Source organism: Tasmannia lanceolata, unplaced genomic scaffold (genome assembly GCF_043159265.1).
Source record: "Tasmannia lanceolata isolate RefF3 unplaced genomic scaffold, GAP_Taslan_0.1 ptg000054l, whole genome shotgun sequence".
In the NCBI taxonomy this organism is placed as follows: domain Eukaryota; kingdom Viridiplantae; phylum Streptophyta; class Magnoliopsida; order Canellales; family Winteraceae; genus Tasmannia; species Tasmannia lanceolata.
This window is the reverse complement of record NW_027518731.1, coordinates 1,452,085-1,596,263: the sequence shown is the minus strand read 5'-3', so window position 1 is coordinate 1,596,263 and position 144,179 is coordinate 1,452,085. Positions and strand designations below refer to the sequence as shown.

Below are 144,179 nucleotides of genomic sequence, written 5' to 3'. Positions count from 1 at the left end.
AAGAAGTTATTTCATCCAATAAAGGATTCAGTTTTCTAACTGTATATTAAGCTTTGGCATAGCCTATAACTCTTTTTTCTGGTAAAAGCCTAATGTATATAAAAAAAAATTATCTTTTCATGATCTTCCGCATAGAGGTTGGCATGTTCCTTCCAAATACTCAACCGATTGCATGATGCGTGATGCTACAAAGAATGTGGCCTTAACACTTGGCAAACCTCCCACCCACGCTCTAAATAAATCCAGAGCAAAACACCGAAACACCTAACTCACCCCAAACTTTAAGAATGTAGTGCATATCCTTCTAGCCATCTAGCAACGAATGAATAAGGAGTTAGCTGTTTTTTTTTGCTCCTTTGTACCTGAAACACATTCTTGCCAATTGTTACTTACCTATTTTCAAGATGTCAACAGTCAAGATATTATTCGCCACCTAATTCAACAAACACTTTCCCCCCTGGAAGCATAGTGGCATCCCACAGTTTTTCTTAGAATTTTTCAACAGATGGTAATAGAATTATATAAAGCAAAGACAAGGGAATTACAACCAAAAAGTGCCTAACAACAAGGGCCTTCAAAATCCAGAAAACTAAATATCTATGTTACAAGGATTCTAATGAATGGGGGAATTACTCGTGCCGGACACATCTCGAACTCCAATACTTCAAGATTCATGGCGACACTTCTAGGCTATGATTTGTGGACACGGACACGAGTGTCGCGTGTCGACATGGAAACGGAGTGTCGGACACGGCAAACTCCCAAAATTTAGAAACGGGGACACGGCTAAAATAGAAAGTACATACAATCATGATTTGTGGATACGGATTCGTGTGCCGAGTTTTGACACGGATATGAGATATCTGACATGGAAACCCTTAAAAATCTAGAAATAGTAGCACACTCATATGCGTACATACATATAAAGTTACTAAAACTTAAGCACTACATTTAAAAGTGTCTAAAGGAGTGCCGACACGTGTGGACACGGGTGTCGTGTCGGACACGACACGACACGTGCGTCAACAAGAAATTCAAAGTGTCGGCCAAATCATAGCTTCTAGGTCTCTTTTATTTATTTTTTTCTGCATACTACTGTCACAACTTCATAATTACCGCATGTTTTGAGTTTTATCCATCCTAATAATAGGTTTTTATATGGAAATAAAATATTATATTTACTTAACCTATTAAAATTTTTAATATATTACTTGTCATAATTAAAATTTGAGAATTGATTAATATATTTTTGGCGAATCCACGAATCTTTCTTTTTGAGGTTTGCCAAATCTGACACTTGATAAAAAATGATCCATAGTACGACAACGGTCTACTGAGCATGTTGCTACATGGATTAACTTCACCCTATCCCCGAAGGATCTAGCACGTGTTCTTGATGAGTTGATGTCACCTCTAGGAAATTCATGAAAGGCTTTGCAGGCATGACCCGAAGTATGCAATTGCGGATAGAACTTCAACAGTGCAAGAAGGGAAATCAAACTATTTAACACCACCTCGTCAAGATGAAGAGTTTATTCGACCAATTTCCTAGTATTCAGTAATCATTGGATGAGCATCATAAGATTAGATACAACTTACAAGGTATAGTGAATGAATGTTAAATTTTCTACATCCATACACACTCGCTTAGATCTTCCCTTATTTTCTGAGCTTTGGGTATTCCTATTTCAGCGTGATGGGCTTGTGTCTGCTTCTCCAGCCTCCCACTTCACAGACCTACTATCCAGACACATTTGAGGTCCACCTACTTGCTAGTTGTTCCCAACATGGATGTCGACGTGGAGGACAAAGCTGTTCGCAGTCAAGGATGTAATCGAGGCTCCAAGCGTATGACCTGGACCTTACCATGTCCGACCTGGACAAGGAGGGTCACAACTTGGGCAATGTGATCTGATTCCCACACCGACTCACCTCGTATTTACTATTCTGCGACACTTTTATTCACATCCCCAAGATTAGTTGTTCCTTACCATGCAGGGAACCCTGCTTAGAGTGCTACGAGCTGCCAGATCCATGATCACCACAATTATACCATTGTCGAATATTACATTGATACAGGCAACTTGTTTAAAAAGTTCTTACCATCCGCCAAACCCATGGTCGTCGCAATGTTTTCCAGCTTGTCTCGATAAAATCCTTACGGTTAACCATTAAAAAAATAAAAATAAAATCCTTGCGGTCAGTCATCAAAGAAACTGCAATCATATCATGAACAAAAGGTGTATCATATGTGGGGGCTGCTTGAAATGGTGATTAATTTATTTCTTCATGACAAGGTAGTTGGTGAGATATTGAGTTACCCGTCTTTTTGGTGTTAGTTGGGTGGTGCCAGAGCATAACAGGGAATTGATTGAGTCGGGGGTGTACTACCCATGGAATGAAAATGGTAAGACTTTGTAGTTCATTGCTTTGGATGGTGTCAAGAGAAAGAAATAAGAAAAACTTCACAAAGGCAGAAAATCTGGTGGTTCTTTAAATAACATGGTGTTTAATTACATTGTTTATTGGGTGGTTGTTAAATGTGTACCCAAGATGATCTCCTATGTAATATCTTAAGCTGAATTCAGATGGTTCTACCTTAGGTAATCCGGTAGCAGCTGGTGTGGGGGGAATTTTAAGGGGTCCATCATAGGGAGGGTAGGGGGCATTTTTTTTAGTCTAGCCGAGGTAAAGGACTTTAGTGAAGTGAGAGCTCCGGCTTTATGAGTGCTATTCTTCTCGTGGATTTTCCATGATGCAGGACACTTCTAGGAATGGGAAAGCTCAGAGGGTTGGAAGGCATAGGGATTGGACTACAGCGGTGAATTAGATGGAATCCAGCCCAGGGAATTGAAGAACATCAACTTTTGAATTTTCAGATTTAGAAAAAATGGTTATTTTTAGAAACTGGCCCAAAGGATCGGGAAAGATCTGACCGTTAAATCTCCCTGAAATTATAGTATGTGATAGGAAATTGTTAATCAAAGACAATATCAGAGTTTGAGAACAATCGTTAAGGAAAAAAAACAAATATGAAAGTTTCTTCAGTTCTGCAGGTTTTGGCAACACCTAAATCCAGTTCTGATCTAGATCAAGATCCATCCGTTGGATCATGCTAAAACGTTAGCAACAACAGGAGTTAGGGCATCACAACACTAACTAACCAAAAGCATCACACCAATATCTAGACCATAAGCATCACACCCACGTCTAATAGTAATGTAAGTCGCATCCATGCAAGAGAAAAGAGCTTCAAAATCTTTTATTCATCATGTCATCTCTAGTCATGACGCTTTACATTATATAAAGAGAAAACCCCTCATGAAAATTAGCATGGACTCTTGTCTCCTAGACACTTTACAACTCTAGACATTTTAATTAAATCACTTCCTATTCTAACTGATAATAAAGTTACATCCCACTTTATTTAAATTTCCAAATAAAAACAAAGACTAATAAAAACCTGCTAAAGACAACAATTGGAAATAAGAAACTAATCTAAGACTCCATCACTTACTAAATATAAACCTTTCAACTTGGAAACTTGAACCAAACTTTATACTATACTATACTAACCAAATAGGAAACTCTTTCATTAGTTATATCATCAAGATACTAATTAGGATCTTTACATTTAAACAAATCCAGGAAATTAAAAAAAAAACCCAAACTTGCACAATCAATCAAGTGGGCCCCTTTTAGCCTACAAAATCCAAATTAAGGGGTTTGCCATTGACCAATGTCAAGCTTGTCACAATGACAATTTTATACCTATATGTTTTGTGGACTTTCCCATTGAGGTTGAGGGGTCTTATGTGCAGCACTTGGCCATCATAATTTCAGGAATGATCTCCTTGCATTCATGGCTTCGTGGCTTGTTGATAGTCCCCCTTCAGTCCATTACTTGACTTGGTGGTGGTGGTGGAGGGGTCTCTCAACATTATTCAATGGTTGAAAGATAGGAAGATCCATGGAGATTTGTGAATGCCATTCAAGAGATGGGGTTGAGGGGCAGCACTTGGCCATCATAATTTCAGGAATGATCTCCTCGCATTCATGGCTTCGTGGATAGCCCTTCACTCCATTACTTGACTTGGTGGTCGTGGTGGAGGGGTCTCTCAACATTATTCAATGGTTGAAAGATAGGAAGATCCATGGAGATTTGTGAATGCCATTCAAGAGATGCACAAGATTTCTTTTCCGCATGTCTACGGGTCAGCAAACTCAGACATGGCTTCCTTAGTTTGGTGTGGTGTACCAGGAAGAGCATCGGTTGTATGTTCATGATCATTAAACTTTTGAGGAACTGCTTAATTTTTCTGTTTTGGTCCTTATATTAGCTGCTCGTGACCGCATTCCTTGCTTTCTTAATATAACTTTTTTTAATCACTAAAAAAGTGGAAATATTATAAAAGTCTGAGTAGATATGAAATCTAACCTTTAAAGGCTCAGGGCACTCACGACCCAAATAATCGGACAAGGTCTCATCATTCTCTTCAAGTTCATCCCCGCCAGTAAATACTACAATCATGTAGTTAGCAATTTTCTCTCCAAAAAAAGTCTGTAAGCTTTGAAGTGCAGCTTCTTCTTCCTTTGAAAAACGAGTTCTAACTGAGAAAACAACAAGAACGGCATGAATCCCATCATTGGCCAAATTAATACATTTGATGATCTCTTTGCCGATGAATTCGGATCCCGCCGTAAAATCAAATAGTCCTGCAAATGAATTGCAAAATTAGGAATTCTCCAATAAAAGCATATTTATTAGATGACATTATTTGATAGAAAAAGCATGTGTTGGCCCATATTAGAAGCCTAGAGCCACTTATATTAATAAATAATACAAAACAATAAAATTCACTATACTCAAGAGACAGTGTCAGAAATTCTGCCTTGATTGATAACAAATTACAACACTTAAGAGAAAGATTCGATAATCCTTTTCCCTACCAGACTATAGGTAGATAAATAGTTGGATAGTCTAAGGAAGTAATTTCTACAAAAATGAAGATGCCATACAATGACTAAAGATTTCTAGAAAGAGTGGATAAGAAACTAACAATTTAACAACACATAGAAAGTGCCTAATGAAAAGTTACGGATCGCAGAAAGCTTCATGTTTGAAGACTTCATGAGTCATTTGTAATAAAATATCTTTTAAATTACACAAAGAACCCAATTAAAAGATCCTGATATTAGATTTTTTTTTAAGACAAGATCCTGATATTAGTGTCATTCAAAAAAAAATCCTCATATTGGTCTTCCAGCTAACACATGGCAATTCAAATATGAAAATTTTCAAATTATGTCAAAAGATACTATGTCATTGTCTAATGTGGCAGGTGTTATTAGATAGAAATAGGCCTACCAGGAGTGTCAATAACATTCACAATACGACCATCTTTGAGAACAGTAGTCTGCAATTCACAAGTACTTGTAACACCATTGGAACTGGCTCTCGACCTGAACGCTTTCTTTCCGAGGATGGTATTTCCCGTTGCACTTTTTCCGTTGCCGGTACGTCCAACCAATACTACAGTACTGACTGCATTGGATGAGCCTGTGAACTCCCAATCATCATCTATCAAGCTTCCACCCATTGTAGGCTAAAATCACTGCCTGCAAAACAAATATAGATTCTAAGAAGAAAAACAACAGCAAAATAGAACAGTCTCTATTGTTAAGAATCAAAGATTGATATAATTATAGGTGATGGTGATCACATGACAAACACTCTGCATAGACAGGAGGAAGGTTCTCCTAAATTTAAAAAAATAAAAATAAAAATTATGGTTCCTAGCAACAGCTGAAGCATATAGCATACTTACTAGAAGCAATAAGGAAGAATGAGTACATTTACAGATACTGATACAGGGATGGGGTTTGGGGAAAGGATTTCTCTAGATTTCTTTATGACATTGGAGAAAATTTCTTACTCAGGAAAGAAAGTACAATATTTACAAGACGAAGTAAAGTCAAGAACAAGGAAAAATGAATTGCACATCAGGAGAACGGAGGAACTTATCATCATCAAGAGTCTTAGTATACCATCCACACCCAAAACCTCTAAGAAAAGCACATGGACCTAGAGTTTCATCCTACTAATCACATAATCTCAATGTGATGTTAATACCTTATCCTCACAGCTCAGCCATCCAGTAACATTTAAGAGTCTCACACCCAAAAGAGGAATTATTATAGATGCGGTGTTGGTCTGGTTGCTCACATACACCCACGTTATTAGAGTCCTAAAAACAGAATGTCCCTAAAAGAGGAATTTTAGCACACCTCTTAATCTCCAAAACCTCACACCCAAATATCTACCACACAAATTAAGTTTCAGATCCCAGATGATAGCATCATCCACCTCTCAAGTTATCAAGAAACTATGCAAAGTGGCAGTTTCTGCAACTGATTTCATTCTCTACGCAAGTCTTCCACTGAGAAATGGCAAGACTCCTATCAATTTAAAGCCCAAAGAGATCATAATTTCTAACCCACTCGCCAACCACTAAAAGAGTGTCTTCACGTCTAAGAGATTTTATCACTTCATTATTCCCTTTCCTATGATATAGCCAAGGAGCAGAGACACTAAAGATTACACCTCCTATTAGGAGACGGGCCACAGACCAAATGAACCTGGAAATCAAGAAAAAAGCATTGGCAACACTCATGTCATGCCAAAGAAGCCTGAAAGTAGCCCCAGACCTCCCTCACAATATGCATAATATTCAAATAATGAAAATAATACAAGCACTACGACAAAATAAAATACGGAATACAAGATCATATTAGCATTAGTTCTGTTACTGTGTAATACTACCTTTACTGTCTAAATTTGGTAAGGCGGTCAAGTTAATAAAAAGAAAGATAAGACCATTGACCCAAGAAACTAATTAAAAAAGTTTTGAGCATTAGCCTCAAAGGAAAATGGGAATACAACTAAGCATGCGGTTTCTGAAACTGTCATATGGGTATAATGAAAGAGCGCATGAGACCAGAACTATCAAAACTAAAGAGAAAGGGCTTGCTCACTTCTTTTCACATTAAAAGTTCCATCACTGTGTGATGTCATGTCTAGTACCTAATAAAGGTAAGGCTGACAAGTTAATGAATCAATCCATCTGTGAAGAACATTCTCAACACAGAGTAATTCGAGAGTATGGAAACAAATATCAGAAATTCGGGAGTATGAAAACAAAACATTAGAAATTTCAGAAATGGAAACTTAGTTATAATATGGAAGTGGGCTGTGCATGGTAACTCGAATTAGAAGAGCACACAGGCGACACTAATAATTAGTAGAATAGTTAATATTTAAAAAATTCCAAAAAAGAAAAAAGAAAAGAAAAGCTAAGTGCCACGAAGTCAATCTATAATAGAAGGTGGAAAGTATCATAATTCTGTACAAAGTGAGAAAATAGAAAAGCTTCATGAGGATATGCATCAAGAAAAAATGTTTGGTTCATTGATAGAAATGGTTCCCTTTGAAAAACGAGATAGTTTCTTTTTTAGTGGGAAAGGCTTTTCTTTATAATGGGAAGCAGTTACTTTCGTTTATAGTGGGAAAAAGATTTCCTTTATAATGGGAAGTGCTTTGCAGTTGCTCAAAAATGGCCTCCCCATTGATGTGTGTCATCCAACCAACACGGATTCCACGAAAACAACAGCAAACGGCTATCATCCAATCATCATCCTCTTGTGCATAGGCGGAAACATGATCTTCAACGAAACACATTGATTGTCTCAGAATCAATCTAGATAACCCTTATCACTAAGACCCCTACATACCCAACAACTAAATATCAAATCTAAAAACCACAAATATCTAAACTAATTTATGCTACCCCAAGCGGAACCCATTTAGATACATAACAGTCTGTGTGTTCATAATTATGAGAGAGAGAGAGAGAGAGAGAGAGAGAGAGAGAGAGAGAGACCCATGAACAACAACAAATTCACTATCATAATCATTCCATGAATCACAGAATTTATTAAAAAAAGGGGGGGGGGGATCATGTTCTAACAAAAACCTCAAATTCACTACCATAATATTCCATCAATCACACAATTTAAAAAAAAAAAATCTTTTTTTGGGTGAGAATCAGAACAGAAATAGATAAAATACACAAAACCCATCAGAGAGAAAAACAGTACAAAGAAGAGATTGGAGATGAAATTAAAACAAATTGTATCAAGATTAAAGAGTTCATAGCTGAAACGATAGAAAAATTGAGTAAAACGAGATCCAAACCTTACTTCTGATATTGATTTCTTTCAAGCAAAGGAAGAGAAAGAGATAGAGGAATGAGTCCAATATACGCCGAAAAGAGAGAAATGATATTTTGTTATTATTGGGATTTGCTAGCGTCCATGGCAGAAGGCATTTCGCGTATGGTCTGTTGCATCCGACAGCAGCCACCTCTTTAATGAAGAGAAAATCAGCTGGAAAGTGAAATTAGCAATTCCCTTTGTTATTATATAATATAATAGATAGCTGAGCAGAGCAGCTACGTAGTCCTTAAAGACTATCGAACTTGTGGAACCCATGCCTTGACCATTGTGGCGGAGTTCCACTCCATCGGAGAGGCCTTGGTTGGACTCCCACAATCCAAAAACTAAAGCCAATCATTAATTCGAACCATTCATTTGGATTGAAATTTTATATGCTATATATGAAGTCCAACATTTTTAAGAAACTACTGTAGGGCCCACATTTTTCATTGATCCAAACCATTCAACATAAATACGTTGTGCAACAAATGAATGGCTTGGATCATCTAATAATGTATGTACGTGCCGACATTATATAAAAATTCAGGGAAGTGATATTTTCAGCCCCTTTTCTTCCCTGGGTCACCTCCCTGACTCGTCTTTTTATTCATTTCCCAAAACTTTTTCTCTAAATAAGATGAATATTTTGTATCATAGCTAAATTACTTAACAAAAATGTGATAACATTCCATGGAGAAGTCTGCAAAAACAAACGGTTTAGATCGGTTAAGATCATATAAGTAGTGAACATGAGCCGCCCAATATAGTGGTCCTCGTTGGATGACCAATTTTTATCACTTTTTAGAGGAGTTGCATAGGACTACCAATTTAGGTGGCCTCACGGGACTATCTTTATCACTATGTGTTGAGGATATTTTAGTATTCAAGAAACTGGTAATTGAGAAGAAGAGGAAAGATGGAAGCCCGACAAGAAAGGTATGAAGCATTGATTTATTAAATGGAGTTTTTATATGATGAAAGGCCTTAGAGTCCATTATTTTTTTTAAAGTACCGTACGGCGACACCATAGGATGATCCGAACCGTCTATAAGATGGGACAAAGCCCAAATAAGTTGTGCCCCAAAAATCATTTCCGTAGGTTGATCCTAACCATTAGAGGGTTGATCATAGATCAGATAGTTAGGATCAACATACGGAAATGATTTTTGGTAGTGTTTGGATTCGGGTGTGGGGTTTGGGCCCATTGCCAAAAACACAGTAGGCCTACATTGTTTGGATGATCCAAAGCGTTCATTTGATGGACCCTGAGATAGATAGGGTGTGCCCAAAAAATCACCTCCATATATAGGATCATCCTAACCCTTCAATCTGTGGACGAACCGTCAACTGAGGGGGTCTACCTTGCACAAATTGAAACCACAGGGGTCTACTTGTAACTTTTTAAACATTATGGGCTAAGTTGAATGTGTCAGAAACCACAGGGGGTCTAAGTGTAACTTTCCCTAAAAAAAAGAATTCCTAGCGTCTATCGCAGAAGGTATTTTGAGGATGGCCTGTTGCATGTCAGAGCAGCCACATGGGCTCACTTTTCAGCCGAGAAGAGGTGGTTGCTGTGACATGCAACAGGCCATCCCCGAAATGCCTTCTGCTATGGACGCTAGCAAATCCCTACAAAAAATATCATAGTGATCAATCCTAAATGGTTACCCGTTTCAATTGCCAACCAATTTCGTTGCTGACCTTGAAAGTTTCAGAAACAAAAGCTACATACCCATATGTTAAATGGCTTCAAACGTGTATTATCTCCATTTTTCTTCTCAACGTGTCTATAACACATAGATATCGATTCTGACAAAAAAAATCTACAGAAAGGGGGAAGAATAAGAAATATTAGAAATTGTCTTACTCATTGAAAGAACCCTACCTCTTGGAAGCGTGGATGGAGAGAGAGATTGCAGGAAACATAAGAAAACCCTAAATTCGTCCATGGAAACCCTTAGATGTTGGCATTTAAAAGTATAATTGAAAGCCAAAACCCTAAACCCCATGGCCAATACCCCTTCCTCTTCTCTCTGGCGGCTCTGAGTCTGCCGGCTCTGTGTCTGCCTGCAAAGACATTCAAATAATAACAATAATATGAAACGTAGATGAAGTATATTACTTTCAAAAAGAAACCGCCAAAAAAGAAATCCTCAAATTAGTTAATGGAAGCCCAAAATTGGAGAAGGAAAGGTCGATTCAGAGAGAGATTGTGTTAGGTACCTTACCGATACGCCAAAAGCTCCAGAGCTGATGGAACGCGTTAGGCAAGGCCCTTTAAACCTGTCCCATACCAGGTTGGATCTCACGCAGTCCCATACCTAGGCGGGCCCCCACTTAGAACCGTAACATACCACCACGCTTCTGCACCCGCAGTCCTCGACGGCCCACTCTGTGACAGCTTTCACTCTAGCTTTTTTCTATGTAGTCCTTTTCACAGGTCACCCCTTCCATGACTCGAACACGGGACGTGGTGGCTGCTGTGATATCAAATGTTAAGTACCTTACTGATACGTCAAAAGCTCCAGAGCTGATGGAACGCGTTAGGTAAGGCCCTTTAAACCTGTCCCATACCAGGTTGGGTCCCACCCAATCCCATACCTAGGCGACCGTAACAGATTGCAAATAACAAAAGAACACCCCAAAATCAGTTCATTTTCGCTGGCTGGTGAGGATTGCAACAGAGAAGTTGCATGAGAGAGAGATGGGTATGGATTTTTTTTTACAAAGACACACGATACATTGATTCTTGTCTCATGTGGCTTTTTAAGAAGACAAACTTCCTCATGCTGTCAAATGAAGAATCTTCTTCCTCTGCAGAGTTTGGTATCTCAAAAGTGTCCTCTGTTATGTGGTGGTGCGGGTCATTTCAGATGACGGCAGAGGTGGCCTCCCGTGGGAAAAAAATTTGTAGTTTGAGATTGAAGATGGAATGGTAAAAGTTGTGTTGTTAAATTGGGAAAGGAAAAGAGGTTTCGGGGATTTAAGGGATGGAGCAAGAGTGGCGTTTTTTAGGAAGGGGTAAGTATGGAATTGGAAATAGTCGTATTTGGTTTGAATCGGTGAATCGAATCGTGAAATCCCACTAGGCAACCCAAGAGGGGGGTGAATTGGGTTTATTTAAAAAACTTATTCTCTTTAAAAACTCCTTACCAAAATTACCCTAGTTTGAACTTTTCTCAATCAAGTTAGTTAGATTAATTAAGCTTAATAGTAATGATGTAAACTTTACTCCCTAGTTGATTTTATAACTTGACTAGAATGATGAGAGGCTTAATTAGAAAAAGATGAATATGCAATTTCAACTTAAGTGCTAATCACTCACTCAAGCAAGGATATGAATATTAAAGCACCAATAAGAGAGAGTAAGAGAGATGTGTACCAATCACCAATCAAGAGAAGGAGGTAGAGAGACAAGAGGCTTTGACACAAGCACTTTTATAGTGGTTCGGTCTTAAACCCAAGACCTACTCCACTCTTCTCAAGTTTGCTCTCCTTGAGGTATCCACTATCTTCCAAGGAACTTAAATACGGCGTTCCTTTCGCCTTTTACAATCCAAGCGTCCAAGCTCCAAGGGTCTTAAATACGGCGCCCTTTGTTGCCAAGTTTACAATGAAGAAAAGAAGATGTTGCTCACTTGCCTCTAGATAGGCTAATACAAAGTAGAGCTCACAATGCACTCTCAAAGATAATTACACGTAATGCCTAAACCAATCTCAAATGATTTTCTCAAATCAAGGAACAAGAGATTGGTGAGAGAAAATTAACCCAAAATGATTGCAAGTAGTTTTCAAGGGTTCTTTTGAGTTGGAACATGTTCATCTTTTGGTTTTATGTCCATACAATGTGTATATATAGAGTTCAAACTCAATATGACCGTTTTGGGGGTATTTCGGTCATTTTTGGGTAAAAAAACTACTAGCCGTTGGACCCCCAACGGCTCTATTTTTTTGTGTCCAGGTTGTTTTCTCGGAGCTCCGAGACTAGATTTCCAGCAATCAGCTTCCAATTTGAAAAATTCATATCTCCTTCGTTTCTTGTCGGATTTCGATGTTCTTATACTCTACGGATATGAGAAAAATGAGAGCTATCTGTTAAAAATATTTTTTAAAATATTTGAAAATGTTTTAAACAAGTTTTGATAGGATTTAGTTGCTGGTCCAGATTGTACTCTTAAAACTCTGTTTTGTTCAATGTTGTGTTGAATGTCATATGGGACCGAACATGTTGGTGCACCACCATGGACATTCACTTATCCATTTAAGTCCTTAAAGGGTGTGTTAGTCTCTTTGAAAAATATATTTTTAGGGGTTTTAAGGTGTGCCTTGATCAAGAAAAAATACAAGAGAGAAATGTGATACATACTACCATTCTAAGTACTCCCTTGTTCTCTTGAGCCAATCTTCATTTGATCTTCAATGGTGTGCTTGGCTTGCTTTGGGATCTTCAAGGTTGAGCTTCTTTGCTTGACACCTTCGAAGGATGATGCCACCATTTGGTTCAAGCTTCTTTGCAAGTTGTTGATCCACAAGCTTTGGCCTTCATTGATCTTCCTTTGTTTGTTCAATGCTTTGAGATGGTTGTGTGGAACTTCTCCTTGGTTGATCCTCCAAGGTAATGGTTTGTCCAAATATGCTCTAGCTCCTTTGTCCTTTGTTTGGTTCATCTTCAAGCATAGGCTATCAACGGTGTGTGCTAGCATGGATTGACATGTGAATTCCCTGTGTATAGCACAACACTCAAGGCAAATAATTACTCCATAAAAAACTAATCAATTTGTATTTGTTAATCATCAAAACAATGTGATTGAATGAACCCATGGGGAACCCTTGGGCTAACAAATCGTCAAGTGAAAAGGATTGAAACGCGGTACACGTATATCAACCCCAAGATGTGACCTTTCAAATTTAGGTCTTAAAACTTGTATGCCATGTAGGTTTGGATGCCAACTTGGCATGAGGGAGGGCTGTCCACGTGAGCAAAAATGGTTAAAAACTCATCATCTTTAATAGATAATAGATTTATGGTGTGATTGGTAATTAAGAAATTTTTGGGGATTCCTGGAGACAAGTTTTAATGTAAGGAGTTTTTAGTAGTTTTCCCTTTAAAAAAATGATGACTACACGTGTAAGTTAAGAATTGGCCCAATTCCTAAAGTGGTTCCAAAGACCCTTCCTTATCCGACGCATTTTATACTTTTAGCAAACCCTTATCCAACTTTTTTTTACCGCCTAGTTTGATAAATATACGCACAAAGTCCATAATTTGAACGGTTTGGATCATCCGGATTTATTCATCTTTCTTTGAGACTAGAACTCTAGAAGTCCTACGATACTTTTCACACTGAAACTTCAGCCTTTATGCTTCGTAAGAGCGGGGCTACTACACTCTACATAGAAGGCCGACTACAAGTACATAGTGCTGTTAGCAAAATTTGGAGAACTAGGACTTTCCTGGAAGCTTCGCATCGAGGCTTGGAGCGAAGCTTCGTAAGGTATATATATATATTAAACACACGAGTTTCCTAACCCCAGCTTAATCATCCAAAAAAAAAAAAAAACATGAGTTTACCTCCGGGAAACGTAGCATCGACGATCATGGGTGTGATTAGTGATAAAAAGATGAAGGAGCTATTGTTTGTCTTCACCCTATCCTTAATTATAGGCCTTTCTTCATTTCCTCCCCAAGAACATGTTCCTCTACCCATGAAACTTGCAATAGCTTCCAACCTCATCTGTTTCACTGCCATGAGCTCTACCATATTTTTCCAGATCGCTAGTCTCCCTCTTCACCTCGTTCTTTTGTTACTGAATTTCACCGTATGTTCCCTACACTCCAATTTCCTTTACCGAGAATTAGAGGGAAGGATAGGCGTTTTTTTCATCCCTTTTGTTATTCATGCCTTTGCATTTTTCTACTACTTGTATAAAAAACTACTTCTTTGGAAGAGAAATTCTCAATCTAGACACCCCATCATTCCACTATATAATCGACTGAGGCCTCAATTCTATGTTTTTTATGTTTATGGGAATCCACCACCACTTGGTTCGATTTCCGCCACAACTCCCTCTCTAACTTGGGATCAACCAGATGAGGACGCCGCCATCGTTCAGATTGCCTGAGAAAAAAGTTAGAGCTCCCACATCCATCCTTAATTAACATGTAATTGTTGTACATATCTTTCTTGTATTTCATATACATACTGAGAAAACTTTTCCGGTCGCCGGAACTTTTATGTCAGAGAGAGAGAGAGAGAGATGTGTGGCTACTAACTTTTGTTTCCTTTTTTTAAACAGCGAGATGCAAAAATCAAGAAGTAAGGAGCGAGATGCGAGAGAGATTGAATGAGTTTTGGAAGGGCAGACCGCAGATAGATGTGTTGCCTCCATTAACTGTGATCTATCTCGGAGGGGTTTTTTTTGTCTGTTCTGTCTTGTTTGTAGTATTATATTGTTGCTTTAATTTCTGTTTATTATAATAAGCTGGGAGGCTTTTTTGAACTTTTTTATTTCCTATGTGGAATTTTGTGGACTTTTTTGGTCACTTCCTTACTGTCAATATCACTCCCACCCAACTAGCTACTCTCACCCTTCTACTGGTCGTTGAAATTAGGGGTGTCAATGGATCCAAACAGTCCGATGGACTATCCGAATCCGAAGTTCAATGAACAGGATCCAGACAGACTACTAGGATCCATGGACATATTTTGGATCCCGATCATAGGATCTGAAAAATTTACCGATTGGATTCAGACAACTATTAAAAGCCCACGGGACAGTCTAAAATCCGATATCATTATATTATTTTACGAAAATACCCTGCAAATTTTATAGCAAATTATTACGTTAGATGATGTTGGCACACATTAAGTTGCATGTGCTCCTTTCATCTCAAGATTTTAGCATTCTCAATGGATGATTATTGTCGCTAAGATTATTTTTCAAAATTAACTAAGGCCATGATCAGAAAGTCATGTGTACATATACTCTTTAGTTTAAGGAGACAATATCAATTGGCATGTAATAGTTCTATTTGCTTATGGAGAATGGGCTTTGAAATCAACTGAATTTTAGAAGAAAGCAAAAGAATTGAAGAAAGTAGCTGATGCAGTTCATTAGGAAATTTGATTATAGGGTAGAGAAAATGGTGCACAAATGTTGAGACAGTCAAAAGATAATCACTGCTCAGACTTCAGACCCATAATTGGCTGCACTCAGCTATGGACCTGTATCGATCATGTTAAATGGTTATGTTTTGTATACCACCTCTGTATAGCTTCTAAAGATGATGCCTGTGCATATTCTAACGTAGTATCAATTGACCCATCTTTAAATACAGTCCGCTAAAAATTCCTTTCTCAATGTTTCTTTACTCTTTTTAGGATTATTGTCTCTATTTTTGCTCTGAGTATTTCGGTCATAATTTTCCTTCCCATCTCTTGTCATTTTCTTACTTTGATTTAGAGACTTTGTTATGCTATCATCATGTGTCTTGCTCTCTTCTAACCTCTTTGGGTTGTATTGTGCTGTTTTTGGCTGGGGTCCTCTTACCCTCTTTTGTGTTCCTTTTGAATCTCTTTTTAGATTCCCCTTTATGCTGTGGGGTTGCCTTTGGGCTTTCATGTTGTATCTGTCCTGTTCTTTAATATATCTTGTAGGGGTCAGCCTGCCTATAAAAAAAAATAAATTTGTATCTTATGGTCAACCTTGGGGACAACATGGTACACGTCTTTGATATTGAGCCTTAGTGAGACCCGCATGGGCAACCGAACAACAGTTTATATTCGCCAGTCACGTACAAGTGACATATGGTTGGTCAGGGGGTAGCTCATTGTAGCACAATAGGGTTTTGTAGGCCCCGCTTTTGTCAATCGGACAATCCTAACCTTTAATAATATTTGTTTTTGGTTTCAATCGAAAGATAGTGGTGGGATATTGGATTGGCGTGATTTTAAGAGATTGGAGAACCAAGTTGAGGGATATCAGATGGATGGCATGGATCGATTAAAGGTGGGCCCACTATGTAGTAGGAAATTGAATGCAAATTACTTTAGACAGACATTAAAGTTCAGGGTAAAAAGTGAGGCGTTTTATAAAGGGAAAATGACCAAATGAAAGGGCTTTCCACTGACTATGACATTTGAAGAGGGGAGACTTGGAAATAACCAATATACAGTGATGGTGACTGGTTTGCATGGGTTTAGGTCAAAAATACCCTCATTTTTAAAATACCGTCACCTCTCTCTCTCTCTCTCTCTCTCTCTCTCATAGGATGATCCCAACCATCAATTAGAGGGCCACAATTCCTCTCTCTTTCTCTCTCATGGGATGATCCCAACAGTCCATTAGAGGGCCACAATGCCCTCTCTCTCTCTCTCTCTCTCTCTCTCTCTCTCTCTCTCGTGGGATGATCCCAACCGTCCATTAGAGGGCCCCAATGCCCCCCTCTCTCTCTCATGGGATGATCCCAACCGTCCATTAAAGGGCCACAATGTCCCCTCTCTCTCATGGGATGATCCCAACCATCAATTAGAGGGCCACAATTCCTCTCTCTTTCTCTCTCATGGGATGATCTCAACAGTCCATTAGAGGGCCACAATGCCCCCTCTCTCTCTCTCGTGGGATGATCCCAACCGTCCATTAGAGAGCCCCAATGCCCCCCTCTCTCTCTCATGAGATGATCCCAACACTCCATTAAAGGGCCACAATGCCCCCTCTCTCTCATGGGATGATCCCAACCGTCTATTAGAGGGCCACAATGCCCCTCTCTCTCTCATAGGATGATCCCAACCATCCATTAGAAGGCCACAATGCCCTCTTTCTCTCATGGGATGATCCCAACCGTCCATTAGAGGGTCACAATGCCCCGCAGGTTCGTGCACCTCTCTCCGGTATCCTCTAAACCACTGCTTACACTGTATAAACAACTTATAAACACTCTAAACAACTATTTACCCTGTATAAACCACTTGTAAATACTCTAAACCACTGCTTACCCCTATATAAACCAGTGCTTACACTGTATAAATAACGTATAAACACTCTAAACCACTGTTTACCCTATACGAACCACTTGTAAAAACTCTAAACCACTGCTTATCCCTGTATAAACCACTTACAAACACTATAAACCATTGCTTACACTGTATAAACACTCTAAACCACTGCTAAGCCTATATAAACCACTTATAAACATTATAAACCATTGTTAGGCTTATATAAACAACTTATAAACACTATAAACCGCTGCTAGGCTTACATGAACCACTTATAAGCACTCTAACCCAGTGCTTACACTGTATAAACAACTTATAAACACTTTAAACAACTGTTTACCCTATATAAATCACTTGTAAATACTCTAAACTACTGCTTACCCCTATATAAACCACTGCTTATACTGTATAAACAACTTATAAACACTCTAAACCACTGTTAAGCCTATATAAACCAGTTATAAACAATCTAAACCACTGTTAGGTTTATATAAACAACTTATAAACACTCTAAACCATTGTTTACCATATATTATACACTTATAAATCCTCTAAACCACTGCTACGATTATATAAAATACTTATGAACGCTGTAAACCACTGTTTACCCTGTATAAACCATGTATAAACACTCTAAACCACTGATAAGCCTATATAAACCACTTATAAACACTCTAAACCACTGATAGGCTTAGATAAACCACTGTTTACCCTATATAAACGAGTTGTAAACACTCTAAACCACTGATAAGCCTATATAAACCACTTATAAACACTATAAACAACTTCTTACCCTGTATAAACCATGTATAAACACTATAAACCACTAATAAACCTATATAAACCACTTATAAACACTCTAAATCATTGATACGCTTATATAAACCATTGTTTACCCTATATAAACCAGTTGTAAACACTCTAAACCACTGATAAGCCTATATAAACCACTTATAAACACTATAAACTACTTCTTACCCTGTATAAACCATGTATAAACACTCTAAACCACTAATAAGCCAATATAAACCACTTATAAACACTCTAAATCACTTATAGTCTTAGATAAACCACTGTTTACCCTATATAAACGAGTTGTAAACACTCTAAACCACTGATAAGCCTATATAAACCACTTATAAACACTATAAACTACTTCTTACCCTGTATAAACCATGTATAAACACTCTAAACCACTGATAAGCCTATAAAAACCACTTATAAACACTCTAAATCACTGATAGGCTTATATAAACCACTGTTTACCCTATATAAACCAGTTGTAAACACTCTAAACCACTGATAAGCCTGTATAAACCACTTATAAATACTATAAACTACTGCTCACCCTGTATAAATCACTAATAAACACTTTAAACCATTGTTAATCCTTATAAATCAATTATAAACACTCTAAACCACTGGTAAGCCTTAATAAACCACTACTTAGGATTATAAACCACTACTGAGGATTCTTAACCAAAAAAAGCTATATAAACCACTTATAAACACCCACTTCAATAGTGGTTTATCATAGTGAAATAGTAGTTTAACTTAAGAAATTAGTGGTTTACAGTAAAATAACAATGATTATAAAGTGGAAAACAGTAGTTTAACATGGAAAACTGTCATTCAAGTTTATAAACATGTCTTATAATTGAAAGAGAAGGGAGAGGGCTAGAAATACACACATTTCCATTGAATGGAGGCTTTGTGCAATGGAATGGTGGTTTCTAGTGAAGATTTTTGCAATTTCGGAATCTAATAACGTTTTTTATAATAGTTGTTGTAAATGGAGGCGTTTTCCAATGCAATGAAGGGTTAGGGAGGCTTTGACATCTAAAAATGAGGTTTTCAGCAATAGAATTGAGCTTTTGGCTTCTAACAATGGAGGTTTTTGGGTTTCAAAAATGGAGGTTTTTGGGTTTTTCATACGTACGTAGGTGGGAGGAAGAAGAAGAAGAGAGAAAAAGGTGGGTTTTGGGATTTGTATTCTAAATGTAATCATTTCAAAAAGGTGATTTGATAGGGAGGGAGGGAGAGAGAGAGAATCAAGGGCATTTTAGTCATATGCACTCTTGATTGGTGATTTACAAAACACCCATCTTCAAATGTCATAGTCAGTAGAAACCCCTTCTATTTGGTCATTTTCCCTTTTATAAATGATGTTAGGGGGTCATGTTACGTACCCACAGACGACATACACGCGTGTTGCTTTTTTAGTAACAGCCAAAACGAAAAATGATTGGACATTGGACTCTGACGTGGTGTGACATGAAACATTTCAGGGAAAATGACCAAATGAAAGGGCTTTCTACTGACTATGACATTTGAAGAGGGGAGACTTGGAAATCACCAATATACAGTGATGGTGACCGGTTTGCATGGGTTTAGGACAAAAATACCCTCATTTTTAAAATACCGTCACCTCTCTCTCTCTCTCTCATGGGATGATCCCAACCATCAATTAGAGGGCCACAATTCCTCTCTCTTTCTCTCTATGGGATGATCCCAACAGTCCATTAGAAGGCCACAATGCCCCCCCCTCTCTCTCTCTCTCTCTCTCGTGGGATGATCCCAACCGTCCATTAGAGGGCCCCAATGCCCCCGTCTCTCTCTCTCATGGGATGATCCCAACCGTCCATTAAAGGGCCACAATGTCCCCTCTCTCTCATGGGATGATCCCAACCATCAATTAGAGGGCCACAATTCCTCTTTCTCTCTCATGGGATGATCCCAACAGTCCATTAGAGGGCCACAATACCCCCTCTCTCTCTCTCGTGGGATGATCCCAACCGTCCATTAGAGGGCCCCAACGCCCCCCTCTCTCTCTCATAGGATGATCCTAACCGTCTATTAGAGGGCCACAATGCCCCTCTCTCTCTCATGGGATGATCCCAACCGTCCATTAGAGGGCCACAATGCCCTCTTTCTCTCATGGGATGATCCCAACCGTCCATTAGAGGGTCACAATGCCCCGCAGGTTCGTGCACCTCTCTCCGGTATCCTCTAAACCACTGCTTACACTGTATAAACAACTTATAAACACTTTAAACAACTGTTTACCCTATATAAACCACTTGTAAATACTCTAAACCACTGCTTACCCCTATATAAACCAGTGCTTACATTGTATAAACAACTTATAAACACTCTAAACCACTGTTTACCCTATATGAACCACTTGTAAAAACTCTAAACCACTGCTTACCCCTATATAAACCACTTACAAACACTATACAACATTGCTTACACTGTATAAACAACTTATAAACACTCTAAACCACTGTTAATCCTATATAAACCACTTATAAACACTATAAACCACTGTTAGGCTTATATAAACAACTTATAAACACTCTAAACCGCTGCTAGGCTTACATGAACTACTTATAAACACTCTAACCCAGTGCTTACACTGTATAAACAACTTATAAACACTCTAAACAACTGTTTACCCTATATAGACCACTTGTAAATACTCTAAACTACTGCTTACCCCTATATAAACCACTGCTTATACTGTATAAACAACTTATAAACTCTCTAAACCACTGTTAAGCCTATATAAACCAGTTATAAACAATCTAAACCACTGTTAGGCTTATATAAATAACTTATAAACACTCTAAACCATTGTTTACAATATATTATACACTTATAAATCCTCTAAACCACTGCTACGATTATATTAAATACTTATGAACGCTGTAAACCATTGTTTACCCTATATAAACCATGTATAAACACTCTAAACCACTGATAAGCCTATATAAACCACTTATAAACACTCTAAACCACTGATAGACTTAGATAAACCACTGTTTACCTTATATAAACGAGTTATAAACACTCTAAATCACCGATAAGCCTATATAAACCACTTATAAACACTATAAACTACTTCTTACCCTGTATAAACCATGTATAAACACTCTAAACCACTAATAAGCTAGTATAAACCACTTATAAACACTCTAAACCACTGATAGTCTTAGATAAACCACTGTTTACCCTATATAAACGAGTTGTAAACACTCTAAACCACTGATAAGCCTATATAAACCACTTATAAACACTATAAACTACTTCTTACCCTGTATAAACACTCTAAACCACTGATAAGCCTATATAAACCACTTATAAACACTCTAAATCACTGATAGGCTTATATAAACCACCGTTTACCCTATATAAACGAGTTATAAACACTCTAAACCACTGATAAGCCTGTATAAACCACTTATAAACACTATAAACTACTGATCACCCTGTATAAATCACTTATAAACACTTTAAACCATTGTTAATCCTTATAAACCAATTATAAACACTCTAAACCACTGGTAAGCCTTAATAAACCACTACTGAGGATTCTTAACCAAAGAAGCTATATAAACCACTTATAAACACCCACTTTAGTAGTAGTTTATCATAGTGCAATAGTAGTTTAACTTAAGAAATTAGTGGTTTACAGTTAAATAACAATGATTATAAAGTGGAAAACAGTAGTTTAACATGGAAAACTTTCATTCAAGTTTATAAACATGCCTTATAATTGAAAGAGAAGGGAGAGGGCTAGAAATACACACATTTCCATTGAATGGAGGCTCTGTGCAATTGAATGGTGGTTTCTAGTGAAGATTTTTGCGATTTGAAATCTAAGAACGTTTTTTTGCAATAGTTGTTGTAAATGGAGGCGTTTTCCAATGCAATGAAGGGTTAGGGAGGCTTTGACATCTAAAAATGAGGTTTTCAGCAATAGAATGGAGCTTCTGGCATCTAACAATGGAGGTTTTTGGGTTTCAAAAATGGAGGTTTTTGGGTTTTTCATACGTACGTAGGTGGGAGGAAGAAGAAGAAGAGAGAAAAAAGTGAGTTTTGGGATTTGTATTCTAAATGTAATCATTTCAAAAAAGGTGATTTGATAGGGGGAGAGAGAGAGAGAGAATCAAGGGCATTTTAGTCATATGCACTCTTGATTGGTGATTTACAAAACACCCCTCTTCAAATGTCATAGTCAGTAGAAACCCATTCTATTTGGTCATTTTCCCAACATTTCAACAGGGTCCGCAATGCGTGCATGCCATTTTTTTAATTTGAATGTAAGATCCTAATCACTGCCAATCTGCCATGTCACCATTCCCACACTCCACCATGTGGGGCCCGTAGATTGCATCATCTTCTGAACTTTCGTGGAAAGCGGGACATCAAAAAAATATAGGGGAGTGATGTGAATGTTAGAGGGTTGTTCCCAACCCTCTATAGATCAGAGGGTTAAGATCAACCTTTGGAAATGATGGTTTGGATCATCCTATGGTGCAAGCCATACCGTAAGGAGTGCGAATATCCTACAGGGTGCGAATTTATCATCTGCTATTTATTGCTCAAAAAATGCTACATGTGAAAAGCTGAAGTAGGGTTGAGAAAACAGCGGGCATTTGTTTTTGGGTGCTTGCAAAAGGTATTCGTTACTCAAAATAGCATAAAGGAAGGCAAAAGGCCTGAGTCCTGACGTGTAGGTCGAAAAATTCGTGTAAGCTAAGAATTGGCCTAATTCCTAAAGTGCCTGTTCCAAAGACCCTTATCCGACGCCTTTTCGTTCATCCAATCAATTCAATTTTCTTAGCCTACACGAAACTACGCACAAGTCCATAATTTGAACGGTTTGAATCATCCGGATTGATTCAACTTTCATTGCCTACTCGAAGCCAGTTTAAGAGTAGAAGGCCTACGATACTTTTCACACTGAACTTCACCGTATGTTTCTTAAGGGATATGCATAAAATTTCCTACTACATAGTGGGCCCTATCTTTAATCGATCCAAGCCATCCATCTTATATCCCCCCGACTTGGATCTCCAATCGCTAATATCCCTAAATCAAATATTACTTTTATTTGCATGAATTTATTTAAATAAAGTATAATTTTTCAAAGATTTGGGGCACTGTTTGGCTACCCTGAATTTTGTGAGTTTTTATACCGGGTAAGGCCATGTAGTTTGGTATTTTTCAAAATGTACCGTACAGCTTGCATTCCAAACCGTCCATTAGAACTTGAAATATTTGCATGAATGTGTAATGCCTTGTTACAGAGGGGAATATATTTGAAGTGAAATATTTGCAAAGGCTTCATATTTAGGTCAAGGCAAAATGTGCATCACTGGCAACATCAGTTCTTTTCCTCATATACAAATCAAACAAAGGAATATCTTAAAAAAAAGAAAAAAAAGAGATATTATATGGTTTAAACACGTTTAGTCCAGTATTTTTCAAGAAGCTTACACCATAGGATGATACAAACCGCCCATTTGATGGGCCACAAGCCCACAACATAAATAAGTTGCTCCCCCAAAATCATTCCAATAGGATAATCCTAGCCCTACTATCTATAGAGGAAATGCTTATTACTGAAACCTCTATAGATCAAAGGGTTGGGATCATCCTACGGAAATGATTTTTGGGGGCCAAGTGTATTTATATTGTGGCCCATCAAATAGACTGTTTGGATCATCCTATGGTGTAAATCATACAGTACTTTTTGAAAAATCATGTCCATAGGATGATCCTAGCCCTACGATCTATAGAGGAAATGCATATTATTGAAACTTTTATAGATTGGAGGGTTGGGATCATCCTATGGAAATGATTTTTGGGGGCCAAGTGTATTTATATTGTGGCCCATCAAATGGACTGTTTGGATCCATCCTATGGTGCAAGTCATACAGTACTTTTTGAAAAATCATTTCCTTAGGATGATCCAGTATCACTACCCTGTTTGCTTGTCTTTTTCTTTATTATCAGGAAAAGAGAGAGCTCCAAACCCTTTTTTAATATGCAGAGGGAAACCTACTTACCTACCGTAATGGAAGATTGGAGGAGGAAGAGGGCATAGAAAATAACCCTAATGTTTATAAAAAAAAATTATATTTATGAAACCTACGTCTCTTCAAATAATAAAGTGAGAGAGAGAGAGAGAGAGAGTTTGTATCTACTTTGGTGGAAAATTGAAGGAGAAGAGGGCTGAGAGGTTGTCTTCGATCGCCGGAGAGGAGAAGATTTGGACGAAAATCCCTCATTCTCGTATGCTTCGATGAAGGTAAAAGGTAAAAAGTAAAATGAATGGTAAAAGGTAGGGCTGCAACTCGAGCCGGGTTTTACCCGACCCGCATCGACCCGACCCGAAAATAGCCTGGGTTGGGTTCAGGTTTCATGGGTTTCGGGTCGAGCCGGGTTGAGCATTCAAAAGCCCGCATGAATCTCGGGTCGAGCCGGGTTTGAAGGGGCCCGACCCGACCCGAGTTACATAAGTTATAGTATGTACATTTTTTTTCTATTGTTAGTTAAAAGTTAAAAGTGAAAACCCACGCACCCACTGTTACTGTATGTGAGTGTAATTTCTGCTTCTATGAGTTGAGTTGATTCAAGTGTTTGATTCAGCATTGTTTGATTATAATTACAGCATTGCTTGATTCAAGTGTGATGTTAGTGTAATTACATCATTGTTTGATTCAAGTGTAATGTGAGTGTAATTTCTGCTTCTATGAGTTGAGTTGCGTTGCCAAATAAGAATTTTCCTTAAAAAATTGCGTCAACGTGAAAAAACCCGACCCGACCCGAGATTTATCATGGGTAGGGCCGGGTTTGGGAATCATGGGTTTTCCGGGAAAAAACCCAACCCGAGATATTTCTCGGGTAGGGTTGGGTTCTCCAAAACCCGACCCGCCCGACCCGAGTTGCAGCCCTAGTAAAAGGTATCACAGGGGCATTTTTGTCCTTCAATTCTATTTTTTTTTAAATATCATTTATAAGGGTTTTGGAAACCATGGTTTTAAATTTCGGCCGAAATCGGAAATTTGGCGAAATTTCTAATTTTGGCCTTTACCAAATTTCGGCCAAAATTTTTGGCCTTTACCAAATTTCGGCCGAAATTTCTTCAGTCCGAAATTTCGGAATTTAGAGAATTTCGGTCCGGAATTTTGAGAATTTCGGTCGGGAATTTCGAGAAATGTAATTTTATTTTTTAAAAGAAATGTCACAAAATTTCGTCCGAAATTTCAGAATTTCGGTCCAAATTTTCAGAATTTTGAAATGAATTAATTATGTTTTTTTAATTATTACCAAATTTCTACCGAAATTTTGGATTTTCGGTTGAAAATTTGAAATTTCAGGAGTCCGAAACTTGTACCGAAACGGAAATTTTAAACCATGTTGGAAACAACCAACATTTTTAGGTTATTTTTTCATCACTGCACGTAACAGTAATTTACCCGTGAAAATAACATCAACGAATGTTCGGCATTTATTTATTTTTAAAGGTCACTGTCATCTACATGTAAGAATGGAATAAAAAAAATTGTTGGAGTCAAAACTGTATTAAATGTGGGCATTGGAGCAAAGATATTAATGGCTGCCAAACATGACCTTTGCTTTTTCTATTTTCCAGGTATGAATCGTATGATAACACCGGTTTTGTAACTCCTTTTTCGGAGTTTTCTTCTTCTTCTTCTGCCAAAATTATCAAACGGTTTCTGATTCAATATAGAAATCGAGTCAGGTCGGGTCGGATTGGGTTGGGACAGGTTGAGGAAATTGTTCGTGAGGTTGGGTCCGGTTGGGTTGGAAAAATGGGTTCCTCGGGTTGGGTCGGGTCGGGTCGGGTCGGCCTCAACCCGACCCTACCCGTGTTGCACCCCTACTCACAGCTCAGTCATCCACTAACATTTACGAGTCTCTTTCCTTTAGAAATGACCCGACAAGAGAATTACTACAAATGCGGTGTTGGTCTCGTTGATCGCATACACCTCCCTCATTAGAGTCCAAAAAATAGAAATTCCCTAAAAGAGGAATTTTAGCACCTCTTAATCTCCAAAACCTCACTCCCAAATATCTACATCCAGAATTGAGTTTCAGATACCGGTTGATGGTATCATCCACCCCTCAAATTATAACTATGCAAAGTAGCAGTTTCTTCAATTAATTCCACTGAGAAATGGAAAGGCTCATATCAATTTAAAGCCCAAAGATATCATAGTTTCTAACCCACTCGCCAACCACTATAAGTCTTTTCATGTCTAAAAGATTTTATCACGTACATATTATTCCCTTTCCTATGATATAGCCAAGGAGCAGAGGCACTAAAGATTACACCACCTTTTAGAAACGGGCCAAAAACCAAATTAACCCGGAAATGAAGAGATAAGCAGTCATATCACTCATGCCATGCCGAAGAAGCCTGGAAGTAGCAGTAGCCCCAGACCTCACCAGCAACATGCATAATATTCAAAAAATCAAAATAATACAAGTACTATGACAAAAAAAAAAAAATCCTACCAAATAGACTTCCTAAATAAGAGTACTCATAAATAATAGCAACAATTGATCCTAATAGCAACCTAATTTACTTTATTCTCATAATTGATAGCAGCAACTTACTAACTTTAACTTTATTCCCCTAATCATATCAACAAATCAACACAGCAACTTTCTAAACTTATCATGTCCAACATGCCTTTCTCATTTTATTCACGCTACAAGTCTATACCAATATACGAGTTAGATTTATAGCAGAACAACACAAAACTCAACGAGACCATTGATGTGTGTCTGTGTATGTCCATAAATATGTAATGAGAGTGAAAGAACCGTGAAAAACAACGACAATGACCTGTCGATAGCAAATTTCACGTGAATTCACTAACACAAAATTCGAGGACAAATTACAAAGAAATTGTAATTTAAATGAAAATGGTACAACTTTCTACAATCCTCCGATTAACGATCAAAGTGTTGAAGAAGACAAAGTTGAATTTGGTGAAGACGAGTGCTTTCGCAGCGTGATTCTCGTTCTTCGATGTTTGAAGATGTGCGAACTTCACTCCGGGCTTCGCGATTTATCGGTTGTGAAGATGTTTTGATTTCTTCAAGTGAAGGGCGTTTTGTAGTGGCTTGTTATTCGTGGGAGAGTTTCTTCAAGTACTTGATTGCTTAGTTGGGAGAAGAGTCTTTCTTCTCCTGGAGTTCTTTACCTTCTTGCTTTGATTCTTTTTCTGTTTAGCTCTTTTTTTGTTTGGTGATCATGGGTTGTACTTGAATTGGTGGCCCCTTGGGCTTGCTACTTAGTGGGCCTTCCATTTGGGCCCAAGTAGGAGCATTTACATTTAGACCCCTTTTAAGGGGTGTAGGACCCACTAAAAAATGGAGGCGATTTTATAATTTGATATGGGCAAATATTTTTTGATGCCCACACAACCACCTCAAATTCACCATAATAATTCCAACAATCACTAAATTTTAAAAAAATCCTTTTCTAACAACAAACTCGAATTCACTGCCATAATCATTCCATCAATAGCAGAATTTTAAAAAAAAAAAACTTTTTCTTTGGGTTAGAATCAGATCAGAAATAGATAAAAAAAACATAAAATCCATTGAAGAGTACAAACAGATTGAAGCTGAAATACAAACAAATTGTTTCAAACACAAGATTAAAGAGGTTTTAACTGAAACTATTTCAGAGAGAGAGAGAGAGAGAGAGAGGAATGAGTTCGTGAAAAGAGAATACTATGACTAGTTCCGTAGTCCTCCGTAATTCAAAAATAAAGCCAATCATCCAATTCGAAGAATTACAGTAGGGCCCACCCTGTTCGAAAATCCGGACCATTCGTTTGGATCAAGATTTTATATGCTGTGTGAAGTCCAATATTCTTAAGAAGGTACGGTAGGGCCCGCATTTTTCAGTGATCCAAACCATTCATTTGTTGGAACCCAACATAAATAGTTTGTGCCTCAAAAATCATCTCCGTAAGATGATCCTAACCCTATGATCCACAAAGGGTAGGACATTATAAAATCTTCTATTGATTGGAGGGTTAAGATCATCGCATGGAGATGTTTTTTTTTGCAGACAACTTATTTACATTGGGCCCCAGCCCCAACAAATGAACGGATTGAATCATTCAATAATGTAAGTGTCGACATCATATAATTATATAAAAACTCTGGGAATTGATCTATTCGCCCTCTTTTATTCCATGGACCACCTCCCTGACTACTCTATTTTTACCATACCAAGGGGCGGAACGAGGAAGAAAATGGGCGAATATATCATTTCTCAAAGTTTTTCCTCTAAATAATATGAATATTTTGTATTATATCTAAATTACTCACACTAAAAATGTCTAGCCTATGACATTCCATGGAGGGAAGTCCACGAAACCAACGGTTTGGATCGGTTTCTATTAGAAATGAACATGAGCCATCCATCATTGTGGTCCCTATGGGATGACCAATTGTGATCCCTTCCGAGAAGAGTCATAGAGGACTAGCAAATTAGGTGGCATGGGGACTATATTTTGTATTTAACAAACTGGTAGTTGAGCAGAAGAGGAAACGACACAAGAAGAACAAAGATGTAAGCCGGATAAGAAAGGTATGAAGCATTAACTTACTAAGGGCCAGTCTGGCTTGTAGGGAAGGTCTTTCCGCTCTGGCTTTATGGGGAAAGCCTTTTCTCTTCCTTTCCTTTCCAAGGAAATCCTTTTCGTCGTTTGGTACAACAAAACTGAAATAGAAAGCTTTTTCCTAGAAAGGCATACATCTCATTTGGATGCATGTTATTTGGCTCTTCATTGGATCCGCGTCATCAGATGTAACTGATTTTACTTTTTCAACTGATTTTAAAATGTAACTGAAAATGACGTGGATCCAATGAAGAGCCCTTTTTTGGCTCTTTATGCAAGGGCTCCCTTGTATCTATCATTGCTTTATTTGGAAAAGATATATAAGAACATAGACTAATCCATGATCAATGAGCCCCACATGAATAATAATGAGCTGTATATATATATATATGAAAGTATATGAAAGCAACGATTACTCTTAAAGATCTCTATGGCACAAAAATCTTTGAGTTCATACTAAATCTAAAAAAAAATTATTAACCATTTTCTTCCTTTATTTTCTCTTTTCTATATTTTTCTAAATCTTCTTTTACCATTTATTTATAACCAGTGACAAACAATGAAGTGAATTATTAAAATCATATATGAGATTATTAAATTGTATTGTAGCATATAAACTCATAATACCCATATACTTACAGATGATAATGCAGGTCTGCGCCTTTTTTAGTTTTCTCCAATATCTGAAGTCTTTAATGAACTCTTAGCATGTAAAATTCCCTTGAAAAGAAATAAAATAGAATATTAGAAAGCAATACTGGAGAAAAATTCTCATTGAATGATAATTTACTCTTTTTTAAGACATTGAAGATGATACCTCTTCCTCTTACGCTTGCAAAATCTGCAAAAGAGAAAATAAATTGAAGTGTATCCTCTTAGGATAGAAAATAAGATGTTTCGATGGCATTCTTATATTTACTCAACTCTATTTTGGCTCCAATGGCATGAATGAACAGCAAAGATAAATTATTCTTTGTTTGATATATCACACTATCAGAGTTTATTCCATCATGCTAAATTGTAGTGCATGCAATTGTTGTTCCATCCCCTAATTGGTTGAATACATCAGGCCATCATATTCATGACCAATAGAAGCGTGGCTCGCCCATTGTAGATGATATAATCGAAAATCAATAGCTTTGTACAATATGCTCATTTGATAATTGAACTTAAATGTTGATAATTTTTTGTAACTATCACTTTGCAAGTCATTGAGCGAACATTAGTATCATTGATTTGTACAACTTTTTAGTATTGTCATCTCCATATTAGCTTAGTAAATGAAGTGCACCCTAATGCCTTTTAACAATGTAGTGATATCTTTTGGCACCTTTCAAAATCTTGGTTAGTTGACTCATTTCATATTTGTTTCATAAGAAGAGGGAATGTGTTAACTATGTTACTTTCTATATCTAATTAATAGTCTTCTCAAGCCATGATATCATATCTTTTTCTTTTTTTTGAGTTAAGCAAATCAAAGATTCTCAAGAAAAAAGATTACTAATCCAAGATTAAAGAGGGTACATTCCATCTCAGAACTCCAACATTATGGGTTTATTGATTGTACCGATACACCCCAATTTTACAAGATAATCTCATATAAAGTGGATTTAATGGATCAAATATGAAATAAATAAGAAATGCAGACATTCTAAAAAAAAGACAAAAATTAACCATACATTCATACGTAGCACAATCGATGCAAAAATAACAATGTCTTAAACTTGCATTTCATAAGAATGCAAAATAGCTCGTGTGATAGTGTTGTACTTCTCTAGGAATAATACAATATTCAAGTGAAAGAGCAACAATTCGTTGTAGGACGATACATTGCATGTTGATGACAAACTTAGGCATGAAAAGGGAACATGCATACATACTGTAAGATCGCAATCCCATCATCTACTTGCTTTAGACTAGTATGTGTAGTGCTACTAGCCTATACTCCAGATTGGACAATTCAGTCTAGAGATTTGCAGTGTTTTTTTACAATATGCAGTCTACTGATTTGTAGTTTGTCATATGTCAAATGTCTTCATTCACCACTTGAAAACAATTAATCGCCACATTAACATCTTTGCAAAGAGAGACTCCAAACACATCCACTAGTGAAATAAACAAGTAACATGAAAACAATTGCGTTGTAGAGATGATGTGAAAACAACATATCATGACTTTTTTTGCAAGGGGTCTTCTTGCTTCAGCTGCGATAATAGATTTTGCGCAAGATTCAGGTTATAAGTTGGATAGATTGCAATATCCTTCGAGTATAGTTTGAAAATGGAGGTTCCGACAAGATTCAGGCAATCTTGGAGGCTCTACATGGAGAAAAAGCACCTTCCTTTTTATCATTCAACGAGAGAGAGAGAGAGAGAGAGAGAGAGAGAGAGAGAGAGAGATTTTGTTGTTGACGATGGGAACATGCTAAGTTTATATTTGGGCTCTGAGCGAGTTTGAGTTGCCCCCGATACTTCTTTCTGTGTGTGGAAATGAAAGATGCATCCCGCATTCTAAGAGGGAAACATATTCGGAATTTATTGAGTATATCCAAAAATAAAACGAAAAACCCAATCCATGATGATTTTGCTTTCCTTCTACAAACAAACAATGAAAGGGGGTGGAGACGTGGAAAATGGTTTCCTTTCCATCCCTTTCTTGCAAAACAAACAGACTTTAAAAGAATTCAATTCATCTGTTGGGAAAATTAAGAAAATCTACTTAGGCCATGTTTGTTTTGGATTTTGTGTTTTGGATTTTGAGAAGTGATTGTGAATCCAAACTTATTATTGGATTCAAAATAAGGTCGAGTTCGTTCAAGATTATGACAAGAAATTGTGAGTCAAAAACCAATTATTGGACTCAATAGACAAGAAATTGTGAGTCCAAAACCAATTATTGGACTCAAAATATTGAGTCCAATATTTGGTTTTGGACCCACAATCGGTTGCATAATCTTAAGGTCCTATTCATTTTGCGACAACGGATTGTGAGTGCCAAACCGTTTATTGGACTCGGGCCCAATAATCGGTTTGGCGCTCACAATCAGTTGTCATAATCTTAAACGAACAGGCCTTAACGAACATGGCCTAAACTTAAATTCGAATCCAATAATCAATTTTTTGACTAACAATCGGTTCTCAAAATCCAAAACAAACAAGCCCTTATTTTTTAGATGATTATGTACAGCAAGATCTATTGCCATGTGGATGGTGGTGATTGGGTTCATTCATATTATTCGTCATCACAAACGTGGACACTTGGTCCCACCCTTATCAGAGGATTGTAGACCGGTGATCAAGTATGATGAAAATGAAGTATTAAAGATGTGTTTAAGCCTTTGATGTATGAGCAATTAATCTTGAGATTAAAGATGCTTTAAGCCTTTCATGTTTGCACAATTAATCTTTAGTAGAGTATGTACAGGCACAGGCGCGCAAGTGTGTGCGCGAGCCACTTTAATTCGTGGGAAATGTTTTTAACTTTCACAATTTTGAGTAAAAAGTTTGCGAATTTCTATTTAACATTCTCTAACCATCTATTCCCATGGCATAGATAATCAATCGCCTTATCGCCTTGATTTTTGAGATCCGGACCATCGGCATGTAGGCCCACAAGATCACTGGTCCTGATTAGCAATCATGCGACACGTGTAAGGTAGAGATGAGCCACACTAGCAAACTACATGGTACTTCATAAGTAGGACTCAATTCAACATTATTAATAGGCTATTGATTTTTGGCACTACCATATTTTGATAATTGAACAAACTCACTTTGTCTTCTATTGCTTCAACAGTTTCCAAAGGTCCCAAAAAGCAATCTGAAGTCAATTAAAAAACAAAAGACAAGCTGGGTTCGTGCAGTTATTAAAATTTGTTCACAAACTCGACTCGTCTTTTATTGCTTAAACAGCTTTCAAAGGTTACAGTTCCCAAAAAGTTTTTTTTTTTGATACGCCCCCAACAAGCTCTCAGAGGCCAATTACAAAAAGAAAAAACAAGCTGAATTCGTGCAGTTATTAGAATTTGGTCACAAACTCATATCGTCAAGCAGTTTTCAAAGATAGCAGTTCCAAAAAAGTTTTTTTTGGTAGGCCCCAAAAAGCTCTCGGAAGCCAATTAAAAAGAAAAAGAAAAAACAAGCCGAGTTCGTGCAGTTATTAAAATTTGGTCACAAACGCATCTATCTTTAATTGCTTAAGCAACTTTCAAAGGCCATAACAGTTCCGCAGAGCTTTTTCTTATTGGCCCCAAGAAGCTTTCCGAAGCCAATTTAAAAGCAAAAGACAAGCTGAGTTTGTGTAGCCACTACAATTTGGTAGTGCAAGTATCACTGGCAATGCTACGTATGGACCCAAAGTCCAAACCCAAATCTCTCTCTACCATGTTTCGATAATTGCACAAACTCATATTGTCTTTGTATTGCTTAAACAGCTTTCATAGGTCACAGCTCATTGCTAGGGTTGCAACTTAGGTCGGGTCAGGTTGAGCATTTGCTAAAAATGAATAGGAATCAACCCGAACCCTACCTGATTTTAAGGTAAAAAGCTCAACCCGAATTCCCAAAAATCGACCTGAGTTGCACCCCTACTCATAACGGTTCCCAAAAGCCTTTTTTAAGGCCCAAAAAATTAAAAAAACTCTCCGGAAGCACATTTAAAAAGAAAAGACAAGCTGATTTCGCACATTTATTTAAACATGGTAGTGCCAATATCAGTAACCTATTTATATACGGACCCAAAGTTCAAACCCAAATCTCTCTCTCTCTTATGTTTTTCCCCGGGCTCTGTTTGGTTAGCTGGGATTTTAGTGGAAGTAGTAGTCAACAAGGAGGTGACAAGGGTGGGATATGTGCAGACTTATAGAGAAGACCGGAAATTTTGGCAGTGTGTTTGGTTGGATGTCAAAGCATGTGGAGAGTGGAGCGAGTGTCATTAACGAAATAAATAGAAGAAGAGAGAGAAAGAGAGAAAATACTCGTCTCTCCGAACCGCGCGAAATCGAATCCCAAAATCTCTCTTAGATATGTAATTTCACGCGTAGAGTTGCGTCCGATTATAAATTGAAGCATCGAATTCCAGCAGTTTGTGTCAATTTTTTTTTCTTCTTCTTCGATTTAGGGTTTTTTTTTTCCTTTTCCGTACTTCTACAATTTCTCTCTCTATTTCGGAGAGAGAATTTCACATATGAAGGATCCATTCAATCGCACGAAAGTAGTTATGCGGCACCTGCCGCCGGCCATTTCTCAGTCGGTGCTCGTCGACCAAATCAACGGCCGTTTCTCCGGTCGCTACAAATGGTTCTCTTTCCGCCAAGGCAAGAACAGGTTAGGGTTTCATACCTTTCAAAAAAATTAGGGTTAGGGTTTCATACCATTAAACAATAAACTGGTTAGGGTTTTAAATTCTAATAGTTTGTTTGCTTGTTGTGTTGAAATCCAAACCCTGAAAAAGCTCGGAATCATTTACAGGAACAAGTTTAGGCATATTCTGCTAATTATTTATTTATCGCCATTAGGGTTTTAAATTCTGCCAGTTTGTTTGTTTATTGTGTTGAAATTCAAACCCTGAAGAACCTCGGAATCATTTACAGGAACAGGTTTAGGCATATTCTGCTAATTATTTATTTATCGCCATTAGGGTTTTAAATTCTACCAGTTTGTTTGTTTGTTGTGTTGAAATTCAAACCCTGAAGAACCTCGGAATCGTTTACAGGAACAGATGTAGGCATAGTCTGCTAATTATTTATTTATCGCCATTAGGGTTTTAAATTCTACCAGTTTGTTTGTTTGTTGTGTTGAAATTCAAACCCTGAAGAACCTCGAAATCGTTTACAGGAACAGATGTAGGCATATTCTGCTAATTATTTATTTATTGCTATTAGGGTTTTAAATTATACTAGGTTAGGGTTTTATACCATTAAAAAAAAAAGAGGTTAGGGTTTCATTCTCTCTTATTCTTCGTTCATCTAGAATTTTATTTTTTGTTTTTTTGCTTTTCTACGTATCGTTTCTTTCTTGGGATTTGGAGGATTTTGGAATCGTGTCAACGGTGTTTCAAGATTTTTTTTTGTTTTTCTGGTTAGTTTAAGGTATTTTGGTTAGGGTTTAATGTGTTGGAACCACGTCTAACGTACTCTAGGGTTTTAAATTCTAATTGTTAGTAAGTTTCGTTGAAATTCAAACCCAAAAAAGCTTGGAACCGTTTATAGGAACAAATTTAGGCATATTCTGCTAATTATTTATTTATTGCCATTTTAAGGGATTTTTAGGATATCAGAATTGTGTCGTCGTCTGTTTCGATTGTTTTTCAAGATTTTTTTTGTTTTTGTTTTGCTTTTCTGTCCAGTTTAAGCTACTTTGGTTAGGGTTTAATGTGTTGGAACCACGCGTGAATTCTCCTTTAAAACCGGAATGATCAATATAGCGTACTCTAGGGTTTTAAATTCTAATAGTTTGTTTGTTTGTTGTGTTGAAATTCAAACCCGAAAAAGCTTGGAATCATTTGCAGGAACAAGTTTAGGCATATTCTGCTAATTATTTATTTATTGCCATTTTTAAGTTGGTCTCTGGTATGTTAGAAATGACAGACAAGTAGCACGGTGTTGGTGATCAGTTTTAGTTTAAATGTTTTGCGTATGAACACCTAAGTTTATGTTTATCTCTTTGGAATATGTGTATTAAGGTTGCTCCACTTACAGAAACTTAATGTCTTAAATGGTTTCTGCAGCCAGAAGAATCACAGGTATTCGCGCGCCTATCTCGAATTCAAGAGGCTGGAAGATGTTGTTGAGTTTGCCGAGTTCTTTGATGGGCACGTGTTTGTTAACGAGAAGGGTAATACTTAACTTGAGTAAACATACTGTTGTCTACGTTTTATGTTTTCCGAAATTTTGGTCTGGGTTCACTCGAGGTTGAGTGCAAGTCAGTTGTGTAGCTTAGGGGTTTCTTAGAAGTCTATATGGGTCTTATATTCTTATGGACTATATTTTGTTCTGGAAAGGTAGGTCAGGTGAACATATCATCTTGCTGAGGGATTTTTATCTAGAATTGTTTGATTTGCCTAGGCATGATTAGAGGTGTTTAAGACCAAAACCCACTTTTTTCTTATATGTATTTGTTTTTTTATTATTATTCTTTTATAACCAAAGTGCCACCCCACGAGCTGCACTCAAATTTGATAAGGGAACACCTTTTTTTGTTGGGATCAAATATTGAAGTAGCACTTATTTTTTCTGCCCATTTGGGTTTTGAACACATTCTTTCAGGGACCCAGTTTAAGACTATTGTAGAATACGCTCCATCACAACGTTGTCCAAAGCCATGGTCCAAAAAAGATGGTCGTGAAAGGACCATTTTAAAAGGTAACTATTTATTTATTTGGTTAATTTGGAGATCGTGAGTATTATGCAATTCTAGAGTGCACTCTCTTTGGTGTAGATCCTGAATATTTGGAGTTCCTCGACCTTATTGCAAAGCCCGTGGAGAATCTTCCTAGTGCAGAAATACAACTGGAAAGACGAGAAGCAGAACGAGCTGGTTAGTTATATTTTGAAGTATACACCATATTTAATTGTTAAATTACGTGCATATGTTATTAATCATGAAAGAACATTCAAGTTTCCATTTCAAAAATAAATAAATAACCATTTCAAAAAAAAAAACATTCAAGTTTGTTTGATGAAGTTGCCCTTTATATTGCTCCTCCAGGTGCACCGAAGGAGACACTCATAATTACACCACTAATGGATTTTGTTCGACAGAAACGTGCTGCTAAGAGTGGGTCTCAGGTAGGTGGAAATTCGTATTACTTTATTGTAACTATTGCTTTTGACTTCTAAAGCAGGTATTCTATATGAGAACACCAATCTCAAATACCCTGGAGGTTATTTCTACTTGGAGAAAGAAAGTCATTCTACATATAAAAAAAAAAAATGTTACCACTTAGAGAGCATAGTACCAGTTATTGTATGTTTTTTTGTAACACTGTTGCTCTTTTATACATGTTTTTATTTACGTTTCATAGCATTGTTGCTGTTTAATTGATGTTGTAAAGCGGCATTCTGTATTTTCAGTACTGGGGTCACCTCAACCATGGGGCGTTATTTGATTTTAATAATTTTTCTGTTATTTCTATCATTAAAAAAAAAAAACCTCCAGAGGAAAACATTATTGGCGATTGCCTCACCAACTTGGTTTGATCTATTCTGGTTTTAAGAATTGATCCTCGAACTTTTTATTTTTTATTTGTTTTGTGCCGTTTTTTATTGGATTCGTTTGGGATCAATTACAGTCCCACGGGTATTAAATTATGGTTAGTGGCGTTATTTGATTTTAATAAAATTTCTGTTATTTCTCAAAAAAAAAAAAAAAAAAAAAGGAACCTCTAGAGGAAAACATTATTGCCGATGGCCTCACCAACCTGGTTTGGTGTATTCTGGTTTTGAGAATTGATCCTCGAACTTTTTATTCTTTTATTTGTTTTGTACCATTTTTTATTGGATTCGTTTGGAATCAGTGACTGTCCCACAGGTATTAAAATATGGTTAGTGGCGTTATTTGATTTTAATAATTTTTCTGTCATTTCTCAAAAAAAAAAAAAAAAAAACTCCAATGGAAAACATGATTGCTGATGGCCTCACTAACCTGGTTTGGCCTATTCTGGTTTTTGAGAATTGATCTTCGAACTTTTATTTTATTTTATGTGTTGTGCCATTTTTTATTGGATTCATCTGGAATCATTTACAGACAACCCCAGTTATTCAATTATGCTTATGTTGTATCTGTTGATCAATTATCACAATTTAACCATTGGTATGAGATTTTCTTGGACACAACCTATTATCATTGAAGACAAACCCACTAAGGATTACATGCTCAAAAGTGTCAATGTGCTGCAATTGGTGAACTCAGAGATTAGTTGCAACGTAGGCCTTTTTGTTGAAAATATGTATATTGAAACTAGGACGGGTTCTCTGAAGTTTGAATCTGAAACATGTCTTCAGTATACAGAACCTTTTTTGGTTGACCAAACTTGGCTACTTTATCGCGATGGGAAGCATAGGTTATTGGATTCAATATTTAAATATAGAATAATAGAGTTACTCATCCTTGAAGTTGTTTTAAATCAACATCATTGTTTGCTAAGCGATCTCTATTGTTGTTTTGTTTGCCTCCTAATGAATGACAAAATTGCAAAGCCTCTATGATGCCCAATTCCCCAAGACATTTTTCATCCTTTTCTTTTTGTCCGAAATCTACATGGGGACCAACGTTAGATTTTAGCCATTTAATCCCATTCAATTTTGTCCTTCAATCCAAAGATGGCTTAGTGGGGGAAATATAACCAATTTGAAGCGATATAGAAGAAGCTTTGCTTATATAATTGAAGGGTTTATTTTGGAATTGAAGGGAGTGGGATGCAATTTATAAGATTCCCCAAAAGGCACGGACCATAGCTCAAAATGGGACTGATATTGATAATTAAATATGAGATCCACCATTCATGTTTCTATTTGCCAAATTATGGATAGATTTGGAAATAGGATGTGTGTAGAGTGTGGACCAAAAATGTTGTAGTGGGGATTAGATTTCTTTGGTTGGTCATTTGATGGGGACCATCCCAAGGTCCAAATTTTAATTTTTATTAATTTTTACCTGTCTTTTAAGTCCCTTAAGTTATAGTAGGGTTACCATATTCTTTACCCATCAATATTACGTAAGTTTTTTTTTTTTTTTTTGAGTTATGAGTGTTTTAAATAGGGCCACAGAGGTACTGTGGAAATTTTAAGTGGGTAGCAACCTTGTAAGTCATTAGAGGGCATTTTAGTCTCAAAGTATTAAGTTTTCTTTAGGCTTTTAGAACTTTCTAGTTCTCTTCTTTTTCATATATATTGTAAACCTCAATGCACTTTTCTTATAATTATGATGGATGCTATGGATGGATGGATGAATGAATAAAAAATGATATTTCTTTGGTGCTTGGCAAAATTGGGGGTGTGAAGCTGTCATGGTGCGATGCCTTGATCTTCTCCAATGTGCGAAGCCTGGAACCTAGGTGTGATGCTTAGGGTATTGCTATTATGATTCTTGCAGAATCTTCTTCATTTTTGGTGAGATGCCAAAGAAAACTATTCGTGGGATGCCTTGATATAAGTATACTATTTTTTTTTCAGTTACTTGAAATCTAGATTTCTCCTATTATATCTTTTTTTTTTTCCTCAATTTCCTCTATAAAAACAATATGCCCGAGAATCAGAAATATTATTTACCCTTAAATCCTCAAAACCCTAATTTCCCTTTTTGTTTTACCCATCCCATCTCTGCATAATTCACACGCCCCTGAATCTTATCAAAACCCTTACTTGCAGCTTCCCGGCATGCGATGCCGTTTGCACCCTTCCAAACCTACTCTAAACCTAGTAGAAATATTTTTCTAATTTAATCACAAATTTTATTACCCAAAATCATATTTTAACCCATCCTTTTCAACCCTATTCCAAATATATTTTCCCATATTGTTAAATCATACAAAAATTTCAGTTCTTTGATACTCAAATGCCTTCAAGAACCTGCCTTAAACTCAGCCAGTGATTAAAATTAGTAGACATAATCCCTTCCATAGATTCTTCCTACATTAGTTTGGTATCAGAGCAAAGTATTAGTCTTTTCTTCGATTGTCCCGCATCATCTTGTTAGTAGGGCTTGCTCGGGAGGATATCTCTAGGGTTTAGGGACTTTTAAGTTAGTTTTTGGTTTCTATCTGTTGGATCCTGGCCTATAATGGGGCCAAGTCTTTCATTTTTTATTTTTTTTGTTTCTTTGAGATGTTCATGGCTTGCTCAATTTTACCGGGGTCGCCCTCCCACCCTCCGACTCGCGATCCGTGGTTGTCGAACCGAAATGTGGATCGTTTGCGACCCGGATCGCCAAAATTGGCGACACGCAGGCAATTGAGAGATGCATAGAGAGAGGGAACACTTCGGCGGACTAGGAAAAGAGAGTTGCACGATAGTTTATTAGTTTGTTCATGTTTTTATGTTTTTATTTCCTGGGTAGTTATTTTATGTTTGCTTTCATTTAAGATTGAGAATGCAATATATGTTGGTATTTAATTTAGTGATATTTGGAGATCTTCAAATTTTATGCATTATGGATTGGATTGGAACTGGAATTTTCATTTTGAATATATATGAATGGCATACACGAGGCTTTTTGGTTTTGCTTATTAAATGTATGTATTATAGACTATAGAATGATATTCTTGTAAAAATATATGAAATTATATATATGGTACCAGAGCGACCCATATTTGTGCTCCAAATCGAACTGCGAACCGAAATAGCGAACCTTCTTAGTCTACCCTCATCATACCACGTACCGAGCTACCATCGTACCTCGTACCAGTTCCCGTACTGCGTACCGGAAAGAACCGTGTTCCAGGTGCCTGCTCAGCTTGTGAGCTCTTTACATTTAAAAAAGCTTTCTTATCATTAAAAAAAAGTTGATTGAGCTTTATTATGTAAATTGTCAATAATGCTCTGTTTGGTTGCCGGGTTTTTTTTGTTCCTGGGAGTTATGTGGGAGAGTAAGTTAAATTTTGGTCCCATCCCATGTTTGGTTGCCTTTCAGCACTAGGTTTTTTTTTAATCCCACTCTTGTAATGATTACTTGTGGGGTGAATTTTTTAATCCCACTTTTGTAATGATTGCCTTTTCATCCCATCCCAAGATAACCCCAGGAACAAAAATAAAATCAGGAACCAAAAATAAGCTTGAGAAGAATTTTTTTCTACCCAACAGTTCAAGCAACCAAACAAAGGTTTTTTTTTTCCCACCATATCTCCCAGGGTATTTTTTTCTCCCACATAACCAAACATGGGATTTTTATTTTACCAGGATACTTCTAGGACTTTTTTTTTCCCACCTATCTCCCAGGGTATTTTTTTCTCCCACATAACTCCCAGGAACAAAAAAAACCCGGCAACCATACAGAGCATAAGAGTTTTGGGGCAGAGGTTTTGGTGAAAGTTTGTTGGAAGGTTTTTGATGGAAAGTATTGACTTTTGAGAAGGCTTCTATAAGACTCGGGTACATTCTTTATGGTCAACTGTAACCTTACATAAGATATTTAGTCCATGACTAGATGTGTTGTGGTGCATTCTTTATGGTCAACCTCTTGCCTGTCCCTTGATCTCTCTTCAATGAGATTACATCCTTGATATCTTTTTTTCAATGGTAAAGTGATTAATTATATATATATATATATATATATATATATATATATATATATATATATATATATATATATATATATATGAGAAAGAGAGGGGAATATACAAGGATGACCAAGAAGGTCCTGCCCAAGAGAGAAACAAAAAGAAAAGACAAACAAATAAGATACAAAGAAACTAAAACTCTCAAGGAGGAAGGAAATTGAAAATCTCTAGCGCCCGCATCTCAACTCCATCCCTGGGAAGTCTATCCGTCTCAGAGTTTGCGGATCTTTTAACATGTTGAAAGGTTACCTCCGACCTGCCAATGCGATCCCTAATCTCATCAAACCAGCGAGCAAATCTCCAATACATCCTTGATCTCTTTGAATCTCAATGCTTGTTTGTATTGTGATGCTCCAACATTATGGTAGAATGGCCCTTTTTGCATTATGTGGAAGTTGGCTGAGTGACACAACCAGGAAAATGCTGAACTATAGGTAAATTACAGCAAAACCAACAAAAAATAGGGCAAAAGTGGGGATGAAAATCAGCGATAAGGTTGCTGCTTTAGTTCAAGCTGTTTCACAGGGAGAACCTGCACATGAATTCCAAACCTTTATTTTCCCTTTTGCAATAAAAGCCCCATAAAAAACTTCTTAACCTTATATACATGTTTTTCCCCTAAACTCATTCCAATCTCATCCCTACAAATCTATTTCAATGACTACCTTACGTAAAATTCACTTATATAATAAGGCCCCACCAGGCACCAACTCATAACGTAAAGTTATAAGGTGTTAACTTAAGTGGGTGGTCCCCACGACTTAAATAATTTAAATCCATGATATAAAAGCAAAACCCCACAACTTAAATAAACCCCACACACTAGGTTAAGACTTGAAACTGAACGTTTTTCTGGTCTCCTTTATACCTAAACTTTTTGATAATGTCTTTAAATTGTTGCTACTTGATCATCTTTTGTGCATGCTAACTGAGAAAGGTATTGGATTGCTGGTAAGCATTGCTTAGATAGATTTCATTCTAAAATGACCCTCCTCAATTGCATCTATTTATGGGACACTGTTTCGCCTTGACAATACTATCTTAGCTCTGTCATTTATACACATTATCTGATTTGGCTGTGGTTTCAGTCTGTATGCCCCGTGATTTCCACCACTGTCCATTTTTACATTGTAAATTGAGTTATCATACTTTTCTTCAAATCACAATGTCTTTAATAGTTGACAAGCATGCCCTCAGCTTCATTTCATGACATCTACGGCAGAGGTCATCAAATAATGGGAAGCTTAGCAGAAGAGCTGGAGGAGCTTCAGCTGGAAATTCTAGTTCATCTTCTACCAAACGAGGTTCTGAGAAGCGAAGGGGCCCCACTTCTATGGTATGCACGCTTTGCCCGTAATACTTGACACCTGATACTTTGCTTTTCATGTGAACAAAACTTTTTAATGCTTTCTCTCTTCAATGTTTATTTGGTACCACTGATTATTGTTTCGAATTCATATGCTGTCTGATTTCAGAGTGAATACCTGGAGTATATTGTTTCTATGTAATTTGAAGTTTTTTTTTTCTTGTTTCTGGAATTTGTTTGAAGTTTAGGTGAAGCATTAACTGTCATCTGAAGGGAAAGTTCTACTCTGATTTTTTAGGGTGTTGCGTCCTTAGTGACTTTGTTTTAGGAATTAATGGTTTTACTTTTGCTCTGATTCCATGTATTTAGTTCTTTTCATTTGTAGAACAATTCATTATCCTTATTGACAGAATTCTTGCTTAGCCAGTATGGAGGGGATCGTGGACGAAGGAAATTAAAGGATTTCATTATTTAACACATGCATTGATTTAGCATGTGTTTTGGGTATATTTCTTTTAAAAATTTCATGTTCAATTGATTGTAGGTACAGTTTTGGAATGGAAATGGTTATTTAATTAAAGGTTCTTACATAAAAATTGAATAAAGTTAAAAGAGGAAAGAATTTTGAAAAGATGACCACAAGAACTCTTCTCTGTCCCCTTAGTTTAATGTTCTCTAAAGATGTCTCAAAAGACACACAGGAGAGGAAATATGGTTTTAAAAGAAGCAAAACGATCAGTGAAAAAAGGGTTTCTATTCAGTCATTTAATGTAATAATTGCCTCCTTGAATTTTTCATTCAAACAGTAGATCTTGACAAGATGGATAGTCTGCATCTTTCTGATTTTAAAATAAAATAAAATGGGGACAGTCTAATTTTGAAAATAGCGATGGATCAATGGAGAACCATCAAAGTCCCAAACTGGTCTAATTGTCAAATGAAGCTGAGAAAGGGTAAATAAGAGTTTCTTCACCTTCGGACCTTGCAGCCCTTAATTTAGGTTCAACCTAATGGGAGAGTAAAAAAAAGATTAGTTTTTTCTGGAATGGCAAATTGCATTAACTAAAGCAAAAGACCGAGATGGTCCATACAAGCAAAGAAACGTCGAAAAAGCGAAAAGCAAAAAATCAAGTCTAAATCAAAAGCAAAAAAGATTACTTTTTTATTTTTATCTTTTAAAAGATTAGTTATCATGATTTTTCCAAGAGGTTTACTCCTTTCCTTTGACACAAAATGTATCTCAAGACATGAGATGATCTCTTCAGATATGCCTAAGATGACAGCAATATGTAATATCATATTACACGTATGAGTGTATGCATCAAGGCATGGAAGCTATGACTTCACCTGTTCGTCTCTATGCTAATGCCTCCCATGCCCTAAAAAAATGTCCCTAAAGTAGCTATTAATTCGAAATAATCCTAAACATCCTAGCTATTCTGTTGTTCTTAACAAAGAGAATATTGGGATTTATCTTCTAGCTTAGTCCAGTGATATCTCCTTGTTTGATTGCACTTTCTTTAACTTTTTTTTATAGATTGCTCATTGTGTTGGGGTACTGCACAGTTAACCAAAAGCCTCTCTCTTGGTCAACCCAAGAGGGCTTTCCTGAAGCATCATTGTACCCAGACTCTTTTTTCTAACTGGTGCACTTAACATGTTTTCTGATTTATGCTACTGTTTTTTTATCAGTTCATCTTGAGGACTTTCAATTTGGAAACTGTAGAAAAGTAAACATCAAAGGGAAATTATTCATTTTTTTTGTCTTATGAGATCTTTTGTCACCTCTGTAGGTAGTCTTATTCTCCATGATTTTGGTAGTGTATGATATGTAACTTTTTCAACTGCATGACATTGGGCCCTGGCCTTTTTGTTGTTTCAATTGTTTGTTTTGCTCCACATGCTTGTGCTTTACAATGCATGGTGATGGGGTTATTCGGCTTATACCCATGTCACCTGTTTGGTCTGCAGTATGTTTTGAGGGACAATTCAAAGAGTGCACGTGGCAAGGAGAAGTCAACTTATCTTTTGGTGCCAAGACGAGAAGAACAACACCTTTCAGATAAATCTGTTCTGGTAGCTGCGGGAACTGGAGCTGAAATATTAGAAGATGAAACTGGTATGGTGGGCAACTGAATCTTATATGTTTCATTGGCGATTCCTCTAACTCCTTTAGTTGCTCTCCATTTTCTAGAAGTTCTATACAAATGTATTTGTACAGATATTGCCATGGATTACTTGCTCACATCTCACTTATTACCATAGATACATACTTGAGGAAGCCAAATATTTTGATTAGATATTTTAGATTTGGTACTGTTTAGTTGTTGGTTGGAGATATTGTCTTTAATTTATGATTTACTGCACCTTTTCATGAAAATGTTTTGTTCATCTGATGTTTCCTGCAATACATAGGGCTATACACTCTTTGCACCCGACTCGTCTTTGTTTCTATTCATAATTTTAAAACTCCCCGCGGCATCGTGGACTCCCCCGAGTCGACTCCCTTTTCTCTTGGCTGTGTTCCATGTTTTGCCACTGCGTTCCTTGTTTTGCTCTACAGAGTCAATAAAAACTCCTTTAAATCTCCCAGTTATGACCGCGTCAACCGAGTACTTGATGGTGTCATGCCGAGTCGACTAGGATTTTCTTTGACCGCGTTTTGAGTTTTGACCCGCATCCACATTTTGAAACATTGGTTTTATTTAGTGAGAGATTTAATGCCATGGATTGCTGGAGGTAAGTTCTTTCATAGATAGATTAAGTTTGCTTTGTGAGAAAACCAGATACGATATGGCTAAAAACTTGGATGTTTATGATTTGTTTTGGTTTTAGTCTCACCCACTGCACACATATTGCTTTGTTATCCAATGGTTGCACCTGTTTTGGGAACTCAACCGGGTTAGCCCACAAGTGGAATTTCATTAAACAAGTGGAATTTCATTAAAAACCAGAGATCCAGACAGCCAAAGCTAGTGCTAGCAAGATAGGAAGGAAACGAAAAGAAAGCAAAATTACAATCTATGCATCTCATGTAGAGCTCTCAAACCCTAACACGATACAGTTGAATTAGCCCACAAGTCGATTAAGGTACTTCCTTTCCTGTGAATATCGGAGTATGTACACTCGGTGCCCTGTACAGTGTCCATAATCTCCTTAAAGAAATGTCATAATATGCATCGGAGAGTATTCCTCCCCTAGCGAACTAATCATGTAAAAAAGGAGTCACCTTCCACCCACAACTTAGCTTCACAAAGCTGAGAAAACAGCTTGACACCACTCCACAAAACAATAACTTTCGCCTCTGTCACATCACAATCAATTCAAGGGCCTGCAAAAGACCGAAGCAGCTTGCAATTAGGGTCAGAATAACCTCTTCAAAGCCCTTCTCCTGGCAGTAGAATTATTGCTATGAGAGATTTTGCTACTGCCATCGAAATTCAGCTTACTCCACTGCTTAGCTTAGGAAGCGCAAATCTCACTGAGAGGGAGGGTGGCTATGCACTAATCCGAATCGATTCACTAACTATATTTGGAACAACAACCTGGGAACCATTTCGATTTTAATCTGCATTCATTTGCTTCAACAATTATCCAATTAATTATCTTACCAATTTATCTTACTAATGGAATTAGTTTTACCTTTAATAATCTTCTGATTTATAACCTTCAAGATGATCCACATTGTTGATGTGAAAACGGATTCTTTATAAACACTTTAACTCTTTCATTTCCCAAAGGTTTATGCCACTTGGACCAAAGAGATCAACGCTGTCACTAAGATATAGGCTAGCACAAACAAGGGATTCCACACTCCTTACGAGTTAGTTTCCTCTGGTATTTACATAAGCTAGAGCTATGCAACTTAGAGACAGAGCCTGGTGGTTGGACATGGCTACAATGTTGATCTCGAACAAATCTACAATTGACGTTATGATACCGGTTTATGATTCAACTTCATGGTTCCAGGTTTAGGTTTCAGTATGCGTTTCAGTTCATGATGGAAATGAAAACTTGTTGGTTTTTTATTGAAATCTTGGTGAATTACTATAAAATACGGAAAAGTATGAAAACATATGAACATTTAGACAAAACTTCGAAAAGTGCTAGAACAAGCTCAAACATAGTCAAAAGCCATCACACAAGCTAAAAACTACCAACAATAGTTTTTATAGCATCGAATACCTTCAGCATTGAATAGCTAGTTTACATGTATGATAATTCAAGACATACCACATTTCATATGTAACTTATATAAATATTAACCCGTACGAGTGTGGCACTTTGGCTTAAAGTCATGGGTATGCTTCCCATTGACGCGAGTTCGAACCCCCCTGGGCTTACCCGATGCACATGGTTTATGGGTGATTGCGCGCATCTGGAGCAAATAGTCCCGCCCTAAAAATTGGGGTGGGGATACCTATGCCATAAAAAAAAAATAGAAACATTTCAGTTGCTTCGTGTCAATTTTGGTGAAAATTTAAATGTATCTCAGAAAAAAAAATTCAATAGTCGATGTGTAGCTCTTGGTTACAGATATCAACAAGATACATCAAATCTAGATTCAACTAAGTTAAATTATTGCATAAAATTTCAGGAACTAACCTTTAATTAATGACCAAGCCAAAAGGAAAAAATTGTAGCAAAAAATAGATCTAATCTCATTTTCTAAATCATTTTCTTAAAAAAAAAAAAAAAGATCTAATCCAAGTTGATTACAACCGTTGATTTAACCCACAAAAACTTGCTGAGATTTGTACAAAAATATTCGTATTCTTAGAGTTCTCTTTTCCAAGAAAATCCCATGAACAAGAAATAAACCCACAATAATGCTTGTAACTGGCACCAATTTTCTCCTTAGCTATTTACTTGGTGCTTGCCTCGATAAATCACTGAACCTTTCTTATTGTGTTATTTGTTTTAAGTGTAATTGCATCTCCCATTTCCCTATGCATCTAGTGATCCTGATCCTAGCCAGTTCTTTCCTCTTTCAAGGACTAATTATTTACTGGATTTTATTTATTTACTGGATTTGCAGTTGCTGTCACTGATGGAACTACATCTGGAGTATCTGGAGCCATTGCAAGTGGAAAGAAGAGGCTTCTGCTTCCAAAAGGGAAAGAGAGAGAAGTTTCTCATGTGAGCAATTTATAACTTTGATCTTGTTTTTCGTCAATGTTTTTTTTTTGCTCAATTCCAAGTCATGTTTAAAATTCTTCCTCTATTTTATCTTGGTGCAAAGTTTCTACTAATTGCTTAAGTTTTTAATTCATTACGCAGGCATCTAGTGGTGAATCACAGCAGAGTGTAACATCTCCGGTGAGAAACTCGTCAGGTTCAACTACTTTCAAACAGAATCAGCGGCGTGAAGCTAGTGGGAGGATTATCAAAAGCATACTTTCGAACAAGGAACCACGTCAGAATCAATCAGCGGGCACTGCGGTGCAATCTGAGCCGCAAATGCCGACTTTAAATATAGACAAGGACAGACGTCTACCTCGGCCAAGCAATACTAGTATTCCTTCGGCTACATGCATCCCCGATTGTGATACCAAAAGGACTATTGACGATAAGGTTGTTGGAATTGATAGACGCACTCGGAATAAGGATAGACCTGACCGGGGTTTCTGGACTCTTCGTCGTTCAGATGGATCTCATGCCAGTGATGAATCCCTCTCTTCATCCTCTCTACCTTCACAGTTAGTATCTGATTCTTTAGAAGGCATGTCTATTTCTCAGCAAGTTGCTTCTGGGGCTAGTAATATTGGGGATGATATTATGAACGATATTGATAGTAATAACAGTTCATCCTTCATGAAATCTAGAAACCTGGATATAGGAGCTCATAATCCTGGGTTAGTGTGTGGTACTGATTCACTGTCAGCCTATGATCCTCCATTAGATCATGGAGAAATGAAAGTTGACATTCTCAGTGCAAGCAGGAGTGCAGAAATTAAAACCCTTGGAAGTGGACGGAGTAGTCTTCCATTGGTAGAGAATGGTTAGTTTCTGCTGCTGAGGCCTAAATTGACTGTACGCATGCACGCACTAGGGATTTGCTAGGGATCACCGGAGAAAGGCATTTCGCGGCCGGCTGTTGAACGAGAGAGCAGCCACCTTAGATGAATTAAATGAATAAGACGATCTGTTGAAAAGTGAGCCTTTGTGGCTGCTGTCTCGTGCAATAGCCGGCCGCGAAATTCCTTTCGTCCCCAGCAAATCCCTATAAATTAACACACACACACATGTTTATGTATATATCATTTTAAAATTTCACATGATTCTTATTGTTTCTGTTTGTTTTGTTTGTCTTTTTGTGTAGGTTCACACAAACATGTTGGCCGCCGTGGACTAGTACATGGATTGAAGGAAGTTGATGGCCCTCTTAGTTTATCTGAGGGGAAGTCTTCCAAGAGAGGAGGTGCTATTGGTTATGGTTCCCATGAGGTGAGAAGTATGTAATTTATATTTTAAACTGATTTTTTTATCGCCATTTGATTATACCTCTACATGTGTCTTTTTACCTAATCTTCACCCTTCCACATTTGCAGAAACAAGTATGGGTTCAAAAGTCAGGTTCTGGTACTTAGGTTTCCTTGAAATGGTAAGATTTTTTTTCTTTTTTCTTTTTATATTCTTTTAACTGTCTTGACTCTGAAAATTGCATTGAGAGTTTTACAGTTGCACTTTTAAGGTAACCTACCCAAAAAAAAAAAAAGCATGACCAAGTCGGGCTAATGTGTTAAAACTGGCCTCTGTTCCATGCTTTGCATTCTGATGCTTATATATGCGTGTGCGTGTGCGCACACGTGCGTGCATGTTGAGAATATGGAGTCAAAAGAAGTCAAAAGGGAGGAGACAAGCATTTTGATTTGTCTACGAATTACCTCGGAGAATAGTGTAAGTAGCGTTTGGTTGCGCGGCATATACTCTGAGAGGAGGAGAATAAGTAAGGGTGTCATTACCAATAAGGGAGAGAGGAGAGAGAGAAATTAGGTAGCGTTTGGTTTTGAACGTGTCTCACACACGTGTTGTCGACACTCCCAAAGCCAAGCACGCCATGAAGCTCATATGTACGAGTTGTCTAAATTAGGTAAACACAATATTCAATAAAAAAACAGAATGTCACACTTGACACGGTACAAAAAATGTCCACACACCCACATCAAGTCTAACACTTCTAGAAATACGAGTAAAAATGTCGAAAGGAGTGTCGACAACACGTGTGTCGTGTCGGACACGACATGACACGTGAGTCGGCAATAAATTCTAAGTGTTGGCCAAATCATAGTTTAAAAGTGATGAGGGGACAAGGACTCTATGTCACCAGACAAGCAATTATTACATGGGAGACATCCAAGGGAGTAAAAGGGGAGTCTAATGCTATCTTGGCAACCAAACAAGGAATTTGTCTTCTGTGACAGCTATTCTCCAACAAACTTCCTGGAAAATAAAAACCCAACGAAAACCAAACAGAGCATTATGGAGTTTTTTTCCTCTTAGAGTCCTCATTGAGTTTAGAAACCCTTTAAAAATAAAACTCTTTTATTTAATCTGTTTCTAAAACAAAACAAGCATACATAGCCAAAAACAATTTTCTCATATAGTGTGGTTTCCATATTCAATTAGAACTCTCTCCAAATTAGAAACCTTTTCCAATTAGAACTCTTTCTCCCTTTTCAAATTCCAACGAATAGGAATTGAGATATTATTGGCTAATAGGATTTCACTTAACTCCCAACTAATAGGAATTAAGCTTCTATTAAGCACTTGTTAATTAAAACATGCATACACCATAAGTATGTTGTATCTCCTCTAATATACAAGTATGCACCCTATGTATGATGCATCTCTTCCCTGTATCTCATACAATGTATCTAATTCCTTTCCATGCGTACGATCATATCCGGAACCCAGATCCTCCAATGATTCATAAGGGTCTAGTGTTATGAGTGTGATTGATTCAGGGATCCAATGGTCAATCCTGCAGGACCCACAATGGGCCCCACTACAATCTCACGCAACGTATTCCAACAACGATCGCATTAGGCAAGTGGCCAGCACCACGACATTACCCTGAAGATGACCATTAGTTCAACATACCCCTAATCACATCCAATGTGTGTACGTCCCTTCCTCCAATCCTCATTTATTGAGTTGAGTCCCACTAAGGGTGGACATCAATTACCCATTGGGCGCACTCAATGGTATGCCTTTCAATCAATCAACTCGAGCCCGCAAATGCAGTTGCGAACACCTTTGAAAATATCAAAATAACCATTGCTTTTCAGCAAAATCATTTGATAAACAATTTATCAAATCAGCTGGCCAGCTAATATTTATAGGCTTTGTTGAGATCGAAACTGTAAATGATTGTCCTCTACAAGAGAGGTGGATGATTCCTTGTTGGGCATCACTATTGATCCCATGAGTTACCTAATGACCTAGCACTACTCGTAAGTAATCCCGAATCGGGGACTACTCTGAGATAGACCGAAGCCATAAGGTGCGCCTGTTGACCAAAACAACCCCTTTGGTCTAAGGGCATATTAATGCGTCTTAACTGAGAGAATAACCGTATCCAAATCCTCGTCCACAGGCTTATTCCGTAAAGTGACCCGTTTAGTTCATGAACCATTCATCACACCAATTCTAACTGCTTAAGGTCTACTACCCCAGTGATCGAGATAAGCCACCCCAATGCGTGTATAGAGGCATGTCTGATACTGGTTGTGTACAGGTACGAGATGTCCAATCTCAACCCCAACCAGGAACATTCTAGGTCAGCAAAGAACCGGAAGGTTATATCTCCCTGCCACATAATCTCTGTGTGCATGACCAATCCTATGCTGCTGCCTAAGGACAAACTTGTGTCAAGAAGCACATCACACACTCTTGTAACGTACCCAATAGATGTCATGAAACAATAAATTCTTATTAAAATAATGGTTTCAGAACACCAACAACCGTGTGGGCACTCTTCCAACTTCTAGAAACTTCTCACTAAAACTCATGAAAAACCTAGTCACTTGAAAACCCACGAAATTACAAACTAGCCACAAAGCATCTCATGGACCATATGGGACACATCTAATTGCTAAGACTCATAAAAACCCAACAACCGTGTGGGCCCCATCTTAGTTTTGAACTTCCAAATAAGTGCCCCATTATGTCTATTCTTCCCCTTTTATTTTTTCTGCTGTAGGTTTTAATTTAACATTTTAACCCCTATTATCTACCCAAGGCTTGAAAGAACTCTTACCATTTTGAGTAAATGGAATGATATTGGTTGTAGAGACAATAAGCTTGATTTCTTTGGCAGTGAATAGTTCCAAGTACAATCAGGTAACGGTCGACCTTTCCATCGAACAAAATACTTATGATGACCACTACTTATAGTAGACATAATTTGTTCATCGATCACATCTTCTTGTCTACTTGTGATCACATCTTGTCTTCTTTAAGCGTAAGAACTATTAGCAGGTGAATAGCTTACTACGCATCATTCATTGTTGCTTCATCAGTCTCATGGTAAAGCATCAAGTCTGCTGCATTGCAAATAGGACTAATACCTATGATTTGTGGACACGGATACGAGTGTCGCATGTCGACACGGACACGGCAATATCCCAAAATTTAGATACGGGGACACGGCTAAAATAGAAAGTACATATAATCGTGATTTGTGGACACAGATTTGCGTGCCAAGTTTTGACACGGATACAGGGTATCTGACATGGCAACCCCTAAAATTATAGAAATAGTAGCATACACATACATACATGTAAAGTTATTGACACTTCTAGCAGTACATTTAAAATTGTCTAAAGGAGTGTCGACACGTGTGGACACGGGTGTCGTGCCGACACGACACGACACGTGTGTCGGCAATAAATTCAAAGTGTCGGCCTAATCATAGACTAATACCCATGTCACTAGGCAACTCTCAGGCAAATTTTTTTAGCATTAATCTTCTTTATAATCTTGTAAGGTCCCACACTCCAGAGTGTATTTTCTTGAAAGCACCTTAAGTAAATCGTTTTGGCCTGATATGATCCATCACCATAATCCCTTTCAAAATACAGCAAATCTGCAGTACAAATCAGGCCCAGCCTTATAAGATTCATTGCTTAAGGCTTTCTCATTTTGACTTGATCATGAAATTCTCTCATATGCCAGGCACATCCTTTTGCTTCGACATTAAGTCTAGCTTCATATAGTAATGGAACTAAAACAGTTGACTTCTTTGGTTGCACAGCAAGAACGACAGACTCCTACTAGTAGAATGATTTCATCCCTAGGTGAACCTCATAGCATGGTCATAAATCTCTCCCCCAAGCTAAGGTTCACCACTTCAATCTGGGCCATCGGTCTGAGAATGGAATGCACTAGAGTACTGTAACTTGGTGTTCAACTTCTTCATAAGGTTTTCCAAAAATAATTCAGACTTCACGTCATGTTCAGAAATTACTGTCTTTGGAAGACCATGAAGATGCACCACTTCCTTGTGGAAAATCTTAGCTAAGATAGAGTGATAAATATCATACTTGATGCATAAGCTAGCAGTTGCGAAAGGCATAGGGTTTTAGAGGGATGCTAGGTGCATTTGTATTCTTCGTACTTCATTTTTCTCTTTTTCACTGTTTTCTTTTCCTTTTCCCTTTCTTTGTTTAGTTCTTCCCTCACCTCGTTTCTCAAGGGAAGGGGTATTTTTGTTGTGTTGAAAGAACCCAACTTGAAAGACGAAGTAGGGGCATTGTCACCAAAATAAGGGGGTGGAGACCGGGTTTACTGGTCACTAAACACCACTCCATTTTGCAAACTGGTATGCTGCAAACCTGTCCACAACATATTTCGTGGTGATTCCACAAAAAACTAGCAAATTATGAATAGATGGGGAAACTAAGTGGTTCACCCCCAATTTCAATTTCCAATTTTGACTTTCATATCTCCAGCTCCCATATTTATTATCCAATATCCACTTTCCACTTTTGAGTATTGACTTTCAAAGTCCCATATATTTAGGAATTTGACGGCGATTTGAGTAGCTTTCCTAGGTACAACCAACGATGATTGAGAGTGAACCAAACTAGCAAATCAAAGATGCCTACCACTAGTGGACCGGGTTTATAGGAAAGTGGCAAACCGCGAACAAACCAAGCAAACCAATGAACCAGGTAACTAAGGCACAAATAACGGCTCCCCAATTTATATATTACATGCTTAAGTAAGCCTTAAAATAATTTGCTGCCAATCAATCTTTCTCTCTCTCTATGTAAATATATAATCTAGGTATATAATGAAATATGTAGCCTGTTTCATCGTGGCAGTGTGCGCACTTAAGCAATGGTGCAATTTTGTTCTATTATGTACTTTAACTATGAGGAACTGCTATCAAATGTGTGTATACCACTCTTATTTTAGAATGAAGTAGTTTCTACATGGGATTGGGCCTGTAGCTCAATGGTTGAGGCTTTGTTTCTCATCCTCGAGGTCGCTGGTTCGATCCCAGCTTACCGGAAAAAAAAAAGTTTCTACATGCCCTGATATGCTATTCACAAACTGTTTTGAGAACCGTTTAATATCGGGTCCCTGAAACTCACACGAATAGCAACTGATGCAAGGGTTAAAAATGTTCAGATCACTTTAGAGTCTTTAGCATGTTTAAGAAAACACAATATATGTGTACCCCTTAGGTGCACAATGGGACCCAAAACAGCTAAGTGTCTTCATCTTATGCCAAAATGCTGGAAGTTCATGCATTTTTTAAATGCCCAGATATGCTAGTGCCCATTAAAAAAATCTCTACACATAATCCTGAGGGTCTTCATCTTTGGCATCAGAATCCAAAATTCAGGAACTGTTTAATCAAATTTTGGCACATCTTTGGCATTGATAAGAGGCTGAAAGATCAATTGTGCTCCAATCCGGCCATCACAACCATTATGAACGATATTCTGACGGGATAATCCTGAGGGTCTTCATGATTAAATTCCCACATTTTTTGGTGAAAATCTCGATCTTCTGTTAACTCAGTGCAGTCCAGGTATCCCATGTAAATAAAAGGCGAGTCTTGTTTATTTGATGCTTTAAGCTGTGTACCTTTGATGTTCCTTGAAGTTTGTTATCATGTGGGTGCCAGTTCTAGGGCATATCTTTGTAGAGCAATACCTTAGTTTATTTGATGGATCGAAGGGATGCTTGTAGCAATTTTTTTTTTTTTGAACGGTACGCTTGTAGCAAAATATAAAGCAAAATATTTGAAATGGATTTATTTTGGAATGATTAGTCTAATAATTTGCTGTTGCTTTGAAGTTGTCATTTTCTATTACAACCCTGAAATGTTGTCAGCCCTTAGGTACTTATTTGGCATCCAAAGGCTCCACCCCCTGCTCCTCTTCTTAACTTGGTTGTTTAGCTATGGGTGTAAAGATATATGAATTGTTCAGTGTATCTGATACTTTTTTTTCGTTTCACACTTCAATTACCAACCGCCAAATAGAACTTCCAATTCCGATTTTGGTCCAAATGCAAACAAGTCTATTAAGGAATAACTCTCACCCAATTTTCAAAAAAAAGAAACGAAAAAGAATAACTCTCACCCTACTTCAACTAGGCTAGATGGCATGCGGATGATATTCAAGGGGTTGTTCACCGTCTCAATGCAGATGATATTGAAGGGGTTGTTCATTATCTTAGACAACCATTATAATAGTTGGACACATAAGGTCATGTTCGATTGCGATTGTGACAAAAAGTTCATTAGAAATACAGAAGACCGAGATGGTCAGTACAAGGCATAAGCAAAATAAAGAAAGTACAAAATACTGACTGTAATAACTCAAGGGGGAAATGAATAAAAAAGAGCCAAAAACTCCTTAGAAACACCAAGTCTCGCCAAACTATCCGCCATCTCATATCCAGATCAGCGCATATGCTGAAAAACTAAAAAACTACTTAGGGGTCTCTCACCCAGTCAAGCATCTCGTCGAACAATCGATCAAATCTCCAAGGATGTTTTTTTAACCCCGTTGAGCCAACGAATATCATTCAAGGAGTCCCCTTCCATCACTACTTTATTAAAACTATTCGATTGTTTATTCCGGTGTAGATGGCAGGCAGGCCTATAGTTCTTGGTTTCAATAGGACTCCTTACGAGCGTTGTTTCTATCTACTATTATCTAAAAATAATCAAGTTAATGACTGGGCGAAAGCAAGAAAATAACCCCGGATCTCCTGCAGGAATGATTTGGAAGTATTCAAAATTAAACGTCATTTTGAGTCCAATAATAGGTTTGGGGCTCACAATTGGTTGTTACAATCTCAAACGTACAGGGCCTAGATGTTACTGTAGATGGGGAAAAAGATCCTGTATTCAACATGGACACCAAGTAGCCACTTTAACTTTGTGTGTAGGGCTGTGATCTGCAAGCTTTGGCAACATTGTTCCTCTTTCTTGCACTATTCATTTTTATTTTTAAAAATGCGTTCCTGTACTAAAACAATGATAAAGAATCATCCCACGTCATTGTCTATATGATTTAAACTATTTGTTTCTATCTTTTTTTTTAATTAAATTACTTGTTACTACAATCTGGAGACTCCACAATTGCTCGATATTATCGACTGTTTTTACAAGTCCTAGTTCATAAATTTTTTTTTTTTTTTTTTGGGAAATGATTCCTAGTTCCTAATTGTACAGTTTCTATGCATATTTTTTAAGTTGTAGCCTCTTTCTTTTCTTTTTTTTGTAGTCATTATGGTTCTCCGAATCCTGTAAGATTTAATATTTCCACGGGATTGCTTCGACTATGTGCTATCTACCATTGTAACAGGGAGTAGCTTATACGACTCATCCATTGTTTACACTTTCCAGCATGACCAATTTTCTTCTGCAGCTTTCATCAAACAGTGGTGACTTCATTTGGATGGTTGGCTTAATCCGTTCTCATTCTTGGATTCGTTACAAGTCTAAAACAGTAAAATCCCTTACTGGTGCTGGCTTTATTACCTCGTTTAAGAAATGTTGCCGTATCTCAGTCTTCAAGGCACGGAGAGCCACGAGTCCAGAGGCAGTACACAAATCTCTTGTTGCTAGCAATTGATCAAATGTATCTGTGGTTGAAATTCTCCAAGAAGATAAGTTGATCCGAAGACACGTTTTGAAGGTTTTACCTACATGGATTTCAGAGCATCCTATCCTAGTACACTGTCAAACAAAGATAGAAAGGAGTTTACTAGATAGACACATTCCTCTTCTTTTCAGCAAAAGAGTGGTGCGTTTCTCATGGGGTGATATGAAATGGAAGTGGGCTCGACTCATCTCGCCGATGACTCAACTGGGTTCTGAGCTATTCTTGTTTTAGGTTAATTTGTTCTTGGATGAACTGTAAATATAGATGCCAATAGTGTGTTGCTTTTCACCCACTGTCTATATAGATATGAGGTCGAAAAACCCGTATATGATAGCTGAAAACTTGTTAAATCCAGGTAAATAAGTCTGTTTGAACTAGACAGATTGTTGAGAAGTGGAGAAGAGACTGCCGTGGACACTGCGTCGGCCGATCGGATCGGTTGGCGGACAGGGAAAGTGGGAAAATTGAATGGGAAAGTAAGTTCATTTGGGTTTTGTTGGGGTGTTCTGGTGTGGCTGAAATGAGGGATTGTTTTGGTGTTATGAAGCCTGTTTTTCTGGTATTGATGTATATTTTTCTCAGTGGAACCTGATGTGTGGCTGATCTGTGGTCTCATCTTTTGCTTGGGCGTTCCATCAATGTTGCATGAGCTATTTCTAAGTGCTAATTAGTATTTGCTTAAATCCTACCACTGGCATTGTTTGGATTGCAAGAATATTGTCAAAAAGTTTGGAAAAGAAAAAAAAAATTTCCTTTCCAAAATTTCTGTTTTTCAAAAAGTAACATGTAACATGTACCATTGCAGTTCAGACTTTATTTACAGGGACTTCCAATATATAAATGACATTCCTCCAAATAATCATTAACTTTATCATTTCCCTCATTGTTTTTTCCCTAGAAATGTTTTTCCTGCAATCCAAACATGGCCTTGTTGATTCCCATTTTGCTGTCCAATATCAATCCCTTGGAGAACCATTCAACCCAAATATGCAATGCACGAATTTCTCCTACCAAAATGCAAGGGGGTTTAGTTGCACCCACATTTCATAAAAAGTAACCAAAATGCTCCCATTTTATAGAGAATTACTGAAATACTCATTTTTGAGAAAATGACCAAACTAGCCCAACCTCATAAAAATGGCCAAAATACTCTCATCTCATTGAAAATTACTAAAATACTGTTCTCACATCTTAGTTTTGTTTGGCTACTCTTGTTTTCTCAAAATTGTAGTATTTTTAAAAATAAAATGAAAAACTTCTGTGTAACTTCATGATTTGATTCTATTTGGAGCTCTGGTAATTTTCAGAGTCATCAACTTTATTAGGTGTCCGATCAGTAGGTATGTTTTTTGTGATTAATCAAGAGAATATGATTTAGGATGTGGATTTTCCAGCAACTTGTGTCAGGAAAATCACTTTCCAAATCTTCCACATGACCAAAGCGTTTCAATTTTTAATGGGAAATGTTATCAGCACTTCTGTATTTTGATAAGGACACTCCTCACTTTATTAAAAGTACACTATGGCCCGCCCCATAGTATGATCCAAACCGTACATTAGATAGGACATAGCCTAAATAGGTTGTGCGCCAAAAATTATTTTTATAGGTTGATTCAAACCCTCTGATCTATAGAGGGTTAGGATCAACCCTCAAACATTCAGATCGGAGGGTTAGGATCAGCCTATGGAAATGATTTTTAGGGCACAACCTATTTAGGCTGTGGCCCATCTAATGGACGGTTTGGATCATCCTATGGTGCGGGCCATACCGTACTTTTAATAAAGTGAGGAGTGCCCTCATCAAAATACAGTAGTGCTGATAACATTTCTCTTTTTAATTTTAAAATGAAAAATAACATCAAAATGGAATTTCTTTATGGTTTATGGCAGATATTCTCCTCTTCATAATCGAAGCCTTGATCGAATGGCTAGGATTGAAGGTCGATTAAAAAAAAAGAACTTATCTCTGACAGTTTGATAATTTAGATCATTTATTACAATCTGAGAAGAAATTTCAGGCATTTCTATTGATTTTCTGAATCAAGTTGTGGGATTTTGCCATCCAATCCCTTACCCCTTTTTTCCCATTACACACCTAACTAAATGACAATGACTTTCTATTACAACCCTTTATCTTTCAGGCATGTTATTCCTCCAATGCATTAATAAAATCAAACTCTTCACTATCACTCTACCTACAAACCAAATACATAAGAAACTTTTTGCCAGCACCATGTGCCATGAACCCTTGGCCCATGAACAGAATATAACCAGTCATCTTCGTTTTCTCACTAGAATCCAACGAAACTTTCTGTAAAATCTCCTATGGGATTTGCGCAATTTCGAGCAAAAATTTGTGTAGGGACTGTGGCTTTGATAAGAAGGGGCAGTGGTCACTGCCTTTGATTTTGTACACTCCCTCAGGTGGGTTTTCTCTAACAATCTTCTCTTGGATGTCCGGCGAGAGGGTGCGATCTTCGAGTGTTTGAATGAAGAACCTCCGTACAGTGCCGTAGTTTTCGGGCGATAGCGAGAGACTCTCCATGATTGGTCCCAGTGGGATTGGTCTCATGGAAACTGTGGCCAATGCAATATCCTGTAAAATAGAACTTCCTAAGTTAGCTGAAAATAATGTAGAAGCAGTATCACTGATCTTCCCAGTTTTCATATTAATGTATATGTAGTGTGTCAAAGAAACATTTTCATATTCCAACACTAAAATTAAGCACTTCATCCATGTCCAGTTTTATGTGAAATAGGACTTGAATTGCCTAGATATGTATGTATAGTTTTCTATATCAAGCTAAATATTTTTTCCCCAAAGGCTGCACCAAGTGGCAAAGTAGAAAAAGGGTTCTGAACTCTGATGAGGGACCAACAACCGATGCCCGAGGTAGAAGATTATGCAACTAGATTTCTGTTAGTGACCAATCAAGACAAATGAGCAACACAGTAAGGGAAATGATATCAACACAACCATGTTTTAATATTTGCACTAACTCATCTTGTCTTTTATCGTTTAAAGAGCTGTCAAAAGCCAATTACAAAAAAGAAATAGACAAGGTTTGTGAAATTATTAAAACATGATTGTGCTGATAGCATTTCCCCTCTGTAATTTTCCAAATAGTTTGATCATGCTTTTCTACAGTGAATATATGAAGGCTTTTGCAATCAAAACAAAAATCATCAGTACTAATAGGTTTAAGAGGGATATTTATTTAGTTTATTAGGCTCTATCATTAAGGTACATGATTAAAACTAAGTTTGTAAAGAAATAACACCTGGCGAAATCTCTCTGTTTTTTTTCTTTTTGAAAACACCAAGCAATAGTGACTCAATGACTACAGTGGCTTATTCACATATGGAGGTACAATGTACGAAAAACAATCTCTCTCTCTCTCTCTCTCTCTCTCTCTCTCTCTCTCTCACACACACACACACACACACACACACACATATATGTATTTGAACTGTAGCAAATATTTATTAAAATAAGGGGCGGGCGACAGAGGGCGTCAACCCAATGGATACAAAGCAAAAGAAAGACAAATAACGAAGAAGAAAGAAAAATAAAACGAGAGGATCGAATCAAGGGGGCAAACAATCAAACCACACCAAGGACTGCCTATCTACTCCTCTTGCCAAGCGATCTACCAAACTATTAGCTGATCTCCTGACATGATTTGATCTCCTTACATGATTGAAAGTAATGGAGGATCCCTCAATTCTAGCCATGATTTCATAAAAAAAAACTAAGCAAACCTCCCGAAGGAGGAACCAAAGATCCCATTCGCCACCAAATCGTATTTAGAGAGTCTCGTTCCACGATCACCCGGTCAAGACACTCCTTGTCCAACCGAAGGATTCCTTGATGGATAGCTCTAACCTCATATTCACTAGCATCTACTATTCTGATTGGCCCTGGGTATGCCCAAATTACTTCATCCCTTTGGTCTCTAAGAACACCTCCTATGCCTCATGACCTCCTATGACTTCGTGAAATCTATCTAGATAAATAGAATAGAAAAAACATGAATAATGGCTTCTAATCTGATATGCCAAACTTTATTAATGATAAAACAAAAAATGAGGACCAATCATAAAAGGCACATAGTTTGGTTGACACAAAATTCTTGCCTGAAGCCACGTTTTCAGGTTAGAGAACCTGCTACCTCATTGGCTTCATGTAGGATGTGACTGATATATGCATTTGTTTCATTTCCTAAATCCCTGATCTTATCAATCATCAATCTAATGTTTAAAGGCACCAATTGTATCAGAAGAATCCTTTTTCCAAATGACTTCCTTCCTAGTCAAATACTAAAGAGCTTTAAATATTCTTCTGAACGAACTTCAGCCTCCACTTAAGATTTTTTATCTGATGACAAAAAATATCGGATAGAAATCCGATATTTATAGTTTTCTCCAAATGGCTGTGTTGTCGAATGTCCAACATGTGTCTAACTGAGTCATGTTTTTTAATATTAAGTGTCCATGCTAGATAGTGCAGTGTACCTTGAATTTTTAAATTTGTGTGTCCCACCTTGACATTGTTGCATTTTAAGAGGGGATTTAGGAATCAACAGAAACCCATCTCTACAAGATCTTGATTAGAACTAAAAATCAAAGAGGGCATAAAAATAAGTCTGCATGAATAAATTCGAGTTTTGATAAAATTGTAAAATAAATTAAGTTTGATCAACCATAAGATAGGAAGAGATCTTTCTAGATGAGTAGCCAGTATCATACCTTAGCAGGACTCTGGTTGAAGTATAGCCCTTTGATTTGCTGTTTGTCAAGCGCGAGACCAGTAGGAGGTTTGTCTTTACCATTACCATAAGTTAGAAGTTGTGATTCCTTCATAAAGATTTCAGCGGACGCTAGCTGCAAATGTTGATTAACTTGTAAGAAACCATAAAATGGAAGAAACAATCTTTAAGTGCATCTTTCACTAAAGAATCAGACTTCTTATGCCTGCAATTCGTGAATGTTCGACATGGATACATATGGATACAATGTGTCAGACATAATATTGGAGGACGTACATATATTATTTTTTTCTGAATGATAATATTAAAGGATTTACCATTCACATAAATACTAGTTTTATCTCTTAAACAAGTATAACAAAAATTATAGATAAATAAAAATATAAAATTATGTTAAAGCTATGTAAATATTATATATGGATAATGGAAAAAACCAATAAGATTTTAACTAGGGATTTTACTAATAGTTATCTTGGATTGTGGTTGCTCCTTTGACCTGGTGGTCAGTCCGGAAACAGCCTCTCTGCAAAGCAGGGTTAAGGCTGCGTACATCTAACCCTCCCAAGACCCCGCAATGGCAGGAGCCTCGTGCTCTGGGCTGCCCTTTTTATCTTGGATTGTGGTTGAAACATTTCTGAACTGTGTCTGAACACACTACTTTTTTTCTTATTTAAAAGAAGTTTTCTTGTCACATAGTATGCAAGTAATGCAACATGGATACTCCATTTCCTAACATATTGCTGAATTAGATAATTGACTACGATACACATTGACTATTATGCTTCGTTTGGTTGCATAAAAGCTCAGAAGCCGTGGAATTTGGTTTGGATTTGGCATGCCATTCTATGTTTGGTTGCCAAAATAGCATTGGACTTCCTTGGATTTCTCCTATGTGATAATTACTTGTGTGATGATGTGGATTCCTTGTCCCCTCTAAAAGCAAATCCTTCCAAAACTAAAGAATTTTGGTTGAATTTTCTAGGGAATGATGCTCTCTCTCTCTCTCTCTCTCTCTCTCTCTCTCTCTCTCTCTCTCTCCCTATATTGGTAATGACGCCCCTACTTATTCTCCTACTTTCCGAGGATATGCCGTGCAACCAAACACTGCTTCACTATTTTCCGAGGTAATTCTAGACAAATCAAAATGCTTGTCTACTCCCGTTTGGCTTCTTTTGACTTCATATTCCACTACTTTCTGAGCCACTCCGAGCAACCAAACGGAGCATTAAGGAAAAGCTTAAAATTTCCTTTTCCTTGTCTAACTAGTTTTACTCAATATACCATTAATATAATTCGATGCATTTTTTATTTATTAAGCTAAAATAATCAATGTTGTGACTGTTACTAACAAGCATTTACAATGTGTGCAAGTGTGTGTGTCATATAAGTGTAGGGTTGTATCAGAATATTGGTTTTCCCAGGTATTTGTGCCTAAAATTCAGAGCCTGCGACAATTATGTGATAAAAATGTATATACCTCTTCTGCAAACGCATCGAAGGGCTTCTGACCATCTGATACCATTGTAGCACTTATGAAAATTGCTTTTGAAATCTTCTTAGGGTAACGCTCCATAGCATAAGAAATACTTGCCCCTCCGCAACTGTGACCAACCAAAATCACCTGTACAACAACTTTGGTCATAATAATCTCAAAGGAATAATCACTAATATACAAAAGAGGCATGAAAATCACACCTACTTCCATGTTCCTCCTCACCTTTTCATCATCAGGAAGGTTGTGAAGATAATCGATCAGAGGCTTAGCATATTCTTCCATCGTTGATATACAGTTTGGGTTTGAGTGGTCAATCCCAGATCCTGTAAGATCTAAAGCTGTGGGAAACAATCCTGCTTCCTCCAACAGAGAAATAGATTTGTACCAACACCATGCTCCAAATCCTTCTCCATGAATTAGAACAAATTTCTTTGTTATGATATTCTCAAGAAAATCTAGGGCCTGCAGACAATGGTTCCAAATTTAGAAATACACTTATTAAAAAGAAAAATGAAAGGGTAACATTATTGGCATATTCTATCTTTTGTAACTCTAATAATACTTGGGCCCTTTTTGGATTGCAAGAATTTTTTGGAAAAGTTTGAAAAAGAAAAACTTTTTCGACTTTTCATGATTTTCCATTGGTTCATTACACATGAAAAAAGTGACTTGAACCACCACAATTCAAGTTTTATTTACAGTGACCTTTAATTTCTAATGATTATCCCTAAATTTATCATTTCCCTTAAAGTTGTGGAAATTAAAAAAATTCCTAGGAAATTTTTTTCCTGAAGAAAAGTTTTACCTGCAATCCAAACAGGGCCTTTGTGACGAAACTACTGCAACTCAATCACATGGCCTTATTAAAATTCAATCAATGCATGAAGTCATTCTTGCAATTTCTGGGATGTAGAAGGTAGGTGCAAGACTAAGATTTATGCCTGATACAGTTCGGACTCGAGTCCACAAGATAGTTCTACAAATGATTTAATCTACTTCAACCTATGCTATCTACATGGAAGAATTCTACTTTCCATGTGGATTTTTAGTTTTTTACATATATCGGCATTGTTCTGATGCAGCATTACTTTTTTTTTCATTTTAGATACTCATATTTCAAATAAATTGTGAAAGCAACTAAGGAATATACATTTACCTTTCAAAAACATAATATAAAAAAGAGAGAACATTTCCTACACACTTGTGTAGGTAAGTTACCTACACACTAGCTTAAAATACAGTGGGGGCCCACATTGTTTGGGTGATCCAAACCATTCATTTGAATGGTCCTCACATAGATAGGGTGTCCACAAAAAATCAGATCCATAGGATCATCCCAACCATTCAAACTATGGAGGCAAAAAATGGACTAATTTGTGAAGGTTTATACACGTCCATTTTACCTTAACAAATCGTAGGGTTGGGATGATCCTATGGATCTGATTTTTTGTGGACACCCTATCTATGTGAGGACCATTCAAATGAATGGTTTGGATCACCCAAACAATGTGGGCCCCCACTAGGGGTGGACATGGTTCCGGTTCGAACCGAGGAACCGAACCGAACCGGCACATATGGTTCGGTTCGGTTCGGTTCCATAGTTATATGGTTCGGTTCCGGTTCTAATAACCTGGAACCGATGGAAATTCGGTTCGGTTCTGGGTTTGGATCCCGGAACCGAGAACCGAACCAAGAACCGACCCACCTTAAAACCCTTAGTCAGACTGGAAAACAAGTTTTTTAATCTCAGCACTTGCCCAAATATTTTTAATCTCACCAGACAAGCCTTAATATTTTAATGGCAGGAAAGAAGATGTGGGAATCCTTTTTGTTTTTAATATTAACTTGAAAGTTTTTGTAAGTGTAAGAAGAAAGTGAAAGGCTTTTAAAAATAGTAAAATATTATGAGAGTAGTTTGTATAACGCCCCCACAAAGTCATATTCATCATTTCATTAGAGACTTTTGTGCTCTGCTTTTCCCATAATGATGATGACAAGCTGGAAACAAAAAATTATTCTATCTCAAGAAAAGAAAACCAAACATTCAAACAACTATTGTGAAGAAATTCCGTTGATTTGATGAAGATCGGGTAAACCCAGAACCGAACCGAACCGAACCGATTATATATGGTTCTGGTTCGGTTCGGTTCCAAACTTATATGGTTCTGGTTCGGTTCCAATTTCAGGGAACCGATTATATATGGTTCGGTTCTGGGTATACCCCAAAACCGAACCGAACCGAACCATGTCCACCCCTAGCCCCCACTGTATTTTAAGCTAGTGTGTAGGTAACTTACCTACACAAGTGTGTAGGAAATGTTTTCTCTATAAAAAAAGCATATACATCTTCTATCATGCATAAACTTCACCAACTCTTATGCGCCAAAAAGAGTACAACAAATGTTACATTTCATAAGTTTTTATGAAGCTTTAAAATTTAGCATGCCAGATTCTCCTTTTGTGTTATGCCAGTAAACTTCGAAAAAAAAAAAAAAAACATCACTTGCAACTTCAGAATTGAACTGATATGCTCAAATGTATTGCAAGCCCATTCATGTTGCTTCCATAAAAGGATTATTGCATTATATGATATTTGCTATGGAATGTGAATAGCATACTTTGGCAGCTCCATTGTGATTACTTGTTTTAATCATGCATGAAAATATTAACTGGGCATGCAAGTGGTGACAACTGACAACAGTAATGCTATCTGGGTCATTTTAATCCAATAATCAATGTATAAATGGTAATTAAAGGAGCTTATAACAGCATCTTTAAAATTACCAGCCTAGTGTTTTTACAGCCCCTCATGCTGCCACCAAAGGCCATGACCAGGTACTTCTTGTGTTTATACCTTATAGCATCAGATTGATGGGAGGCTGGCGTAACTACTTGTAGTGTAATAACAAAATCATATGTGTCTTTTTGTTATTAATATTAATATTATCCAAGTTTCCAACCACATGCACTCAGTGGTATTCCTATAATTTATTGCTTCCAAAGGGCAGACCATTGTAAGACGTGTTTATACTCCTCCCCAACTCAGGTACAACTCTCAAACAATTATTGCATGTCTGATCAAAATTTCCATCTAGGGAGCGTTTGGCGGCTTTTCACACAAATTTATTACATTTTATAAATTTCCTCCGGTTTTCACTCTACACATTTCAAATTTGATGTATGATGTTTAAAATTTCCATCTAGGGGTGGTTTGGGATGCTTTTCACACAAATTGATTAACATTTTATAATTTTCCTCCGGTCTTCACTCTTTGCACATGTTTCAAATTTGATGTATGATATTGCCCGCTAGAACGGTCAGTGCTGAGCAACATGGTTTAAGATGTAACTACGACAGAGGAGTACATATAATCAATTAAATGGTGCTTATGCTGCAACCTTGATACCTAAATGGAGAAAAATATATGCCCAGGATATTCCACAAGGATCCTAGATCTCTAGACTTTGTTTACAAAAATTCCCAAAATGTTAATTTTTTTTGTTTACTTCTTGCCAAGTATAATGTATCATTACTTTCTGTTATGTTCTGTTCTTCTAATAAGTGTGTGGCAATGATGCTTGCATGAAGGTATTTACTTTACATACAGTCTTACTCACAGGTTATACTTACCAATAATCACAAGAGGTGACATGCATTTTTAGATAATTAAGCATGATAATGAATTGTAGCTCTGTTCTCCCGCTATTAACTTCTCTAGATTACAGAATATAGTTGATGCATTAGCCAAAGAGTTTATGGTAAAACCAGGAAAAATACTTGAGCAGGTGCAGCAGAACTCATCAAGGTGAGGGATTCCTGAAGGAGGACGCAATATGTTGAGGCTAACACTGCATGTATGGCCTACATTATAGGCTGATCAATGGATTTTCCAATAAGATTCAGTGGGCATTATCAATTGCAGTTAATGTGGGCTTCAATTAATTCATCGGTACATCTATTCTAGAATGGCTATAGCTATAGTGTCCTTCGCATGATTTCAAATCTGCTCTAGAAACTTGCATGGATCAAAAACTCAATCCGAACGGTAACTTCATGTTCCAACCCATGGACCCATGGATCCCTGCCACAGTAACTGAATTACTCTCATAAGCCATGGATCTCTGTGGTAAATTGAAGTACTACAAATACGACTTCGAACCTGACTTCTCTGCAAGAGCACTAAAATGGTAGACTGTTTGAGAAGTTGATGACATGTTTTATCATCTGCAAAGTAAATACCTGAAAAGCTGATTAATCTAACTAAAATTTCCCAGATGCTCTTCTGACAATTTAATAACATAACCCATCTTACTCTCCTTTTCCCTCTCACAAAAACCAAAACTTATCAATATCCATTCTGAAAAATTCATGTGCTGAGTTGAGTTGAGTTGTTGCTTCTATATCAACTTCAAAGTCTTTCTAATATAATTCTCTCATGTGGGGACATTTCAGTTTTTAACCACATTTCTCAAGCTATAGAACTACTGTTCTCAACACAAAAGACAAAGAAAACATGGGTCTGTAAATGCCTAATTGGCTGACACAAATAAAAAAATATAAAAAAGAGGGGGAAGGGGCTCATTTGAGGCAACTGGGCCTCCTAACGATTCAATTCGAGAGGAATCATAACTCTCCTAAAACATAAGTTTCTTTCTTTGTTGGCAAATTCTCTACATTTTCATCAAGATATAACTCCATAACTACAAACACAAAGATGTGTCACATCACCAACCCATTTACCCATTTACATGTCACATAACAGGTAACTAACACCCCAAATTCTAAAATGTGAGATTTTATATGGTGTAAGCCCATATAGTCCAGTGTACTGGACGGCTTACACAGTAGGATGATCTAAACCATCAATTTGATGGGCCACCATGTAAATAGGTTGTGCCCAAAAAATCATTTCCATTGGATAATCGTAGCCCTCCAATCTATACAGCAACTGCATATTATAAAAACCTCTATAGATCGAACTGCATACTATGAAAATCTCTATAGATCGGAGGGTTGGGATCACCTTTTATGGAAATGGATTTTGGGGCACAACCTATTTTCGCTGTGGACCATCAAATGGACAGTTTGGATCATCGTATGGTTTAAGCTGTACATCATTTTTTGAAAAAAAAATACTGGGCTATACGGGCTTTCACCATATGAAAACTCCTAAAATGCATAATCCTACAGTAACTACTTTGTAACTACATCATATATACCATAAAATGTACATATCAGTTTCTGATCACAGAAAATAAATGTGAAAAAAGAAAGAAAAAATCCAATACCAGAGAAAGTGGGTTTCAAACTCACCTGTTTTCCATTTGAAAATGGATCGGAGAGCGTTGTCCTCCGAGAACTCGTCGACCCAATTCGCCGTGACATCGAACCTTCAAATCTCTGTGATAACTGATGCTGATGAATAGCCAACGACAGTAATTCCTCCTCGGCTGCCATTTTTCTCTGTGAGCGCCCACTTCTCTTGCTTCTTGACACCATATCTTTGCCATCCTTTTTCGGCATGCAAATCAAACTATTACCCATTTGTAACTGATGGTAAGGAATAAAACCCACCAACAATTCGTCGGGATTCGCCGGAAATCGCCCGGAATTAGAAGATTTCCGACCCACAGAGAAGGGGAAAGGAGGTTTTGATGAGAACCCAGATATCTTTACCCTCCTTCTTCGGCATGCAAATCAAACTATTACCCATTTGTAACAGATGGTAAGGAACAAAACCCACGAACAATTCGCCGGAAAACGGCCGGAATTAGAAGATTTCCCGGCCACAGAGAGGGGAAAATGAGGGTTTGAGGAGAACCCAGATGAGGTTATGCATGAAGCCGTTGTGTGAATGCAGAGATTGTGAGATTTTGTTGGGATACGGCAGGAAATAAGAGATTTATTGGAGATAGAGGGGGGAAGATGGGATTTTGAGAAGAACCCAGATGAGGGTTTGAATGGATTTTTAATGTGAATGGAGAGATTTGGGGTGAGGCTGAGAAAGAAAAGGGATGAATGAAATGATCTTTGAGTATATTCTTAATTAATGGGAATGAAAGAGAGGAAAAGCTGTTTTCAACGGTAGAGAGCTTTAAATGCTCTTCTCATTTTTCTGGTTTTCCGGGATTTTTTCTTTTCTTTTTTTCCACATTTTTTGTCATTTTCAAATTTAAGTACAGATAGATTTTTTACCATTCTTCTTCATATAAAAAATGGCTGCCAGTTGTCTGGCTTGCACGTTCTGCTTTCTGCTATTATGCGCCTTAAGGGCGTACTTTACATTTTCAACGATGACAAACGCTAACATGTTTTGGTGGCCTCTGCTACCATAAGCCGTATATAGCATGAGGAACTTGAACAATGTTCTCTGGCGGGAAGGTAGCTAACTCCTGGCGTACAGTTGCTCGACTTGCTAATGTGCGCTGGTTGTGCTAATGTACGCCCATTAAAAAACAATTGCATCCATCTATGCACTATGTGTAAGATTGAGGTATGCTAAACGCTAGGGTGCTCCCATTGGCTACATGTCACCAAAGAGAATTTAATACTCTTTATCATAAATGCTCGATGGTGACTTGTAGCCAATGGGGGACACCTTTCAGCCCATTTTTTGCAAGAGTTTAGCACTCCTCTTGTTGATTTTTTTCCATATAGTGAAACAAATAGTTGATCTACTGGCCAAGATCATCCATCTAAGCAACAAATAGTTGAGGTTTGTAGTCTAGTGATCTAGTTCGTTGATTTATTGGGCCCCATTATCAAGATGGGCCGTGCCCAAGAAATATAATTCATCCCATCCGTCGCACAACTACTGTTTAAGAAGCTTCTATTAAGAGTTGCACTAAGCCACTAACTACTAATCCTATGAAATTAAGAAGTTTAAAAGGAGTATTAAGACGGTGTAAGACCGTATAGTCTATATTTCTCAAAAGGTAACATACAACCCACACCATAGAATGATCCAAACCATCCATTTGATGGCCTAGAACGTAAATAGTTTGTGCCCAACAAATCATTTCAATAGGATGATCCCAACCATCCATCTATAGAAGTTATTTTTGGGCACAACCTATTTATGCTTTGGCCCATCAAATGGAAGGTCTGGATCATCCTATGGTGTGGGCCGTACAATAGTTTTTTGGGAATGCTACACTATAGGGGAAGTGAAATATTCATCCCCTTTTCTTCCCCGGTCCACCATCTTTTGGTCTAAATTTTTTTTTTTTTTTTTTTTTTTTTCCGATGACGCAGGGTGTCCCCACCCCCTTCAGGAGTAGGACTATTCCCTACGGATGCATGCAGTGGCACGTGCATCAGGATAAGTCCGGGGGATTCGAACACTCTAATTATGATTAGTCCTTTTGCAGTACAAGCAGGTGGCCCAAGGAAGAAAATGGGGCAAATATACAGTTTGCCTTACCTAATATAATAAGTTCGTATGCTCCCAACTAAGATAGAGACAAGTAACGAGGGGAAGTAACGAGGGGAAGTGATACATTTGCCCCTTTTCCTTCCTAATGCTCACCACTTCTTGTGTATTTATGACGACTGCTTTTACACTAAAGGGGTAGCCCGGAAAAGAAAAGGGGGCAAATATATCATTTCCCAATAGCTTAATGACTTACCAAACACGGAAGCTCTATTAAAAGCCCTACCAAATCAGCTAAGCTTGTCCCACTGTTGAAATTTTTTCAGTAACTCAGCTTGCTAACATGCGCAGGTGGTGTTGTCTAGATCTTGTTGTTATTATATCTCGATTTTTTAATTCACTTTTGTGGAGATTTGCGAGATGGAATGTGGGCCACTGATTTTTATTTATTTTTATATCTATTCAGAGGCCACAAATGGTTTACGTCATAAAACAGATGGCCCACAAACAATAGTACTGTTAGCTAACATGCGCCAGTGGTGAAACAGGCAAAAGCAACTTAGATCGTAGGTCAATAAGCCGGCGCCGATCATATCATCTAGTTTTGTGTTATTCAAATGCAAAAGGTATACGTTAGACAATCCAGAGCATTCATGCTAAAAGACGCCTACACCTTTTAAATGTGAGTGAAGAATTAGAGAAGGAGTCCCGTGGAAACGGTGCTAGTGGCGCACAATAGATTGGACCCTGTATATGTATGTATGTATAATGTTGGAGGAGGTGGGTGGCCCCTAGGTTATTAAAATGTAAACTTCCATTCAGCTATTACAAACATTAGAAAAATGAATATCTTTATAGCTATAAAATATCATATAAAAGTAAATTTGTTTACAGCTATAAAATACCTTAAATAATAAACAACTACATTGAATATATGTACAAATATCTTATATAGAAACGTCTCCTAAAGGCAAAAAGACTTAGCTATATAAAAAGAAAAAGTATTACATCCACTTCTAGTGTCATTGGGTTTTTTTAACTGGACGGTGCAAACGGCGGGAGGAAATACCAAAATGCCCTCATTTTCCTCAACTGAAAATTAGGATTTTCAGACTTGAAAACTAAAAATCAATCCCCCATTTGAACCATAGCCTCAAGTTTCTACCCATCACCCTCCCTCACACATTATGTACAGATACTATTTCTTCATCTAGAGAGATGCGTATGTCCTCTTACATGTAACATTCGTGCTTGATTTTTTTTATACTCTTATCAATGAGTGTTACATACTTACAATATTCTCCCACACACAAAAAGGAACAATCTGTAATGGGAAAAAAACTGGGGAGACAGAGAGGGGGGGGGGGGGGGGGGGGGGGGGGGGGGGGTGGTTACTTGGTCCACCATTTTGTGCTTGAGTATGGTACTCTTTGAGAGAATTTTCATGGCAACGCTCTCGCCCGTCTCTGTATTTTGCGCGAATTTAACCTTTCCAAAAGTCCCCTCTCCAATCGTTCTTCCCACCTCATACTTCCCCACCTTTCTCATCACCATTTTGATACTCTCTTCTCCTTCATTCTCTACCGAAAAAAAAACCTAAAAAGCGAATAAATATACAGAAAACTTAAAGAAACAGAGCTTTAATAAAAACCCAAGAACCAAAAAGTACATAAAACACAAACCCTAGAGTGAAAATTAAAAAAAAAACTCTTGAACAAAAGAAATTGATTCGAAGAAAGAATAGAAGAAAACCCTAGCTCGAGAACAATTGCCATTAGAGAATTGAGAAAAAGAGGGTACAAAGGAATAGAATTGAAGAAAATGCGAAAAATGTGGTTTCATTGGCCGAAGATGGCGACGGCAGTCATGGGTGGCGATGGTGGCAGTGGCCGGAGGTGCGACGGCAGCGGTGGGAAATGGCATAACCCTAATCCATCTGCAAATGAGGGTATTTCAGTCATCAAAATATTAACCATGGTTAGTTTCAGTCTTTGACAGTTGACAGAGGAGGTGTACTTGTCACGTTTTGAAACCTCAAGGGTGTACTTGTCACGTTTAGAACCACAGGAGTAGAAGTGTATCTGTCAGAAACACTAGAGGGGGTGTAAATGTAATTTTCCCAATTAAAAACTATCATGCATGTGACGTGTACATAATTGAATTAGTTGAAGCTATGGGGAATCTAATTTTAGGAACATTAAGCCGTGTTTGGCAGCCTTGAAAGTTTCTTTTTATGGAATATTTGTTTATCAAGTGGTGGGAAAGAAGGGCAAAGAGAGTGGAAGACGAAGAGAATTGAGACGGCATGAGTGAGGAGATGCTGCAAAGTGGCAGAAAAATAGGGAAAAGAAAAACTATGTTTTTTTTATTCTTCTTTTCCCTATTTTTCTTCCACTTCCCCTCCCCTATCTCAACACTAATATTCTATGAACAAAATTCATGGTTGCCAAGTGTGGCCTAAAGAACACAAATGAGGATCCAACAAATCAGCGGTCTTTGATCCTAAGTTCATATCATAATAAATTAATAATGATCGTTTGAGTAAACTTAAAAATTGATGGGCTCAATATCATCACTGTCCCATCATGATTTTCTACAAGATCAACGGTCTTGATATCACATACTTGTCCCCCTGCGGGACCCAATTGACCTTTACATAGTAGTTCTCCTTTTGCATGATTCATGTTCTTGTTTATATTAAAAAATGAGCCTACCGGCGCACGATAGATTGAAGCCCTAATAAAAAAATGTAATAGAAAAAAAGGTAAAAACCAATAAACGTGATGAATGATGTGAGATACCCCGAATTTTTTCACCAAGCCAAAGACATGCGTACAAGAAGAAGAATTCTTCAAATTAAATAAAAAATACCAGACAGAAGAGACAGTTCATGACTTCATGGGAAGGGAAGATAATGGTTCTTTTTGCATTGAGAAAATTAGGTTTCTTCCATGCAAGGGAAGGTTATTTTCACGTTGACAATTCATTTGTGATTAATTTTTTGGAGGATAGGTAGAATCAATGGGCCCACTTGGTATTTCTAATATGATTTTTATGACACGTGGCTGGGCTATAAGAATAACACGTGGAATCCCAAAAGGCGGAAAACGTGTCCAGAAGAGAAACACATGGCAGCATTGTAACCCGATTGGATGATCAACTATTCGGGATACTGATTGTTCCCAATATATTGTGTCCAACATGAAACTTGTGATTGGTAGTAAAATATCGGTTTTCCTGTTGAGAGCCCCATTCGATCTTCATATAAGTAATGTTTGGTTGCCAAGTGGGTAGAACAGTGCTGGAGCAGAGAGAGAGAGCATCAATCCTGGAAAATCTAAGCAAAAAACCTTATTTTGTATAGGGAGTCATGACACGTCACCAAACAAGGAGACAACTAGGAGATATCTCTCGTAGTTTTTGAGTACTTCATTTCTCTAATGACAACTATACATAGGTTTTTTATGGTGTTACACCCCAAACCCAAGTAAAACTCCTATAAAAGCCCCGATTTTGTGAAACCAATTCTTTGAGATACTTTCTTACGGAGAATTTATATGGTGGCCGACCGTCAAACAATAAGGGGCAGAGAGAGAAAAAACTCTCCCCCTTGATTTTTGATCAAGGTTAAACCCCATTTTTTGACTTTTCCCTATAAAAAAATCAGGGGGTTGATATTTTCTCTCTCCGCACTTTACATGTAAAGGGCAGCCACCATATAATTTCTCCTTTCTTACCAAGTAAACATTCAGGGTCATGGTGGTTTTGCTTGTCAAGACGAGATGAATTGGACTCAACCTAAACCCCAACCCAATTTCAAGGTAGAAACTGAGCCCCAAAAAATAATTTAAACAGGAAAACACTTCTAAAACAGGATCCTGTTTAGAAAATAAAGAAGATGGTGAAATTGGCCGATGATCTGGTCTATTTCAAATTTATTATTGGCTTTTGTGGGGATTCATGCCGCCTTCTTTGTCTTCCTGCGCATTTGTCATGAGAGACGCTCTATCCTTTTTTTCCCAAACGGGATTCTTTGTTTGTTAGCAGCTCTCGTTTAAGAGAAAGGGGAATCTAAGAGTTTGCATTGGGAGCTTACCTATGCAATACTCCCCAAAAATATGATACGGCCAACAACATAGGATGATCCAAACCGTTCATTTGGATCGCCAAAACGTAATTAGGTTGTCCCCCAAAAATCATTTCCATATGATGATCCTAACTCTTTGATCTATCTATTTTTTGTGACTACTCTTTTTGAGATTTTATATGATGTGTGGCCGTGTAAATCCATATTTTTCGAAAAGTAATGTACCGCCCACACAATAGGATGATCCAAACCGTACATTTGATGGGCCACAACGTAGTTAGGTTGTGCCCCAAAAATAATTTTCATAGGATGATCCCAACCCTCTGATCTATAAAAGTTTCCATAATGTGCAGTCCATCTATAGATCTCTATAGATCAGAGCGTTAGGATCGTCCTATTGAAATGATTTTTAGGGAGCCACCTAGTTACACTGTGGTGATCCAAATGGACAGTTTGGATCATCTTATGGTGTTGGCCATACCGTACTTTTGGGGAGTTTGCGTAGGCTCCCGATGCAAACTCTTAGATTCCCTTTCTAAATGAGGCTTGAAAACTTCCTAGTTTCATTTTAAATACTATTTTCTGTAACTTGTTGGATTTATATTTTCAAATTAACATAGAAAGTCAGAAATAATCACTGCAAAACTTGAAATTTTATTATTTTCTTGTAGTTAGAAATTTAAGGCTACTTTCGGTACTGTATGTTCATTTCACACGGCTCAAAAGAAATAAAACAGTCACTAGTGCTAGAATGTGGAAAGTTCCGATTCAGAGCTGAACTCACTTGACTGTAAACCAAAAAATTTACGTGCAAAATTAAACATCTATTTTTGGTTAGATTGGTTCTTCTTTAGCCTTTCTTCAGAGCATCTCCTGTTCACATAACAAAGAAGAATTATATACTCAAGAAAAATGCTAAAGAGTCCATACAGCCACAGCTCCTTATTGAGCGAAATCTAGAGCGAAGATAAGGCTGATTGCCATTGACCCCACCTTGCTCAGATGATCCTAATCCTAGATTCGTTTAGGATTCCGACAAGAAAATGCAGTTGAGTAATGTAGGTCTTAGTTTTATTGATGGGACGCTGAGTCGACCAGAGACCATGTGGGCCGGCTAGTAATGATCTCCAAGATCAACGGTTTTAATTACATGTAGACCTGGCAAGAAGTGACCTGGACCCGTGAGTCGACCAGGCCCGCGCTTATTTTCCGGGTCCGGGTCACTCATTTGTGACCCGTTTGAAAACGACCTGCGGGTCCACCCGGGCAGTAAAAACTGGGCCGGTCCGGGTGGACCCGCGGGTGCCCCTAGAGAAGTGAAACAATATTTCAACAATATTTTATTGGGCCTCTTTCCCATAATTTTCATATTCATGCATTTTTTCGTAGTTTCGTAATTTTTCTATAGAGGTACCTTCTTTCGGTATTTTTTTCCATAGTTTTTCAAATTTGAAACCTTTTACCCGTAATTTTTCTCCAAGTATATACCGGCATGATTATTATTGCTAGCCACCTTTGCCATCCTTTGCACTTTGCACCAAGTCAATGAATAAGTTAAATCTGCCAAAAAGTCAACATAAATGGCTTGATCACATGATCACATGCAATTGCAAAGGATGAGCGCGAAGTAGCCTTTAGCGAAGGTGGCTAGCAAATCCCTATAAAAACAACAAAAATCTTAAAAAACAGAAAAAAAAGAACAAAAATTTAATAAAAAACGGGTGACCCGCGGGTCCACCGAACCCGTATTCACCCGGCCCGACCCACAACTTAGGCATTGTGGGCCCACTTACATGATGTTATCACAATTCAGAGCTTCAAACTGTTCAGTCTATGTTCTACACATTTTAGTGCATTTTTCCCATTAGCAACAATAGATAAACAATAAGTATGACACAGAAAGTGAAAAGGGGGTGTTGGAATTTTACTAGCTTAGCTTAGATCCCTTTCTGTGGGCATATATCAGTTTACTCTCTTCTTGTTGGCAGGCTTCAACACCAATCTCCTGCGCAAGAAAACAGCAAAGCAGTTCAGTTGGTTTCTGTGGTTTAAATTCTAATACAATGATATTCCTTAAAATCTACTTTACAAGTGAACTGATTTGAGTCCCAATATCTGTGAGTAAATCAATCTGAAAGGTGTTAAGAATATTCAGAAACAGATTGAGGGCCCACCCAAAAGCTGATGTGGAAAATAGTAAACTGAATAAGCATTGATAAGGCATCATGGACTCCACCGAAAAGCAAATGTGGCAAAAATCATATACACTGAAATGCAGTGTATAAAGTATATATCAAATGATTCAACTAAAAATTAAATTAAATAAAGTTCTTATCAGGGAATTTTCTTATTTTTTTGTTTTTCTTTCTTTCTTTCTTTCTTTTTTTTGAATTATGGGATGATTTTACGACTTATCTGGTAGACGTTGAGGGATCCCACATTAGTAGATCATATGTTTCTATTATGCATTGTTGTGGCATACTTGGTTAAGATATCAATCACATGAAAATTATGTCAATAATTGCTTTTAAGAAGCATAAAATGCATACAAAACCCCATCAGTATTAAATAAAACTATGGCATACTTTTCTAAATTGCCAAACCCATAAAACCAACAGAGTACAAAATCTCACCATTAATAAAATATCTTTGATTCGCATTTTGTCAAGGGATCCAGGGAAGATGCAACACCTAATGCATTCAGTGTCATACTTTGGAAATTTTAAGTGGAACTGCTGTACTCATGAGTCATGCCATACCTTGTTCTTACCATGTTTTCCTTGGGTAACAAAGTCCGACAATATTGATTTTTTAGAGGGTTTTCTACGTGAGAATGGGGTCACTTAGACTAGCTCTATGGATAATACTAAAACTTACTCTGCCCTTTTTGCCTGCTCACCTAGTAGCCATCAAATCGGCATCTCTTTAGACGTAGAGAAACTCACTATCTCAATTTACAAGATATGGGAGTAAATGTGGCAACAAATGTCCTCCTTCTATAACCGCAGCTTGGTTAGAAGAGCATGCACTTCCACTTCATTTGGATCTTTGATACCGATTGATCTAAATAAGACTTTGTACAATCTCTCCAAAGAAATTCTAGACTCCTCTAGCTTGGCCAGGGTGGTTTCCTATAAAGTTCCCATTAAAATTTTAACATAAGAGCAAAATGAGAGGGAGGAACCAATTTTTTCATGACTTTGATCCAGATTAAAGAGGCCAAAAGTGATTTCTCTCCATTTTTGCAGAATACCCTCCACTAAGAGGTCCAAATGTCTTTCCTCACATTGGCCCAACTAGCAATGTATAATTCGATCTCCATAATCAATTTCCCAGTACACGTCAAAATTTTTGAAAATTTCCTGTTCCTTTCCATAAGCATAAAGATAATTCTCATATTTATGCCTAATTTGTAAGTGAAGCCTACGTTTCTTGTTTCAGTCAAGTTTCTATATATCTTTTATCAATTGTATTTTCATGCTCCATATCTGTAGTTTTCATTTCTTGCTTTCATGTTCTGATCTCCACAATCCTAGATTCAGTTTGAAAACATAGTTGCCATAACATTCTGTGAAAAAACCAATTACTCCAAAAGCTTAAGTCGTTGGAGAAGGTGTTATTTAATCTTTTATACTTTAACACTTCCCCTCACGTGTTGGCCCTCTCTTTAGGGTTGGCCTACATGTGGCACATGGGGCCCCTCTTTTGGGTTGGTCATTAGATGTGGATTTTTAATATCAAGGAGTTTGAACCCAGGGCAATTTGCTCTGATACCATGTGAAAGAACCAATTACTCCAGAAGCTTAAGCCATTGGAGTAAGGCGTTATTTAATCTATTATACTTTTAAAACATTCAAATTGGAAGCAACAGGCAGGTTGAAATGAAATATTTAGCGGTGGTATAACTTATACTATCAATAGAATACAGTGAACCTAAAATTACTTACGAAGAGCAGACTGTTTAATCATTAGAACACGTCTCTTTCTTCCAATCCAAGTAGTCATCCACCGGGGATCTCCTGAGACAACTTTATAGCCTGCATTTGAATACAATCTGAGTGCAGCTGAATCGTCTTCATATGCCCGCAGCGCTAGATAGTCAAAACCCCATAGAAGAGAGAGTAGGTCGCATGCTTTAAGTAATACGGTTGCTACTTTCTTCCTCCTATTAGTCATAGTCTCGAATTAATGTCTGAGAAACCATAAAAAAATCAATATGTCGAAACATCAAAATTAGGCAAAAGGGATGGGACAATAGAGACTCATGTGGCAAAAAGTGAATATTGCATTGATAAAATAAATTAGGGTGGTTCTTTTCTTAGTCCAATCCAGTGTTTCAAAATGCAGATATGGTCCAAAATGTGGCAAAAAAAAGTCATATTCGACTTGGGGCGGTCGGCCTGAGTGCTCTGTTGATGCGGTCATAATCCGGAAAAATCGAAGGAATTTTGATTGACCCGGTAGGGAAAAATTCAGGCTCAAACAAAAACTCGGTCAAAGTAAAGGCATTTCGCAGCTGGCTGTTGCATGTGAGAGCAGCCACACAGGCTCACTTTTCAGCAGATTTTGTCTTATTCATTTAATTCATCTGAGGTGGCTGCTCTCTTAGGCAACAGCCTGCTGCGATGCTCCTTAGCAGATCCCATATATATCATTTCGTCAGGTATTTGATATGTCACATAATTGCTACAAGAAATGTAGTTAGTTACAGATATGTCCAAATCTGCTAGTAGCTAGTAATAAGATTTTACACATTTAAAATGGGACTGTTCCTTTCTTCTGCTAGCATTTGGGAATCATTCAATCTTGACTGATTCTTGAGGAAATATTTGTGAGTTACATTATTTTACGGTGACTTTTAGAGGGAAAAATAAATGATAAATTGATAACAGATGCATTCTTACCTGAAATCTCTCAGAACAGCTATCCCAGACACATAAAGGTATTCTTCTACTCCGTCTAGATGCTTAAGAACAGCTTCATCTCTCAAGACTGTGACATCCACAACCCCCACGAGGCCCCGTTGTGACTTTTGTAGTGAAGCAGAAGCGTCTGTAGGCTCAGCAACTAAACAAGCATACCTGGCAAGTGTTAACCAAATACTAGTTTAGGGAAGACAATTTGAGCCTGTTCAAAATTTGAAAAAAGATCCATCAAAATTGGATTTGGAATGCAGCCCTTCTAGAGAATATGGAGTGGACCAATATACTAACTATACAGATAGTTAATAAATAGTTTAGCCAGCAGCTTAAGCATTAAACAAAAAAAGCAATCCTGAAGTCTCTCAGAACAGCTATCCCAGACACATAAAGGTATTCTTGTACTCTGTCTAGATGCTTAAGAACAGCTTCATCTCTCAAGACTGAGACATCCACAACCCCCACGAGGCCCCGTTGTGACTTTTGTAGTGAACCAGAAGCGTGTGTAGACTCAGCAACTAAACAAGCATACCTGGTAAGTGCTAACCAAATACTAGCTAGTGAAGACAATTTGAGCGTGTTCACAACTTGAAAAAAGATCCATCAAAATTGAATTTGGAATGCATCCCTGCTAGAGAATATGGAACGGGCCAACATACTAACTACACATATAGTTAATAAATAGTTTAGCCAGCAGTTTAAGCATTAAACAAAAATGGCAATCTAGTAGTAGGTGAATAAGATAATTGTTTGGAGCAAAAGATTACAATTTGCAACATTAAGTCGTCACAAATCAAATGATTCTTTACATTAACCACAGTTTTTCATTTTGAAGTTGTAACATAACTAAATAATGCAGAATTAGGAATGTAAATTTTATTTAGCAACCAAGTATCGTGACTAGAAGATGGAATAATAAACCGAAATTTGGTTGAGCTAAAGTCAGTTCAAAGGATGGGGCATATCTCCATTTTGTTAGGTGACCATTGGCCTTGGAGACTCGATCTAGGATCACGATCTTACAACTTAGGCAGTCTTACGTTTGCTACCTCGACAAGGCAAAACCAATCATGTTTGGGGTCTTTTAAGTTTATATTCATTAGATATACATGAGCAAACATAAACAAATATCTGTGTATCATTATCATGGTTTTAAATTTCGACCGAAATTTTGGATTTCGGTCAGCCCCGAAACTGAAATTGGCAATGCCCGAAAAGGTACCGGATTTCATCCTAAATTTCAAATTTTTGTTTTTTCCGAAATTTAAATAAATTCGAACCCAGAATCTCATTTTTATTAATTATATAATATTTTCCTTTTCGGTATAAAATAAAATATTAGTTTTTAACAGTGTGTCGGATTTCGGCCTAAATTTCAAAATTTCAGCCTGTGAGGAGCGAAATGCATACCAAAACCGAAATTTAAAACCATGATCGTTATTTCATGCTTACATGGATGTCTGTTTGTCTGTGCAATAATTCACTATAGTCATAAGCATGGTTTTAAATTTTGTCCGAAATCCGAGATTTCGGACTGAAATTTCAGGTTTCGGTCAGGACCGACACCGAAACAGCACATACCCAAAACGGTATTTTATTTCGTCCGAAATTCTGAAATTTCACCCAAAAACCTGTTTTTTTTAAATTAATTTAATATGTTACCGAAATTTCGACCTAAATTTGGTATCGAATAAAATAATGTTTTTATCATTTCACCGGATTTCGGCCGAAATTTCGAGATTTCGGCCAAAATTTCGGTTTCGGTGAGCTTCGAAACCGGTACCGAAACTGAAATTTAAAACCATGGACATAAGTATTATGCAATAAAAACTAACAAAAGCTCCATGCTCAGCATTTATAAAGTTTCAAGCTTATGCTTACAATACCATTCCATATAGTATATGAATTTATTTAATAAAACCTATTGTTTCATATGCACTATTTGCAATAAAACCTGATGATTTTCACACATTAATTACTACTTTATTTTATCTATGGAAAATAAACTATTTAGGAAAAGATAAAACCAAGGTAACTGATTAACAACAACAACAACAACAAAATTGAGCTCTGATCGAACGCCTTGAAAGAAGGAAAAATGTCATAGTTCCCTTTAGGCACCTTTTTCAGCTACCAAAGTGGCTTCCTTTGGGACATGAGAAACCTAGCAAACGCTAAACAGAAAAAATATCCTACTCCGCTCCAAGCCTTGACGCATTAAAAACTAAATTGTACTCTGCTCTACTCTCCCATACTAGCTCTCGCTCCTGGATTAAAAGCTTGGATCAATCTCAAGGCTTCCTGTCATGAATATCGCATCCCCTGATTGCATTTATTATTTAGAACAGTTTAGATCTACTAGAAGTGTTGGAATTAACAAAAAGTACGATACATATAGTACTTGGATAACTAGATCCGATTTCTTGGGAAATATAATGAGTCCACATCCCATTATAAAAGGCATCGAAATGCATCAGAAAGCGGGAGCAGAAAGCATGGGACAAGAGCCTTACCTGTTAGGTGGTGAGTTTCTAAGCTTGTAGATAAGGCCAGCAAGCACTTCTGCCTGTATTGTGCAGCATAAAAGGCAATGAACAAATACAAGAAGTTAGAATTGTGGGGTCTCACCAACAAAGGTTGAGACTTGAGAGATATCAAGACATGTTTGAATTATTCAATTGAGAACTCTTCAATGTAAAAGACAATGTTTCAGCTGTAACAAGGTACACAATTATTTTTGAGTACCAGAAACATGCAGAAAGACAATTTTGAACCAGAAATATATCTGAGAATTCATAACAGAGATATTAATGCTCCATAGGTGTAGTGCCAACACTCTGTATAATTTTAGGATTCGATGTTTCTTTGAATTCATCATCCATTATTCACCTCAGCTTTCTATGTACTTTCTCCCATTGTGTTTTATGCAACAAATCTGGTAATAAACTTCTTCTAGCACCATAGGCATATAAGTTTTATGTGAAGCATTGGAAAATAATTGGTAACTTAAGTTCCTCTCCTGATCAAAAGACATTTGGGTTATTCTTTCCAAGGAGTAGGCAATTAAAGGAATTTTATCCAGAATATGAGATTAGATATAAATAAGTGTTGCAAGGATACAGAACTTCCTGTGAAATGAGGTTGCAGGGATAATAGTGGCAATTTTAGATACAGATATGCTCACTTGTGTAGAAAGTTCATCATTAAAAAGGTGTAGGGATTTGGCAAAAGATTAAGCTACTTTTCAATAATATTTATTATTCCAGGGATAATAGTGGCAATTTTAGATACAGATATGCTCACTTGTGTAGAAAGTTCATCATTAAAAAGGTGTAGGTAGTTGGCAAAAGATTAAGCTACTTTTCAATAATACTTATTATTGCAGGGATAATAGTCGCAATTTTAGATACAGATATGCTCACTTGTGTGGAAAGTTCATCATTAAAAAGGTGTAGGTAGTTGGCAAAAGATTAAGCTACTTTTCAATAATACTTATTATTGAAGTATAAATGATTAAATAGCACCACTAACAGCTTAAGCTTTTGGAGAAACTGGTTGTTTTACATTGTATCCAGAGCTATTGCCTCACGGCAAGTCCTGGGTTCAAAACCCAACAACTCCTCAATATAAAAAATCCACGTGTACCACTAACCACAAAAAATGTCCACATGTGCCCGCATGTAATGGCCAATCCAAAAAAGAGGGACCACACGTGAGGGGGAGTATTGAAGTATAAATGATTAAATAACACCAACTCTAACAGCTTAAGCTTTTGGAGTGCTTGGTTGTTTCACACTTATTGGATGATGAATACCATATTATGCGCCTCTTCACTCGAGAATTATAGACATGCTAGTCAGCTAATTGCAACAGCATTAAAAAGAGAAAACAAAAGCAGGAGTGAGATTTAGAAGCTCTAAAGAAACATTCAGAACAAGATTCATATTACTGAGGGACTATTGATATAATGTCAATAGAATTCACCAAACATGAAAGACTGAAGACTTCAACAGATTCAAGGGAAAGAATAAGCCAAAATTAACTATTAAATTAAGCCGGATCCAACACAACTCTCTCTTGCATGGACCAAAGCACACTATTGTTGAAGAAGTTGTGCCTATCTTTACAGGTGATTACTTTTCATAACTAGAACTATCAACTTGTGGCGTGGACATGGCTGTTACAAAATGTTTTTAAGTATAAATGATTAAATAACACCGTCTCTAACAGCATAAGCTTTTATAGTAATTTGTTGTTTTCATAGAGCCACTGATTCACGGCAGGTCCTGGATTCAAAACCCAACAACTCCTAGACATTAAAAACCCACGTGTACGGCCAAACCAAAAGAGGCGCCATATGTGAGGGGGAGTGTTGAAGTATAAATGAATAAATAACACCAACTCTTAATAGCTTAAGCTTTTGGAGTAATTGGTTGTTTTACAATGCCTAGAGCAAGGTATCTACTACTATTCATCAGGAGATTCAACGGATTGGTAAAAATCTAGAGTCAGAGATTAATGAAAAACCTTTTCATGAAGTCAATCTTGTGATTTCACCCACAGATCATGTTGAATATTGTCAAATAAGACACATCTATGTAATGAAAAATGCTGCCAGATATCTATTACACTTGCAATTTGCTTAGTCATGAGGTAGTATATGTACAGCCATAAGGTATTATTAGGCATAGGCCTAAAGATTCTTAGCTTAAAGGAAGCAATGTAACTATCAGAGATCAAATTTAGTTCTAAGAGGAAAGGGGTGATTTTTCCTCAAAATCACTGGTTAAATCCGACAATTCAAGGTGATGAATGAAACTATGTTGGAAAGCAAGAAAGTCCATCAAACCATCAATTAACAGCCCTACATCTTTTATCAGTGGATTTCCTTTTCTTGCTTATATTCTACTAGCATGCCCAAAACCAATGAAAAATTTAAACTTGGCATAATTATATTAATGAAGATGAAAAGTGAAAGGAAACAGCAGAACACCAGTTTAAACCCAAAACCTAATGAACATTTGCGATGAATATATGGATAGGAGGAAAAAAAATCTTGAACAAGAAACCTTTGAAGAAATTCAAAATTAACTATAAAAAAGGAAGCATTATAACATAAATAGAATATAAATATAAACAAAAAGGGGATAGCCTGACAATGAAAATGTGTAAGAAGAAATGACAGAAGAAACCCAAGAAAAAAAGAAGAATCAGTAAGAACAGAACAGCAATTCAAACCCATAAACAAAAAATAATAATAAGAGATATAAACGTAGAAGAAAAAAAAAAAAAAAAACCCAACGTAAATTTTGAAGTTGAGAAAGCAGGGACTAAACTTTAGAAAGCGAGAACATTGCAGAAATGCATAAGTAGTTTAAATAAAGTGAAAGACAGAAAGAGAAAAAGCAAGCAGGGCCACACAAGCAAAAGCAATTCAACCCATAAGCACAAACAAAATAATGAAGCAGAAAAAGAATTCAAAAGGAAATAAGCAAAACATAACAGAACATAAAAAAAAAACTTCACCTCAAAAAATTGGAAGAACAAATCATTGAAGAGAGGCATTGGGACATGGAATGCTTCAGCTTGTACCTGAGCTACCCTCCTCATCTCATCTTCATCCTCAACCAACCTCCTTACTCTCCAACCAAACTCACTCACCAAATTACCAAACTGCCCCTCACCAGCCCCATATTTTCCTTTCTCACCCTTCCCAACCAAACCCACTTCCTCAGTTGAAGTTGAACAGCACACCAATCTCCTCTTCTCCATATATCTTCTTTTCCCATCATTTTTGAGGAAAATGAGGGAAACCCACCTCTCATTTCCCCAAATCTCACACTTGCGTCTTGAATTTAGGCAAACTCCTCTGTATTTGGCAGAGGCAGATTCAATCGTAGTTGATTTGTTTCTTAATGAAGAATTTTTGGAGAGTTTTTTAGAAGAAATGGGGTTTGGGTATGCTTTCAAATGAGCCATTGGATAAGAGGAGAATGAGAGGCCTCACATTACGTGCAGTCTAAAACATGCATTAGAGGTCTTATGTGGTTTCTACATCTTTGTCCTGCAAACACTTGGCTGGTTTATTAATCGAAACCATGTTAAAATTTTCAGTTTTTCATTCTGTAGGATGTTATGAACTGTGTATTATATTAACCTTCTTGTTGGGCCCACCAACATAATCCTAGATCCATCTAGACTTTCATCATGTGGGTCCACAGATGGATTGGTCATAGCACAAAAACTATACTATTCCCATGGCCACAAATCCTTTATTTCAAATAGTTGCCGTTGATACTATTCACACCTTCTACTTTGGAAGATGACCTCTCTCAATTTATTTATTTCTTTGTTTTTTCTAGGGGTATTGCTTGTGGTGTGAATTGATGAGAGAATGGTAATAGATTACAAGATATGAAATGAATGGTTGTGAGGGGAAAAGGACATTCACATCACAACCAAGTAAAGGAAAATGATATCCAGTAGTTAGTTTTTATAATGGCACTCCCCTAGTTTTGATAATGGCACTCCTCACTGTATTAAACAGTTCTTTAATTGGTTGATGATAGCTTATTGGGAATTGGTTGTTGATAGACCATGCCTGGGAGCCAGGATTTTTTTTTCTCATGATAAATTAGTGTCTCCAAGGAGTGAAAGAGTGATAGGGTGGGAGGGAGGAGGGGAGAGATATGCGAAATTGCGAGCGTGAGAAGTGGCTAAAAACCAGGAAAAATTCAATTGGATTTTGAGTTGAGTTTTTAGTTTCCTGATTTTTAGCCACTTTACCACATGAGATACCTGGTTCCTGATTTTTTTAGCCACTTCACTCGCTCAACGTCTCCCTCTCCACTTGGAGATACTAATTTATCATGAAAAAAAATTCATGGTAGCCAAAGGTGCCCTTAGCAACATAAAAAAGTTAAAGTTGAATATCCCTCAATAGAATGCATCAATCATAAGGCATCTAAGAGGGTAACCATTATTAAAATTGGTTCTACTCTTTTAGTGTGAAGAGCGAGGAAAGCAAAAAATCCGAAAGATCATGTGCTGGCTACCTGACGCAGATAGCCTTGTAAAGATCGAGTAACAAGACTCTTCAATCACAAAAGCCTCTTCCTCTAAAACCCTACAAGAAAACAATAAAATTGTTAAAAAAAAAACTCAAATAACTAAGCCTTTTTATTCATCTCAAAACTGTTCCATAAGTGGTTCTGCATTGATATTTATAGACTTTCACCCTGACTTCTACTTTGAATTCATAATTCCCATAAAAGTGTTACTTAATATAATGAAGTGAATTATCTATGTATTACTTATTAGTTATAACTTAAGAGGCAAAAAACATAATATGTGTGTCATATCAACTTACTTCACTAGTAGACATAAAAGAAATATGATAGAGAATATGAGCGTTGGATTAGATCTGTGGTCGATTAGTTACTTTTAATAGATTTGCAACTAAGATAGATTTAGTAGTTAAGATTTCCATCCTTGGATTAGGTACTTTTGAATAGATTTGCAACTAAGCTAGATTTAGTAGTTATGATTTCCATCCGTATCACTTTCCGGATTATGTTAATCTCTTGTTATCTTTATCCCAGTGTTCTACATAAACACTCACTAAGGCTAATTGAAATCAATCCAAGAAATCGATATTTGTAGAAATCTTTTATTTTATCATGGTATAGAGCATTTTCCTCACGGAAAGTTCTGGGTTCAAAACCCAAGAAAACTTTGATATTAAAAATCCATGTGTACAATACAACCAACCCAAAAGAGGGCCACATGTGACAAGTGTAGTTCACTAATATTTTACTAGAAGACTACTTGGCTTCTACTCTTACGAGGGCACCGGTAAACCAATCAAATGGACCCCCGCCCTTGCCATTGAATGTGAACAATTGTTAGATTGGAAGGGAAATAAAAAACGCTAAAACTTTGCCATTTTGAAATTTTAAACGGAGATATTAAAGTTCGTGAGTTTTGAGGGACGTTTTAGAAATATTTTCTAGAGAAATTCTAGACCGAAGGAGTCATGATAGTGATGTGCAGCCAATGGGAGAGCCCTTTCACCTCTTTTTCGCAAGGGCTCCCTTTAGTTTAGACTTCCTCTATTTTCATTAAGCAATTATTTTGGCATGTAGGGACTAAAAAAGCGGGCCCATTAGGTGAACCATGGACCAAAAATTGCATAGGCCGAATAGATAACTATTCAAATTGCCTGCAAATGGATTCTTAAAGATAATAGTTTGAAAACCGTGTAGTTTGATATCTGCAAAGGAATTTGTCTTTTTTAGGATTTCTTCTATTCGACGTTTCTAATTCGAAGATTTCAAATTCCAACGATAAAAAGGAAAATTTCAATTCGATGCTTCTCATTCTTTGCATAAACATAAACATCGGAGTACAGAATTCCATCTTTTTCGTGGTTTAAAACGGCTAGATATGAGAAAATTTAGAGATTTTAGGGATTCCATTGTTTATTCATTCGCCGCACCTCAAAAAGAGGGTGAAATCATTATCTGGAGGGTTGCCGAACACTATCATATAGGGTGTGTTCTTTAAAACTAGAGAAGTCTCTTGCTTCTTCCCCTCTCATTCTTTCACTCATCTAGGGTTTTTGTAGGGTTTTCTGTCTTACGATTTTATGGCTTGCATTGGGTACAATATCGCAACTTCTCTGAATTTCTCAGATAAGCTAACAGCAAAATCCTTTGGTAGGGATCACTTTCGGTTCGTCAGGAATCTGTCGGTTTTTAAATTTGGTGATCAGAGATTGAGCTTTTCCCCATCTTTTAGCGTGGAAAAATCTCGTTTTTCATCTCACTCTCGTACACTGGCTAGGGCATTAATGAGTGTGGATGTGAATTCAGAGCAATCTGCTTCCTTCAGTAGTGATCAAGTTTCAGGTAAAAACCCTAGCTCTAAATCTTTTTTCTTTTTGTCTTTTTTTTTTTTTTTTTTGCTTTTAGGGCGTAGATTAAATATATCTTCAGTATGTTATAAATAATTTCTTATTAGAAATGAAGTTCATTATTTTGTCAGCATACTCTGTGTTTTTGCAAGCAGGAAGAGTGGAAGAAAATCGCACGTCCAGGGGAAGCCCTCTTGTAAAAGAAACTTGTTATTTGATAAAATCAAAGCTAATAATTATAATGCAGATGACTAGTTATTTAACTCTAGATAGACACCAACCTATTCAAATTTCTCACCAATCCTACTTCTACAAATTTGCTAATTTAACTGAATCCCAAATCTCCTACTCACCCAGATAACACTAAATAAAAGCAGCAAATAAAATAAAAATAAGGTAACAGCAGATTCCTAAATAGTCTCCCCAAGAGGCACGTAACATTTCCCTCCCCATTGCAAAAACCTTGTCCTCAAGGTTCAAAGTCTGGAAAAGGCTCTTTAAGTTTCTGCCATGTTTCCCAAGTTGCATCTTCAGGTCAGAGTTAGACAATTGCACTAGAACCCTTGTTACAGCCCGATTATTGTGATTGACCACGTCAATCACTAAGAACCTCCGATTGCCCAACAAATATTATAAAAGTGAAAAAGAAAATAAGAAGACAGAAAGGTCTCTAGCAGCGTATAGAATCAGAAAGACAGAGAGGGGAGAATAGGTTCTGTTAAGAACATTCTGTTTTTATAAGCCAAACATGCCCGTTCAATGCACCGTTTAACATAGTACAGACACCCATTAAGAAAATGGACGATTTATAAACGTTACAGATCGCATCCCAACAGTCAGGGCGCAACATAACGGCAAAGTTATTTTGACGTTGGTAGCAAAAATGCGCCCAAAAAACCGGGAGAACGATGAAGTTATTTGACAAGAACGGCGAAGTTATTCGTCAAATAACGGCGATGTTTTTCTCAGAAAAAACGGTGAAATTAAGGGTGTAGTTAGATGGACAGTATCAAAAAAATAAAAATAAAAATTAGGGAAAAGGTAAAAAGCTTCGGGTCACACACGCGGTGGTATAGCCAAAAGCCCACCGGGTCCACTTGGTGGCTCATGCACGTAGGCCCCTTTTCTTTCTCTTCTCATTCACAAGACAAGAGAAGTGGATAGCTTTATATAGCCATGAACCTTTCCTCTACTTTCCAATGTGGGACTATTCAGCTTGGAAGGGAAGAATGAAAACTCACGTTTCAAAAGCAATGTGACAGTTTTGTAAGTAAAAAAACTTTTAGAAACACGAGTAAATGCCACATTTTGTATTAAAATACCAAATAATTTCATTTTTTGTATTAAAATACTAACACTCGATTGTCGGAGAACACGATTGAAGGTAAAAATATGTTTAGGGTATAGTTTTAACTACATTGTTTCCTTTGATTTGCATATAGGATAGTGAGTTTGGGGAATTGGGTTGGGGGGGGGGGGGGGGGGGATTTTCAGAATTTAGGGTTTCTGTGTTTCGAGACTTAGGTGGTCGACCGTCCAATTGGGATCTGCATGTTTCTTCCTTATTTTCGAGTGCTTGTTGAATAATTTTTGTTCCATTGCAAGCATGTTGAATGTGTAGTTTGTTCTCTTTGTGTTTGGGGTGCTGGTGAGCGTGATTGTGAAGGCCAAGGCCGTGGTAGGTAAGTGATATAGCGCACCTTTAGCATGTTATGCTTGTGCATTTCATATTGAAACTGTAAAAGCTTGCATTGTCTTTTAGCATAATTTATTCGAATATGTTTGTAGTAGTAATGTAAACTATTTAATGCATTGCTGGGTATACCTGTAATTCCATGACATTGGCATTTGCGGCGTCGAGGAAAAAATGGATAATCTTTCAAATTAGTCTGAAGATTTTGATTTCGTTCTATTTTTTAATTTAAGTGCATAACTCACTCTTTATACATCTAGGGTTTTTGTAGGGCTTTAGATTAGAACCAAAGGAATTTTTGCTTTTCGCCCTCTAAAATCCTATTTCCGTACGTTTCTAGGGCTGTTTTTCTAGACTTCAAGATCATAAAACTACCGAAATCTCTTGCTTTTCTTCTTCCCTCCCCCGTTTCAATCCATTAAAGTTCAAATCCCTCTACCTGTAAAATGCTAGGGCAAGGTTCTGATAATTGGAATCGAATCGTAAATCGTATTAGGGTTCGAATCGTAAATCGTAATAGGGTTCAAATCGTTTTGAATTGTAGATCGGATCGTAAATCGTAAGATATTTCAGATTTCTATATAAAAATGAGAAAATATTTTTTTGAATGGCAAAAATGAGAAAATATATTAAAAAAATATAAAAAGGTAAAAAAAAAGTATAAAATGTGTAGTGATTGAGGCTCCCAAGGTTATTGAACAAACTATTTGTTATTCCAGCCCACTTCGGTTAGAATTGCAATTCTTGGGACATGCATGTCATATCAGTCCTGTATAATATAATGGAAAATCTATAACACTGGAAATGGGATTTTGGAACCTTTTGTTTTGAGATTATTAAGTCCTAAATGTGCTTCAGATGAGGGACTTTTTTTATTTTCATTTCTCGTATTTTCACTTTCTGGTATTCACTTGATTCTTTTTGTGACTTTTGGTTTGTTTCTCCCGAAATATCAGATATATCGGTAATGAAAAGAGAATTTCAGTTTTCTTGTATATTGAATCATAATATACTTGGGAGAATTGCATGATCTATTATTAAAATGAAAGTCTGCGAATTTCTTTTTGACCTATTGAGTTTTACAAGTTACTTTAGATTATCAGATTCATTATAAAGATGATGGACCATCTGATTTCACTTCTTTCTCATTGTAGAAGAGAGAGTGGCGGCATTGGTCATTGGTGGCGGAGCAAGGGAACACGCACTTTGCTATGCCTTGCATCGATCTCCGACTTGCGATTCAGTTTTCTGTGCTCCTGGTAATGATGGAATTGCTAGTTCAGGCAGTGCTACTTGCATATCAGACCTCGACATTTTAGATAGCTTAGCTGTGATCTCATTTTGCCAGAAATGGGGAGTTGGGCTGGTCGTGGTAGGTCCAGATGCTCCTTTGGTTGCTGGTCTTGCAAATCACCTAGTTAAGGCTGGGATCCGAACTTTTGGCCCTTCGTCAGAGGCTGCAGCTTTGGAAGGGTCAAAGGATTTTATGAAGAGGTTGTGCGACAAATATAAAATTCCCACGGTAAAGGTTTTTCCATCGTTGATATTCTAATTTGACTTATGCGTTTCATTTTTATAAATTATATCAGCTCGAAACATTAATGAATATTCACTGAAAGGCTACCATTTAAAAAAAAAAAAATTCACTGAAAGGCTGCGTAATTAACCACTTTTGGGGCTGAACTATAGTGGCAATCTTGGTATTAATTATGTGCACTGGAGGCTTCTATGTGTTAAAGCCCCTCCAATCTCATTAATGTTATCAAGTCACCTTCTCATTTTTTTTTGAATTGTCAAATCACCTTTTCATTGTTTATGCTTTCAGTGCTTGCATTTTTTGGTGCTAGTTTTGGATGCTTTAATTAGGTTGTTTTTAGAACGTCTGGGCCTCCTTGTCATATTCTTACATGAGTGTTCTACTTGGGGAACTGCTACAATTTTGGAAGCTTGTGACTTTTAGATGCTTTGGGTCATGAGATAGCTACTTTCTGTTCTTTTGCTTCCTCATTTGCAGGCCAGCAAACGAGGAAGCGGATGAGGAAGCGGGCATAATTGCAAAGGAGGGGGTGGAGAAAATGGATATGGAGGTTATTACATTTAACATTGAACGGAGGACTTAGACTTAATTTAAGGGAAGGGATGGTACATAGACTGTAAAAGGTTGGGTGACACCTTGTCGCTAGCCTAACATTCACTTGTACTGTAATCTTTGGCTTTAATAAAGTCACCTTTTCTCAAAAATAAAAATAAAACAATACTTTCTGCTCCTGCTACCTGTTCTTTCGCTTTCTAGTAGCTAGGACTTTCATGCTTTTATGGTGCATAACTCTTGTGCTTTGATTTTTGTGTGCCTGCCAAATTGCTTATGCTCTTTTGTAGAGTACCATGTCATGAACTTTATACAATTCTTTTTACAATTACATGTTAATTCTTATTATTAAAAAAAAATAAAATAAAAAAAATTACATGTCAATTCTTGCAGCATCAAACGTTTACAAACCCCTCAGATGCAAAGCGATATATTCAAGAGCAAGGCGCACCCATTGTTGTCAAGGCAGATGGATTGGCTGCCGGGAAAGGCGTTGTTGTTGCTATGACTTTGGAAGAGGCATACAAAGCCGTGGATTCTATGATGGTGAAGGGTATTTTTGGCCCCGCTGGTTGCAAAGTCATCATTGAGGAATTTCTTGAAGGAGAGGAAGTTTCCTTTTTTGCTCTTGTGGATGGTGAAAATGCATTACCTCTTGAATCTGCACAAGACCATAAACGAGTTGGTGATGGCGATACTGGTCCAAATACAGGGGGAATGGGGGCATATTCTCCAGCACCTGTATTAACAAAAGAACTTGAGTCACTGGTCATGAGATCAATAATTCTCCCAACGGTGAAGGGAATGGCTGCAGAAGGCTGCAAGTTTGTTGGTGTCTTGTATGCGGGGCTTATGATTGAGAAAAAATCTGGGCTACCTAAGCTTATTGAGTACAATGCCCGGTTTGGTGATCCAGAATGCTAGGTTTGTAACACATCCCATGTCTTTTAGGTTTTTCTCAATAAATCGTGCTAGTTTAATGTAGGTGCATCCGTAACAAATAATTTGTTATCGTGTAATTGAGGAGATTTTAGCATTCTCATATGATGCTTCGCACAGGTAATAAATCACCATTCATCAGATAATATGCACTTTTCTTTTACTAAATGATTGTCCAGATTTTTATTTTGTACATTGCACCTATGCTATCCTATAATTTATTTGGAGGGACATTATACAGGTTGGTATATCTCTGAACTTCGAATTTCTACCAAGAAAAGTTTATGGAATGGATGTAACAATCAGTGGTTTACCATCCCCTCAATGGGTTATAACATCGGGCTACAAGCTTATTACTGCAGCCCCTGTAGGGAAATGAAATTCCCAGAAAGAAAGTAAAGAAAATCGAACTAAAAACAGTATCAACGCTGTTTTAAAAAAAAACCGTACCAATGTTTGTTCATTGTACTATTAAAAATACAATAACAAAAGTAATATTGCAGGGAAATAGAAGGAGAAATAATTAGAACTAAACCTTCAAAACTTCGAATTCCGTATTCCCAGTAGTCCAATAACTATGACAAATTCACACAAATAAACTTCTCGTGAATACAAACACCCCCAAATTAGGATTCTAAATAACCTTAAAACCTCCTACAAATTTCCTAACCATCCATCACGGTTTAATCTCAATCATAGATAACAGAGGACAAACATTTTTCTTTGGACTAATAATTTTTAAAGCGAATGAGAAACACAAAGCCAACTCCATAAGCATGTGTTATTTAGAAAAGTGTGAAACTGCATTATGAAAAAACATATGCCTTGCATCTCTTTATGAGTTGAAAAATTATGGAATTAGTTTAAGGCAAATGATATCAACGCTACTATGTTTTTATAAATGCGCGACGCATCTTGTCGTGTAGTACTTAAAGGGCTGTCAGAAGAATATTACAGTTCTCAAAAAGCTTTTACAAGCCCTCTAAATACTAAACGATAAAATGCTTTCGCGCATCTTATAAAAAGAGTGGAGTGCTGAAATAATTTCCCTAATTTAATACCAATCATGGCCCTTGTGAATATTTTATCATTGACAAAAGATCTTAATGGGATTCATTGGAATGATGATTTACCATGAACATTAATTTACCATGAGCATCACACCACCACCACCACCAATGTACAAGGACACCCCAATTAGAATGATGAATTACCCTGTGCTTTGCCATAAGATCTCATCATAGAGGTGCAAAGTCCGAAAATATTTAGGTTGAGGAAATAAGCCTCTATTGTTCTATATATATCATGATTATGCCTGAAAAGATCCAAAAACGAATCTTAAGAGCTTTTCAGAACTGCATATCATAACTGATAAGTTCTCACCACTTTTCATTGCAGCTTATCATACCTCCCACAGTGTAAGTAGCCTCGTAAGGGGATTATGATCCTTGTATTGTTTGTTCTATTGGCGTTATCGAAACCCCTTGTCAAAACATTCTTTTATTTTTCCTGAATGAGTACCCTCAAATTTGCTCAGGATCATTCCCTATTGTGTCATGCGCTTGGACCTTTCTATGGGATACCGTTGGTGGAATCAGAGCTTCGGCAGCCCTGTGTGTGTGTGGGGGGGGGGGGGGGGGGGCACTTATTGGGTTTAGTGTCACGGGCTATAAGGTAGTAGAAGCATTAGTGTTGAGTTAGATCTTTCACTTGAGGGGTTGCTCTTAGGATCTTTCTCAAAGGAACAAAGGCCTGTACTCTACTTATAGGAATAGGGCTGCTTCTCTCTTCTTAGAAGCGTTCGGTTAGGTCCCTCTCACGAGGAACCTCACTCCACTCCTATAAAGGAATAGGAATAGGAAGCTCTTTAGGTCATATAGTGGGGCCTTAATTGAAACCAAAATACACTTAGTGGAGATATTAAGGTACCCAATACCATTTTTGTCTCCTCAAACCTCTAACCCCTGATATGACAGGAAAAAGAGCCTTGATGCTCAAACCAGGAAAGTGTGGTGTTTATTTTGCTATTTTGTATATCACCGCCATGTCTGATTTTAAGTGCACAGCTAATGCAGAAACCCACATAAATTATGAAGAAGCTTGAGGTGTCCAGGATGTTGGAGCCCATTAATTCTACTCTTTTATGATCTGCAACACTAAATTTTGTAACATGTGGATACATGCTAGTGTGCCCAGATGGACTTTCTCATGCTTGTGTCTTTGCAAATTATGATCTGAATCAGTTTACTGTCTGGGTTAATTTTCTGCTCTCCCTAAAAGTGTGATACTCTAATCAACACTCTCCATTGAATTTGTACACGCAGGTTCTGATGGTTCGGTTAGAGTCTGATCTGGCTCAAGTTCTACTTGCAACCTGTAAAGGAGAACTGGGCAAGGTGTCGTTGAAATGGTCCCCTGACTTTGCCATGGTGGTGGTGATGGCAAGTCGAGGTTACCCTGGTGCCTACAAAAAGGGTACCAGAATAAGAAACCTTGAAGATGCAGAACTCATCGCTCCAACAGTAAAAATATTTCATGCTGGGACTGCTCTCGATTCTCATGATAATTTCATTGCCGTTGGGGGTCGCGTGCTCGGGGTTACTGCCAAAGGGAGGGATATAGAGGAGGCCCAAGAGAGAGTTTACCAAGCAATTGAAGAAATCAACTGGCCAGAAGGTTTCTACAGGCGAGATATCGGTTGGAGAGCACTTCCCCACAAGCAGTTCGCCATTGAAGGGTAAGTAGGTGTTAGGAGAGTATTATGAATTTATTGTCCCTTTTGATTATAAGAGGGAATCAACTTTGAGACTCACAACATTAGGATGCTGGGCAAATGAAGCCCATGAGAGATCAAGAGAAATTGGAAAGAAAGTGATAATACTTGTTAGAAGATGGTAGTATAGAAATGTTCATTGGCAGACAAAACCCTTATAGCTCAACAGTTACACTTGTTTTCCTTCAAATTTTCTCTATCTGCTCTTTTACTTTTTCAACTAGATAACTAATTGCAATTGTTGAAGCACTGTGGCTGGTGAAGGGTCTACAACAGAGACTGAATGTGTGTGTTTTCTCTGATCATTGGTCTCTGTAATATACTTTGATAACCATGAAGTGCTGCTCCGAAGTTTGAACCAAGGAGGACATCATGTTTAGACCTCTCCAAAGCTTTTAGTAAAATGATATTTCCACCCCATTTTTCAGCATGTCCAACCCATGTTTGTCATTTTTTGTAAGTAACTGCATTTCCATCCCCTTTACTGTCTTTTCCTGAAAATGAAAATAGGAAAAGACAACAAAAGGGGGGTGGAAATATCATTTCTGACTCTAATCATCAACTTAGCATTTCCATTCCTTGTTTCTCTTTTCTAGAAGTGACTGCTTGGACTTGTTAATGGGGGTGCTGGAGAGTTGGTATTGATAGCTGTAAATTTAGGCATTTTGCACCAATTTTAGCTTGTTTTTGTTTAGTTTGCTCTTTTGTGGATTGTGTATGTAGCAGCTCTCTAATTCAAAAAGTTAGAATATACAGAAATAGCTGGCTGATTTCTCCCCTCAGGCAAGAAAGAAGATAGCAATTCATCTCTTTTATCCTGATTTCATGCTACTGTTTCTCTAGTTGAGTAATGGGAATTGCTGAATGCCCAATTCCAGATCTTCTAGAGTTTAAAAAAAAAAACTGTTGGGATTCAAAGAAACCACCACCACTAAGAACATTTAAACCCACCTTCCAAATTTGAAGATAACTGCCAACCTTACAAGAGAAGAGGCCACTTGAGGAACCATAGTTATTGTAGCAGAAAACTAGTCATTCTGAAAGAAATCAGAACTAAGAACAAGATTGTTGATAATTAGAGAGAAGAAATATATTGTGTCCAAACTCTCTTTTATACATATAAGAATGCTAAACTGAAGGTGCCGTTGCAAAAATCAGCTGCAACTCTTTTCATAGTTGCAAAATTATCTTCTCAATCTTGACCAAATGACTGTTACAATCCTCAAAAACGAACAACCGATCAAAGAAGGCTTTATAAAAGTAGGAGTGCTACTATCAAAATAGGAGAGTATCAAATACCATTTCAAAACAAGAGAGAATCCAATATCATTTTCCTATAAATATTTGAGAAATAGACATGGAAAGGAAAGAAAATGTAGGCAATAATTGGAAACCGGGAAAAATTATTCCATGAAATATTCTTGAGCTCAACTATGTAAGATGGGAGTAGAGTTTGTATAAAAAATCCCTACAAACTAGTGAAGAGAAAATACCTGTTTAGAATTCGTTTTTTGTTTTCCTGGTATTTTTAGTGCCTTTAATGCTCCTCTCACTTCCACCCTCTCAGGTCACTCGGTCTCCAGCTCGTCTCTCACAACTGGCCTCACAAATATTCCATGGAATATTTTTTCACAGTGGCCGAATTTGATTTCCAAATAATATGTTTGGTGATCTGGATCGTTGATCTGATGGACCATTATCGGGCAATATTGTTGGACTGAGTCCTATGCCAAAGAGAGATCAGCTCTTACCAAATGAATCTAAAGACACTCTGGAAATGGAATTGAACTGCAAATTAGAGTCCTGTTTAAATCGCAGCCAAAATGAAGTTGATTCACTGGAGACAAATGAAAGCGAGGAAGAGTTTGCCACAATGACTTCAATGGGTGATGATATGGGCATTTTGTATAAGGAGGATGTGGAAGGCACAAAGAGAATGTTTATGGAGATGGAAGGTAGGGATCGTAAGGGGCGAAAAAATCCGATGAAATCTGGCAAAGGTGAAAAGGAAATCAGGGCTCTGCAACAGGTTAGAGCCAAAGGATTCTTTGGGCGTAATTATCGTTCTTCCAAATGAAGATTCTATTCTGGAATATCAGGGGGTTGGGGTCGGATAGAAAGAAGCTGGCTGCGAAGGAGATTTGTAGAAGACGACAACCAGACATCTTTGTAATTATAGAATCAAAATTAAGTGGGGTGCGAGAGAACATAATAAATGAGATTTGGGGAAATGTCAACCGTCAGTGGTGTGTAAAAGATGCAACTGGATCGGCAGGGGAGATTATTGTCAAATGGAAGGAATCTCAATTCAGAATGGTGCGGCAATCAATCGGGGAGTTTTCAATATCCCTGATTTTTTCCTCTCTTTCTAATGATAATGAATGGATGTTCATGGTGGTGTATGGACCTGTAAGGGCTAGGAATCGGCATGCTTTCTGGCCAGAATTAAGGTCCATTCGGGAGGAATGGCCGGGGGGGGGGCTGGATTTTGGGAGGGGATTTTAACACGGTTAGATACACACACGAAAAGAACAGAATGGGGCGTATTACTCAAAGTATGCGGTGTTTTTCAGATTTGATCAATTACTGTGAGCTGATTGATCTACCCATGGAGGGAGCCAAATTCACGTGGACGAATAATCAAGACAGATTAGTCCAATCTCGGATTGATCGAATCCTCATATCCAAGGAATGGGACGAATCCTATCGGAACATTTATCAACGAGCATTACCACGGCCGATATCCGATCATAACCCCTTAATGCTGGAGCTCGGTGAAATTGCGGGTGGTCCCTACCCGTTCAGGATGGATATGTCTCTCTGTGAAAATCCAGAGTTTGACGGAAAGGTGAATGATTGGTGGTTATCGGCTCAGATTGAAGGCTGGGCCGATTTTGTTCTCTGTCAAAAACTAAAGGAAGTCAAAGGCAGGATCAAAGCTTGGGCAACTGCGGAACACCGATTGAAGCATTCTCGCAAGGAAGAAGTGTTATATGGTCTGGAGGATCTAGAAAGAAAAGAAGAATCGAATCCACTGGGGGAGGCCGATTGTCAGTTGAGGGTCAACTTAATGCTGGAATACGAAGAATTGATTCGTAGGGAGGAAATTAAATGGCGGCTGAAATCCCGCGCCTTATGGCTTGATGCAGGGGACAAGAATACAATTTTTTTCCATAAATTGGCAAATTCAAGGAGGCGGACTAATACGATCAATTGTTTACTGATAAATGGTGGGCTAGTGGAAGACAAGGATTGTATAAAAATCCATATCCTTGATTACTATAAGAGATTATATACCTCGGTATATGTGTGGAGGCCTCGTTTAGGGGGTCTGTCTTTCAACAGAATCGATGAAGAAAGGCAGTGCTGGCTGGAAAGGATATTTTCGGTGGAAGAAATTGAGGCTGCATTGCACGCTCTAAAAAAGGATAAGGCACCTGGACCGGATGGCTTTCCAATGGCGTTTTATATTCGCTACTGGGATTTGATAAAAGAGGAGGTATGTCGCTTCTTCAATGAATTTCACGAAAATGGAATCCTTAACAAAGGAATAAATACCACTTTCATTATGCTTATTCCTAAGCGGGAGGGTGCAATTGAACTTAAAGACTTTCGGCCGATTAGTTTAGTCCACAGTCTCTATAAACTCTTGGCGAAGACTTTGGCTATGAGATTTTGCAAGGTTATGGATATAATGATATCCAAGTTTCAAGGGGCTTTTGTGAACAAAAGGCAAATACTTGATGGGGTGCTTATTGCTAATGAAGTTCTTGACTCTATGAAGAGGAATGGGGAGAGTGGTATCATTGCAAGGGTGGATCTTGAGAAAGCTTATGATCATGTTGACTGGGGAATGTTGGATTTCATGTTGGAGAAGATGGGTTTTGGGGAGAAATGGAGAAAATGGATGCAGTCTTGTGTTTCTACTGCCTCTTTTTCAATTATAAACGGATCCCCTCATGGGTTCTTCAATAGTACTCGAGGTCTCCGACAAGGTGACCCCTTATCACCCTATCTATTCATTGTTGTCGTGGAAGCTCTCAGCAAACTGTTATCTTTGGCGGAAAGCAAGGGTCTTCTCAGGGGCTTGACGGCTAGCAAGAATGATTCACCCATAAATCACCTGCAGTTTGCGGATGACACCTCAGTCTTAATCAAGGATGGGGTATCTTACACGGCAAATTTAAAGAGGTTGTTTCGCTGGTTCGAAATGGCATCTGGACTTAAAATTAATTTCTTTAAAAGTACAATAGCGGGCATCAATTTGGAGGAGGAGTCCATTGGGACTCATGCTCGCATCCTTGGTTGCGGGGTGAGTCAATTTCCTATCACTTATCTTGGGTTACCGCTGGGTTTTGGCATTCCTAAAATCGGACTGTGGGATGTAGTCTTTGAAAGAATTGAAAGAAAATTAGCCACATGGAAAAAGAAGTTCTTATCTCTCGGGGTTCGAATTACTCTAATTAAAGCCGCCCTTGCCAACATGTCGGTGTATTATATGTCTCTATTTAAAATACCGGCCAAAGTGGCTAACCGCATTGAAAAGATTCAAAGAGATTTTTTATGGGAAGGGACAGAGGGCGAATCGAAGAAGCTCAAACATTTATTATCTTGGCAAACGGTTTGCAAACCAAAGAATTGTGGTGGGCTTGGTATTGGAAGAATCCGTTTGCGCAACAAAGCTCTATTGGGGAAATGGCTATGGAGGTTCGGGGTTGAGAAGGATGCTTTATGGCATAATACTATCGCAAGGAAATATGGGCAGGGTTGGGGGGATTGGGAATGTGGAGCACCGTCAAACAGGACTGGTTCCGGTGTGTGGCGTTCTATTCACTCTACACGGGAGCTTTTCAAACCATTTATCAGATTTAGACCGGGCAAGGGCAACGAAACCCGATTTTGGATTGATCTATGGATAGGAGACTCTCCTCTATCTGTAGCTTTTCCGGATATATTCAGAGTGGTTCTAAAAAGGGAAGCAACAATTTCGGATTATGTTATCCGTGGTGAAGATGGAGGGGTTTCTTTTTGGGATATTGGGTTTCGGCGGAATTTAAAGGATGAGGAGATCGAATCTTTCACATCTCTCCTCAATCTTTTAACTAACACCTATCTATCCCCTATTTTATCGGACAAGTGGGTATGGACACCTGATTCTGAAGGGGGTTTTACTGTAAAAAGTTTTTTCCTGAAATTAACAATGGGAGATGGACGGGACATCAAATGGAAACGCTTATGGCTACCCTACATACCCCCGAAGATAGCGGCTTTTGCTTGGTTGGTTGCATACAGATGTATTAATACTTGTGAAAGGCTTCAAAGGAGGAGTGTTCGGTTGGTAAGCAGATGTGCTCTATGTTGTAATAGCAATGAATCAATTGACCATCTGTTGTTGTTATGCCCTTACTCCTACGAGGTATGGATGGGGATTCTCAGATTCTTCAGAATGTGTTGGGTACTCCCAAATAACATTTCAAATTTGCTCATGAACTGGACGGGAGCTTTTCATGGCTGCTTGGGGCAGAAGATGTGGTACGCTATTCCGTTCGCAATAACATGGTTTTTATGGATAGAACATAACAACATAATTTTCAATGATCAGAGCAAGGCTCCTAGATTTTTATGCCTCTCCATTATTATCGCAATCCTCACATGGGCAAGCAGTAAAGGGGGCGTACCATATTCAATATCACATATATTGCGGAATGGATTCACAGTCATCACGGAAAAGCAGGGTGTAAAGGCCATCAAGCCGATTTGGTTACCACCGCCGGAGGGCACTCTTAACCTCAATTTTGATGGAAGCTCAATAGGAAATCTAGGACCTGCGGGGTTTGGGGGAGCAATTCGCGACTTTATTGGAACAACAATTATGACATTTTCTGGACCGGGCGGTGTATGTGATGTGAACGAGGCGGAAGCTAGAGCATTATTATTCGGCCTTCGTTGGTTTAGGAATCATAATTTGGGGCCCTTAATCGTGGAAGGTGTTTCAACCAATGTCATTGCATGGGCGAGGAATCAAGGTCCTGGACCTTGGCGGCTTGCAAACGTGATTGATGAGATACGAGATCTCATGGGTATCATATGTCCGTTGATAACGCATCGAAGGCGTACAGCTAACACTCTGGCCGATCGTTTAGCGAAGGAGGGAGTGGGATTATCGATTCCGAATGTTGTATTTAATGCTCCGGGAGCGAATCTCTTGTAATTCACTGTATTACACAGGGACATCTTGTCCCTTCTTCATGTAATTTCCTTCCAGGAATTAAATAAACTGTTATCTTTAAAAAAGAAAAAGAAAAAGAGATCCGATCCATTAGATCAATGATTTTTGAAAAGTAAAAATTAAAACAAGGGATTTGCTAGCGTCCATTGCAGAAGGCATTTTGTGGATGATTTGTTGCAAGTGAGAGTAGCCACCTCATGAATGAAGACAAAATCTGCTGAAAAGTGAGTCTCTGTGGCTGCTCTCACCTGCAAGGCATCCAAGAAATGCCTTTTGCGGTGGACCCTAGCAAATCCCTAAAAATAAATGATTAAAATCCTCTTAGAAAACTACAGTCTAATTTATTTGGAAATTGATACCTGCACTCTTCTTCTTTTTTTTTTTTTTTGGCTAAATAATGACAATCCTTTCCTCATTTTTCACTTTTTCTACTTAGCTGATAAAGTAATAGAGGCGGCTACAATTTGCTAAGGGAAGTGATTTATTCATCCCCTTTTCTTTGCTGGGAAACCCTACTAATGTATTTATGAGTTATGACTACTCTTTTACACTAAAAGGGGCTGTCCCAGGGAAGAAAAGTGGGGCGAATCTATCATTTCCCTTTGCAAAATACAATTAACAACCAGTCAAAAGAGTGTTTCAACAGGCCAATGTCGGATTGCAGGAATGTTTTGGACAAAGTTTGGAGAAGAAAAACTTTTCCAAATTTTCATTCTTTTCCATTGTTTGATTACACATGGAAAAAAAGTGGCTAGAACCTCTGCGGTTCAAACTTTTTGCTGTCAGAGCAGATTTTGATTTGGATTTCTCACATTTGCAGACCTTTTTGCATTGTAATTTGGATCTGGATCAAATTCTTGGATTTTCAATCTAGCAACTGACAGTGAAAAAAATCAGATTTCCAAATATGTTGTGCAAATAAGAAATTGGAAATCAACAGATCCGACAGTTTCCTTCACCCTCTTTGCTCCTCAACCTCTCCCTTCCAATAGAAAGTACGCCCTTCCATCTCTCTCTCTCTCTCTCAACATGAGCTGCCGGATCTCTTCATTTGAATTCAAAACTAAATTCCAAATCCAAATACGATATATGAGGTATCCAAACGGGCCCTAGGTTCTCTATTTTATAATTTCCTTCTAAATCAGGAAAATAAAAAAAGTTTTCCAGGAAATATTTTTTCTCAAGAATTTTCTGGCAATGAACCCTTTTTATTTGTCTTCTTGTAAAAAATGATTTTATTAGGAAGAAAAGACAAGCAAAAGAGGGTGGAAATATTGTCAGTTTTTAAAAAGATGACCAATAATAGATTAAAAGGGGGTGGAAAACTGGAAATATCATTTCTCGTTTTATTTTATGGGATAATTACATTTACACCCCCTCTAGTTTATGACACATCCACTTCCACCCCTATAGTTTAAAACGTGACAAATACACCCTGTAGTTTCAATTTGTTTAAGGTTTGCCCCCTCAGCTGAAGGTTCGTCCATAGATTGAAGGGTTAGGATGATCCGATGAAGCTGATTTTTTGGGCATACCCTATCTATGTCAGGACCCATCAAATGAACACTTTCGATCATCCAAATAATGTGGGCCCATACCCAAATCCAAACAGCTCCATCGGGTCATCCTAACCCTTCAATCTATGGACGAACCTTCAGCTGAGGGGCGGGGCAAACCTTAAACAAATTGAAACTACAGGATGTATTTGTCACGTTTTAAACTATAGGGGTGAAGTGGATGTGTCAGAAACTAGACGGGTTATCCCATATTTTATTTTTTCCACATGTTTTAGTCTGGGTACCTTCCTTGAAATTCCACCCCCCCCCCGGGACGGAAATGCTTCGATATTTAGGTCAGAGGGTTCGGAGCTCAAGCCCCCAAAACCTCTCTCTTCTCGGAACTCGTTTTCTTCTCAGGTATACCAAACAAACCAAAGAAAAAAAAAAAATTTCTTCCTCTTTTGTTACTGCAAAAGGCCTCTCTTTATTAATTTTGAATTTGTTATTGCAAGTTTATCTAACCTCTCTGTGTATTTCTAGGGTTTGTAGTCTTGCTTGTACCTTGTAGTTTCGCTTGCTTTTTAATTGGATCAGTTTCTAGAAGATTTTCACATTTTTTTCTCATTTCGTAAGAAATCTTGAATGAGGCACTGAATGCAAGATTGTGAATAATGGCTAATATAGTTCAAAGTTAGTAAAGATTGTATTTTTGGTTTTTTTCCCTGTAAAACCCTAATTTGAAGAAAAAAAAACTGTCCCAATTACTCATCGACAATCATGAACTGGCCAAAAAAGTACATTTTTTTTCTTTTTGTATGAAATTTGGATGAAGGCACTGAATGTGAGATTATGGAAATTGGCTAATCTAGTTCAAAGATCGTATTTTTGGATTTTTGTCTCTAAATTCCTAATTTGAAAAAAGAAAGTTTCCCAATTACTCATGGACAATCATGGAATGGCCAAAAAGTACATTTTTCCTTCTTTTTGTAAGAAATCTTGATTAAGGCACTGAATGTGAGATTATGAATATTGTCTAAGCTGGTTCCAAGTTAGTAAAAATTGGATTTTTGTCTGTAAATCCCTAATTTGAAAAAGAAACGAGACTAATTACTCGTCACCAATCTTGAAATGACCAAAAAGTACATTTTTTCTTTCTTTGCATAAGCAATTTTGATTAAGGCACTGAATGTAAGATTTGAATATTGGCTAAACTAGTTCAAAGTTAGTAAAAGTTGGATTTTCTCTGTAAATCCCTAATTTGCAAAGAAGAAAGAGAAAAAGAAAAAGAAAAAAAAAACCCAATTACTCATCGACAATCATGAAATAGCCAAAAAGTACATTTTTCTCCTTTTCATAAGAAATCTTGATTAAGCATTGAATGTAAGATTATGAATATTGGCTAATCTGGGTTTCCTATTATATAATGGAGAATGCTAGATTCGCAGGTGCCCTTGCAAAAAAAGGGGGGCAAAGGGTGCCCCCATTGGTCAAATTCCATTAGGGCTCTTTCTTGTCAACTGCACAGTGAAAGAATAAGCCGAGAAAAGCGCGCGGGGGGGGGGGGGGGGGTTGTGTTGGGGGTTGCTTCTTGTACCCTTGGAGGAGCTTATTCTGCGAGGGGGGCACACTTGATTTTTCTTAAAAAAGATAGTTGTGATCAACCGTCAACTTAGATAAGCAACCGACTGACCGATGGCCGAGCCCTTTACCCCCTTTTTTTTTGGCAAGGGCGACTGTGAATCTAGCATTCCTCTATATAGATTACCTTGAAATTAAACAGAACTTCTAATATTGCATATTTTGCCTGCTTTTTAAGAGTAGTCAGCCCTGTCTCAGCATATCTCATATAAGCTTTTGTGGTTTCCTATAGTGCATTACATCGTTATATGAATTACCTTGAAATTATAACAGAACTTCTAATAATGCATATTTTACCTGCTTTTAATAGTAGCGAGCCCTTTCTCACCTATCTCATTTAAGATTTTGTGGTTTCCTAGAGCAGATTTCTCAGAGAAGGTTGAGAAAATGGTAGAGAACGATACGAATCACATCACCTGGGTGCTTTTTTGTGGCCCTCATTGGCCTGCTTCTCAAAATTACACTAGGGAATATTTACATAACTATCCATTTATCCAGGTACTTTGGTCTACAACCCTTCTTTATTACCTTATATTCCCTCTGATTTGAACCCATGGTTTCCTATGTATTTATGGGGCTAAATATTTGTATGTGAATCTATTAATAAATGTTTCTCCCATGCTTTACATTGGTCAACAACCAACCAGCTCTAGTTTAGTTCTTCAATATTCTTACAGGTAGGAGCTGAAAAACGGATTCTTGCATGGTGTTTTTCTTAGTCATGTCTCTTGGTGTATTAGATTTCAAGCAGAAGCATAACAAGGCCACCTTTTAGGGTTTATTTCATTTTGTATTTGAAAACTGATAATTTGGGCTTGTGAAGCAATAATCTTTTTGAAAACTATGGCCCTGTTAATTTAAGATATGTCTACCGATTGTGAGTGCCGAACCTATCATTAAATGCAAAATTATGTTTAAATTTGAGTCCAGTAATCTGTTTTGCACTCACAATTGGTTTTCATAATCTAAAACGAACAAGGCCTAAATGGCACTGGAATTTAGATTCTCATCTAATCTTATGATTGTGTGATTCTTTTATGTTGCTGTGAGAGGAATCAATATGAAGAAGAACATTTTCCTTCTCTAGGATCCACACACCCTTAGAATCTATACAATCCAAATATCGGGTCAATGTTCTGCTTCCTTCTCATGCTTCTCTGACACAACTTTGTATTATACATAATATTACATTTGCTGCTATGGCCGACCCCAACTAGTTTGGGACAAAGGCTTTGTTGAGTTGAGTTGAGTTGTACATTTGTTACTATGGTATAGTGGGTTCAAGTGATGGTATTGTGTGGTTAAGTTAGTAGGGGCATTATTGTAACTTACACTATTTTTTTAACCGATTGGCCACCCCAGGTCAATCACTTTCATTTCCCCCAAATTCATCTTTCTCTATTTCCATTTTCTCTTTTCTTGCATTCCTCTTCTTTTCACCATGTCACTTGGTATCAGAGCAATCTGATCCTCTAATGACTATTCTATTGCTTCTCTGATCTCATTTTATTTATTTCTTCTCCTTTCTAACTGCTCCTTGCTGGTGCATCTCACATCTCTTCATCCTAGGGTTAACCGACTTCCTCGATTAACCTTGTGCAATGCAGCATCCTATATGAGTTCCTGCTGTAAGTGGTGCACAAATTCAGATCTGTGTGATCTGATATAGGTATGTGTGACCTGCTGGTCAGTGATTTCAGATCTATGTTGATCTGATTCGGCGTAGCCGTATGCAATTAAAGATACAGATCATTGTGCACTTGATCCGTAGGTGTTGAGTAATTATTGTAGTGACTGTTGTTAATTATTGTGCATTTGATCCATGTTAACTTACCAACTTCTCCAAAAGTAATTAAGCTTTTGGAGTAACTGGTAGTTTCACATGGTATCATCAGAGCAAAGGTCCTGAGTTCAAACCTCCCGGATAGCAAACTTCCACATGCAATGGCCAAACCCAAAAGAAGGGCCACATGTGCCACGTGTAGGCCAACCCAGAAAGAGGGGCCACCCGTGAGGGGGAGTGTTAAAGTATAAGGGGTCGTTTGGATACGCGGATTTTAGAATCCGGGATTTCTTCAAAATTGTAGCTAAGAGACAAGAGAAGAAGCGGACCAGCCGTCGTTTTTGACTTCTCGCCCTTCTTTCCGTCAGCAAGAGAGTAGCAGATCCTCCCATATTTCCAGGTTTTAGAAATCTCAGGATGCAGGTGAGATTTTTAAAACCTGATTTTCTCACTTAAAATCCAAGAAACGCTGTCAAGACAGCATACAACAGCTTGATCATGAACACTCTTTTACACTGTTTTCAAACTAAAAATCTGGATTCTAAAATCCGCGTATCCAAACGGCCCCTAAAAGATTAAAAACGCCTTTCTCCAACAGCTTAAGCTTTTGGAGAAGTTGGTAAGTTAACAACTGTGTTGAGAGTATTGAGTTTTCTAATCGAACGGCTCAGATCCTATGCTGCTGGGAAAACATTATTAATGTTTTGATCGTGTTTTGTGATCAGATCCGCCTTCTTTTGTGTTGATCGGGCCCTAGAGATCCGATCTGGACCGTGGCATATGAAGTTCTGATCGTGGCATATGTCATTCTGATCGTGGCATATGACATTCTGATCGTGTAATCAGATCTGCCTCTCTTTTTCCAGTGTGATTGTGTCCGGAGACCAGATCTAGATCTGTTTTCATTTTGTGAGTGGGATCCTGCTTCTTTGTTGAGGTGATCATTAGTTCTTCTTGGTTGGCAATTATAGATAGTACTGCCAATTCCAAATCTGTTGTGAGACGCTCAAGGGACATGGTTGGTCAACAGATTACATCTGTAAAGTTGAATGGGAACAATTATTTATTTAGGTTCAATCCTTCAAAATTTTTACTGGTGCCAAAGATATGATAAAATTTTTAACCTATGCTCCTCCTAATAATACTTCAAAGGAATATTTTGAGTGGATTAAAGATAATTATCTGATTATGACTTGGTTATTCGACAAGATGGAGCCATCCACAGGCTCTACTGTTATGGAAAGCTTTAGAAGAACAATTTTCTCTGGATAAGAATATCTCTTGAATTTATCAATTATACGAGGATATCCTTATGTTGAAACGAGGTGATAAATCGTTGACTGAGTTTTATAGCACCCTTAAGGGTATGTTGGAAGAACTTACGTCAATCTATAGATTGTTTTGTACATGGAAGGTTTGTAAATTCTGAGTTTGATTCAGAAACCATAAGCTTAAGTTGTTTGTTTTTTCTAAGAGTCCGAGTCATAAACTAGGTGTTAGTATAATTAGAGTGTAGGTAGAAAAGGTGTTGGTTTGTGTCTATTAAAAACTTTATGGGCAGATGTAATGCACACGAATTACAAGTTATACTTTTCTTATTCTACTGGAATTTCCAGTAAGTGCCCACTGTTTTCGGTGCTACCTATTTCCCCTTCAGTCTTGTTAGCCCGGTCGACTCTCTTAGTGTTCAATCATCATCCATTGAATTAGTTTCAGTCCTTGCTCTGAATTTCCAAAGAAAAGAATTTCTCAATAAAATTCTAGCTAGTGATAGAATTATTTGCAGGTGCCTTAGCAGATTATGAAAGATAGAGTTAACCTGTGAACAAAGCTTCGCTCTACATTTCAGACTTTTCAGAGTTTTGAGATCTTCCCGATCTGAAAGTTTATCGGCCTGCAATGTAATGCAATCTGGAATTTTCAGAGATCTGAAACCTCAAGGAACTAAAAAGATCTGGATTCTAAATTTTGTGGAGCCTGAAAATTTTGGTCCTCTGAATTTTTCTGTGCAGAAAATCCGTAAAGGTGGTAAGTTCCTTTGGCTATTTTCAGCATGTTGGTGACTGAAAATTTATTTTACAGTCATACTTGCATCATTTCATCTACTGGAATTCTGCCGATATGTCCTTATTCATTACCACCCTCATATTAGACGATTCTCATCATTTGTGAGCAAAAATTTGGTTCCTATCTATGTCAAAATATCTATGATTTGTGGACACGGACACGAGTGTCGCATGTCGACACGGACACGAAGTGTTGGACACGGCAAACTCCCAAAATTTAGAAACAAGGACACGGCTAAAATAGAAAGTACATATAATCATGATTTGTGGACACAGATTTGTGCACGGATACGGGGTATTTGACATTGAAAACCCTAAAAATCTAGAAATAGTGGCACACTCATACACGCACATACATATAAAGTCAGTAACACTTCTAGCAGTAAACTTAAAAGTGTCTAAAGGAGTGTCGACACGTGTGGACACGGGTGTTGTGTCGGACACGACACGACTCGTGTGTCTGCAATAAATTCAAAGTGTCGGCCAAATCTTAGCAAAATATAGCGATTTTATTGCTGTATTTTTGGGTCAATGACAAAATCCTGATGTAATCCCAAGAATTTAAAAATTATAGTGGTATTTTCATTTATCACGATAATATCACGATATTTTTACGTTATTTTATGATATTTCCCCCTTGACTTTATATATTTTTAAATAATTTTATTTTATCATTTTTTCCCGATATATACCCGAAAAAATGAAGAAAATAATACATCCCAAGATTTTCCCTTGCCGAGAAATTCCCAGAGAACGATATTTTTGACATAGGTTCCTATTTCTTGGATATTGGCTATAATGTGATTTTTCTAAATAAATATCATTTGATTCTCGCAGGTTGATGATGTACCTCATGATGATGTGCCTGATGCTATTGGGAAATACCACATTTGTGTAGTGAAAAACAGACGCTTGGATTCCGAAGTCATTACCCGTGCAAATAAAATGAAGCTTATATTACAGTTTGGTGTTGGACTTGAAGGTAAATCTTTTACCATAAAAAATAGCTGCTAGGGAGACCGAGAGTGGAACCCAACAAATCCCTACATGCCACATGGTATGGGAGGGGTAGTTTTGCGATTTTAAGGGACAGCAAGCCTAGAAAAGAGGAACATGATTGCTATCATGTGAAAAGGCTATTTGTTCAGTGTCACTCTCGGTCCCAAAATCGGTTTCCATATCATTATTCTTTTTTATTACAACTTGGTTTAAGCTTTCAGAAGCTCTGTGTCTGCCTCCTTTTCCTTTATTAACTTTTGTAGTTCTGTTGCAATGAACTTTTTTTTTGTATGTTCTCATTTAATGTGCTAATCAGACTTTCAATCGACATAGTCTATGTATGAGACACCATTTCTTGCTCATAGGTGTTGATGTTGATGCTGCTACACGATGTGGAATCAAAGTTGCGAGACTTCCTGGTGATGTGACTGGAAATGCAGCCTCATGTGCAGAAATGGCCATATATTTGATGTTGGGCCTTCTCCGAAAGCAAGTAGGTTAATTTAAACCAATAATCTAGATGCCGTCCTGTTGTGCAGCTTACTCCAACTACTTAGGTTAATTTAGCAAGCAGGTTAATTAAACCCATTCGCAGTACTATGCAAGATACCATGGCACGCAGATCATCTCCCCCCTTAACCAGTTTTGCTTGTCTCAGCTGACATCTGGATTTATCAATGTTTCTTCCCTATCTACTCCTTTAGCCAGCTTATCCACATCCTTCGTTTGCCGACTGCTTCCATGTGTTGGAATGAAGGCTTGATCTGCTCCACCAGGTCTCTAATTTTATCTATGATGACAGCAAGCTTCCATGGACCAACGGCTTTGCTGGTCGTGGTCACTCATGCAATAACATTGGACGAGTCACCTTCGATGATGAGCAGCCCGTTTACAAACCATTTGAGACCCCACAATAATGCTTTTGCTTCAGCCTCATTTGCATCTCACACACCTGCCGTCCTGAAAAAGATACAAAATAGTCCCCCAATGCCAGCAAACCCCAATTTAGTTTTGTCCAGCCTGGGGGTGGAGGAGACCACTTTTGAGTTATTTTCGTGGTCCTTCTCTTCTCTTGTATTACTATTCTCCAATTTCTAAGAACCTCTCCAATTCTTTAACCGGGTTCTTCTTTGCCTGTCCTACCCAATTGGATGATATCTGTTTTGATGTTTTGGACAATATTTCCCCACTGTCTCTCCTTTTCTTTGAATATCCATTTGTTCCTCTCTTTCCATAGATTCCAAATCATGGCGAAAGGAACAAACTTCCATCTTGTTTGGCCTGTCTCTCCTAATGGTCCTCTGCTCCAATCCACCAAGATCTGTTTTATAGATCTTTGAAGGGACCACGAGCTTTCAAAGCTTTTGATTGTCATAATCCAAAGACCATAAGTAAAGGAGCATTGAACCATTAGATGTTCTATTGATTCTTCCCTGTTCCTGGATTTTCCTTTCTCTAACCTATCACATGTTTTGATCTTTCTCTTAGCCACCATCCATGCAAATGCCACTACATGGGGAGATGCCCGAGATTTCCATACCCAATTGCATCGAAATTCTCTTCGAAGTAATGAAGCCAACCTGTAGAAAAAAGAACGAACCGAAAAGGATACCGAAGGGTCCGGCATCCAAATCCGTCGGCCTTGATTGTTAGTTGAATAATAGCAAGAATATTGATGTGACACAAGGTTTGCTAGACATCCTATATCTTCATCCGTTAGGTTGCGCCTAAGCCTAGTGGACCACACTAAATTCCCGTCCCCTCCCCCATTTCCATGTAGTCACTCACCGTTGCCTCCCTGTTTTTCGCTCAAAGGTATAGGCTCGGAAATGCATGACATAGACATGACTCTCCTAACCAAATTTACCCAAAAACATTTGAATTTTGTGTATATCGTCACTGTTCTTAGTCTATATAAATATTCTTTTATTATATTTGAAATAAAGGTTAGTAAAACATCTTAGCACTCCTTTAATTGCTTACAAGGACGAACACTTGTTTTATTTCTTCTTATAACATTTTCTTGTAGACTGAAGTTTTTTCATATATTATTGCCGCAGAAGGAGATGGAGGTAGCTGTAAAGCAAAGAAGGCTAGGAGAGCCACTCGGAGACACCCTCCTTGGGAAAACAGTATGTATTGTTTTTCTTGTTCGTGGCTCTTTAATATGTATCTTATTTAAATTTTGTGTTTCCTCTTTTTCCATTTTACTATACTGCTCTTTAATATGTATCTTATTTAAAACCCTCCTTGGGATTCGATTGGCATGCCATGCATGCATTCTTGCATGTGCAAATATATGTTTTTTCTTTTTTCCCCATCATGATATGCATATGTGTGTACGCATGTATGTATGCATCTATGTGCATCTATGCTATGTATGCATGCATGTCTGTATCCATCTGTATATGCGGATTCTTATTTGTGTATGTATACATGTGCATGATGGGATATGGAGACAAATATCATTGGATGGCTTTGGATAAGCTGTGCAAGAAAAAAGGAGGAATCAATACTAAGTCTTTGGTTGAGATTTGCAAGGCTTTTAGATTAAATCTATTCATTGATGAAATTTTCTTTATGGAGCGAATTTATGACGACTTGCTATCTTAGGAATTTCATGAACTTTTCCTAAAGTTGGAGACTTTAATATGTGGAAAGATATGATAAGCATGGAAGAACTCTAGTTTTCCAATGCAAAATGGATAATAGGCAAGGAGAACATTCAGTTCTGGACTGATAGATGAATTAGTAACAGGCCTTTGTTGGAATATGTTGATAGCTCTTCTTTAATCAACTCAAATTTGCTCACACACACATAATGCATACACACATTTATCTATTTATCTGTGCATGTGATACAATAAATTTTGATGTCAAAGTAAGTTTCGAAACCTAAGAATTGATTTGGTACCATATCTGAGAGGATGAGATTGTGATGTTTGTGTCAAGATAAATCCAAGGTCAATGCCTGGATGCAATACAATAATTAACTAGGAAGTGATGTAGAAATTGCATCCCCTTTCTTGAGGACATACTTACAGTCGAATCACCAAAGCTTTCCAATAAATCAGCATATCTCCACCCTCTCATCCGATTAAACCTGTCCACAAATTTCCCGTACCCAGTTAATCTTCTCACTCATGACTGAAAACCTAGTATGAGTGTCAGTTGTCAACTGTCAACCCCACCTTCCAGTTGGATTGCACAATCCTAGCTTTTGTCACATATTTTGCTAATTTTCTCATTTTCAATCACCATATGCTAGCCATTGTCCTCATGATCTCTCATCAGAAGATACTCTTTTCTTCATACAGGTCTTTATTTGTGGATTTGGAAACATTGGTATTGATCTTGCAAAGCGTTTGCGACCATTTGGTGTAAGAATTCTTGCAACTAAGCGTAGTTGGGCGTTGGATTTGACGGACTCTAGCCAATCAAATGGTATGAAATAAAAATTTATACAAGCTGTTTAGTTTGTGCAATGCCAATCATGTGGTGTGGAATTTCTTATTCGTTACCTGTTAGGTTCTAGTGATAAATCTCCATCATCCAGCATCAAACATGGTGACATAAGTGATCTGGTCGATATGAAAGGTGGTCCGGAAAATCTTTATGATTTTGCTAGAGAGGCCGACATAGTGGTTACTTGCTTGGCCTTGAACAGTGAAACGGTCAATCTTGTCTCCTTTATTTTTTTTCTTTCTTATGGGCTATATATATTATAGGAGGAATGCTAGATTCACAGGCGCCCTTGAAAAAATGGGAGCAAAGGGCGCCCCTATTGGTCAGCTTTCATTAAAGACATTTAAGACCGTAATTTTCTGTGCCATCTTTAGTGGATGTTGACCAATGAGGGCGCCCTTTGCTCCCTTTTAGCAAGGGCGCCTGTGAATCTAGCATTCCTCATATTATAGCTATCTGAATCTGAAGTATATTCTTTTGCTGATATAACTTTCAGGTTGGCATTGTGAACAAGAAGTTCATCTCTTCAATGAGACGGGTTTGTAGTCTAAAACTAAATTTATTCTTGTTGACATCTTATTTCTTGTTTGAAATATTTTTTTTTTTAGGGAATTGCTAGCGTTCATCGCAAGTTCATCGCAAAAGGCTTTTCGTGGCTGGTCTGTCACACTTCAGACCAGCTGTTGTCTCCATTCACGAGGTGGCTGGTCTGAATTGCAACAGACCAGCCGCAAAAAGCCTTTTGCGATGGAGCTTAGCAAATCCCTTTGTTTTATTTTCATTAAAAGGCATCTGCTGTTATAAGCTAGGCGTTAAATTTGAAAACTGATAAAAAACTTTGAGAATGATAGATACATATGGGTGCTACAAATTTGCAACTTTTAGTTCTTAATTTCCTGTACCTCTATATGTGGATACTATTTCTCTGGAAATTCTGCTCGCCCACCCTAAATTTTGGGCTTTCCGAGTGTCATGGTTTGACATTTCGGTTTCGCCCACAACTGGAAATTTTGAAAGAAAAATTAAAAATGAAATTTGGCCGAAATTTCTGAAATCCTGAAATTTCGGACATTTTGGCCGAAATCTGGCCAACACCGAAATTTGTACTTTCGGTGTTGGCCCCGGCCGAAATTTCGGTATTTCAGCCGAAATTTAAAACCATGCCTATTGTATGATGTAGAGCCTATTCATATCATCCAGACCAGTTTGGTACATGGGAAACAATCAACACAATATGTTGTGCTATAATTGCTTTTCTAATTAGGCTGTACTATAATTCATATGCTTTATTCTTCTATAGAAAATATCAACTGTAAATAGCAATTTACACGAGCAACTTGACTTATACAGTTATTCTCGGACTATGCAGCTAATCAATTGCATATCAAGTTCCTAGCAAAGGCCTTGCTAGAAATAAAGGGAATTTAGGCTGTACTATAATTCATATGCTTTATTCTTCTATTGAAAATATCAACTGTAAATATCAATTTACACGAGCCACTTTACTTACACAGTTATTCCCGGACTATGCAGCTAATCAATTGTATATCAAGTTCCTAGCAAAGGCCTTGCTAGAAATAAAGGGAATTTCTTCCGCATAATTTTCCCATTTTAAATTGGTCATTTAATTTCTATTGTATAAGAGTATATCTACGCCTTGAACAAGCCTGGTCATTTTATTATATAATAAACATTATGATAAGGAACATGCATTTATGATATCTTACATATTAAATTAACAGGTTGCACATTCACTTTATGATATCTTACATATTAAATTAACAGGTTTCACATTCACTTCTCTAACTTTGTTTTGTTTCTAGGGTTCTCTTCTAGTAAATATTGCTCGAGGAGGTCTCCTAGACTATGAATCTGTTTCTTATCACCTTTCAACGGGTCACTTGGGTGGATTAGGAATTGATGTTGCTTGGGCTGAACCATTTGATCCTGATGATCAAATTTTGAAGTTTCCGAATGTACTCATCACACCTCACGTAGCTGGGGTCACCGAATATTCTTATAGAACTATGGCTAAGGTAGTCACTAATCAATCTTGTTCACATTCATTCATTTTGGAGAATAAATAATTTTCATGTTAAGTTAGCTTTTGATAACTGGGTTAAAATTGATAATAAATGATTTGAACCAATAATATCTGGTAATCCATAAATACGTAGACACACGCACAAATACACACACACACAGGCTGCTGATATTCACTCCACCATGTTTTGATAATGGGGCGAACTCACCTTGTCTTCTATTATTTAATTAGCTGTCAAAGGCTATTATAATTCCCGAAAAGCTCTCAGCAGCTAATTAAAAAAGAAATGACAAAAAAAAAAAAAACCATTTAATTGGGCTCGATGTATTTTTGAGAAAAAAGAAAAAAACAATCAATCGAGCAAAAAATTACCCTTAAAACAAATTTGTTATATTATCTTAGTGTCATCTGATGAATCAGGTTGTTGGTGACTCTGCTCTTCAACTTCACGCAGGATCCCCATTGACAGGAATCGAGTTCGTAAACTAAAAAACAAGGCGGAAACACACGGGTCATGAAGCTTTCTATTTCACTACGCATCCATTCAGATAATACTGCAAACAATGGTAATAATCAGATTATAGATGTATAATTTTTGTCATCACATGATGATAAATCACTTTGCAGGACAATGCTTCCTTCCAGTATAGTTTCTTATAGGGGTGTAAACGGATCGAATTTGAATCGGATATGGCTATATCCGAATTCGGATTCGGATTCGAATTTGACGGATATTTAATATCTATTACTGAATTCGTATCCGCCGGATATTGTTCGAATTCGGATATTATCCGTATCCGTTTATCCTGTAAATTCGAACATTTTATTGCAGCACTTTATCTTTCTTCTCATTCTTACTCTTCAAATGAATTTTCCAAACCCTAAAACCAGACCTCTACTTTCTCTTCACAAAATTAACTCTCAAACCCTAAAATATATGAGATTCTCTTTTTCCTTTTAAAACAAAGGCAGAAAGAGAGAATGATGGTGTTCGTAGTGGTCTTTGGGTTTTATCTTTATTTCTTTTGTGTGTATATGATGGAATGGGTTGGGCTATTTTGAACACGGAAAGTGGGGGTGCTAATTGTGGAAGATGAAGAGAAATGGGGATGGAGATGGGGATTGGGTTAGAGATGGAGGTGGCTGTGAGAAGGTGGAGATGGGCGGCAGTGGATTTTTGTGGGGTTGAAGGCACCAAGAAATGCCGAAGATGGTGTCTTAGCCTCCTCATTTCTTCTCTCACTTGCTTCTCCTTGCAAGCCTTAGAAGTCCCCTATTTTAATTACATTTTGGGTTTTTATATAACCCTAAGTTGGAAAATTGATATGAGCCGTCCATTTACCATCAATGACTTAGATGGCCTTTTTGCTTTAGAATTCTCTAGAAACTATGACGTCTTCTTTCAATCATCATCATTCATTTGTTTCTTTCATCCTACAGGCCACATTTGTTGCTTCATAAAGAAGTTATGTCAAACTCCAAGAATTCCCTTAAAATGAGAGATTACTTCATTTCCTACCCAAAGTACTTTTTGTTTTTTGTTTTTTTCTAAAATGAAAATTCACTTTTCTTTTGGAAACAAAAAATAATGTGTCATTACTAAAAATAAATATTAATGATATTATTAATAATAAATAAAAATGATTTACGTCTCGGATTCGGATGTTAACCGGATTGGATATACCATTTACCAGATTTGCATCCGCTAAGAGCCGGATATCTCATAAACGGATTCGGCTAATATCCGCTTGAAACGGATCCGGATAATATTCGCTTTAAACGGATTCGGATGCGGACGGTAATCGAATATCCATTTACACCCGCAGTTTCTTGGGAAGGCAAAGGGAAAATCCTAATGTAAAACTTCCTAGAAAATAATTAGTTCAGATAGTTCCAATTCATTGTTTGTCTTTATGAAGAAATTGGCCAAGATTTATGCCCTAATTTGCATGCAAGCTAAAAATACTGGTGGGACTTTCTATTAGGGGCTGTCTGGATGTACGGTAATAGTTTTTTGGAGAAAAAAGATTCCATGGAAAAAATAATTCCAGGGCCTAGCCGGGTAGAAATTTTCCTAGAAAGCAGTGTTTGAACTTTTTTCCCCAAAAGAATATCTAAGGACCTGTTTGAATTGAGGATTTGCCCAGAAAGCAGACTTAACTGTTTTTGTGAAGTGCTGGGATTTAATAACTTTTTTTTTTGAGATAAATCTCAGCGCTTCATGAAAAAGTGAAACCTGGTTTCAGGCGACACAACCTCTTGAATTGCAGCAAAAACACTTTTTTGTGGATCAAATTTTCCTTGGATTTTTCTCATTTCCATAAGAGGGAAATTATATGGTTTTGTCTATAGGGATTTCATCATAATTTTTTTTTTGAAAATTATAATTAGGACAATTTCTCGATTTGCGCGTGTCATCCTTGTGCAGGGCCATGCTGATCTTCGCTGTATCGTTCCAATTTTATCGGATTTCATCATAAATTAAGGTTCCTCTAAATAAAACTTGAATCACAGTATTTGAATAAATTAAACTAACTGGACATTTTGAGAATATGGGTTTTTATATGGTGTAAGCTCCTAAAGATTGTATGATTAGGGTAATAAGTTGTAACAGAATGACCAACGGAATAGATGGAAGTGTGTTCCAAAATTTTAGACACATGGAAAAGTTGCTATTAATGGATTGGGGCATTTTGAAAATGAGGCCAACTATCACTTTAGGGTCAATTCTAATTAGCAACAGTGAGTTCCACATGAGGTCATGTGACTAATTAGAACCGTTCATCTTGTTGACTATCATGAGGCCACCAAAATGATCTTGGCCCCGGCTCTGTTTGGTTGCGGGTATTTACCTTGCAGTCAGTGGCGGAGCCAGGATTTATACATAAGGGGGGCAAAATAAGATAATATATTTAATCCAAAAAAAATTACATTGTTAATGAAAAACTCACTACAGCTGTCATCGACGAGTCGATTATGTTCTGAAAGCAATGCATGATTGTTTCATTATCAATGCTACAAAATATATCATTTTCAATGTAAGTAATCAAACTATCAGTCATCTATTGGTCTGCCATCCGATTCCATAAATTTCTAGGGTTTTATCATAAATATCTAGGGCAAATCTCATCAATCAAATGCTTTAGTCTTCAGAAATACGAAAAATACAAGAAAAAAGAAAAAAAAATCTGCCCTTACCTCCTCCTTATTCTTTTTTTTCTTCTTCTTCTTTACTTCTTAGATGAGAGTGGGAGGGGCGAAGTTGAATCGGCTTAAGAGTTGCCTAGTTGGGACGGTGGGACCATGGGAGTGGGGAGGTGCGAGTAGTTTCCAAAGAAAGGAAAAAAGAACTCTATTTTTTTAGTGTGAATTTCAAGATAGGGTTTACTTTAGGGTAGTGATATTTTCCCAATTCCCCCCCTTGATGGATAAAATCACCCCCTTGAGTCCTTGACGTTTTCCTTTAAGTTTCAGAGGTAAAGGAAAACGTAAAAAGTGAAGAATTTATCCTCGTGCAATGAACTAATTTCATGATTCACGAAAAGTATCATTGCCCTACTTTATTTTTATATTTTGCTACTTTTCAACTGATGTTTTCTAGAAAAGCTACTATTCAACTTGTTGTTTTCTAGAAAAGCATAGAAAAACTTTTTCAAAACCTTTAAAACACGTACTTTATTTAGTTTTTTTTTTTTTTTTCAACTCATGGTGGGGGGGGGCAGCTGCCCCGCTTATTACATACGTGGCTCTGCCCCTGCTTGCAGTGTAGTGGTGTAACTAGTCAGCATGAAGGATAGAAGCATTGGATTTACCTAGAAGTTACCTTATAGAACAATGGTAAGTAGTGTTTGGTTGTCTACCTCGTAGAGTAGTGGTAGGGAGCGTCATCACCAACATGGAGAGAGAGAGAGAGAGGGAGAGAGAGAGAGAGGAATTCCCAACAAAAACTACCTTTTTACAGTTTTTGGCTTGGATTTTATTGGGATGAAACAAGGGTGATACATCAGCACACAAGCAATGATTAACTAGGAGACATTCCCGGTAGTCTATTGGGTTTCAATACTATATTGGCAACCAAATAAGGAGTTTTGCTGACGAGGCACCCAAATGCCAAGCAAAACCCATAAGCCATCCCGGCTTTCGTGCAACCATACAGCCCCCAAGAAACAGGGCTCAATTGATCAAAGGGCTAGAATCTTCTGATCGAGACACCCAACAACGAGAAATAGCTTGGCGGACATGATCATGTCTATATGGCACATGCTGGCCGAAAATGATATTAGGAAAGATCCTATTGGAGGATTAATTTTAGCATTTTTCATTGGAAATAACTAGTTTTACAGTTCAACAAAATCTCAAACAAAAATTCAAAAGGAAATGATACTGAATTGGTGGGATATACTATAACTGAGACTCCCCATGATCCTATTGGTGGATTCATTTTAGCATTTTTTTTAAGGAAATAACTAGTTATACAATTCAAGAAAATCTCAAAACGAAAATTCAAAGGGGGATATAGGGATATACCATAATTGAGACCACCCATGTGATGTCAATATCATTAGGAATGTTCATTGGATAGAACCTACGTTGGAGAATCCAATGGATGTGGAAACTTGCTCAATATTTTTACCAACCGTTGATTTGCAAATAATCGATCAAGTGGTTGTGATTGTTCCAATGATATGATGTTATCAATATTGAATCTTGATCATGTCTGTGTGCCGATTGAACGATCAGATCATTTTGACGGCCTTTAGCGAGCCCGATAATTGTTTCTCATAGAAATTTTGTGAGGCCATTCAGATAGAGGGAAGAAATGAGTTTTCCAGTATTTAGCTAACTCATTTTATTTGGATTTTTTTTTTCAACTTTCTAAGAAAATTTCAAGCCAGACTCTGTATTCTATTTCTTGGAACTTTTTTCCAGAGTTTTTTTTCTCCAGATTAGTCCAATAACTGAACTTTTGGGTAGGACTAATGTGTGTATTTTACTATTTTTACTTGAAAGGTATATCTCTTAACCCAAATCAATTCAAGACTAAGGTGTCAGAGCCAATCAATTCAAGCTTTCAAGGCAAAATCAAAGTCATGACTAACTATAAATGGTGTACACTCATAATAGAAAAGCATCTTCGTTAAAAGTCTACAAACCCCTTAACTCATTTTTCCAATTCTGAACAGAACCTCTTCCCAATACCACCTATCTCCATAGTCCAGACCTTATATTTTTGGCCCCTTCCTCCAGATCTAGCCACCATTCAAACAACCCACCTCTATTTATAGACTACCACTACCATTTTTTAAGCCTCCACTACTGGTAGAATCACCTCCAAATATAAATTCCACCCCCATTTTGATTCCTTCACCCCCCCTCAAAACCTAACCACCACCCTCTCTCTCATTACCACACTCCCATCTCCAATACCCACCTCTCCATTTTTCATCATCTCTTTAGCCTAAAATTTTAGACCCACCCAAAAAGAGGAGAGTAAAAAAAAAATGAATGGGTACTCCAAAATCAGACTAGGCACCACAACCAAGTCAAGATCCATAGATTTTTCAGACCTCTCGCTCACCCCAAACTCTAACCCTAATCTCATCCTCCCCTCCAAAACCCAAGACCCCAAACCTACCAACAAGACCCATGATGCTTTACATGAGTATGAACAGGTAGATGATATTGGGGTTATTTCTTCTTCTTCTCAAAGGTTTAGGGCTGAAAATTCAACCATTATTCAGTCTACTGTTAAAAAGGCCTTCTCTTTGAGAAGATCTTCATCAGTTGCAGAGGGGTATTGTAGGATCCATGACCAATCTGATCCCCTTTCTCCTATACATGATGATGTCAACATGCAGACAAGATCCAAGAAGAAGAAAGGCAAGATCCTGAAAGCATGTAAGCGCCTCTTTGGATTACTTTAAGGCCATTGATATTGGCACTACCATTTTTGATAATTGCACTAACTGATCTTGTCTTTTATTATTTAACCAGCTGTCAACAGTTTTACATTTCCCAAAAAGCTATCAGAATTAATAAAATAAGAAAAGACAAGGTGAGTTTGTGCAGTTATCAAAACATGGCAGTGCCTATATTGGCACTACCATGTTTTAACAATTGCACAAGCTTAGCTTCTCTTTTGTTCTTTAATAATCTTTGACGGCTGTTTAAATAAATAAGGACAAGATGAGTTAGTGAAATTAATGGTAGTGCCAACATCAGTGCCCTTTAATTAGATTTCATTGTACAAGTTTCTTTGCTTTTATAGTTGTAATGTCTTTGTTACCCCCTCTTTCCTTTTATTCCCTTCTCCCCATGTTAGAACTTTGAAGAATTAATTAATGCTTAATGTTGCTTTTTGGGTCAATGATGTTATGTTATGGTCTACAATTTCTGGCACTGTTTACTTTACTGTTCTAAGAGAATCTCTTTTTACTATTTTGGGGTTCTTTCTACACTTGTTTCTTTAGATTTTTGCATAGAAGTTTCTCTGTTCTTGTTTCTTTTCTTTTGGATCTTTTATCTCATATTTTCAATTGATGTTATAGCTTTGAAGGATTATCAATTTCAATGAGGGATTTTAACATAAAACTTTCTTTCTCTTTTTCGTTCCTGTTTGACTATTTTTTTTAAAAATAAATCTTTGGTAAAAGGTTGGCTCTTCATAGAAAAATTTATATGTTTGAAAGACTATCAAAATCACCTAGTATGTTCATTTTTTGTGGAGGTATGGTTTCTCTTTTCTCAACTTTTGTACAACTGCCCATCAAAAAACTTTTGTACAACCATTATCTAATTATCACGTGGAGTGTGTTCTTGCCAGGATGAAATTATGGTTTGGTTTTTGTCATTGGGTCTCATTGCACTTTGGTGAAAAGTCCTTGAAGACCAGAGTTTTATATCATTTTCTATAAACACACAGAAACTCGGAGGTAGAGCCTATCCTAAGAGTGTTAAACCCAAGCCCAGCCCAAACACAAGTTGGGCACAAGAGATTTCATTTGAGCCCAAGTCAAGGTTAGCATACCTGGGGAGGAACCTAGCCCAACCCAAAAAAATAACTGAATTAGGCCCATTTGGGTACCCATATTCAGCCGATTCCTGTACCCTAATGCCCCTAAACTTGAACATTAAACATCAAGAAAAACTACTTGATCTTTACTATTCACTTGTAGGAGCTTAGATAAATGTTTTGTTATGGAATTTTCTCAAATTTTATGTATTAGTTCTTTTGATTCATTCTAACTTTGCATTTGGGAAATCACACCAAACATGCAATAATATCATCAAATAACCTGTACCTTATGTCGTGAAATTTGAACCACTAATTTGATTGAGAGAAGGTTTGGTGGTCAAATTGATGGAATTTTCCTTCTAGTATCATTTGAAGGCGCTTCCCATCACCGACAGGATGGTCTACTGAATAGGGGTGCAACTTGGGTCGTGTGGGGTTGAGCTTTTGCTAAAAAATGAATTGGAATAAACCTCAACCCACCCTGATTTTATGGTAAAAGCTCAACCCAAATTCTAAAAAATCGACAAAAGGTGTGCCCCTACTTTCGGACCCTTTTCCCCATTCCAAAATGACCTCTGTTTGGTTGGCCTACGTAAGGTACATATGATGGTTGTTGTGCTGCAACCAAACACTTCTCACTTTTGGATATTTGCATCCCTTTTCTAAACTTCACTTCCTCTATAATCAAACACCCAGTGAGAAATTTTACTTTCCATGGGTTTTATTTTCCTTCCACTCATTTTCTTTTCAATCGCTTCTTTTTGTGTGATTCCAACTCTTCCCATGCACTCTCCTTGCAACCAAATAGGGCCTATTAAGAAGATATTTCACAAGCTTTTGTTGGTAGAATCATCTTGTTGATGCAAGTTGATTCCCATGTGGAAAAAGATATTTTACAAGGTTCCCTTAGGTTGCACCAAAAATTGAAAAAACCAAAGTAAAAGTGCATGTGTTCTTTTTCTTTTGTTTTTTTAATGGTAAAATTCATATTTTCCCCATTTTCCTAGCATTATTTCTATTCATGTCTATTCATGTGACAGTCCTTGTCCTTGTTAGTTGTTTCTTGCTATTTGACTTACCACTCAAATCAAGGAAGAGAAGGAAAGTAAATACATGAGAATCTATATTCCTTTCCTTCTACTACTAAATTACCCACATCCCAACAGATCCAAGAGTTTTTTTATATTCGTGGATGCCAATTACCCCTTTTACAGAACTACAAATCTATGTAGAGAAAGATAAAGTAGATCTCTGCTTTCTTTAAAGGCATAAAGTCAAGCATGCCTTGAAACAATTTTCCTTAATTTATTGAGAATGGAAGTTATAGTGGGATCTCATTGTAATACAATGTGACACCCCTACTAGGGCATAGTGGGTGTAACCTTGTTTGATCCTAATGGCTAATTTAAGAGCCCTTGCAGTGGATCAAATGACACCAATCATGCATTCCTAGCATAAAAAAATGCTTTTTTTTGGGTGTTGAGGCTTTGTTTCTTTCGACATAAAATGGCGTAAAAAAAATTTATGCCCATTTTAAGTGGAAAAATAACGGTGAAATTATTTACGCGGATCCGCGGAAACTCAGCAAATCTATTGGATGAGATAAAAATCCTTGTGTGGTTGGTTCTCTATTTCTTTTTTCTCTTGTACTTAGAAGTGCCAACGAGTAGGTGCACTGTTTCACCAAGCTTCTAACAAATCTTTGTATATGGAGAAATCCTTACAATAATATGTTCTCATTGATTTAATAAATCATTACCTTGGGAAAAAATAAAGCTGAAACTCGGGAGTTAAAAACAATAAAATATGCTTTCTTTTCAAAAAGAGATACCCTCCCATTCAAGTAACCATCTCTAACTTTTGTTTTCTCTAGATTCCTTTGTAAAATGGGAGTAAAACAAATTTTACGCCAATTTTTTTACTTATAAATGGTAAAATTTGTATGAAACGTCCTAAGAAATAGAGCCTTAATTCTTACTTTCTTTTTGGAAAGGGATAGCCTCACATGCAAAGCAACCATCTAGCTTTAACTTTTCTTAATCTCTGTTTCTCTTCATATACATCAAGAAAGGAATCCCAATCCCCTTTACAGTTACTATAAGTACTAAGCTAGTTCTTCATCATATGTATCTTCTATACCTTGTTTCTATCATAAACCCAGGGCCCCTTGCTCAAGAAAAGACTACAATCTCCTATTTTCTTCCTTTTCTCTAGTGCCGTTGGCTGCCAAATTTTTGGGTAATTCTACTATTACTCTCTTTTTGTTTTTGTTTTGAAAAGTAGCTCTCTCTTATTTATATTTGTTCTTCAAATTCTCACAATATCATGGCTTACTATAGTCACATAACCCATATGGGCTGATGGAGTTTCAGTTTATTTCGTTGCTGGGGTGTCAAGGTAGCAAACCTTGAATTTTGTGGGCCTTGATCAGGGGGACTGGATCTCCCCATTCAACGTGGGGCCAATCGCCATACCCATATCCCATTTGGATGATGTAACTATGTAAGGCCATTTGATCGAGTGCCCCTCCTCCCCCCCCCAAAAACTACAATCAATTTTTGTTGGTCCTAACATGAATGAATGGTCCACTGTTGGTCCTAACATGAATGGATGGTCCTAGTCCCTTGATTAAGCCCAAAAGGAAGGAAAGTGATACATTCACCCCCTTTTCTTCCCCCAGCCCACCCGTCTAGTGTTTTTATGACTACTCTTTTTACGCTACAAGGAGGTGGCCCTTGGAAGAAACGGGAACGAATGTATCATTTCTCCAACTTTAGTGTTTTCCCATACTAGTGAAGACTATTAGGGGCTGTTTGGGCACGTGGATTTTAGAATCCAAGTTTTAGTTTGAAAGCGGTGTAAAATTCTGGATTTTACAATCCCCTATCCTGAATTTTAAGTAAGAAATCCAGGTTTTAAAAATCTCTCCCCCATTATGAGATTTCTAAAACGAGAGATTTCTAAAACCTAAAAACAAGGGGCGATCTCCTACTCTCTCGCTTGACGGAAAGAAGGGAGAGAATTCAGAAAACGATGCTCTAATAATTTATATTCTAGTTGTATGAGTGAAGAGTATACAATATTAGAGTTATATTTTTATTTAAATTTTTCCTGAAAAGAGAAAAAGTCTAAAAATTCTTTTGTAGAAGAGGTTTTAAGGTGTCTTATTTATTACCTAAGGAATATATGAGTTTCTAGAAACGATAAAATGGAGTTTAAATAGGTCTTGTAATCTGGTAATTGACCCACTTGGTTGGGGTGTCATTGGACCCAAATGGTCCAATGGACCATCTGTCTCAGAACTAAACGGACAGGATCTAGACACGTTACCAAGATCCATGGACACATTCTGAGACCCTATTATAGGATCCAAAATTATTACCGATTGGATCCAGACAACAAACAAAAACCCGTGGGACGTTCCTAAATCATTTACTATTTTTACAAAATTACTTTCAAATTTTTTATAACTAAGTATTATTTTAATAAAAATAAGCCGTGTCCATTTTTCGAAACGATTCCTATTTTTACTATTTTTTTTCATTCATCTCTTCCAGGTCTCGAGTCACGCTCTTCTCTTCCCGAGTCACCCTCTTCTCTTCCTTTTCCATTCGTTGACCCTAAGTCCCTAACCCACTGATTCACCGCCAATGCAGCTCACCCTCAGCATCTATTGGTCATGTTCTTCCTCGAACTCTTTTGAGAATTTTAAATCTATAAAATGTAAGTAGGTCCTAATAGGACACTCCAATGGACGGTCCAATTTGGATCGTGACTGAGACACATGAAGCAGGATCTAAGAACACTCTGAAGCCAATCCGTCTGATGAGAGATTTGAATGGATTATGACTACGACATATATAGGTGGATCTGATCCGAAGTGGATCTGTTAAAACACCTAGCTTTTGGCTTTGATGATTCTTTCTCTCTCTAGTTTCTTTTCATCCCGGCCGATGGACAGCCCAATTTGAAATAGATCATGACCTAGACTTAGAAAGTAGATCCAAGTTGATCACTAGGAAATCATGTATTATTGTTTATTTTGTGATGGTGTCTCGTGTGGTTGTACACAGTAACCCAAGTGCAACTGAAGTGTGGATTTAATAACCTTGTAGCGTGTATTGTCTTCTACAGGTTTATGCAACTGCAACCCAACATCAATTGAAGTGTTTGTGTGTATTTAGTACTCAATTTGTGAGTGTTTAATTGAGCTCATGAAGCAACACATCTGGGGCAGCATGATTGTGATCGTAACTCCAGTGAAACAAGTCTTTTCAGAAGTGGAGACCCAAAGAACTGTGGAGGAAGCATGCGAGTGTTTGACAGAGGAGGATGCTTGGGATCTATTATTAGGCCAGCAGACTACTAATGTGGCTGCAAACCTCTCCTATACGCCCATCTCATCGTTGTTCTCAACACCGTCATGCCCGCACAACCTTTGTGTGCTTTTATTGTCATATTGTTCCTACTTACACACACTTACCCTACACCTAATACAATCTCTTACAAATTCAGAGGCGTTTGTTCTTCGAAGAACTCTGATAAAAAATTGTAGTCCAAAGGTATCCTTCGAGTACATGTCTAATCTTCGTCATCTCGAAATTGATATAATAAAGGCATATTATATTACTAACCTCTCTCTAAGAGGTTGTAGGTCATTGGAAGGAATTCCCAGCATCAAAGAACTTAAAAATCTTGAGCTGCACGGTCTTTCGGGTAGTAAAATCAGATCCCTACTCAATGAAGATGGAGACTTCACTCGTTTGACATGTCTAGACTTGCTGGACACAAAATACCTTATAAATGTAAATCGGCATCGGATAGTTCATCTACTAGAAAGATTTCAATGGGAAAGATTAGCAGGAGAAGCTCGTGCCATGAACTATCCGATGAACTATCTATGCCGATTAACATTTGTAAGGTGTTTTGTGTCTAGCAAGTCTAGACGTGTCAAACAACCGAGTCTTCCATATTCATAGGGTAGAGATTTGATTTGGTACCCGAAAGATCGAGCAGCTCAAGTTTTTTAAGTTCTTCGATGCTGGGAATTTCTTCCAAAGACCTTACAACCTTTTAGAGAGAGTTTAGTAATATAATCTACGTTTATTATATAAATTTTTTGAAACGACGACGGTTAGGCATGTACTCGAAGGATAATTTTGGAATCAAATTTAAGAACGATGACCTCCAATTTTGTTAAAGATTGTATTAGATGTAGAGGAAGTGTGTGATGTGGACTCGAGCCGGAAGCAATGGAGAAAATTAGCAAATTTTGATCTAGATCTGGAATTATATGATCAGATTAGAAAGAAGTCTTGAAAATGTGTAGGAATTCATGAGAGAAAAAAAATGGACACTTGTTGCTAGAATTATGGACAGGTTTTCTAAAAATTTAGATCTATGTTGTTTATTCAAATTTTAAACTCAAATGGAGATGAAATTTGCAATCAAATGTAAGAATACGAAAAGAAAGTTGATAGATATAAATGAATTGAAAGATAAAATGTAAAGAATCATGGATAAATCACAAAGAGCGAGAGATAGGAGCACAAAATCCTAAGTATACATCACATCAGGGTGTGAATTTGGTACAACAACAGTTGACCCATCTAACGAGGCTCGTACGGAACTCGCCTTCTCAAGGGCTCGGAATCCAAAGTTGGAGAACTCATCACCTCTTCTGTTGGAATTCCCTCCAAGAAACCTCCCCACTTCAAAAATTACACTTCTCAAAATGACAAAAACGAACTAAAACTCTACCTCACTTATGACCCACACACACACATGTGCACTTAAGTCTAATGCGCAACTCTCAATATATCATTAATACTATCCACATGTACATGTGCATATACATGGGACAAATACAACATATGCCAAACTCCATCTTAATTCATGCCCAGCCTAGGCCACTATATAAGCTCTTCATTTCTTCTCGTCCTGTCTTCAATCTTGGGCTGCCTAGATGGGGCTGATGTCCACATCATTTTACCAAAAAAGGTAGATTACTTAATGTGAATGGAGAATTTTTTGGCAAGTAAATGCAAATCATACTTAAAAATCTTTTGACAATCTAATTTTAGCTATTGAGTGGCCACTATATGAGTAAATTATTTCCCCAACATTCTCTTCCAATTTAAATAAAGAATTGATGAAAAATTTAACCCGATATTTCTTAAGTGGTTTGGTTGCACAAAAGACGGGTGGCTTAGGGGTTTTGCTTGGCATTTGGGTGCCACATAAGCAAAACCCCTTGTCTGGTTGCCAATATAGCAGTGACATCCCAGGAGACTCCTGAGAATGAAGTCTCCTGCTTAATAATTGCACATCTGGTGATGTGTCACCGTTGTCCTCTCTCTATGATATCCAAGACAAAATCCACGGAAGGGTGGAATTTTATTTGGATTTCTTGGGAATGATTCTCTCTCTCTCTCTCTCTCTCTCTCTCTCTCTCGCTCTCTCTCTCTCTCTCATAGTAAATAAACAAATATTCCATGAAATTTTTTTCCTGGTTGCCAAACATGCCCTACATTAATAACCATTTTTTCATGATAATATTACACTTATTTTTTATAAAATAAAAAATATATCTTTATTTTAGTAAACACAGCAATATTAAAATATATCTTTATTTTAGTAAACACGGCAATATTATATAAGAGGGTTGTTTAGAACAACCCTTAACACAAGCATGTCGTGATATCATTTTCATAGTCTGAATAAAGGAGTAGAAAATTGGAAGCTACATAGATTTTATAGTCCAAGATTGAAAAATCCTGGCCAAAACCTGGATTTTATGAGCTAAAACCTGGAATTTACAATCCGGAATTATAAAATCCATAAATACAATCGGTTTCTCTTTTGTTCTTCCTTGCATGTTCTTCAGTTTACAAACTCGATTCCTGTCAATGGAGCCCCTTTATGAAGTTGAAGAGCACATTGAGCGACAATCTGCAGCATCAAACATAAAAAATAATCCCTTTACGAGCCCCTTATAATGTATTTGAACAATACTTTGGTCTTCTAAGTTCAAATATTACCCATTACTTTATTTTTTCCACTCTCTTCCCTCCCCATTACCAAACATTAATGGTTTTTTTAAGGCTACTGATAGTGGCACTACGATGTTTTAATAATTGCATAAACTCAGCCTGTCTTTTCTTTTTTAATTGGCCTCTGAGAACGTTTTGGAAATGTAATAACCTTTGCAGCTGCTTAAATAATAAGAGATGAGTTAGTGCAATCATCAAAACGTGGTGGTGCCTATATCAGTAGCCTTTTTTAATTACCTAAATAACATTATTTCTGCTATCGAATTTCAGTTGGTTTCTGCAATGGATGCGTGAGTGAGAACCATTTGTGTGGGCCTTAATTAACTTGAATGCTTCATTGAAAAAAAAATTGATATGACCAATAATGTATAACATATCTGATAAAGATCCACAAAAAAGAGCAATACAAAATATAGTCATGCAAAGGTCTCTCTCTCTCTCTCTCTCTCTCTCTCTCTCTCTCTCTCTCGCTCTCTCTGTGTTAGAGAGAGAGAGAGTTTTGATAACGGGCCAAACTCACCTTGTCTTTTCTGTTTTATATAATTGTTGTTGGGTGATGTGGATCCAATGGGGCAGCCTTGCTGCTGAGTTTTTGCAAGGGTGACCTTTAATTAGTTTAGCTTTCCTGTGTATGGGGGAAAGATATCTTCAGGACCATGTTTTGATAATGGGACAACTCACCATGTTTTACACTTCTCTATAGGGCTGCAACTCGAGCCGGGTTTTCCCCGACCCGCATTGACCGACCCGAAAATAGCATGGGTTGGGTTCAGGTTTCATGGGTTTCGGGTTGAGCCGGGTTGAGCATTCAAAAGCCCGCATGAATCTAGGGTCGAGCCGGGTTTGAAGGGGCCCGACCCGACCCGAGTTACATAAGTTATAGTATGTAAATTTTTTTCTACTATTAGTTAAAAGTTAAAAGTGAAAACCCACGCACCCACTGTTGTTGTATGTGAGTGTAATTTCTGCTTCTATGAGTTGAGTTGATTCAAGTGTTTGATTCAGCATTGTTTGATTGTAATTACAACATTGTTTGATTACAACATTGTTTGATTCAAGTGTAATGTGAGTGTAATTACATCATTGTTTGATTCAAGTGTAATGTGAGTGTAATTTCTACTTCTATGAGTTGAGTTGCCTTACCAAACAAGAATTTCCTTTAAAAATTGCGTCAAAGTGAAAAAACCCGACCCGACCCGACCCGAGATTTATTATGGGTAGGGCCGGGTTTGGGAATCGTGGGTTTTCCGAAAAAAAACACGACCCGACCCGACCCGAGATATTTCTCGGGTAGGGTTGGGTTCTCCAAAACCCGACCAGCCCGACCCGAGTTGCAGCCCTACTTCTCTAATTGGTTTTTGAGAGCTTTTTGGGAATTGTAATAGCTTTTGACAGCCGGTTAAAAAAGTGTAAAACAAGGTGATACATCCCAATATCAAAACATGCTCGTGCGAATATCATTCTTCTATACACACACTGAATGTGCAAATTAAGGAAATATTAATTAATGGAGCTGAAAATTTTCAGTTTACAAACCAAAGAATGTGCAAAGGAAAATCGATTAGTAAATACCTTGGCCTTAATTCTGTAAGAATATTCGGTAACTCCGCCAATATGAGGAGTGATTATAACATTCAAAAACTTTAAAATCAAATCATCAGGATCAAGTGGTTCATTCCAAGCAACATCTATGCCTAAGCCACCCAAGTGGCCCGATTCAAGATGATAAACAACAGATTCATAGTCTAGAAGACCTCCTCGACCCATATTTACTAGAAGGGCACCCTACAAACAAACAATGTTGCGATAATAAATATGCAAGTTTTATAAATATGCAAGCTTTGATATAAAATGCGGATATATTATCTTTCAAAATGTTGATTTCCTATTCAAAATCCATTCCCAATGATCTAAGTCTATTATCACTGATGATTGCAATTGGGTACATCACAATGTAATTCTTTTCTTGCATCTAGTAAATCTGGGAGGAATCCCACATACTAAAAGAAAAGCGTAGATATGAAATGTAAAAAATTGGAAATAAAGATAATCCACTTCTCAGTGTATAATGACAGATTGAGAAGCTCGACCAGAAGGAAGGGAGGAGAAATTTTATATGAGTTTGTTTTGAATTACAAATACAAGTTGTTGTTTCAATTTGCCAAAGATGGTGAGAGGATACCATTTCTTCAGCAACCAAAAAAAAGGATACCATTTATTCAGATCAAAGGTTTTGTTGGGAATTTGATGTTAGAAACTAAAGAGACTCCTAGTATACTAAGCCTTCATATCTACAAAGACACTCTTAGAATAACTATAAAAGAAGTTTTTTTTTTTTTTTTGCATTAACTGTTATTTGCAATTAACACTTTCAATATGGGGTTTATGGGGATAGAACATCTAATATGGGTTCTGCCAATTTAGTCTTCTTTTCACATGATATCAGAGTCCAACCCTAACCGTAGATCTCATGCTCGAACTTTATCGTTGAATCTAAACATCCAAGTAGCACAGTTGTTAGTGAATGCTAGAAATATGATGCATTTATTCAAGATTATATAGTCAAGCCTCAAAATTCTAAAATGAAGTTTATAAAGTACTTTATCCTGAAGTTTTTCTTATCATTTACTATTTAATATGGCATTGAAATCTCCTCCTCTATGAACATTGTTTTAAACATAGCTAAATCAAGATCCTTAACTATTTGGGTGAGTTCATCTTCACTTTTCACAAATTTCTAAATCTTTATTGCCCTGTTAGTTTGAGATTGTGACAACCGATTGTAGCCTCCACACCGATTATTGGACTCAAAATTACATTATTCCGAGTCCAATAATTGGTTTGGAGTCTCACAAACTGTTATCACAATCTCAAACGAACAGGGCTTATATTGATAGGCCTATAATAGGCCTTGAAAGTAGTGTGATGCTACTTTCAAGTACGTTCTGCCAAACTTTATGTAAATTTTCTGGGTGAATTCAAATCATACAACTGAAATAGTGGGGGATTAGTTTGTTTGCTTATTTTCTACTGGATTCCACTGTAACAATTTTCTGTAGATTTTCAGACTGAGAAATTCATGGGAAATAATTGATTAATGCTTGTTAAAACCTATATTTACAGTTAATTATAATTTTTTTCTAAGATTAGTCATATTAGATTGCTAGTTTGTGGTGAATTTAGGAGATCTTGGTGATAGCTCTTTGGGGAAATGTAACTAATAAAAAAAAGTGTAACATAAAGAGAGAAATTCCAAATATTAAAACAAGGGAGTGCTGATATCATCTCCATATATTCTATGCACATTTGTATAGATATACATACATTGTGGTACTGCCACTCACAAATTTAGGGACTTCCCCCCAATCCAGTTTGTTCAGTTTGATATACTCTTTCTTTTCACAAGTAGGACCAAATGACTTGGGTGGCAAGCCTAATTTTAAGGGTGGCAATATCATGCCCTTTTAAATACATAATATAAATCTAATCCTACCCAAGATAGCAAATTTCAAGCAACTGTCTTACCAAATGCAAAGTTTTTCAGGCTACTTAACCTTGGGTCATATACCTTTCATTAATAATAGAACCTAGATATACCATATTAAACAAAAAAAAAAAGGTGACTATAGGAATCAGTTGAGTTTTAGACTACAAACCTCTTTCATAGAAGAGATAAATTTCTTGTCCACTATGCCAGCCTGAAAGGTGCATCCTCCAAGGATATATTTAACTGTTAGATAGCAATAAATATAGGTAAATGATATCTGCACTACCTTATTTTGATAATGACACCGTTCATTTTGTTAACCTAACTTATAATTGGTTGCATGCAGTTGCTTTTGGGGATTTGAAACAACCCTAACTAGATAATCAGAGAAATGTAAATTGAAGAGAGGAGTGCCATCGTTAAAACTAGGGAATGTGGAGATCATTTCCCTAAATAAAGTATACAAAATCAGTATGAACAAGGGGGGAAACCATAGTTACCAGAGTGGGAAGCGAGTGCGAGAGGAGATGCGGGAAGGGAAAGGTTTAAAAAAGAGAAATGCGGGAAGAGAAAAGCCCTAAAGAAAGTAATGAGAAAATGTGAGGGAAACGAACAAGAAGTACATAGAAAGAGTAGTGGGTTAGGGAGGAAGGGTTAATATAGGTAAGGATTACAACAAGAAAAGTCGCGGCTAATTAGAATCACAAGTTTTAGGATTTTACAATTTCAAATGGTTTATGCATGCATATTTAATGTTAAGTTTTTAGAAAAAGATCCACATAATTTCTATTTGAAACTTAAGATGAGTTTCCGGTAACCACGGGAAAAACTAAAAGGAGATGAGATTACCGTTTCATTGTTCAAGGGCAAGCAAGCAGCAACTATGTCAGCCGCTCTGGCAAAATCATATTTATCTTCAGGACCACCATTCTTGTCAACCAGACAATTGATGCCTTCATGTTTGATGTTTGATGTTGGAGATCTACCATTTGGATGGCTATATTCAGGAAAATTAAGAGCCCAACTCTGTTTTGTTGCAAGGATTCTTACACCAAATGGTCGCAACCGTTTAGCAAGATCAGTTCCAATTTTACCGAATCCCATAATAAAGACCTGTGCCACACAAATATTGTATATTAGTAATGTCTAAAACACTTGAGCCCTGTTTGTTTTCAATTCTGAGAACCGATTGCGAGTCCAAAACTGATTATTGGACTCAAAACTACATTTAATTGAGTCCAAAACAAACATGGCCTTGAAAATGAACTTGGCCTAGGTAAGACTAAGTCGATTCAGGGAAGTCACTGATTGACAGGGTCAATTGTTTTATTTTTGGGATAACTTGGACGATTCGAAGGAGCTTTGACTGACTGAAGACTAAAGAGAAACAAAATCGAGCCGACATGGATGAGTCATGATTGACATAACGAACTTTTAAGTACTGTATTCAGTACATACATCATACAAAGTTTTTAATTCATTGGCTAATATCTGAAGAAGATCTGTGAATACATTCCACATATTATACAAATACAACGAGTGAATTAGAAGAAGGGCAATGTTAAATTCGCACCCCTGCAGTATGCATCTGCCCCCCTTATAATAACGTGATTTGACATCAACAAGTGTTAAAGTTGCACACTGTTCACGTCAAATCACACTTAAGGGGGGCGTACGGGTACTACAGGTACGGGTACTACAGAGGTGCAAATTTGTCATTGCCCTTAGAAAAATGAGTTTTTATATGGTGGCCGACCGTCAAAATCTGAAGGGCTAGGTGGCAAACCACCTGCCCCTTGGATTTTGACGGTCGGGCGTCATATAATTTCTCTAGGAAAATAATATAAACACTTATGAGTTATGACCATAATACCCCTGGAACAAAAAGATAGAAAATAAATTCTCTTTTTTTCTTCAATAAGATAAGTGAAAGTTAAAGATATCACAGATGATAACAAGCTCCATCCACTGGTTCTTGAACAAAAATTAGAACAAAAAATTGGAAGAAAAGAAAATCCAAGATCCAGGGCATCTTTGAATGCCACAAAACCCACTGTTTTTCCAAGGAGAGTTTCGCCAACTGGCTCTCCTAATCTTTTTTGCTTGACAACCATTTCTATCTCCTTCTGCAGCAATAATACATTGGTCAAGAGTCAGTTTACAAGAAATAAGAAACTGACTTGCAAGAAAGACTTACAGACAACGGACTTAAAATAGTGTCTTTTATATGAGACATGTCACAATTTGCACAGTTATTCTTAAAAAAAGAGTAAAAAAAAAAAATCTGATACACCTTGTTCCATTAGGTGTATTACTATTAGGTAGTTGAGAAATGTTAAGAACCTACGATGATTCAGGAAAAAGAATCACCCACTCACTAGTTCAAGAGAAAAATAAATAAATTTTCAAGATAATTAAACTCTGCAATAAGTTTTCATATGATAGCACTTAAAAAACCACAAGATAAACTCACCAACTGCAATATCGCTGCCTTTGTTGGAAACTACAGCTCAGTTTGCAAGATAAAGACAACAACAAGCAACAAAAAAGTTGGCTAGGTAGCCATATTATTCTATGAAAAAAATGAATAGAGATAGAAATTGCAGAGAAAGTGAATATCTTTCTCCCTGGAAGTGGTTTATAGTCACTTTTTTTGCTAAAAGAAAAGATTACATAAATTCTCAAATACTATAAAATAAAAACTACATATGCTAAAAATGAGATGAATGCAACAAAATTTTCTTGGATAATATAGGTTAGGCAACCCGAAAGTAAATTTCCCCCGTTTAGGGGGTGAAATATCATTTCCGAAAGCAAAAACCCGACCCAACCCAATTTGGAAATCGTGTCAGGTTCGGGTTGAGGAAATGGTTCCTCAGGTCGGGTCGGGTCAGGTTGAACCCCCTCGGGTTGGGGTCGGGGTCGGGTTGAGGAAATGGCTCCACAGGTTGGGTTGGGATCGGACCCGACCCGAGTTGCACCCCTAATTTGTAATCTTCACCTATAATGGATGCTCTTGGATAAAATTTTCCCGTAGATGTGGTCATACAAAGTGATGAACCACATAAATCTCTTGTGTTTTACGATTGTGATTGTGATTGTGTTTGGAACACTAGATCGATTGTTTTCATGGTAGAATCAGTATAAATTGGTATTAAATAGAAGAAACCAATTACAAACACTAATGGTCGTTGCTTCGCACAAGAAATTATAGTTTTAGTCATTTAATTACCATTTTGCTACATAAAAGAAAGGCAATAGGTCAAAGGCATTTAGAATACAAGGATTACGGATTGCAATAACATCGAAGGAGAGAATACAGACACTTGTATCTATGTTTAGGAGTGAATGACAGAACAAATTTGCATCTACATTATTTGTTTGAAGCACTCTTTCAAAATGTGGATGCGGGTCAAAACGTGGCTAGTTGACTCAGCACGTCACAATTGAGTACCTAGGTTGACGCGGCTAGTGATCGTAACTCAGGACAGTCAAAAGGAGTTTTGATTACCTTCATAGGGCAAAGTGCGGACTCGGACAAGAACGAGGCCAATGTTAAAGGGAGATGACTCAGAGAAGTCCACGATGACTCGGGGGAGTTTTGAAACTATGGTTTGAAGTAACTTACTTGCTTTCGAAGAAGGCCCAACATCAAATATATTGCCAATTCTGCACATGATGCTGAATTTCCACTCACATCCGCAGGAATTCTTGCAACTTTGATTCCATATTGTGTAGCAGCATCAACATCAACACCTACAAGAAAGAAACAGTATGGTTGCATATAAATCTTTGAATTGGAACAATATGATTAAAACAATAAGTTTAACTACACTCGAGAACCTTCCAAAAATCAGAATCTCTAAGGATATTAACTAAAAAGTGTTGTGGCAAGAACCCACCGCTAGAAATCTAGTTACTGTAGACTACCCAAAGCAAACAATAACAAGTAGCCACCGGGAACCCACGAAAAAGTCCCAAAGGAGCGTGTTCAACAATTCAAGTGCGTAGAGAAATAAAGAAAGACAACAAGATATCAAGAGACATGAGATTTATGTGGTTCGGCACTCGGCCTACATCTATGGGCAATCTGGCAAATAGAAATTCACTACGAAGGGGTGAAAACCCTTACCTCTTCAACAATGGTGAAAACCCCACCAACACCCTTCTTTCAACCCAAGCAAAAACCCAAATCCCTCTTTACAATGTCTTCACAACCTCGAAAACCCTTTGAGAGAGAAACACTCTTTTCTTGTAGAGAAAGAGCCCTATACCATTATTTTAAAATCAAGCCCACTTATAAAACACATTCAAAATGTGACCTTCATAAAGAAGTTAACCCCAAACTTAGGAAATGTGGTGATTTCATATCACCAATCCAACAAAAAGCAAGGTAAACCAAGAAATGGAATGAAACTAACCTTCCAATCCAACTCCAAACTGCATTATAAGTTTCAAATGATTTGCACGGGCAATAACTTTTGAATCTAGGCAGCCATTTTTCGCTATACAAATCTGGTATTTCCCAATAACATCAGGCACATCATCAAGGGATGCATTATCGACCTGTTAGAATTGAAGAATCATCAGCTATAAAATAAACATTACTACCCAGATCAAGTTTTCATGGTTGAAGATAAATAAATGAATACTAGCTTATAATCACAAAGAAAGCAATGAATTTGAATCATGTTGAAGATAAATAAATGAATAAATGTTTATAGACCAAATTACCTGAATAAATGGATAGTTCTGCAAATATTCTCTCGTGTAATTGTGAGAAGAAGGCCAATGTGTCCCACAAAAGAGCACACGGGTAATGTTATTTTCACTCTTCCCTACCATTTTTTCAACTTTGTGTGGGAAATCTGTGGAAGAACATCTCAAGATGTTAATATGTTTTTTTTTTTTTTTGGAGAATGGTCGTGATGTTAATATGTTATATGCAAGAAAATAAAATAAAACGTTAGATACTAAAATACATAAAATAAAATAAAAATCTGAGAGTAAATGAGAGAAATTATAAGGTGGCCGCGCCTGTATTTCTAGGGAATTTGTGGACCCAGATGGTCTGATGAATCCAAAAATTCGAACGTTAATGAACAAGATTTGAGCACAACAACAGAACTCAACTGTGGCATTGGATCCATATCCTACGATTCGAAATTATTAATTTCGCATCGTGATCCAGGTTTAGCTACAAAATCCGACGGAGTGTCCTATATCTAAATGGAGGTTGCCGGTGTAGGAAACGTCCTTCATATTTTTTGTTCATTTTTGCCTATTCGTGAGGATATTTTTTAGTACTTAAAAACCCAACCCAAAACTATACAATGACTTTTTTTTCATGGAATATTAGCTTACCAAGTGTTGAGAGAGGGGTGAGGAGCGTGGGAGAGGGAGAGAATTGAGAGGGCATAAATGAGGAGACGATGTGAAATGGTAGAAAAATAAAACTCTATTTTGAATAGAGTTTTCCTTTTCTTTTCCCTCTTTTTCAACTACTTCTCACCTTATCCTCACTCATTCCTGCCAATTCTCCTAGTCTCCTTGTCCCTCACCTTTTAATGATATGAATCGTCTTCATGCAAGAACCGAATTTTATGATCAATGACTGATAACTATCTATCAATACATTCAATGCCCATGACATCTCGGCCATTAGTGAGACACAAAGTGTTCTTTTTTCCTGATTAGTTTAAGGAAAATGATAGATTAGAGGCCACAACATGTGGTTTTCTTATTTTAATTAATTCTTAAAATTATATTAGTGTTTAATTATAAGGGCTTTGTCTTTTTCTATCTATATAAAAATTATTTTAAACATGGCATCCCTAACCACTTTTTTCTAATATGCTCGCTACACGATAATTTTTAAAATTTCTTGAATTTCTTGTATCATCCCTTGAAATCAGTGAGGGTTGTTCTCTCATGCAAAAGTCAGCCGCGAAATTGCCTAGCAAATCTCATATTATTATAAGAGATGTTATTATTAATGATATTTTATATGGTGTATGAGTGTGAAGTCCGGTTTTTTTTTTCTTTTCCAAAAAGCATAGTAGAGTGCCCACTTCATAGGATGATCAAAACCATTCATTTGCTGCGCACCAAATAAATAAGTTGTATTCGGTAAATCATTTCCATAGGATGATCCTAACCCTCCGATCTGTACAGGTTTATGAACTTAAACACACACACACACACACCATAAAAAACATCATTACTAATAATAATATATGGAAATATATAAAGATTCAAATGAGGTGAAAACACGTGCATCCCATTATGGTATCAAGCTTCTAGAGGATGAAAACTTGAAAAAGTAATGATTGAAGGGGATTCCCTCAATGTTATTCGTTGGTTGAGTGGATCCCACGTTTTCCCTTGGAGATTTGTTTAGTTCTTTGAGGAAATTAAGGACATTGTGGGTAACTCATCTATCTCTTTTCGTCATATAAGAAGATCAGCGAATGGAGTGGCGCATAGGCTTGCAAGGGCAAGGGTGCACATGGAGGCCCTTGAGCAATTTGATTTTTTACCATGGTCTTTGAATCTATATATCTTCTCATGTTGTCGTGGAAAATATCTTCTTAAGATCTTGTATTTTTTCTCCGTTGTTTTGTAATTGACCATCTCGATCCTTTCTCTTGAATGAAAATTTTCATTACCATTCAAAATAATAATAATAATAATAATAACATATGGAAAGGATATTGGAACACTCATCTCTATTGAAGTGTTTACAAAAGTAAGGAGTTCCTTTGTAAAAAGGGGTGTGCAATATCATTTCTAATTGTGCTATAATATAAAAACTTGAGTGGCAATATAATTTTTTTTGTAGCTATTAGATGTTTTATAAATATACCTATTAAATGCCTTAGATAATTAAACAAATATGTTGAAAGAATCTGATATATTATCATATATTTATTCTAAAATATACTGTAAATATAATGAGACAACTTAGGTGGCACCAAATGTTATTTACAAACTTATAAATACATAGATTCATTTAACTATTAAATATACATCTTAGATAGAAATTTCTTTCTAACTATTATCTTATACATGTAAATTTATCTATAGCTATTAAATACCTTAAAAATGTAAATTCCTTTGTGAAATGATATATTCACCCATTTTTTTACTTGGGCCAGCCCCCTATAGTGTAAAAGAGTAGTCATAAATACACTAGAGAGGGCTACGTCCCATTTTTTAATGCCTGTCAAATAACTTACATTTTAAGCTCTGGATTTGGCTTTTGCCTCAGAAAAATTTAAATGCAACCATAGTTATTCGTAGGGCTGTGCATTATTCGGTATTAACAGAAAAACTGATCAGAACCGAACCGAAATAAATTTCGGTTATCGGTTAGGGTTTTTTTCTCTATCGGTTCGGTTTAGGTTTTAATACAAATGAAAATTTGGTTTTCGGTTTCGGTTTCGGTTTTAAGCTTATTAAAATCGGTTTTAACCGAAAAACCGAATTACACGTATATGCGTGAGTCACTAGATATGGCGATTTAATAGGAGGATAGGTCATATTCGGCTTTTATTTTTGCCAGTTTCAGCTGATTTGAGGTTTTGGCTTTTTGCGTTTTAGCCAATCCCCTCTCCACCTTCTTTTCAAAATAAAGAAATAAAAAACAAAAAGTTGATAATTAAAGCAGAAAAAGAAGTCAAAGAAGAAGACAAAAAGACATTCATAAGGATCCAAGGTCCTTTTAATAATGAACAGTATTAAAACTTTGAGCAATGATAGATACAAGGGAGCCCTTGCATAAAGAGCCAACAAAGGGCTCCGGATTGGATCCACGTCATAAATGTAACTGATTTTACTTTTTTAACCAATTTTAAATTGTAACTAAAAATGACATAGATCCAATGAGGAGCCCTTTTTTGGCTGGGCTCCCTTGTATCTATCATTGTTCTAAAACTTTTATACTTTTTAAAGGGAAATGATATATTCATTCACTTCCCTTTCTTTACCTAGGACAGCCCCAACTAGAGTAAAGAGTAGAAAGGGGCTGTCCCGAGTAAAACAAAGGGTGAATCAGACCCAGGGACTAGGGTTCTACTTTAAGCTTTTTTTTGGGTAGGTGAATCATGACCTAGGAGTCTTGAAAGCTTTACAAGTTAGGTTTTCCTGGCCGTGCCTCCACGTCCATGGGACCACTCCAACTCCGGCGATTGCCGTCGGCCACCATGATTGCCGTTGGCCACCACTCCAACTCCGGCGACGTTCGATCCCGACGGCCGATGACTTGCAGGTACAGAATGGGGTTTCTCACTCTCTGTCTTCCTCTCTTCATCTTTGGTTTTCTCCCTCTCCCATCTTCATTTTGGTTATTTTTTTTTAATAAAATGGGACCAAGAGGGGGTTCTCCATTTTTCCACCGTTTTCAATTTGAGAAAATGGCTTAATTCGGTTTTAACCGAACAAACCGATCAACCAAAATTATTATTCGGTTTCTGTTTGGTTCGGTTCGGTTAGCACACATTTCGGTTGCGGTTATAACATTTTGGTAAGCGAAAAAATTCGGTTCGGTTAATTTGGGTGAAAATGATTCGGTTAAAACCGAATGCACAGCCCTAGTACTACTTATTGGAAGCTTCGAGGTTGAGTGGAAACTCGGAAGTTTACTTTCACAGAAGCTGCCTTTAGAAGCTAAATTCTTTGCACTTCCCAAATTTAAGGGAAAGCATTCTCATTCGTTTTCCCTTAATTAAGAGCACAATTCTTATTTGGACGATTATATATTTTTTTAAAAGAATAGTTTCTCTTCAGCCCACATTAACCCTTCTCTTCAAGTTTACTATAAGCTTCTCTCTTTCTATAAGCTTCTTGTCGGCTTCCAATGATGCTTATTACATAATTGGTGCAGACATTCAAGCTCAGAGTTCGTCATTTATTCATCTTTATCTAGGAGTTCGTCATTTATTACGGAAGTAGGATTTTTTTTGTACAATTTCATACTTATTTTTGGGGAGTGATAAATCGACTCCCATATATATTAAATCGACCCCCCATGTCCATGTGTCTATCTCTTTCCTGGAGTCGATTTAAGATATTTGGGAGTTGATTTATCATTGCCCATATTTTTTTCTTGAAATTTTTGCTTTTCTCATTTTCTTTTTTTTTCCAAGCCTCTCGCTTTCCACTTCATTTTTTTGCATATCTTCAAGCACAAACTTCTCACTCAGGCAATTGTGATAGTAACATTAATCATTTTGTCACATGTTTTAACTACTTGGTTTAATTAAGAAGAAACTATCAAATGCGCGAAATGAAGAGAAAAGATAATATTCTCGTGGCCATAGGAATGGCATCCATGCTCAGGGTTGAGCATCTAACTCTTGCTCTAGGCTTTCTTCTTCAACCTTGAGGTCAGATGTTAAATCCCAACTTACAGACGAAAAAAAAAATCGATACTTTCTAATATTTTAAAACATCTCTCTCTCTCTCTCTCTCTCTCTCTCTCTCTCTGTGTGGGGTTAATTAGACGGGTAAAAATGATTAAACAACACCAACTCTAAGGGCCCGTTTGGATGCCGAGAATATTATGATTTGGAATTCTCACATTTGCAGCCCTTTTTGTGTTGACATTTGGATCCAGATCAAATCCTTGAATTTCCAATTCAGCGACTAACAGTGAAAAAAATCAGATTTCTAAAAAAGCTGTGGAAATAAGAAATTGGAAATCCATAGATCTAGCAGTTTCCTTCACCCTCTTGGCTCCTCAACCTCTCCGCTGCAGCAGGAATTACCCCCTTCCCTCTCTGTCTCCCTCAACATGAGCTGGCAGATCTATTCATTTTGTACTGAAAACTAAATTCCAAATCCAAATCCAAATCCAAAATTTGAGGTATCCAAACGGGCCCTAATAGCTTAAGCTCTGGGAGTAATTGGTTGTTTCATAAGTAGGTCCTAGTTGCATCGTACATAATTAAAATTCTAAGAGCAAGGGTGAGCCAGCAGCAGTGGCGCAGTGGGTTAGGGACTTTGAGTCAAATGGTAGGAGAAGGAAGAGAATAGGGTGACTTGAGACTTTGAGAGACAAATGACAATTTTTTTGAAAGGGAGATAAATGATGAAATATTGAAAATAGAAAATTTTCGAAAATGACTTATTTTTACTAAAATACCCTTGAAATAATACTTAAAAGTTCTAAAAAATTGGAGGGTGCCTATTTTCTCAAAATAACATAATAAAATCAGATTTGACATAGTCCCACAAGCTTTTGTTAGGAGAATACAAACTCATACTCATCATCCCATTCTTGATATTTGATATCCAAGAGCAGCTCACTTTTTGAGATGCCCTTGGATCAAATATCAAGGGTGGGTACTTCCATCGTACCACCTTTAAGTGTTTGTACGCCCTTTCATCATATAATTTCTCCTTTTGTTAGTTGTCTGGATCCGATCGAAAATAATTTCGGACAGTATGATAAAGATCCGTAATGTGTTTAAATCATGTCCGTTTAAGTTTGAATTCGAATGGCCCACGAACAGAGAGAGAGAGAGAGAGAGAGAGAGAGAGAGAGAGAGAGAGAGAGAGAGAGAGAGAGAGAGAGAGAGAGAGAGAGTATTGATTAGAAAAACCTAAGTAAAGAAACACTTTCATAAAGAGAAGCATTTTTGCATTGACGAAGAAATACCTGGAAACTGATGGATTCGCGGAGATGGTGAGGAGTTTGTGGCTTGAGCTCTGAATCTACTTTGTGTAGAGATGTGAGCATTTTGAGGAAGAAGAGAGTGTTGGAGAAAGAGAAAGAAATGCATAGTAAACGGTGTAAAATAAAATCTCTATTTGCTCTCTTCTGTTTGCCGTTTCAAATTCCTTGGGGAGAAGAGTATATATAGATGGGGAAGTGATATGTTCACCCCTTTTATTTTACTCGGGTCAGCCCCATCTAGTTTAAAAGAGTAGTCATAAATACACCAGAGTGGGCTGTCCCAAGTAAAATAGAGGGATGAATATATCATGCAATATAAATGACATGATATTATTACATGATACATCATCAGCTCGGTCCCACAATAAATGAATATATTATTATTTCTTTTGGTGCATTAAAGGGGCGAACATATCATATCATATAGATGACAGTGAGATTATTACATTATTAGCTAGGTCCCACGTAAATGGCTATATTTTTAGTGAGATGATTATTCCCCGTCACCCTGCATCTCCGTTTGGTTGCCGGAATTTTTTTGGTTCTTGGGATTTTTGTGGAACAAAAAACTTCCTGGGAGATTGGTGGGGAAAAAAAAAAAAAAAAACTCCCTGGAAGTATACAGGGTAAAATAAAAATCTCATGTTTGGTTCCTGGGATTATTTTGGGCCCACCAACCAAACGTGGGTTTCCGGCGGAAATTCCACAAAAGTCCCAAGAATCAAAAA

At 37.3% G+C, this 144,179-nt stretch overlaps 6 protein-coding genes, 1 long non-coding RNA gene, 1 other non-coding gene and 1 pseudogene across 18 annotated transcripts in view; 4 read left to right on the top strand and 5 right to left on the bottom strand.

Moving 5' to 3' along the window:
• The window catches only part of LOC143864685 (immune-associated nucleotide-binding protein 9-like), a 15,669-nt gene extending 7,259 nt beyond the window's left edge, over positions 1 to 8,410 (bottom strand). Inside the window, exons 1-3 of one of the 2 annotated variants that reach the window (XM_077375438.1) lie at positions 8,255 to 8,410; positions 5,369 to 5,619; positions 4,439 to 4,716 (exon numbers count right to left, since the gene is read on the bottom strand). In XM_077375438.1, coding sequence (XP_077231553.1) covers positions 4,439 to 4,716; positions 5,369 to 5,600 — 510 coding nt within the window. In that variant the 5' untranslated portion in view covers positions 5,601 to 5,619; positions 8,255 to 8,410. The remainder of the gene's footprint in view (positions 1 to 4,438; positions 4,717 to 5,368; positions 5,620 to 8,254) is intronic. The other variant, XM_077375439.1, reaches the window with a different exon arrangement.
• A 25,197-nt stretch (positions 8,411 to 33,607) lies between these two features.
• UPF3 (Smg-4/UPF3 family protein) lies at positions 33,608 to 57,106 on the top strand. 8 transcript variants are annotated; one of them, XR_013241341.1, is made up of 13 exons: positions 33,614 to 34,056; positions 35,459 to 35,565; positions 35,997 to 36,092; positions 36,169 to 36,267; positions 36,439 to 36,518; positions 42,228 to 42,341; positions 44,283 to 44,430; positions 47,350 to 47,450; positions 47,592 to 48,312; positions 48,634 to 48,765; positions 48,863 to 48,915; positions 53,360 to 53,488; positions 56,210 to 56,345. XR_013241341.1 is itself a non-coding variant. In XM_077375499.1 (12 exons), exons 1-12 carry the CDS (start codon positions 33,917 to 33,919, stop codon positions 56,414 to 56,416), a joined length of 1,782 nt encoding a protein of 593 aa, XP_077231614.1. In that variant the 5' UTR covers positions 33,608 to 33,916; the 3' UTR covers positions 56,417 to 57,106. The 8 variants fall into 8 exon arrangements, 6 of the variants coding, with proteins under 6 accessions (XP_077231614.1, XP_077231612.1, XP_077231617.1 ...); XR_013241342.1 differs by having other exon boundaries at positions 33,616 to 34,056; positions 48,634 to 48,758; XM_077375499.1 differs by lacking the exon at positions 53,360 to 53,488 and having other exon boundaries at positions 33,608 to 34,056; positions 47,592 to 48,033; positions 56,147 to 57,106.
• Positions 57,107 to 58,448: 1,342 nt separating this feature from the next.
• LOC143864838 (putative methylesterase 14, chloroplastic) lies at positions 58,449 to 68,867 on the bottom strand. The gene is made up of 5 exons (XM_077375692.1): positions 68,024 to 68,867; positions 62,933 to 63,172; positions 62,693 to 62,836; positions 61,196 to 61,330; positions 58,449 to 59,042 (listed from the first exon to the last, which is right to left on the bottom strand). Exons 1-5 carry the CDS (start codon positions 68,252 to 68,254, stop codon positions 58,770 to 58,772), a joined length of 1,023 nt encoding a protein of 340 aa, XP_077231807.1. The 5' UTR covers positions 68,255 to 68,867; the 3' UTR covers positions 58,449 to 58,769.
• Positions 68,868 to 76,001: 7,134 nt separating this feature from the next.
• On the bottom strand, positions 76,002 to 85,416 carry LOC143864723 (Acyl-CoA N-acyltransferases (NAT) superfamily protein). Its single transcript, XM_077375510.1, has 5 exons — positions 84,615 to 85,416; positions 81,602 to 81,654; positions 79,074 to 79,250; positions 78,117 to 78,334; positions 76,002 to 76,174 (listed from the first exon to the last, which is right to left on the bottom strand). The coding sequence occupies exons 1-5, from the start codon at positions 85,065 to 85,067 to the stop codon at positions 76,161 to 76,163; spliced, it is 915 nt and encodes a 304-aa protein (XP_077231625.1). The 5' UTR covers positions 85,068 to 85,416; the 3' UTR covers positions 76,002 to 76,160.
• Positions 85,417 to 87,251: 1,835 nt separating this feature from the next.
• LOC143864851 (phosphoribosylamine--glycine ligase-like) lies at positions 87,252 to 95,834 on the top strand (annotated as a pseudogene). Its single transcript, XR_013241364.1, has 4 exons — positions 87,252 to 87,997; positions 90,850 to 91,223; positions 92,178 to 92,708; positions 95,048 to 95,834. The product of XR_013241364.1 is annotated as a phosphoribosylamine--glycine ligase-like (transcript).
• A 7,676-nt stretch (positions 95,835 to 103,510) lies between these two features.
• On the top strand, positions 103,511 to 116,070 carry LOC143864776 (uncharacterized). Of its 2 annotated transcripts, none has more exons than XM_077375595.1 (10): positions 103,511 to 103,641; positions 105,227 to 105,360; positions 109,549 to 109,693; positions 110,076 to 110,203; positions 111,771 to 111,842; positions 113,028 to 113,154; positions 113,239 to 113,384; positions 113,672 to 113,713; positions 114,999 to 115,211; positions 115,640 to 116,070. In XM_077375595.1, the coding sequence occupies exons 2-10, from the start codon at positions 105,250 to 105,252 to the stop codon at positions 115,706 to 115,708; spliced, it is 1,053 nt and encodes a 350-aa protein (XP_077231710.1). In that variant the 5' UTR covers positions 103,511 to 103,641; positions 105,227 to 105,249; the 3' UTR covers positions 115,709 to 116,070. The 2 variants fall into 2 exon arrangements, with proteins under 2 accessions (XP_077231710.1, XP_077231709.1); XM_077375594.1 differs by having other exon boundaries at positions 103,549 to 103,641; positions 105,222 to 105,360.
• Positions 116,071 to 117,601: 1,531 nt separating this feature from the next.
• On the bottom strand, positions 117,602 to 117,704 carry LOC143864913 (U6 spliceosomal RNA). The gene has a single exon (XR_013241376.1). It is a non-coding gene; the product is annotated as a U6 spliceosomal RNA (small nuclear RNA).
• Positions 117,705 to 124,310: 6,606 nt separating this feature from the next.
• Positions 124,311 to 127,603, top strand: LOC143864858 (uncharacterized). Its single transcript, XR_013241365.1, has 2 exons — positions 124,311 to 124,472; positions 126,369 to 127,603. It is a non-coding gene; the product is annotated as an uncharacterized LOC143864858 (long non-coding RNA).
• Positions 127,604 to 129,116: 1,513 nt separating this feature from the next.
• LOC143864672 (uncharacterized) lies at positions 129,117 to 137,624 on the bottom strand. Its single transcript, XM_077375418.1, has 8 exons — positions 137,508 to 137,624; positions 137,195 to 137,339; positions 136,402 to 136,529; positions 134,828 to 134,899; positions 133,623 to 133,886; positions 132,943 to 132,984; positions 130,859 to 131,071; positions 129,117 to 129,185 (listed from the first exon to the last, which is right to left on the bottom strand). Exons 1-8 carry the CDS (start codon positions 137,616 to 137,618, stop codon positions 129,117 to 129,119), a joined length of 1,044 nt encoding a protein of 347 aa, XP_077231533.1. The 5' UTR covers positions 137,619 to 137,624.
• Between the last annotated feature and the right edge of the window lie 6,555 nt (positions 137,625 to 144,179).

Coding starts and splice junctions, on each gene's coding strand:
- UPF3 (XM_077375497.1), top strand. CDS start 33,917: ATGAAGGATCCATTCAATCGCACGAAAGTAGTTATGCGGCACCTGCCG. Junction 34,057..35,458: donor TTCCGCCAAGGCAAGAACAG/GTTAGGGTTTCA, acceptor TGGTTTCTGCAG/CCAGAAGAATCACAGGTATT. Junction 48,916..56,146: donor ACTTAGGTTTCCTTGAAATG/GTAAGATTTTTT, acceptor CCATTGTAACAG/GGAGTAGCTTATACGACTCA.
- LOC143864838 (XM_077375692.1), bottom strand. CDS start 68,254: ATGGGTAATAGTTTGATTTGCATGCCGAAAAAGGATGGCAAAGATATG. Junction 62,837..62,932: donor ACCTTCCTGATGATGAAAAG/GTGAGGAGGAAC, acceptor GTTGTTGTACAG/GTGATTTTGGTTGGTCACAG. Junction 61,331..62,692: donor TCGATGCGTTTGCAGAAGAG/GTATATACATTT, acceptor CAACATTTGCAG/CTAGCGTCCGCTGAAATCTT.
- LOC143864723 (XM_077375510.1), bottom strand. CDS start 85,067: ATGGCTCATTTGAAAGCATACCCAAACCCCATTTCTTCTAAAAAACTC. Junction 81,655..84,614: donor TGTTCTTCCAATTTTTTGAG/GTGAAGTTTTTT, acceptor TGCACAATACAG/GCAGAAGTGCTTGCTGGCCT. Junction 79,251..81,601: donor AGAAACTCACCACCTAACAG/GTAAGGCTCTTG, acceptor AACACTTGCCAG/GTATGCTTGTTTAGTTGCTG.
- LOC143864776 (XM_077375594.1), top strand. CDS start 103,562: ATGCTTCGATATTTAGGTCAGAGGGTTCGGAGCTCAAGCCCCCAAAAC. Junction 105,361..109,548: donor ATAACTATCCATTTATCCAG/GTACTTTGGTCT, acceptor TGATTCTCGCAG/GTTGATGATGTACCTCATGA. Junction 113,714..114,998: donor TCATCTCTTCAATGAGACGG/GTTTGTAGTCTA, acceptor TTTTGTTTCTAG/GGTTCTCTTCTAGTAAATAT.
- LOC143864672 (XM_077375418.1), bottom strand. CDS start 137,618: ATGGTAGGGAAGAGTGAAAATAACATTACCCGTGTGCTCTTTTGTGGG. Junction 137,340..137,507: donor AGAACTATCCATTTATTCAG/GTAATTTGGTCT, acceptor CAATTCTAACAG/GTCGATAATGCATCCCTTGA. Junction 132,985..133,622: donor TGCCCTTGAACAATGAAACG/GTAATCTCATCT, acceptor TGCACCTTTCAG/GCTGGCATAGTGGACAAGAA.